A 120,083-nucleotide genomic window follows, 5' to 3' on the forward strand; every position below is an offset into this window, starting at 1 on the left:
TAGGTCATAACCCCATTTTGACCTTATCTTGGTGTATGGTGTTAAGTGTGGGTCAATGCCTAGTTTCTGTCATACTAATTTCCAATTTTCCCAGCAATTTTTGTCAATGCGTTCTTATCCCCAAAACTGGGGTTTTTGGGTTTGTCAAACACTATATTATTAAAGTTATTGGCTGTTTTGTCCTTTGAACCTAACCTATTCCATTGATCAACTAGTTTATTTCTTAGCTAATAGCAGATGGTTTTAGTAACTGCTGCTTTATAATATAATTTTAGATCTGGTACAGGTAGGCCACCTTCATTTGATTTTTTTTTTTTTCATTAATTCCCTTGAATCAAATTTTTTTTTTTCTGTAAAATAGGAGGCAAGATTCTTAACTGAGAAGAATTGGGGGAGGAAGGGAGGAACTATGGGAGATTTGAAGAGATCTGAAAAGGTTTAGAAGTGCATCTGTGAATTGATGGAGGTATGTATAATAGGACTAAATAATGAGTATCCAGGTGAGAATATGTAACAAATTTTTAGGGGACCTGTCAGCACAGCTGGGTGATTTTCTCCACGTTTATTCAGCAGTTTAGAAGCACATTTGTAGGAAAGAAAGTGGCAATTGGTGGGAGTTATTGAAGGTTGAGGCTTAGTCCTGTGTAATTTGAAATATAAAGGACATAGTAACCCAGAATAGAATAATGTAAAGCTGAATTGACATTAAGTCTCAGACTTCTCATCTATAAAATGAAGATAAAATATGGAAAGCATTATACAACTTTCAAGTGTTATACACATTGAACATTTACCTAGGTGATTTGCATTTTATACTATACATTCCGAATAAATAGGAAAATTTTGTATAGGAGAATTATTGCTCATATTGAGGAAATTACATTGTCCAAAATTTTTGATTCTTGATAAGAAAATGATAGAAAAAAATTGAGGAAAATTGTCTCCAAAGGGAGTTGCACTGATGCTTGAATTGACTAAAGGTGCTTAATAGAGGATGATGTAAATGTGGGTAGCACTTGGGTAGTGGTTTCTTTAAAAAACAGTAAAAAAGAAAGAAACCATTTTTTGATAATTAAGATAAATATTTTCGTTAGCAAAGTTAGCAAAAATTCCACGAACTGGTTCCTGGGAAATAAAGTTTTAAGCCGAGCCGCTTCATTTGGAAGTACTACAGAGTCCTTCAAGTCACATTGAATTCTGGGAATTGTAGTTCTAAAGCTGAAACTAAGCTCTCTCTAAGTCTCAAACTCCACGAGATTTCTCCTATAGGCAGAGCCCAGGCGGACGGTAAGGCGCGAGGTCCATTCCAGTGTTTCTGGTTTCCTATTGGCTCTATCTTTATAAGGCCACGACTCTTTATCCTTCGTAGCCAACGACCTTCGTACCCTAAGAAGAACTTCAGGAATTGGTGAAAATTGATCTCGCGCTTAGAGCCAATGAGCGCGCAGAGACTGCAGAAGTGATCGGGTCACCGAGCTAGAGTCCCCTGTTCAGTCCTCCTCCCTTGCTTTTAGCTTCTCTAAAGTGTTCTTCTTCTGGGCCAAAGTAGTTGAGTCTTTTCCGCTAGCCGCGGCGGGGACAGCGAACGGCACCACCTCCACGGGCCTTGGAACGCTTCCGACCGTGTGGCTCCACGATGCGGCGGGGCCTGAATGCGTGAAGCTGCCCTCGGAGCGTCGGTACGTTGGGACGTCCCAGCTCGCCAGGCAGTGAGGCGAACGGGTGGGCTGGAGGACAAAGTGTCGGCCGGCAAGCCAGGCTGGGCCAAACGATCTCTGTACTTTGGGGGTGGGTCTCGACCAAGGAGAGGCCTTCGTTCTTGACTGGCCCGCGGTCTTTGGTTTCCCGCTCGGCCCCAAGTTTGGTCTTGTTGGAACTCAGTGGTGACCGTCGTCTTCTTTGTTTTAGTTCTCTCCAAGAAGATTTAACTGTCCTGATCCTTTTACTAGTCATGTCAGTCAGCACTTATTCTCTCCCCCATTCCCCCGCCTTGGTGCCTAGGGGCTATGTTTGGATGTATGGGGGGGCAAGGACGAAACTATCCTTGCTTTTAGGGAGCTTATGTTTTGTAAGGGAAACTGGAGGTACATGTGAGTAAGCAAAAAGATGTACAAAGCAAATATAAGTTAATTTCTGGTTGAGAGGTGGAGACAAAAGCCACTAGTAGTAGCTGGGCTGTCGAGGGGGGTGTAATTAGGTTTTAGCAGGTTGTGCTTGAGCTGAACTATGAAAGAAATTAGAAATGCAAAAGTCTTCTGGAATCCTTTAAGAATGATCAAATCCAAACTCCTGCTACAGGCCTTTCAGAGTCTCTGAACCCCTTCTAAATCACCTCCCAGCCTTCCACTATTATTGCCTATCCCGCTAAAGTTTTTCTTGTTTACTCTGTGTATACATATATTTTCAAGTACATGTATGTGTAAATACATATACATATGTAAGTAAAATGTATATAGCAAATACACATTTGTATGTATACATGTGCATGTATATACATGCAACTTTTTACTTTTATTTGTTATTTCAGGTCTTAGTAGCACAAAAAGCACTTAATGACTTTTGAATGAAAAGGGGGAGGTCTGTATTTGTAGAAAGATATGAAGAGTATCAAATAGTGAATTTTCTTTGGATTTTTAATGTAGGCAAATGTGTAAGCACACCGGAAAGGTAGGTGGGACCCTGCTTGTAAAAGGCTTTAAAATCCCCAATATAGTAGTTTATATTTGAGTTTATAGGTAAAAGGGAGAGGCACTGATGCTTTTTGAGAAGGTGATTATGGATTGGAATGAGAATTTTTTAGACCTCTTAGGACATTGTTGCAATAAACCTGGTATGGCTATTTGAGTGAAGAGTGGGGACCTAATGGGAGAGATACTGTGGACAGACATGGTAAAGACTTGGCAACTGATAAACATGAGAAATGAAAGAAGAATTAAGGGTAACAGAATATGAACTTGGGTGACTAAGAACTATGATGATATCCTCAAAAGGAAGAAGAAAGCATTTGAAGGAAATTGCAGATGAACTCTGTTTTGGAATTGCCATAGAAACTTTGATTTTTTTTCTTGCCTTTTGACACCTCATTTCAAATGCATCATTTTTTTCCCCCCATACTATGTTTCACTTCATAATATTTGGCTGCTTTTTATCAAGTGTGGAAGTATAGCAGTGCTAGCCACAGATTTTCATGTAGTTGGCTCCTTTCAAATGTGCTTAAGCCAATGCTTGCTGAGTAGAATATAGTGGTTTGTTGAAACTAACAAGGTCTATGTAATTCTCAATTCTGTTGTGCACATTTGTTTAAATCTTCAAGGACTTCATAAAATCTATTGATGAACTTGCATGGGGCACAAATGTTAGTAATGCACATTGTTTTCAGTTATTTTTCAGTTGTCAGATTCTTTGTGACCCCATTTGGGGGGTTTTCTTGGCAAAGACATTGGTGTGGTTTGCCATTTTCTTATCTAGCTCATTCTACAGAGGACACTGAAGCAACAAGGTTAAGTGGCTTACCCCAGAATCACACAACTTGTGCCTGGATATAAATAATGCTAAATGAATGTGTAGTTTTTGAAGGTCTTATCCTTAAAATTCAATTGAACAATATTTAAGCATCTATTTGTGTAGAAGCAACATGGCCTAAAGTGGGTAACCTTTTTTCTCCCAAGGGTCATTTAGAAATTTATAATGTTATTTGAGACCCATACAAAATTATCAACTTAAAGAACTCAAGTAGCGGGAAGTTTTTGTTGCCTGCTGATGGCAGGACTAGATCAAATGATTTATTGGGCCTTATATGACCAGTGGGCTTGGATGTTCCCCACCCCTGGTCTAGTGAATAAGCAGCAAGCCTTCAAGCCAGGAAGATCCAGGTTCAAGGCTTGTTACTGACAAACACTCTGTGGCTCTATGCAGGCTAAATAACTTCTCAATACCTTAGATGACTCTAAGACTAGAGAAAGTGCCGTGATTCATTAGTAAAGGGAGTTTCTTTAGTAGGGAATTCTCTTTGCCAGTGAAATTTTAAGTCCATGTCAGTTGCTGTCTCTATAACAGTGCAATATGAGAGACTCAGGCTATGCAGAAACAAAGATGAAATAGCCCCTATCCTCAAGGAATAGCTTGTCTTTTCAGAGATATTAGATATATATATCAATTAAAATACAAAGTAGCGGAAGAAGGAGAGAAAAACAACTGGTGGCACTTGGTCTGGTCTTTGAAGAAAACTATGGATTCTGCAACCACCTTTCTCTGTTCTCCTTCTTTCCTCTGTTCTCTTAATAATAGTTATGTCTTTTCTTTGTAAAGTGCCAGCCATTGTACTTGTGCTTTTGATCCCATCTCCAGCAGCATGCTTCTTTCTAATTCCCCTCCTTCCTCCCCTTCTCTTCCCTCCCCCTCCCCCCCAAGCAATTGGGGTTAAGTGACTTGCTCAGAGTCACCCAGCTAGGAAGTATTAAGTGTCTGATATCAAATTTGAACTCAAGCCCTCCTGACTTCAGGGCTGGGGCTCTGTCCATTGCATTTTATCACCTAGCTGTTCCTTCTTCCCTCTTTTTAATCTTTGCCATTAGTTATAAATGTGTTTAGATTCCCAGATCCATAAAAATCTTTCCTTAAACTCATGCAGCTATCAAACCTTATTTCTCCTCTCTTCATTGACAAATAGAAAAAATTCATTTTCTTCATTTTTCTTAACTCCCATTCCTCAACCCAGTTTCTGTTTTCTTCCCCTCCATATGTGAACCCCAAGATTATCAGGGGGTCTAAATTGCTAAGTCCAGTGAACTTTTTTCAGTCCTCACTTTTCTTGATCTTACATTGTTGATTGGATACTCCATCTTTCTGGATAAGTCTTTCCTGTGTTTTCCTGAAATTGCTGTTTTTAGACTTTTTTTTTTGCAAGATCACCATCCTGGTTCTGTGTGTAGCCCCTCATGTCTTTCCTTATCCTCCATCTGGGTGATCTTATCAACTCTCACCTGTCATCTTTAGCTATCATCTGTGTGCAGATGACTCTTAAAGATATACATGCATATCCAGCTCTTCTCTTCTAAGTTTGTCTATTTTCTGAACACTGTAGATCTTTATTTCCCTGTAGATATTTAAAATTTATATATTCCAAAACAAAATTCATTATTTCTCTCCTTAAACTCCTAATATTCCTGTTTCTCTTAAGAGTATCAGCATTCTTTTAGTTTCCCCAGGTTTATAACCTCATTGCCTTCTTCAGTTCTTTATACTCTTAGACATCTGTTGTCTTATTTCCACCTTCACATCATCTCTCATATCTCTCCCCTTTCCATTTATGCTACATTCATCCTAGTTCCTCTCCTGCTTCAGAAGCTTCAATGATTCCCACTCTTGCCTCTCTGTGGCATATAAAAGCTCTTTACAATCATATTTCTACTTTTCTTTCTGGGATGATTATACATTGTTCCTTTTTGTGTACTCTTAAGTTCCAGCCAAACTTGCCTGTTGCCATTCTCCAAAGATGACTTTTATCTCTGGCTTCCATGCCCTTGCAGAGGTTTTCTCCTATGCCTGGAGTGTTGGAATCTTTACAAACTGCTAACTCATTAGAGTTGATGTTTTGGAGTATTATCTATTCACCTCCATTTCTTGTGACCCCCATCTCCCTTCAGGACTCAACTGAAATTCCACTTCTGACAATAGAGCTTTCAGGATGTTCTTTGGTTATCAGTGTGCCTCCCTCTTCTTCTGCAATTGTGTGTGTGTGTGTGTGTGTGTGTGTGTGTATGTATCCTGATTTTTACTTATCATTATTCATGATATATTTTCTCCCTGACTCAAGGAAAATATAAGCTTCTTGAAAACAGCGACTTATTTTTTCTTTGTTTTTCTGAGTACCTGATATAGTGCCTGGTGTATATTAATCACTATAGGAAGTAATTACTGCATTGAATTGACTCCTGAGGGACAATCCATACAAGGACTCAGGTAGGAAATGAAATGTCCTTTTTTGACACTCCTTCCCCCCAAAAAAAGGTAGGGGATCAATTTGATTGGAACATACTGTATGTGAAAGGAAATGATATGAAATACTTATAGACAAATATGTGGAACTTGTACTGTGCAGTGCTTTAAATGCCAGGCACAGAGGTCTGTATTTTATCCTAAAAATTGTAAGAAGTTACTGAAAATCTCTGAGCAGGATAGTAGTATAATGATCAGATTCCTGTTTTAGGAGCAGTTATTTTATAATTGTGTAAAATATTGGATTTAGAAGGGGAAAGATAGGAAGCAGGGAGAGACCAATTAAGTTCTTTTTTATATATAATATCCAATGGCCCAAGTGGAAGACAATGAAATATCATAGGATCATATTTTGAGAACTGAGAGAACCTAGAACTCATTTTTTTTTTTTTTTACAACTTCTCATTTTATAAATAAGATTCAAGACACATGAAGCGGCTTTACAAGGTAGCTTAAAATATCTAGGGTTTGAACCCATATTCCTTGCTTCTAAATATAACAGTTTTTCCATAATATCATACAGCTTTTGTGTGCATAGAGTGAAAGTAGGGAATGTATGTGAGAAATTATGTGGAGATAAAATTAACAGAAGTTGGCAGCTAATTGGGTGGAGGAGGGGAGAAGTGATTTTGAACTTGTAGATGGGATGACAGGAAGTATGGTGATTTCTTAGTCAAAGTAAGGACATTTAGAGTAAGTTTGTTCAGGGAGAAATATAGTGAATCCTTTTTGGATTTATTGAGTTTGAGCCATATGGGGTTTCCAGTAAATAGTTTCTGATTCAGAGCTGAAATTGAGGTGAAAAAGTAGGACAGAATAAACAACCAAAAACTTGGAAATCATTTGCATAGAGATGATAATGGGGTCCGGGGACCTGATGAAATGATCAAGTATCTATCTCACAGTTCTCTATTCTATTTGAAACTGAGTTATCTTAAGAAAAATGAGGAAAGGTCATAAAGATATCACACTCTTATCCTTTTAAAACTTACTTGAAAGGTACAACATGGGGATTTCAAAATAGGAAGGAGCCAAAACCATTTTTTTTTAAACTTCTAAAACTAATGAATTCATCTTTGGGGATTAATGTAAGGTTGATGCAATTTATATGAAAAACCAAACTATTTGGATAATTAATGAGAGTTGTTTTCCTAACGTTGTTATAGATTGCTTTCAGAATGGCTAAACTAATCATTCCAGTAACAAATACTGGAATTATATTAGTATACCTGTTTTCTCAAAGTTCTTTTAGCATTTGTCACTAATATTTTTTAATCACATTTGCCAGTTTGATGTATCTGAGATATGAAACTTAGGCTTGTTTTAATTTACATTTCTTTTATTAGTGATTTAGAATATTTTTCATATGTCTATTGATAGCTGGGATTTCTTACTCTAAAAACCACCTGTTTATATCCTTGGACCATTTATCAATTGAAGAATAGCTTTTATTTTTAAAATTTAATTTGGTTCCCTAAATGTCTTAGGAATTAAACTTTTATCAGAGAAACTTAATGCAAAGATTTTCCCCTTTATTTGCTTCTCTTCTAGTTTTAGCTACATTGATTTTGATTATTTGTTGGTTTTATTTGCAGTAAAACTTTTAATTTCATGTAATAAACATTGTTCATTTTATTTCTTGTGTATCATTTCTTTTTCTTGTTTGGTCTTGATCTCTGCTCTTATCCATAGATCTGATGGGTAATTTTTTTTCTTAATGAATTTACTTTTTAATAGGGCGGTATGACACTTAAAGGAAAGTGGAACAGAGAAGGAAGTTTTGGCCTAAGAGTCTGTGAATGTGAATGCTGTTATAGGACAATAAATTGGCACAGTTTTTTTTGTAACTATATTGGTAACATTAGTTTGATTATTATTCCCACGGCAAGCATACACAAAGTAAGATGCCTTTACTGGGTAGGCCCTGGTTTCCTGGTAGATTGCTTTATAGAATCTATTTCTGAGTTTTTTCCTGATCTGAACTTGATTCAGCTCTAGGAATACTAGAGTAAGCTATTATGTACAAAGGTACTGTTTTGAAATTACATGTTTTCATTTGTTAGAATATTCATATATTTTCCTCCAACTTTTGAAGAAAGATATTTTATTTTGTGTTAAAGCTGCTTAAAAGTCTATCTTCTATCTCATTTCAAGAAAAATGGAAGTGTGTATCAGGGTTGTTGGTCTTTTTAATACTTGATAAGTCACAACCCCTTTTTTTCCTGTTATATTGGGAATTTGCTGCTGCTTTTATTCTGCCCACAGCTAAGCACATAGCCTAGAGAAGACCCTCAATATGTTTGAGCAATGAGTATCTGACTTAGGTATTTGACTGATTGGCTGTTCTGAAACCTAATTATATTGCTTCTCCCATTTGGTGTGGAAGGAGCCAGTAGCTATGGTTTAAGAGCATTTGAGGAAGAGATATCATGAAACACTACAAGAATGTTTTTTCCCCTAAGGCTCCCTTTAGATAGAAAAGCGCTAAGGGAGAAATCAAGTCTAATAGGGTACAGAAAGTCCTGTTACTGATAGCGTACCTAGTTCTCAGATAGATATCTGAGTTGGGTCACTTATCTGGCTTCTTTTTTCATAGGTCTTATACATGTGTAATACACATGCTTGCATGAGCAATTTATTATCCTCATAGGGAAAAGTGTGTAACTAGCCAATAATAAAGACAACCAGAAGGAAAAACATTCCATTAATCATTCATTTTGTGGCCTGTTTATACCTTTTTTTTTTTTTAAATATGGTTTTTAAGAAAACAAACAACTTATTTAACAATTGAAGTTATCTAAAAGGAGTTTTACTGCTGATGCTGAATTGACTACTTGATATGTATAGTGTAGAGGAGATTTTTGTTTAGACTATGGTTGAACTAGGTGGCTTCTGAGGTAGGTCCCTTCCAACTCAACATTGTATGAGTTTGAGACTTTCTTGAAACTGCAACATTGACAAATAAATAAGAAGTCAATGCTATTGTGGTTGGTTGTTCTGCAATTCTCAAAGAGGACCATGACATCAGGGAGGTGGTGCCATGACATGCAAGTGAATTGGTTTTAAGTGAGGGAGGATTGTGCAAGGTCACCTGCCTCACTTTCCCTTCCAGAGCCATCTGGGTCCAGTGGCCCAGATATAGATCAAGATGACTGGAGATGGCTCAGCATGCAATGAGAGACTTGGTCTTTTTAAGCCAAGTTCTTCAACAGATCTCAGTTTGACTGATACTGAACCCATTCGGTGATTAAGGCTGGGTAGCAATTGAGGCAAAGAATATCTTCTTTATAAACGTAGGTGTATGTACATTTTAGAGAAAATAATATAGATTTATATCAAATTAGACAGTAATTGTGAGGTAGCTTGCAAACTAAGGTGCAATGCAAATACTAATGTTATTCCCATAGATAATCTCATTACTATGTTCCTTATCAATACAAATTAGTATAGCAGTGATACTTGATTTATGTGCAAAAGTGAGTCTAGATTCTTCAAGATAGTATTGTTTTAGCACAGGTTCTGTTGGCTTTAACCAAAGCTGAAAACCAGAGAGAAATTGTTTCTGTGTGAGAACCAGATTAGCTAAAAAGGGAGGAGGATTTTTTTTTTTTTTTTTGAGCATGGTGACTTAGGAATAGATACATTTACAAAAATTCAGTACAGTTGAGAACTTGCTCTTTAAAAATTTGGCTCTTGTTTTAAAAGTTTTTAAAAGATTGATACAACTTTTCAAGGTCAAGTGATCACTAACATCTTTTTTTTTGTTCCAAAATAAATAAATGGCCCATATTATTTTTTCATCAAATTGGAGAACATCCACTAAACAGTAAGAACTCAGGTTATCCGCAAGAGAAAGTTGGTTTGTTTTTGAACTTTGGATATGAATAGAATTTTTATATATTGTCTACCTACTTGAGTTTCATTCTTCTAAACAAATATTTCCTAATTAGAATAACCTAACTATAATATGAAGGGATTAAGTTAAATGATGAAATTCAAAGAAATTAAATCCTTTAAAAAATATTTGTTTTTACGCAATTTATTAATTTGTGGAACTGAGACTACAAACATGGTTTGGTGGCTGGGAGATAATATTATTATATTGCACCAAAATCTACCAGTCTCTATCAAGCCAAATTTGCTTCCTGCAGCTTTTACTTTCTCCTCCACTTTTGCTTATCAGATTCAATTAGAACAAGTTTAATCCTTCTCTTGTATCACAGTCCTTCAACTGTCTGATGAAAACTGAAATGAAAGTGTTGGACTTGATAATATTTAAAGGTCCCATCCACCTTTAAAGCTGTGATCCTGTGATTTTGTCTTCTAGCCAACATCTTCCCTATTCCTTTAAACCACTTTTCATATGATAAAACTTTTGGATTTCTTATAATTCTAGTATATTTCCTTTTCTGCTGCCCAATTTATCAACTAAAATGTGACTCTCACAATTGAATATGCTGTTCCAGAGATGTGATCTGAGCAGGACAAGGGGAACTTGTGCCTCATGAGTACTGGGTAGATGCTTCTCAAGATAGCCCAGGATCCCCTTCTTTATATAAATTTAATTCAGCTTTTAGCTTTTTAGGTTCTATGCTGTACTCTAGGAGATTTAAATCATTAACCTGTGATACTAATTAAACTATTTTTCTCAACAGAATTAAAAAGAAAAAGACATTATTTCTTCATATGGCATAGAAGATGAGTTCTGTCACCATGAATGATGAGCCTGATGCACTTTCGGTGGTTAACCAGCTTCGGGATCTTGCAGCAGATCCGCTAAATAGACGAGCCATTGTCCAGGATCAAGGATGTCTGCCGGGCCTCATTTTGTTTATGGATCACCCCAATCCTCCTGTTGTCCACTCAGCTTTGCTAGTAAGTGATACCTTAATGCTTGTTAAATGTTATAAATTTTAGGTTAGCTTTTTCCTTCAGGAGACTTTGTATATCTATTCTTCCCTCTTGAAATTTTATTTATCCTGTAAATCCATTTGCTTGTGTTCATCGAATCCATTTGCTTGTGTTTTTGGCTCAGTACAGTTTTTTTGTCATTAAGATGGTCTGTCCTTTTTCTTTTTCTTTTTTTTTTTTTTTTTAGTTCTTTTGAGAAAGATAAATATCCCCTTGAAAAAGGCAGTAGAGTTAATTCTTGGTTGACCTCATTTGGAGGTACAGTACAGATAAAAAATTTTTTTCTATTTGATATTGAACACTTATGAGCATGTCTGAGCTTGTGATTTACTATAGTTGGAAGCTGTCACCTTATTGATTATATAGCTCAGAGGTGCATAGTTGTCTGGTTTTCCCATTCTGCTTTCTGTCTTAGAATTCTTGATTGTTTCTGTTTTTTTTTGTTAAATAAAAATTTGTGAAGGCTTTTCCCCCTAGCTTTTTGGCCTATGGTAAAAAAAAAAAATTCTATTCATATAAACAAAGGGCTGATTAAATAAAAACCCATCCTCTCTGAGAGAGGCAGTATGGCTTTTTTTTTTTTTTTTCCCAATTTATTTTTATTTTTATTTTTTTAATAGCCTATTATTTACAAATTATATATATGGGTAATTTTACAGCATTGACAATTGCCAAACCTTTTGTTCCATGGCCTTTCTTAAACTGTGGTTCTCTACTTCATATAGAATCTAGTTACTGAATGTGGGAATCAGGAAATTATGATTTATTGTTAGTAAATGTTTGATTTGTATATCTATTTTATATACTGGGTTGTGTAAACATTTCTCAGGTGTAAAGGGTTCTCGAGTGGAAAAAATTTGTAAGAAGCCTTGGCCTAATGGATATCAAGGCATCTCTGGCTTAAAGAAGTTTCAGTCCTACATCTGACATATACTTGTTGGGAGACTGGAGTCAAATCACCTTTCCTCTTGTAAGTGTTCTAGGTGATTCTTGAAGGTTTTCATTTAGAGTGATTTGACTAATCTGCATTAGTTTCTACATTGGGTGTTTCTGAAATTGGTGAAATCACAGACTTAAGACAAAAAAATTGTATCTTAAGTATTTAGAAGTATAATACTGCCATGGATAAAGAGATACGTTTCTTCTAAGAAAAAAACTTAGATTTCTATCTTTTTAAATATTGCCAGTAGTTTTGTGTGTGTGTATGTGTGTGTGTGTGTGTGTATGTATGCATATGCATATGTATGCCTGTTTAAATTGGATTTGTGATTTCATCTGGTAAGAAACCCTTATGGAGGAAATTCCCTTTATCAATGCAGATTTAGTCCCTTCTCTGCAATTTATAATCTTAAATAGTTGTTTGAGAACTTGCCACTTGGGCCAAGGTGTCACAGCCTCTATGTGTCTGACTCACCCAGACCTGCTTTTAATTTTAATATCATACTGCCTCTTGGTTATAAGATCAAATGCAATTATAAGAAAAAAATCTAGCAAAAATATTTCTAACCACCTAATTTATCATCCTTTTTTTTTAAATTAGCAACTAGAACAAATTTCCATAATAAGAGAATTTGAGCAATTGCTAAAAATTTGTAAGAACAAGATCTGACATGTAATAATGTTAAGCTATTAATACGTAGACATACATAATTAGTTGCTTTTAAGTTTTCCTTTGTTAATGATGAAAAGAAAAGAGTATTACTGTTAGAGCCTTTTTTGGGAGAGAATATAGAATACATACTGACCATAGTAACAGGTTTGAAAGGGGCAACATAAAAGAACACATGCTGTGGAAGCAGAAGGGGTAGTAATTTTAGGACTAACATCAGCTTGTGGTATAGTCTGCTGTTAACTCCCTGAAATTTAAATTTTATTGATACCTTTTGCTTTTTAAGATATAGATACTCCCTGGAATCTTCCCCTTTCCTATGCTTCCTTGTTTCAAAGAAAATGATGAGTAAAAAGGCATCTGTAGTCCTCTCTGCCATTCTTTTTTAAGAAAAAAGGAAATATATTATATCATTTATCCTTTGGAACTACTAATAATTGCCTATTTTGAGTTCAAGTAGCTTTTAGTGTTTTTTCATTTATATTTTTCTCTTTCTACAGTTCTTCCAACACTTTCTCTCTTTTGTCATCTTTTCCAATCTGATGGCTATGAGGTAAAATGTGAGAGTTGTTTTAGTTTGTATTTCCTTTATTAGTAATTTTGAGAATTTTTTGATATGATTGTTTATGGTTTATAATTCTTGTTTTGAAAACTTGTGTTCAGATTCTTTGACCACTCTGCAGGTGGTAGTTTCTTAAGGGATAGTTACAATATGGAATCTGAAATCATATCAATGAAGTGTGTGTGTGTGTGTGTGTGTGTGTGTGTGTGTGTGTGTGTGTGTTTTCAATGAAAATCCATTGGTCTGTCTTGTGCTGAATGGATCTTCTACTCATGCATGATTTTATAATGTCATGCATGGTCATTTGGTTTACTGTTAATGTAGAATTCTATATGTTTTACATATTTGATTATACAATATGAAAAATACATGCTATTATCACCATTTGACAAGTTTGTTTTTTAAAGTCTGGGAAGCTTTTTAAACTCAGGGGAGGGATACAAGTTTTCCAAAATTCTAATTTTTGCTTGAAAAGTCAAATTTCATCATTGGCATTAAAGATTGCTGGTTGTTTTCCTGAAAGTAGTAGGATCACTTCAGTCATTTTCAAAAGCATATCTGCCAAATACTCATGTCTAAGGTAACAGTAGTTTATCAGTTGTTCTTTGGGGGGGGACGGAGGGAGAAGGAGGAGGGAGAAGTCCATGAAAATCATAAATTATTTTTCCCAGAAATGGCTGTTCCTCAGTCTTCAGCTTTATGCATACCACACATTTCAGTACACAGGATATTTAAAAGATATAATCAAGATTTAGATTTGCTAAAATTAAACTTTTATTGCTTCATCTAGAACTTCTTAAACTGGGTCGCAACCCATCATGGTTATATAACTCAATGTGGTGGTCATCAAAAATGTAGCCACATGATGAACCAATTCTGAATGCAGTGACCAGAAATTAATTCAAAATCAAACATATGATGAATTCAAAATCAAACATATAATGAATTCAAGATCTTTCTGGAAGTGCTTGCCTGTATTATGTTGGGAGACTTCACTGTAGCCTTGATTCTAAAACCACAGCATGAATGAATACTTTGCACTGTATATGCTTGAATGCTCCAGAAACACCTCAGTTCAGATTCAAGATGGGATTGTATAAAAATTTCTTGGATGGAAAGAAGTTTTGAGTAGAAAAAAATTTAAGAAGCCCTGATGTAGGACATGCTTAAGTGAAATTGGCATTTGTTTTTACTATGAATAGAGAATACACTGGTAACTACTAATTAGGTTAGTGCCACCATCTTCAGTCATGCTAAAAATTGCCAGCAGATTTACCTACCATTGCTTTAGTAGGGGTTCTCTACATCAGTGAAGACATAAGCTGTCCACCTTCCCCACCAATAAATAAATAAATATATGTATTAAACCAACTTAAAACCACATTTAAAAAATTCTCTTAAGTGCTGAAATCTATTTTGTTGAGTTTTATGATTTTATATGTAATATTGGTTTTGCACTGTATTACCATGGCAAAAGTGCCCTAGAAAGCACGTTGTAAGCAATGATAGTATTGTCTTTGGGGCACTTTGATTTCACTCTGTTTGAAGTAGTTTACTTTTTTCATTAATTATCGTTCACATTTATAGCACAGACCCTAATATTTGACAAATTATTCTTCTGTTTTTGTCATAAGTAGGAAGGCAATAAAATCATCCTCCTTTTAAGCTATTCAGGTTGGTAATTTGAAGCGCCTTTGTTGAAATATGAGGCTCTATAGCTGGGTTATAAAATACAGTTTTTTGAAAGTGGTATATTGTGGTTTAGAGAAACCATATCTATTGGTTGAAACTTCTGCTCTTTTTATATAATGGATTCTTATGAATAAAATAAAATACTTTGAAATTTTATGCATTTTTGAGATCAACATCTTATTAAACATTGATAAAGGAAAATTTATTAAGTACTTAAAATTGTTCCTCCCTGTGCTAAGCACTGAAAATAAATAGCTAAAAGCAGCCCTTGCTTTCATGGAGCTCTCAATTTAATGGGGGAAGTAACATGTCAATACTGTACACACAAGGCATATATAGGATAAATTGGAGATAATCTCAGATGATCAGATTACATAGTGGATTTGGAAGGCCATTGTTGTAAAAGCTAAAATTTTAGTTGCTATCTGAAGTAAAGTAGAGAAGCCAGGAGGCAGAGAAAAGAAGGGAAAGAATTCCAGAGAAAGAGAAGTATATCCTTTAGCAAAATAAAAATTTTAAAAGTATCTAAAATACTATTTTTTAAAAAATAAAACATTAATCCGCTGTTTAATTTTTCTGCTGTTTGTTTTGTTTCTTCTATTCCTGTTGACTTCTCCCTTTAGGGAGGAGTAAAGTCATTTTTGGAAAGAACCTTGAAACTAAAATAAGAATTTGGCATCTCTTTGGGTTTTAATTTACTGTCTCCTCTTTATATGTCATCAGTATTGAAGACTGTATGTGTAAAATTTGCTGTGTGTGTAAAATAAGATATACTTATCAGATCCCATTAGAACTGAGAAGCACTGGATTTTCAGGGTTGTTAAAAAAAAAAAAGAAAGAAAAAAAAACCTAATAAAAAAATGAAATAAGTATATTATATATGGAATAAGTAATTAGTCTCGAAATTTTTTGTTCTGCTGTGTTATAATATAAATATGAAAATAATCCCTTGAAGTGTGCTTACTTAAGGTTTTCAAGCTTTGATAAAAGTGAGACAAATTATGAAGTCCTCCTAGTGAAGTTGTATTACCCTTGACCTTGGTGTGTTTTAAAAAAAGGAACAGCAGACCAAGATACTAAAATTAGCATGTAATATCATAGGTTTTTATAGGGAGATATGGGTTTGGTCAAGTTTTTGAAATGATTGATACTTTAATCTTAATAGCAAGGTCATATAAAGTTAAATGCTCTTTTCAGCAGAACAGAAACTATTTCATAATTCTAAACTTGCCTAAATGCTACTTTCATTAAATATTTGTGAATGCCTTCTTTTTAACACTTCTCCCTTCTTGTCAACATTTAATGTTGACATTTTTCAAAGTCCTATGAAAAAGCTAAAAGAGGAGACTCCGCTTTATTAGGCAAGTATTAGATTATAAAGTTCTTCAGGTCAGAACTGTGTTTCATATCTTCTTCTTAGCACAATGCATTATACATATAGATGCTAATAAATGTTGAATAAAATATCAATGGACAGGGAAGTTTTTATTTTAAACAGTGAAAATGACATTTCACATCAACAAATAAATACTTGTCCACTATGTCTAAGGTAGTGCTAGGTTTAAGGAACATAAAGAAGAATATCACAGGTCCTGCTTTTTCATTAACAGTTCAAGAAGTGGCAAATCTTCAGATTAACTGATATACTTAGAGTAAGTGCAAAGAGTAGATTAGGGAAAATCGAGTAGGGAGAAATTTTTGCTCTGGTGGGGCATCAAGAAAGACTTCATGGAGAAATTGGCATTTGACTTTGGCCTTGTAGGAAGGGAAGGACTTTGCTAGATGGTTGAAGTGATGTAGATTCTAAATTGAAGGGAGACCTAATTAGATTGTAATTGGGAAGACAATTAGGAAATGTAAAGTACTCTGTAGGGAACAAAAATTGAGTGGTGGCTGTAGGAGTGGGGGGAAAAAAAGAGGCCAAATGCCCAAGAGAGAAAATATGAACAATAGATTTGGATCTGTGGGGAAGGAAGAAATAGGAGTTAAAGCTAACTCCTCCAGTATTTTGGGCTTTGGTAACTGGGAAGCTTGGGATGCCATTAATAAAAATAAAAAAAACACTTTTCTGATAAAGTGGAAGTAGGAAAGTTGACTAATTTGGTATTACATATTTTGATTGTGATCTGCTGTTTTTATCTAGAATAGATATTGGAAATATAGGACAAGTTGGGATTCAGTGATGATAGACATATGAGAGTTATCTATGAGGGATGATAATAGAAGTTATGAAAATGAAAGGAATAATCAAGAAAGAGAGAGTATAGAGAGAAAAGAAGAAAGAAAAGAAGACCAAAGTTACACCAGCCTTAGAGAGGATTTTCGGAAAAGCTAGAGGACCATGAGGAGTCAGTAAGAGGAGAAACTGGAAAAGTAGGAGAACCAAAAATGTATCTGATCTTAGAAGCCAAAGAAGAAGACTGTATATTGACAATTTTAAAATTAAGTTAAACATTAAAATCTTTGACTTTTTTGATCTCATAACTGTTCAGGCTGCCAAATTTGCATTTTTACTCAGACTTGCTAAAGTTTTTAAAATTCTCTTTTTTAATACTAGAATTTTGGAGTGATAGTTTTTGTTAATATGTTTTATGGAAGGCCATTATGTCATCTTATTATATCTTTTCCTGCCTCTTTCCCAAAATTCAGAAGAAAATTTTAATAGGGAAGATTAATGATGATAGTAGGCCTCAGATGTCAGCAGCTACTCAGAGAAAATGGAGTAGATCTACCTAACAGAGAGCTGTTTTACATTCTGCTTAAGGAGAGGATGTATATAAAAACACCGGATCTGACTGCCAGCCAAACATTTTGCTTGAGTGGATTTTCACATATCAAAACAACTTGGAAAATCTTCGTGTCAGAATAGTATATCTTGTTAATTTAATTTCATTCTGAATATGAGAGTGATTATACTTCTTTGTACTTGAATATTCTAATCTTTCCATTTAGTTTTCTAGTATAAATTAAGTTTTAATGTACAACACATAGTTACTTAGATTTTCGGAAACACTTTGATATAGGTTCTTCATAATTTTATGAATCCAAACCTGATGTTTCTTGATATTGCTAGATGCCAGATCATTTAAACCACATTTTGTACTGGAACACAAATAGCCTTGTCTTTGAATAACTTGTAGAATTCCTGGGAGGAGAAAGGTATAGATAGGAAGGAGGAATTTTTCAAATATGGGTACAATTACCACGAGAGAAATTCTGACATTGTAGCACACCTCAACAAATGCTGAGTTTCAGTTTCATGTGATGTTTGGCAAAGTAGAACTTTGTTACTAATTTTTATAAGTAATGTAGCACAGTGAAAAATACTTTTACTGTGTATGTGTTTTATGCAACTTTGCATTGCATTATTAAAAAAACCCCTATTCAATTAAGAAGTTGGAGCTCACCAATTGCTGAGTGAATCATATTGTTTCTTAATGGTTTATTTTCTGAATCTGAAACTGGATTTTTTTTTTTTTATTTTATTGATTTACTTCCCCAGTTTCCTGTGCTTTCATCCTAAACCACATCTTTACCCATTGCCTTTGACACTATTTGACCTGGCACACAAAAGGAATCCCAGAGGCTGTCTTTTCCAACCTGACCCTTACAGCTGAGAGTGAGTTTTGTGGCTCAAAGCCCTTTGGGAAGTGAGAGATGAGGTTCCTCATTTGGCTTTGGCACCTTGAGTCCTGGAGTTTTTTTTTTAAACTAGTCTAAATCATCCTCTCTACAGTGTCTACATGTTGCTCCCAGTTTTTTCTAAAGTCAAGAACATCTCTAACCCAGTTTTCTTCATGAAAGCCCTGCAGATACCCGGAGTTACTGTTTCTTTCTGCTAAACATACTCAGTTTCTTCAATGGATATTGATTCATATGGCGTTGCGTTCTTGAGCTAATTGGTTGCCCTTCTTTCGATGCTTTCCAGCATGTCATTGTTCTTTATTGAACTTCAGCAAACATTTATTAATGTTCCTGGGAGGAGCAAGGTATAGATAGGAAGGAGGAATTTTTCAAATATGGGTACAATTACCATGAGAGAAATTCTCACATTGTAGCACACCTCAACAAATGCTGAGTTTCAGATATTGTTAGGTGTTAACAATGCAAAGATGAAAGTGAACAAAACAGTACTTATGCTGCAGGAGTTTACATACTATTGGAGAAAACAGTTTGTACCTGAACATTAAAACTAAAAATATATATAAAGTAGTTTGTTAGCAGAGATCAGAAGAAGTTTCATTCATGTTGGAGGTAATGCTTAAGTTGACCTTGGAAGGAAGCCATGGATTCTGTAAGTCCTTCTCAAAATGTTTTATCAGAAATTGAAGTGGATATCTGAGCAGAAGAGAGTTGGATGAGTATATATTAAATCTGGAAAGGCAGATTAGAGCTATGTTGTAAAAGATTCAAATAGAAGAATTTATATTTTGTCTTGGAGGCAGAATGGAACATTAAGCAATGGAATAACATGAACACAGTTGTGCTTTAGTAATATCAATTCAATACTTGTGTGAAAGATGAATTGGAGAGGAAAACCTAGAGACTAAAAAACCAATTAGAAAACTATTCTAACAATCCATCAGGTAGACAAGGGCTTGAACTGAGTTGGTTGCTATGTAAATGGAGAGAAGATTATGGATGCTAGATAGGTTGTGAAGATGGAATCAAAGTAGTTGACAGTTGATGGGTAAGCAGGCTTAGGAAGATGGAGGAGTTAGGAACAACATACTGAGTGGGTGATAATGCCCACAACAGAACAGGGAGTTAATATATGGGTAGGCCCAAGATAGACTCTTTTGATTAAAAGAATTTTAAATTCTCTTCCCCTCTCTCCTCTTCCCCATCATTGAGAAGGCAAACAGTTTACTATAGATTATATATGTGTAGTCATGCAGAAGTTTTCTATTAGTCATGTTTTAAAAGAATACATATAGACTCATCCCTCCCCCCCAAAACTCCAAGAAAATAAAGATTTTTTAAAAAGTATGCTATGTATATATTTTCAGGCTCCATCAGTTCTTTTTCTGGAGATGGATAGCAATTTTTTTTTTTTTAATCACAAGTCCTGAATTGTCTTGGATCTTTTATTGTTGAAAATAGTTTTCATTCACAGTTGATTATTGCTGTTACTGTGTATAATCTTCTCCTAGTTCTATTAATTTCACTTTGATGAATCAGTTCATGTAAGTGTTTTTGTGAAAGCATCTTGCTCATTGATTTCTAATATATAGTATTCCATCACAACAGAATTAGTGTAACACAAATTGTTCAGCTATTCCCTCAATTTCCAATTCTTTATCTCCAGAAAAGACCTGCTGTAAATATATATATATATATATATATATATATATATATGTATGTATATTGTTTTTTAATCTCTTGGGATGTAGATCTAGTAGTAGTATTTTTGAGTCAAAGAGTTTACAAAAACCCTTTGGGCATAGTTCCAAATTGTTCTACGTAATGATTGAGTCAATTCATATTTCCACCAACAGGGAACTAATGTCTCATTTTTCCCACATTCCCTTTAATAGTTGTCATTTTCCTTTTTTGTCCAGTTAGTCAATCTTATAAGTATGAGGGAAGTATCTCAATATTGTTTTAATTTGCATTTCTTCAGGGATTTAAAACATTTTTCTTCATATGGCTATAGATAGCATCTGAAAATGTCTTTTGATCATTTTATCATTTTTGGGAATGACTCTTATTTTTATAAATTTGACTAGTTTGTATATTTGAGACATGAGTCCTTTACCAGAGAAACTTGCTTCAAAATTTTTTCCTACTTATGATTACCAGCTTTATTTCCCTCTATTCTTTCTAGTCTCTCTTTTTTTTTTTTTACTTTATCCTTCAGAAATGTTTTGTTTCTGACTGTTCTCATCCAAGTTGCCATCCTTTTTATCACCCTATTCCCCTTCTCTTATCCCCTTTTGTGTCTCCTTTTCCATTTGACCAATTCCATTGAAGGAGTTTTTTCCTTCAGTGAATTTTTGTGCCTCTTTTTCCATTTGACCCACTCTGCTTCTTAAGGCGTTGTTCTTAATAGATTTTTGTAATTTTGCCATTTGGCTAGTGTGTTTTTTTAGGAATTATTTTAACTACTATTTTTATGCCTCCTTTACCATGCTGTTGACTCATTTTTTTCATGATTTTTTTTTTGCATTATTCTTATTTCTCTTCCTAATTTTTCCTTTATTTCTCTTCATTTTCAAATTCTTTTTTGAGTTCTGTGGCCTGAGACCAATTTATATTTTTCTTGAATGTTTTGAATATTAGAGTTTTTACTTTGTTTTAGTCTTCTGAAGTTGTGTTTTGATCTTCCTTGTTAACCATGGTAAATTGTTATGGTTAGAATATTTTCTGGCATTTGCTCATTTTTCCAGTTTATTTTTTGACTTTTAACTTTTTGCTAAAACGGGGCTCTGTTTCCAGGGTAGGGTACATTGTCTCAAGCTTCAGGGATTTTTTCAAAAAAAAAGATACATCTAGAAACATGTTAGTTTTCAGAACTTCCAAGGTGATATGATGTAAGGACAGGTATGTTTACTACTGTCCTGGCCTGTGAGTTACCACAAATATTCTTTTTTGCCCTGGAACTATATTGAGGGTCCCTTCTCTACTGCAGCCACAAGACAAAACACAGGATCCTGTTTTTCTGATCAGTTATTTAACCCTCTTACTATCTATGGTCTTAGATTTGTTCTTAGATTCTGATTAGCTGCCTCTGGTGATTATCACTCTGAAGGTGTGCTCCAGATTTGCTCAGACCTGGTCTGTGTTTCACTTTAACCCTGGTACAACGGGTGTTTCTTGCTGACCTTTTTACTTGTTTTTGGTTTGAAAATCTTTCACTCTTTAAAGGGTTTAGGGAGAACTCGGACACGTTCCTGTCTTTTTTCCACATCTTGGCTCCACCCTAAGTCAGTCTTGAGATATACTCATTTAAGGTCAGTAAGCCAAAAATAATGGTTGAACAATGGAGACTAAAAAGGATTGGTTTTTCTTGTCAGAGAACCTGTAGAGAATAAGATCATGAAAAACCAGATAGAACAGAGTGTTTCAGAGGAGGAGCAGCAGGTAGTTAGAAATGTTAAACGCTGGAGAGAGGTCAGGAAAGATAAAATATGGACCAAAATGGAAGTATTAAAAACCAAAAATTCTTTTTAAAATTTATGAGAAAGTAATGATAACTTTGAGAGAATTTATCATTAAGTATAGTAAAATTAGATTTAACTCTTTATGGTACATGTTTTATCTTAACATTTGTTTACAGTGTTCAATTCAGTTTGTATTACTGTGTACTTGTTGGTTGGTTGTTTCATAACTGTTCTGCAGTCATTTTACTTGAAATTTTTTTTTTTCATTCTAAAAGGGAAAGACTGTATTCATTGTAACACTTCTACTCTCAGCCCCAGCAGCTGGTACAAATCTTTAAATAGAGCAAGTGCATAAGAAGTGTTTGTTAATTAAGATGAATTTCCTTTTCTAGGGTACCTTCAGCTGTAGAACTCTTAACTTGTAAGATTAGTAAGATTATTTGTCTTGAGAGTGGATTAGAATTTTCTGTTTTTAGCTGTTCCACTGGCAAGTATTAGATAACACCACTTTTGCTGTACTTATCTACTTGTCTTGCCCTGTTGAACTTCAGGCTTGCCATCTCCAACTTGCCCTTTAGACATCTTGAATTCGATTCAATATACATCTAAAATGCATTGTGTCCAAATTGGAACTTATCTTTCCCTCTTAATCCTGTGGACACCACCCCTCCCCCAACCTTGCCTGTTACAGTAGATATCAACAACATTTCTCCAGGTCTCTCAATCTAGGAAAAATCCTTGACTCCTCACTATGTTATACTCACCATAGTCTGTTGCCAAGGCAATAACTGCGCTGTACATAAAATCAGTTTGTTTGCAGGCTTATTCCATCATTTTCTCTCCAAAGCTTGTGGGGGAAGAAAAACCCCATTAAATTTTAGTCAATTAAACATAAAAGAGAAGTAATTAGTTTATAATTTTTTTTAACATTAGTTTTTGGTGTCTTTATCTTTAAAAAAAAAATTATTTTTTCAATCAGCAAAGATCTGTCTTTTCTCCCTCTCCATCCTCTCCCCATACTCCCTGTAAATTTGATAATGAAAGGAAAACAAAATCTTTATTACAAACACATATAGTTGGTCATTATAATGATCAGAGTTACTAATTCTTTAAAAGTTGGTTTTACTTTATTGTCTTTGCATAAATGGTTTTTCTGATTTTGTTAATTGTGCAACAGTTCATACAATTCTTCCTAGATTTCTCTGAAACCATCTCCTTTGTTATTTTTTGTAGCACAATAGTATTTTATCCCATTTATGTACCATGACTTGTTCAGCTACTCTCTACTGATGGACATCCTTTCAGATTCCCATCTTTTACTTTCACTTTCATTGTTTTTTTATAGCATAATAGTAGTCTGTCCCATCTATGTGCCATAACCTATTGAATGAATGAAGTGTGTTTCTGTACCCAAGTCTGTGTATGTGCACCTCACATGCACATTCCTTCTTTTGGTTGTTTCAATTGAGAATGAGATTTAATTGTTGGCCCCTTCCCTACACTCTCCTCCTTGTTTATATAAATGTCTACTTATGTACCCCTTTTATGTGAAGTAATTTTCCCTAACATTCTTTCTGATTCCTTTCCCCCTTACCTACACCCTCAGTATATTCTTCTCTCTTTTCTTTCTTTTTTAAAAAGTTGTCAAGATACAACAGAATCACTTCCAAATCTTGTCTAATTAGATTCCCTCTGTGACCTCTGATGATGAGGGTTCAGGGAGAATGTCATCTACCCATATTTGAATATAATTAGTTTTTCTTTGTTTTGTCCTTTTATAGTTATTTATTCATATTCCCCTTTTTGTATTTAGTCACTCTTGTATTTGAACTTCAGAATTACTCCACAACTCTGGTCTTTTTTTTCAGGAATGCTTGGAAGCCCTCTGTTTCATTAAGGGTATATTTTCTCCCCATAGCATTATACTCAATTTCACTGGGTAAGTCTTGACTATAAGCCTTTTTAGAATATGATATTCCAACCTATATCCTTTAAAATAGTAACTACTGAATTGTGTGTGTGGATGTGAGAGAGAGAGGGAGAGGGAAGAAAGGAGGAGAAGGGTTGGGGAGAGGGAAGAAAGGAGGAAGGGAAGGAGAGACAGAGATTGAGATTGACTATAATTGTTTGATATTGAATTTTTTTTTGTGGGCTGCTTATAGTATTTTTTCTTTGGAATGGAAGCTCTGGATTTTGGCTGCAATGTTGCTGAGAGTTTTTGTTTTGGGATTTATTTCAGGAGATAACTGATGGATTCTTTATATTTATACTTTACCTTCTGGTTCTAAGAGATTTGGGTGGTTTTCTTTTTAAGAGTTCTTTAAATAGGATGTCTAAGGTCTTTTTTTGTTGTTATGGTTTTCAGAAAGTACAATGATTCTTACATTTTTCTCCCAAATCTCTTTTCCAGGTCACTTGTTTTTGGTATGAAATAACATTCTCCTCCCCCTTCTCCCCCTGATTCCCTCTCTCCCCCCTCCCCCCCACTTTCCCCCTCGTACCCCCCGGCATTTTTTTTTTTAAATTTAATATAATTCTTGTTGTCTCATGGAGACTTTAGTTTCTGTTCTGTCCATTGTAATTTTCAGGGAGTTTGTTGTTTGGGCTAAAGTGTTAATACCCCTTCCAATTCCTTCTTCTATAACCATTTCCTTTCCAAAGTTTTCCTCACTCTCATTTCATTTATAAAAACAGTAAAAAAAAAAAATTTTTTTTTTTAGACTCTTCATGTTTTTTAAGAATTCTATTTGAATTTGTGCCCAAGCTATGCATTTCTCTGAGGAATTACTTGTAGAGGCTTTGGAGTAATTCTCTTCTATTTGTGTCTTGAGGGTCTCTGCTATCATAATAGCTTGTTATTGAGATTTTTTTTGTTTGTCCAGTCTTCCAACCTCTTTCCTTACTTTGGACTTGTTATTAGAACTCGGCTCTGCCACACTTTTAGAGGAATTAGAATCAATTTTTTTTTTTAAATCCCACAATTGAAGTTAAATGACTTGTCCATGGTCTTGCCCAGCTAGCAAATGTTAAGTGTCTGAGGTCTCATTTGAACTTGGATTTTCCAGATTCCAGAACAAGTGCTCTATCTATTGCATCATCTAGCTACCTCTGCCACCCTTTTAGATGGAAGGCCTGGGTTGGTTTGCGTACTTTTTGGGGATATATTGCGTATTGTATTATTCTAGGATCTCAAAGAGGCTGGGGATCTGGAAGCCTATGGTGTTCCTAAGGCAGTCTGATCCAGGGCAAAGTCTGTGAGTGCTGTACCCTGGTCTGAACTCTGCACATTCCTATGCTGGGTTTGGTCTAAGTAATAGTAGACTGTTAAGCTCAGACACCATTAGTTAGCAGTGATATCCATTAGTTCAGACACAGAAGTGCAGGTTCCCATTAGATCTGATCTTCCTACTCTGATTATTTCTCTGCAAGGCTTCAAACTGGAATGGAGACTAAAGAGGTCTATTGCTGTTGCTTGCTTCTGAATTTGCTCTTAAACTATAGTCTGAGACTTTTGGAATAGGTAATTTGAGGACTGGGCCACTTAATCAGTCCTTTCTGGATCTATGACTAGTTACTGTGTTTTGGGCAGCAAAGTTGCTGATCAGTACTTTTTCCTATCATGATGCTCCAGAATGGTCTGGAAAAGTCCTGTTATAGATTTGGGACTTCTTTAATCCTCTAGTTCACGGTCTCTCCTTTGGCACTAAAGTGCTACCCTGTCAGCAGTGTTCAACAAACCTCTGTCTCCCTATGTTGAGCTGGGCAGGAAAAATAATTCATAATTTTTTTATTGGATTTTCTTATCAGTATTTTGTGTAGTATATTTTCTGTTTGGCGCAGTTTGAAGATGGGGTTCAGCTCACATTATTGTTCTGCTCTGCTTCTCCATCTTGGCTCCCTGTTTTTGTTTTATATTTTTTCAACTTTTTAGATATCAAGACTTAGCCTTTTTACCATATTTTAGAGATGTTCCACTTTTATTAGTATCTTTTCCTCTTCAAATTCTTGAATTTACTAATTTGTTGAGATGTTGAACCTTCAAGCTCCAGTTGAATATAAACTTCTTGAGGACAGTAATGGATTTATTAAAAAAAATTTTTTTAAATCTTTTCACCTAGAAATGTTAGAACTGTTGCCAAAAAATACTTTTGAATCAAAGTGGCTTAACCAGACTGTTTATTGAGCATAGTATTAACATTAATAGATAGCTTCTAAATAAGGAAGAGAACCTTTTGCAGTAAATTAATTAATTTGGATAATTTAGAAATAAGAATTAATTGTTTCTGTTTCAGGCTCTACGCTACTTGGCAGAATGCCGGGCTAACAGAGAAAAGATGAAAGGAGAACTGGGTATGATGTTGAGCTTGCAAAATGTAATACAAAAGTAAGTAGACAATATTTTGTTTTGCAAAAGGTAGAAAAATAAATAGATTGGCTAAACTTTTACATACAGTTCATGTAAAGTCTTAATTGAATTCTTGAAATTGAATAGGTATTTGCAGGAAGTCCTCATTTATGCTTCATTATTTGTAGAAGATACATTATCATTTCAAGTTATTTAAGATTTTTGATTGACCCCAAAAAGTGAGAGAAGGGCCTAATAGTTTTTTTCATTTCTACTGTAAATTGCAAAAACAAAAAAATCCCTGTATTGTCTTTAAATGACTGAAGTAAGCAGAATAATAACTGATTTTGTGTACAATTATATTTAATATGAATGTAGTATGAGTTCTAGCAGTGACTTTGAACCTTTTTGAGTTTTAAGACTCTTTTAAAAAAACAAAAATGTTACACTGTTGGCATCCACCAATAAAGAAAATACATCGTGATAAAAAGCTTTTATGAATTTGTAATGCTTTTAAATTTGTATCTTATTCATCACAATTATCTATATATGTTTCAAAAATAATGCCTATATGAGAGACATTATTTACTCTACAATTATGGCTTACTACATTGAATTATCTTGTATATTTTGTTGGGAATTAAAGAAAGGTCAGAATAACAGTTTTTGGTGTATATATTGTGGTTTCCGAGATTCCATGCATCCACAAATTAGGAACCACTTGTTCCTTATTATATTGAATCAGAAGGTTATGGAACAAACTCATTGGGAATTTATGAGTTTCAGAAAGTCTTCTTTGAGGGATTTGATAGGCTTCTATTTTTGAGGAGATAAAAGAGGAGACTTAAGGCCATGTTATTGATTGTTCAGAAATCAATTGCTCTTGAGTTGCTCATGGCCACATAGGGCTCTGGAGCCAGATTCAAGCAAAAGGAAGATTTTGCTTGAAAACAAGCTCTGACCTGAGTGAACTTATTTGGGTGGTAGACTTTACCTTAGAGGAATAGAGGCACCCCATTCCTTTTAAAAAAATCCTACCACTTAAGGCAAGGAGAAGTCATTGTCCCAGAAAGACTTGTTCAGGCCCTCCCTAGTGCAGCTCCTTCTTGCCTTTCACTGTCACATCTCTGCACCACTCTTCTACCTGCTCTGAGGCAGGGCAGCCTTTTACCATCCCTAAGAGATTCCAGAGACCCTCTCACAACACAGTATTTCAAGGCCCTTTTTATGCTGTTGCTTTGTATTTCCTGAAGGGCTTCTTAGATTCCTATTCCTATTCCTTCTGTTTTTCCTATCTCCTGTGCCATAAGCCTCCCAGGCCTTAAGAGGACATTCAGCTCTGACTTTTAGGGAAAAACCTGAATTCGCTTGATCATTTTTGTCTCATTTCTTAATGGAAAATGACCTTTATATGGTAATTGATAAAATATGGATAATTAGCTGGGAGTTGTTAGCCTAGATTGTAGCAGTATTAGATTGTAGCAGTATAATAGAAAAATACCTATCTGCCCTCACTGAATTCATTTCACTAGTTCTAGATGACCTACATCCTTGGATCCTGAAAGAATTGGCCAATGTCTTTACTGAGCCACTGTCAATGATGTTTTAGAGATCTTGGGAAAAAGAGAGGTATCTTTTATTTTTTAAAAATGGAGGAAGTCAAAAATTTGCAAATTTATAAGTTATTTAGCTTGACTGAGTCCTAGAAAGGAAGCAGGGATTACAAAGTACCAGGCTTCAAGAAGTAAAGAAGTCATGCTAGGCCAATCTCGTTAACCATTTTTACAGGATTACTAAATTAGAAAATGAAAGGAATACTGGGGATTCAGTTTATGTAGATTTTAGCAAAGCTTTGATAAAGTTTCTTATACTGCTTCTGATGAGAACGTGGACATACTTAGTTTGGATGAAAATACAATCATTTGGATTCAGAAATGATTTTGACCAGCCAGATTCAAAGAAGTAGTTAAAGTTTCAGTGTCATCCCAGCAGGAGGAATACAAAGAGGCTTGATGCCTAAGCTAAGTGAAATGAGCAGAAGCAGGAGATCATTATACACTTCGACAATGATATTGTATGAGGATATATTCTGATGGAAGTGGATTTCTTTGACAAAGAGACCTGAGTTTCAATTGATAAATGATGGACAGAAGCAACTACACCCAAAGAAAGAACACTGGGAAGTGAATGTGAACTATTTGCATTTTTGATTTTCTTCCCGGGTTATTTTTACCTTCTGAATCCAATTCTCCCTGTGCAACAAGAGAACTGTTCGGTTCTGCAAACAAATATTGTATCTAGGATATACTGCAACATATCTAACATATATAGGACTGCTTGCCATCTAGGGAAGGGAGTGGAGGGAGGGAGGGGAAAAATCGGAACAGAAGCGAGTGCAAGGGATAATGTTGTAAAAAAAATTACCCTGGCATGGATTCTGTCAATATAAAGTTATTATTAAATAAAATTTAAAAAAAAAGCAAAAAAAAACAACATTTCAATGTCATCATAACAGGAGATCTCTAGCTAGAGTGTCTCCAGAATGTTTGTTGACCCTGTGGCAACTACCGTTTTTATCAGTGGTTCAAACAAAAGCATAAATATTATATTGATAAAATTTGCAAGTTAAATCAGAGCTGGGAGGGCAACTATAACAGTGGGTGACAAGAGTCAGTATCCAAAACAGATTTTGGCAGGTTTGATCATTAGAGCAAATCTAAGATGATGAAATTCTATTGTGCACAGCCTTTCACTTGGGTATAAAAATAATTACCTTAATGTAAAGGGGATAACTTAAAAGATTATAAAGATAAAGTGAGTTTCAAGATTATAAAGTGAGTATCACTTTTTTTTACTATAGCTTTTTATGTACAAAAATTATGCATGGTTAATTTTTCAACATTGACCCTTGCAAAAACTTGTTTCAGCTTTTCCCCTCCTTCCTTCCACCCCTTCCCCTAGATGGCAGGTAATCCCATACATGTTAAATATGTTAAAGCATATGTTAGATACAATATATGTATATATATATATATTTATACAATTATCTTGTTGCACAAGAAAGATTGGATTTAGAAAGAAGGTTTAAAAAAACCTGAGAAGGAAAACAAAAATGCAAGCAAACAATAACAGAAAGAATGGAAGTGCTATGTTGTGGTCCATACTCACTTCCCAGTGTTCTTTCTCTGGGAGTAGCTGATTCTATTCATTACAGATCAGTTGGAACTGATTTGGATCCAAGTGAGTTTCACTTTAACTGACTCATATTCTGTTCTGGGTGCCATAGTTTAAGAAGTAAATTGATAAGCTGGAGAGTGTTTTGAGAAGGGCAGCCAGGATGGTGAAAAGGGTAGTAGTTTCATGTCATAAGAAGATAGTTTGGGGCCAGGGGAGGATTCTGGGAAGATAGGTGGAGTAGGTCTGAAAATTCCAAACTCTCTAGATTTCCCCCACAAACAATACAAAATTGTGCCCCTGAGAAAACTTAGTCCTGTGCAAAAATAAGACTTCAAGCAGAAAAAAGAGTCCTGGAACAATCTGAAAAGACCTGAAGAAAGAACCTAAGACTGGATTTAATTGGTATAAAGTGTAACACCTCCTCTCCCTCCTCCCCCCAATCCCTCCAGGCTACCTCTGCAGAATGGTGATCTCTGGGGCTAGCTTGTTTGGAGGTAGCCTTAGCCCAAATCACAGGAACTTACATGTCAATGACTGTTTGGGGAGTAAGGGCACTAAGTTCAGGAAGACTCTCCTGATTAGCAATGCCAGGCCCAACTATTCTGCTGAGATGAGATTCTGGATAAGAAGCACATGCCCTCTGAGTGCAGAAGTAGTGGGGCAAGAAAGCTTCTGGCTGCAGCCCTTGCAGGAGGTTTGGGATTTTTGGCCAGAGGGAGAGATAAAATGAAGCCAGAGACACAACACCCACCATAGAAACTTACTATGGGAATAGGGGAGACCAGGGTTCATCTTCAGAGGAGGCAGTGAAGGAAAAAAAAAAATCTCTTATACTCCAAAGAGTAATGTTAAATGGCTTCCTGCCCAGAAAGAATTTATAGAACTCAAAAGCCAGACTTCAAAAATCAAATGAGAAAGATTGAGAAAAACTGAAAAAATAAAACAAACCTTCCAAGAAAAACAAGATTATAGAAAAAAGTTAACCAACTAGAAAAGGAGATAAGAGTCTTAAAAGAAGAAATAATTCTTTGAAAATTAGAATTGGACAGGGGGAGCCAGTGAATGTATAAGAGACAAAGAAATAATAAAATATAAAGAATGAAAAAATAGAACAGACTCTGACATCTTATAAGAAAAGCATAGATTTGGAAAGTAGATCAAAAAGAAAAAAATAAGAATATATCTATGCTGTGACCAAAAAAAGAAGAACCCTGATACAATAATGCAAGAAATAATTCAAGGAAAATTGTCCTGGAGTGATAGAACATGAGGGAAAAAATAAATAGAAAGGATTCACCAATCATCACCTCAAAGAGATCCTATAAGGAAAACATAAAAGAAAATTATTGTTAAATTTTGTAGCTCAAAAGAAAGATTAGGCCAGAGCATAGTATGATGTGACTCTAAAAAGCAAAAATTTCTAGAAAAGGTAAAAATAATAAGTATTTTTATATACAAATGATGTGCAGAGGAAGAACTGATAGGCATTAGATGGGGAAGAAGGGTTGGCAGTTTTGAAAAACCTTACATTGGAAATGGGTTCTCTCTTCAACCTCTCTGTGTGTGTGTGTGTGTGTGTGTGTGTGTGTGTGTGTGTGTGTGTGTGTATGTATGGGTTCTCCCTTCAACCTCTCTCTGTGTCTTTGTGTGTGTATGTGTGTCTATGTATGGGTTCTCTCTTCAACCTCTGTGTGTGTGTGTGTGTGTGTGTGTGTGTACACACACACACACACACACACACACACATATGGCATGTATTGACACCACAAAGGCTATGGTACTCTCCAAAATCTATGAAGAAATAAGGGGAGAGGGAATAGAGTAAGATAGGATATAGAAGGAGTGTGTAGATTAATGGGAAAGAGACAAAAGGGGAGGAAAGGGTAGCATAAGATAAAGTGGGACATAAAGGTGTTTAGATTAAAGCCAATAGGATAGGGTCTGTAGATTAATAAAAAGGGCTAAAGAAGAAAGGAAAAAGTTGTAGGGAGAAGATAGGGGAGTGATTCATTGATGAAGAAAGATTAAGTAATAGCAAGACAAGTTAAGGAATAAAATTAAAGTAGAAGGGTTAGCAGGAGTAGGAAATAAAAGATACAAACATTAAAATAAGGATCAGAAGTAGAATTCATTAGGAAAAAAAAAATTAGGGCCAGTAATCATTAAACTCAAAGTCAGAAGATTGAATCAAGAGAGAAATCTTCATTATATATAAATCATATTGTTTTAGATGTATGTCTACATATATGTAAATACATGTATGTATATGTATGCAATATAGTATGTATTTGTGTACATATGTATGTGAGGGTGTGAATATGTATGTTTGTATTTATAAATATACCCATGCTTAGCTGTAGCCTGCTTGGACAAGTGGAGGGAATGAAAGTGAAAAAAAAAAAGAATAAAATAAAAAAGGGTACACCAGAGAACAAAAAATAATCTACTGAGAAGCAAAGAAAAGATGGACACTCATGAATAAAATTTCTTCTATGCTTTCTTCTGTTACTTTAAATCCTCTCTAACATTTTGATGGACAGATGACATTAAAAAAAATTCCTTTCCATCTTTCTGTTTTGTTTTTTTTCTTATTTTGTATTACATTAATAGAAAAAATTAAAAATTTGAAAGAAGATAGTTTGAAGGAACTGGTAATGTTTAACCTAGAGATGAGAGGACTTGTTGGGACAGGTTAGATGTCTTCAAATATTTAAAACACTTGTCAGGAATTAGGCCTGCTTTGTTGTAAGACTGAGGTAGATACAATGAGTAGCAGTTGCAAAGAAGCAAAAGAAGCAAAACATGACAGGAAAAACTCTAATAAAGGAGTTATCCAAAAGTGGAACAACCTTCTTTGAGAGGTAGTAGCTTCCTTGGAAGTCACTTTAAGCAGAGGCTTAATGATTATTTGTTGACCAGCTTATAGTGGGACCTTGTGTATAATTTCTTGTAGGTGGCTACTGAGCTTTCTTCATTTGCTAGATTCTGTAGCTATAAAACTCTTAAGATTTTGCAAAACTCGTTATATGTATCATCTTGTTTTGGTCCACTAAATAATCTCCATGGCCCCTTGTTATTTCCAACATCCAATATAAAAATTTTTATTTGGCACTTAAAATTCTTAGAAACCAGCTCCTCTTTCAACTTTTCCTTTTTTTTTTTTTTTTTTTTTTTTTATACTTTACTCCCTTCTTCACAGTAAAAAGTCCAGCTATACTGACAATCTCCTGTTTCAGGGCCTTTGCAATGTTGTCTTCCCTGTTCCTGAAATATTCTACCTCACTTCTACTTCTTGGATTCCTTGCTTCCTTCTAGACTCATCACAGATGCTTTCCTTTGTAAGAGGCCTGTTCCTGGTCCCCCAGCTGCCAGAATCTTCCCTTGTAAAATTATCTTCCATCTACATTGTTTGTTTCTTGTTACATGTGTTTAGTTGTTTTTCAGTTGTGTTCAACTCTTTTGAGGTTTTCTATGCAGAGATACTGAAATTTGCCATATCCTTCTCTAGTTTGTTTTACTAATGAGGAACTGAGGCAAACAGAGTTAATTAAGTGACTTGCTCAAGCTCACACAGCTAGTAAGTGTCTGAGACCAGAATTGAACTCAGGAAGAGGAGTCCTCTTGACTCCAGGGCTGTGCTTTCTCCACTGGGCTATGTAGTATGTACCTATTTACGAATCTTTTCTATTAGAATATCAGTCTCTTGATGATGACTACTTTTGACTTTTTTGGTATTCTTGGAACTTCGCATAGTGCCTTGTGCATGGTAAGCACTTGATAAATGGTTGTTGATTAATTTGGAAACTAATTCAGGAAGATCTTTTCCATTCAGAAATTTTTTCATTTAAAATTTCTATGTATGAAACATTCTATTTAAAAACTAGGTGTTGGCTGTCTTCTTGAACTGATATCTTTTCTTTATCTTGCACCCTAAATTTATGAAGTCATACTCTTTTTTCAAATGCATGAACTAAACTTTGAGTTTTTAATTAACATTTTATCGTTCACCATTGTGGCTTCACTATGTCAAAAAGTTTTCAAAATCATAGGATTATAGGCTTAGAACTGGAAAAAGGTCATCCCTCTCATTTTATAGATGAGGAAATCGAGGCTAAGAGAAAAGTGACTTGCCTAGAATCATCCAGATAGTATATTTTTGTTGTAGGATTCAAACCAAGGTGTGCTGACTCTTGAAGTTAATTCTGTCTAGCTGTGCTATCAGAACTCAAAGAATAAAACTGCTGTCTTATGTCTACCTCAGACTATCAAATCTTAACCATATATCCTACACTCAGTATTATGATAGTGAATTATGACATGACTAAAATACTGTTTTTTGTAATATATTATAAGCTAATGAGACAGGTTTTGAGAAAACTGTTATGATTATATACTTAAGCAAGTCATATTTCTATTACAATTTGTGAGCCCCAAAAGAAATTATATATTGTTACTTTAGTTAAAGGGCACAATTTTTACTACCATCTTTTCTACCTAGATTTTGTGTGTGCACTCATACTTGCAAGCTCATGTGCTTTTGTGTTTGAAAAAGAGGTTTGAGTGACTATTGAAATTAGAGGGGAAGGCATTAGGCACAGTACATCAGCAAGCCCACTGACTTTTAAATTTCTTTCTTTCTGGTCTGTTATTAGTGTAGCACTGGAATTGAATTTGGAATTTGAGCACTTAGGTTTGAGATTCCACTTTCTCATTCATCAACTCTGTGTCTTTTGGACAAGCCACTTGGCCCTTTTAGTGTTTTCATTTTCTCCTCTACAAAATGGAGATAATAGTTCTTAGATTATTTAGACACAGGATTGTTGTGAAAAAAACATAAAAATGAGTTATGAGTAGATAACACACACACACACAGTCATTTCACAGAAGTAAGCTGTTATGGTGTATTAAAAAATTCATATTTTAGTATTATACCTAGATTCATGATTTTTTAAATTTAATTTTCTATTTAATATTATAGTGATAGAACAGTAGACCAAAAAAAGAATATAGTCATCTTAGTGACCATTGAAAAGCCATTGACAGAATGCTTATAGTACTATAGTTCTGAGTCTTTTGTACTCAAGATGGTCACAAATATTGGAATGAATTATTTTTTATCATCTATGTTTCCTGTGATAATCAGAAATCTTAAACTTCACTGTAGGCTCTGGTTTTAATGGTCATATTATTTTTTTGTTTACTATTTTTGTATTATGTATATTTGATTGCTTCTGAGTTTGATCTTTTGGTTCTCCATCCATATTAAAAAGTCCAATTATTAATTAATTGGACAAATTTGGACAAAGAATGAGCAATAATTATGATTAATCTTCAAGCCTGGTAATTAAATACATTTATTAAGTTAAATTTTATTAAATTTATTTATTACATATTTATTTAAAATTTTCTAAATTTTCTGCAAAGAAAAGTTTAAATTAGCTTTTGACAACTTTTTTTTTAAATCAAGGGGAGAAGTCAAATATTAGAAAAAACCTTTAACTGCTTATATTGGAAAATGAACATTTTTGAAAATATTAGATTTTAGGGAAAGAGTTTTTGGGGATGGTGTATTATAGGAAATATACTTAAGAAGATCAAGCATGAGTTTTTAAGAGCAAAGATTGGTGTACTCCATTTATAAGATTTGGGTATATTTAGTTGACAGGAAATGTTTGGAGTAAAGCTTTTACAGGAAATGTGAAGGAAGTTCTTTGTGTATTGAAAAGGGGGTGGAAATTATTTTTATCTCAGAAATAAATACTGAAATAATTAGTGATTTTAAATTACATTTTATTTTGATAGTGAAAAAGGCAAGGAAAGTGAAAATAAATATAAAGCTGCAGAGATTTTTCTAATTTTTTATAGAGAAATAATAGTAAGTCATTAGTTACCAAAAATTATTATTATTTCTTTGAAGTATTCAAGTTTAAACTTAAAAAATTTTCTTTTAAAATTATCAATGGTATACTTGTCACATATATGTCATTGTGCTAGTCATTGAGGATGAAAAAATGAACAATTGTCCTTGCCCTTTGAGGACCTTATATTCTACAGCAATATAAAAAAATTCCATTTGAATTTTAGAAATACCATAATTTGAGTTGTATTTTAAATTTTGGGAACTTTTTTATTGCTGTCAAACTAAAAATTTTTTTCAGTTTAATATTTTGAGACTTGTTTTCTACATATGTCTGAATGTAATGGTAAAATTCATGTCTCCTTCTCCAAAGTATTATGTAGATTTAATCCCTTCCCTTGCCTATGTTATAGGAATGTACATTTCTGTAGGAATGTACAGCTAGGTACTTTAATAAAAAATTCTGAGTCATTAGAAGAATATGGGAAAGTCCTTCAAAAGAAAGACTTTAACATATTAGTGTAATAGTGGATTTTTTCCCTCTAAGTACCTGTGAGTAATTAATAAAGTAATTTTAAAATCAAGGGACTTAAGTCTTGCTTTTTAAAAAGCTTTCCTTGAATTTTGGTTGACCAATTAGGATAATTTGGTTTATGAAAAATAAGGTAAAGCCTCCTATATTGCTAGGAAACATCATCTTTGTTGTTCAGTAACTAAGGCAATCTGGTGCACATAGTAGGTGATTTAATAATCTTACTGATTTTTTTTTTTTTTTATGGATAATTTTAACTTTTGCCTTCAAGTGTACCTTTAATACAAAAGTCTTAGTATGCAAAATGTGACACAAGTTTAGGTGAGTTTAAGACCATGTCCAAGTGGATTTATTGATAGAGGTACTTAAGAAACTCATTATGACAGTTTTACTTATCCTTTAATGGGATATATACAAGACATAAGCTTATTATAACTTTTTTATACTTTTCATGACACTTCCTTTGCCTGTTGGAGACCTCCCAAATTTGAGATTTCATTATAGCAGTATTGCTTTTCATGATATTGAGTATTTTGAATTTTGAAGGTACTGGTTCCCCAAAAATGTATGAAAATTTGGCTTATAATTTGGATGTTGTCTTTTGCATTTATAGGAAGATGCTTAGAATAATCTTTTGCTCCTAGGCACCAAGACTATACAAGGCATCCACATTAGGATCATATTTTGGTTCAGAATATCTCTTGCTTGAGTGCTTCAAGAATCTGATTCTGTCAATGTGTGGGTACCACCTCCATTGAATTAGATTAGTCCCTGCCTGCCATTGAAAGTTGCTGTAACAAACATTTAATAATCTTGTAGCTAGCCAAGTGATGAACTTCACATGTTATCTTTAGGATGTGCATCCTGTCTCAGGTCTGTACATCTCTTAAATTTTCTATAAAAATATTTAAAATGTGTTGTAAAGATGTGTATTATAGGTCAGGAAGTATTTTTTAAAATTTGACTGTCCACAAAAAAATTATTGTAGCTTTCAAGTTCCTTTATTTCACAATGAAATCCATCTTTGTGCTCTGATTTTTGTCTTGGCTAGAGATTTTAGAGGAAAAGAAAGGATTCCAAGCATCTATTTTCCTTATATTACTATTGTAGATCTTGACAGATGTTTTTTTTTTTTTTAATTTTCTGACCACAAGTGATTGATTTATCATAATCCTAACTAACACCAAGTATTCTTTAGGCAATCATTCAAATTTTGAAATTTCTATACCCATATCATAAGAAACCTATATTTCCTAGTCTGATAATTGTTTTCTTTGATCTGGCTACACCAGGGCAGACATCCAGCCAGCATGAGAGTAGAAGAAAACTGTCAGAGCATCCATCTATCTCTTTAGGAGGACTGAGTTAGGGTGAGATGTAGTTGTGCTGCCATGGAACTGCTCAACTGTGGAAGCACCAGAAGGATGTTCCCACACCCCAGAAGGCCCCAGAGGGCAAGAAAAATCTGTTAATGGAGGGCTGCTGCTTGATTAACAGAAGAGAAACACTAGACCTGGCAGTAAGCCGTGGGGAAACCAGATAACAGAAAGCAGGTATGGAGAATAATGGGGTTGTTGTGGGGGAAGCAGGGAAGATTTGTTGGATATAGAAATAATTCTTGGTATTTTTGCCCTCTAGTTTGTCATTCTGTGAAGCTCTGCACAACTTAACTCAGTTGTTAACACTTGCAGGTTTCTCTTGTGCTGGGGTCAAATTGGTGCTTGCAGATTGGCAATTGGATCGATTTCAAAATCACTGTTACTTTCAGTTCTTTAACTGTGAAGCGAATTTTTGAGTTCCCTGTCAGTCAGAATGAGTCTGGCATTATGTCCTAATTCTAGTCTCTTACTAACAAAAACTCTGAGCATTGAAGGCTAAAATTCTTTTGTATTCTAAGCCTTTTGGTTCTGGAGTCCTTTGTCAGAAGAAACATAAAATATCAACTCAGAAGATCTAAATCTAACTTATGACATATTTGTTGTCTAGTTTTTGGAGAAAAATAGTTTTGATGGAAGATGTGTTTTGTAAAAGTGCTCTGGAATATTTAATAGGAAGAATACTATAAATATAGCTTGCTTTAATAAAATGTGACATTTTAAAACTACTAACATTTCATGGAGGAAACTTTATAAAATATTAGATTTAGAAACAGTGCTTTTGGAATGGTCTGATACTTTTCTTGAGGCTTGCCTATATAAATCAATATAGGCATCTGATGGTAGGTGAAAAGTGTTTGCATTATTCCATTCTGCTTCTCTCTTCTACATAATTCTTTTATTATAATCTTTCTCAATTTTTTAATTCAAGAGAGAAGCATAGTTCCTGCTACTCAGTAAGAAATAATATCAACTTTATAAAATCAACTTTGAGTGTAATACCTTTGCTGCATAAATGTAATTCTCCCCTCCTCCCCCACCGCCTTAAAAGACAGAAAGTGCTAACTTACCTCTTTAAAAGAATGTTTAAGAAGTTTTCCATGAGATGTCAATAGACCTCTAGCATTAGTAGTGGTATGTTCAGTAGTTTATGAAGAATGTGATATTTTAACATCTCCTTATGAACAGTATAAATTAGTATTAATAGCATCTAGAAATAGAATTAATTAGAATTTATAGCTATATGGAAATATACTCATTTTGTGTTGAGAATGAAAGTGACTTTTGATAGTGAACTGGGGTTAAAGTTCATTGATATGGGGGATTTTTCTGGGGAGTTCATTTTATGAATTTCATTTCATTATGGTACTCTTGACTATAATGTATTAAAAATAGTGATGGAGAATCAATATACCAAATAGCTCTTATTGTAGAATGGTGAATTACTGAGAGTAAAATTTCAATTACTTAGCTAAAAGAGTTTTTCAGAATAGTCTCTATTTGCCTGGATGTCAGGTTTAACAAGCTGAACTAAATCCAGCACATTAATCAGCTCTTCCAATTTATTACTTTCCTAATTAATATGTGTTTAATTACATAGCTTCTCCTTTAGATATGACCAAATATGCCATTTCAACTTCAGATTTACTCCTAGATCCTTTCCCATCAATTTTATTTTTGGTTTGGAATTCCCTTTGAACATTGGAATAGCCATAACATCTGTAACTTTATATCATTGCCTTTTTTTTTTAATTGCCAAAAAAATATTGTAAGTGATGTAATTACGTGGAGGTTGCATGATAGTTATTTATGTTTATTAGACTATTGAACTGGAAATAGAACTCTTTTCTAAACTAGTTTTTTATCTTAATTTGTAGAGATACTTCTTTACCTTAGATCTCTATTTGAAAAACCATAATAAGAAAGTGGAGTTGAATGAGTGAAATTAATTGGACTTTGGAAAAAAGTGTAATGTTGGTATTATATTAGCTTTAGTAGTGATTATTAATTGTAAAACAAAATAGTGCTTGACACATACTAGGCTTTTAATAAGTATTTACAGCTTGATTGGAAAACTTTCCAACAATAAATTGAAATGTAATTCTAAATTAATGGGAAAATGATACAGAATGATCTAAGCAGAAGGATAATGGGAAAATTTTATTCCTTTTGATAATTTAAGACACATGTCTTTGAAAATCAAAATGTCTTCTTCAGGTTACTTGCATTTTTCCACTGAAAGCCCTATGCGATCATTGCTTTTCACTGAAATAGATGGAAATCCCTTTGTGACACAGTATATTCTCTTAGAGAATTGCTCTGGACTCCTAATTCTTTGCTTTTCAAATAACTTGGTTATTGAGGTTCTCTCTGTACTTAGCTAGGCAGTGTCTTGGACAAATGACCATGCTATATTTGTTTGGACCCTTTTAGTAGACAGGTTCACCTTATTACCAGAATGATGTATCTGAAAAAAATTTTTTTTTACCTGAAAGTAATGATAGTAGCAGTAACTTCTTTACTTTAGTTGGTCACCTGTTGGCAGTTGTGAAGGGGGAAATCTTGAATATTTTTTGAGGATTTTAAATCAGAAGGGAAAGAGAATAATGCTGTTTGGAGCAAAAATGAATCCTAGGGCTAGCTTAATTAATCTGACATTTTAATTTACTAGGTTTCCTGAAATTCCGGCAGTTTGAAATGCTTATATGGTTCTTATCTTCTGGAGAATTCTATAGATAAGTGTGAGCTAATTCAGTCCTTTTGCCTTTTTTTCCCTCCCAGTGAAGGTTTATGATTTCTCTGTGGAGGCTCCTTTCACTGATGGCAGATCAGCAAACTAATACTTAAGAGAGTTGATTGGGTCACAAAGAGTATACCCATTGCAATACAGCCAGCATGTGTCAGAGACAAAGCTTGAGCCCAGGTCTTTCTGACTTTAAGACCAGCCTTCCTACTTATCTTTTAACATATGTAAAACACCTGCAAGTTTTAATTGACTGCAAGCTCAGTGGTTATTGTCAGTTGTTGTGACATATAGAAAAGCTGATATATAATCTTATGCTGATTTCATAAAGGAAAGTGTCTAGAGTAAAGAACGTTGAAGTATTATATTTTGTTGTGGTTAGTCTTGGTCATCTAGAATATTTTGTTAAGAGCAACACATCTTAGGAAGGCTCTTATTAAACTGGAACATGAATAGGACAATGAACAAGGCATCTAATCTATGCCTTGTCAAGTCAACAAGCATTTGTTAAGCACCTGCTGTGTGTCGTTGTGTTAAGCACTGGGCATACAAAGATAATTACTAATTTTAGTGATTCTGACACAAATAACCATCAGCTTCTGTATATGGCAACCCTAATTAGTGATGGGGAACTTACTCTTTTTGCAAAGCAACACCTTCCATTTTATACTCCAGTTGTTCCAAAATGGTTTTGCTTGTTGAACTGAACTCTTGTTTTCTTCCCTATAGGAGTAGTAGAAAGTAGGTTTTTTATTTAAAGTCAAAGGACCTGGATTTAAATCCTAACTTTACACTTTTATTTGTGTTCAGCCCAGTTTCTTCAGCTGTAAAATGAGAATAGTAATAGCACCTGCCTCAAGTGCTATTATTCTATTATTACTATTCTTAGTAAGAATGTGATATAGCGTAAATGTTGTAAAGCCAATATGAGAAAATATTTATAAAGTGTTTAGCACTCAAAGTTGGCATTATTAAAGAAAGGTAAGAAACAAGGAACTCAATGCAAAGAAGGAAGAGACAAACAAATAATTGTGTATAAACATACACAAGATTATCAATGGAGGAAAGGAACTAAACAGGATTGAAAGGAAACATGGGTACATCACAGTCAAATATAAATAGAGGGTTGGCAATGTGAAAGGAATTAGATTTCATCTACTTGTCCCATAGATTTAATGTTGGAAAGAAACTTGGAGGTCACCAGATTCAAGTTTGTCATTTTTTAGATAAAGATGGTCAAAGAGGTCATGTGAACTCAAACATACAAATGCAAGTGGAAAGTTAGGATTTAAACTCAGGTGCTCTGACTCTAAATGTAGCCCACTTTCCAATACCTCTCTAGAAAGGAAAACCAAACAAAAACATTTGGCAACAATTAAAGCTAAGAAATGGAAGGTTGTGCTTTGCTGAGGAATAATCTTGATTATGAGGTGTCCCATCCCTATTTGTGAAATGTATGAAGCTGATGGTCATTTATAGAGGTGGGGATATATTGATAGAATTCCTATGTTATTAGGCTAGATGACTTCCAAGTTTTTCTCTAGCTTTAAGATTGTCCTGTTATCATTCTGTTGATTCCTGAAGACATCTGTATTGAAAGAATAGGTTTGTTGGGTGGCAGAAAATGGCAGTTTTGATGACTGAAGAATAAATGAAGATCTAAGTGAAGTGCTTCTGTGGATCTTGGCTGCATGGAGATAAGACTATAGGGGAACTTGGAGAGAGGGGCATCAGGAAATAAAAAAATATATACATAGAAAGAGAGGTGAGAGGGTACTATAGAGCAACGAAATGCATTTCAAAATTTTTTCTGGAACTGGCCATACATTTGAGAAAAGAGCTTTATTATGTCCCTTTTTCATTGTACTTCATGGACTTGACTCCTAATATTGAAAGCTCAGGCTACATAGTAACATATTTAAGATATCTTATGATAGACAAAGTAAGTTTTTGTAGGTTTAATTTGGAACTTAAACACTATAATACTTTTGTGAGAAACTGAATTCTAAATATGAGATGACTTGAAAAAAAACTTGTAGAATCAAGCTTATTACTAAGATGAGGATCCATCTGTATTTGTTTTAAGTAGATTTTTACTTTTAAGTGAATAATAATAAATTAATCAAAATTTAAAGAAGGATGATAATAGTTTCTAATTTCTCCGTCCTGAACATCTGAATGTCCCCCCCCCCCCCCAAAGCATTTTGAAGATTTTATAAATACTGTGCTAACCATTATCTCAAAAACATGTGGAGGTCATTTCATGTTTTGGGGCCTCTTACGGTAATGTCATATTAATATAATATCAATTATACATTAATATTTTATTCTATACAAGACAATTTAGTTTGTATTTATAGAGATGAGTATTTTGGATTTGATGTCAGGCCTGGATTCAGATTTTGTCTTAAACACTTAGCTATGTGACTGGCTCAGATATTTAACTTCTCTGACCTTCAGTTTTCTTTTCTGTGGAATAGGAATAAGAACAGTGTTGGTTAATTTGTAGAATTGTTGCAAAAATTAAATGAGAGTGCATGTAAATCGTATGCCTTAAATTGCCATGTATGTAAAGTGAGCTATTATCACTATGCTGTAGAGACGGAATAATTTTGAACTTTTCCAATTTTCTGTGTAAAGATAACTGTTTTTGGAAGAGGCTTAGTGTGAGATAAATGAATATTAATTCTTGTGTATGTGGTTAGCAATGGGAACTCCTTTAGGTAGTAATATTAATCACTTAGAATTGATATTATAATTTGTTTGGGTGAAGTATGGGGAATATTTTATATTAAGAAACTCTTAGAATAGAAAATAAATGGGACAAAAGTACCATATGTTCCCCTATTTTTTCTTTCATTGAAAGTTCACAGCAATTCTATCTATCCTCTGTAATTTTGTGTTGATACTGACAATGCTGCATTCTTTGCTCTGAAAACCTGTCTTTTTTCAAAGAATCTACTCTTTCATTTCACACAAATAATCAGTATAGAAAGTTTGTATTGTGTGCCGAAATAAAATAGTAATGATTTATAGAAATTCTATTCTAATTAAACACCCAGAGATAGTTTAGTTTGTAAAGTGTTATCCAGCCTCTCTTTAGTAACCATAATTTTAGCTTACTTTTTGAAACAAAATTTAATTTTGAATTAATCAGCTATGTTGTTTGTACTGTAGATTTAACACTTGTTATTTAGTCCATAATTCTCATTTTTCAAATGAGGAAATTGAGATCCAGGGAGATAAAATAACTTGTATAAATAACAGAAGAAATGATAGAAAAGGATTATATCCTCATATTATAGAGTAGAAGCATATGCCAGCATTGATTGAGTAGAGGAAATATAGAAAAGTTTTGTTTTTAATGGCTTTTGTTGTGAGATGATGCCAACTTTGGTTATTTAGTGGAGATTGCTAGATCATCAGCAATTCATGTTCTGGCTCTGCCACTTAGTAAGAATGTGATTTAAGGCAAATCACTGAATTTTCCTAGCCCTCTATTGTCATTTCCAGAATAAGGATAATGATATTTCTATTACCTACAAAACAGGTTGTGTGAGTACAGTGTTTTAAGATTACATAAATATAAGTTTGTTGTAATTATGCAGCTTGCATTAAAAGTATAGGCTGATAATCAATTTTTCATTTTATATATAAAACTCTGGAAATACACGTTAACACAAAAGTAATTTTTAAGCTTAGGATCTGAAATTCAGGAGTGATTTCATCCAACCGATTCTCATATGTTAAATTTTTCAGCTGGTCAGCATCTGAAATCTTTTACAAATGCAGTGACCTTTTCCATAAATTGTGATACCAGTTAGGAAGAAAAACTGCTGAGACAATCTCTCTCAAGAAATAGAATTTTTGACAGCTTACTTAACAGCTCAGTCAAAATGCTTAATCTTTTTGTGTGAGCAATAATGGCCTAGGAGAGCCCACTTGTTGTTCTCAGTAAAATGCCCAAACAGTTGTCATATTGTCATCATTGGGAAACAGAACAATCTTTGTACTTAAGATATATAAAAATATTTTTAAAATTATATTTAAAATATATTTATTTTTATTTTAAATTAAATATAAATTATTTTATAATATATAAATTAAAATTATATATCAAATTAATCTTACATTAAAATAAAAAAAGACAAGGAGAGGAGAGAGAAAGAAAAAGAATCTAAAATAATGGATACTATTTGATAATATAGAAAAGAAATTATATTGTCCACAAGGAGTAGGAGGATCCTGTGATATATCCATAGTGAGGAAATATGGTAGAGGAGACTCAAATAGGTGATAGTGGATTATAATTTATTGGTGTTTGGAACGTTTTGTTTGCTTACCAGTTTGTTTTGCTTATGAGAGCATGATTTGGATGTACACTGATGAATATTTGTGTTCTAGCTAGGTATTTTTGGTACCTCAAAAAGATTTTTGATTTCATTGGTTATGGATACTACTACTTCATTGAAGTGGATCTCAAAACTATTCAATATTTAGGGAACAGTCTGTGTGAACTTTTGCAATCCAACAGAAATGCCATTTGGGACTAGAGTTAACATTAGAATTTAGATCATCAGCTGGTCCTCAAAGTTCTTCTGATTAGGTAGAATGTGCCAGAGTTTGTGATTCATTCTGTAGCATTTGAAAACCCTAGTCCTTCCTCATTCCTTACTCCTGGCATTTCCTAGACTAAGGCAGCACAGAAAAGATTTTATTTGAGAGTAGCTAGAAGATAACCTTTCTTTAAACATGTGTTCTTTGAAGTATTCTGTAATACATAAAACAACATTTTTATCATGAGGCTTTCAATCACTTTTCTGATCATAACTCATGCTAAAAGGTTTCTTTGTTTTAGAAGGGGGAAAAAAAATCTATTGATATAATTTCAAGTAAATGTCATTTCTAAAAATTAGATGAGTTAATGTTATTAATTATTGTTTAAGAATTATGTTTTACAAACATTAGTTATTAATTGTTTGTCACAGTTTGCCATTTGGATATTCTCATGATACTATTTTACTACTTGTCATAAATAATTGGTCAAAATGGAAAATAAGAAAAAGCCTTATTAATGAGTTAATTAGGTCTGTATTAATTCCAGAGGGTATAATTGTGTTAAGCAAGGCTATCTTTTAATTTTATACCAAAAAAGAGTTATATTTGTGAAATAGGTAATATGTTAATTTTTATCATAACACTCCTCTTATTATTGTCATTTCTCTGATTTAACAGTACTTGCTATGATTCTAGAAAAATAAGTTTTAAAAAGTTTCCAATTCATTGAATTTTACTTTTTTTTTTTTCTCCTTATGCAACATGTATTTATTTAGCTTATTTTTTTTGGAATCATATTTTTCAAAAATTAAATTTTTCTAGTTTTAACAAAAAAATTTTTCCTCTTCACCTCCCTCTCACATCCTTCTCCCAATTGAGAGGGAAAAAGAGCAAAAACTGAATTATATTTAGTTTTATAATATATTTTTGTATTATATTGGACTAAAGTCTGATTTTTTGGGAATGTGAGATAAAGTTACAATGTAAAGAAGCAGTTTCTCATTTTGATCAACTTCTTAATTGCATAATATGGGTGATGGACAGCATAAATATAAATTACTTAAATTTCTAATTTTGTCTTGTTTATATTTCCTCTGAAAATAGGTATGATTACATTCAAAAGTAATTTCAAACTTTTTCTTCTAGTTCAGAATTTGTAATTTCAGAATTGTAAGAATAAAGTTTCACTGATACTTAAGTGGTCACAAGTTGTTACCAAGTTGGAGGTCCAATGTTCCCATTTTGGTTAGGTCCTAATTTGTCCTTTTGTCTTATGTTATAAATATCTAAATTTAGTGTAATTTGACTGCAATCAGAGGAGGGAAATAAAAGTTTCAGGTTTAGCATTATATATTTACTAAAAGATTTATGTAGTTTTATCTTTTCTTGAACTTTTAAATTGTACCTAAGTACAATAGTAACATGGTCAATTTACAGTATTCTATAGGAATTAATTACCTAAAATTTAGAGATATATTGTAATGCTGGAGAAACTGAGGCAAAATAGAGATTAGAGAGTATTTAATAATTTATTAAATGGGAGACATTTGCTGGGACCAAATGGATCTATGGTTTGGTCCCAGGGCTGAATGAAACTATCGTCTCCAAGAATCCAGCAAATAATGTGAATTCTCGATGACCTATATACACATGGCTCAGACTCAGTGGGTAGATTGAGGCAGGGGTGGAGTCCAGGTGCTGAGAGTGGGAATGGACTCTGACAGGGTAGTGTGAGTTACTGGAGATGGGCAGAGGCATCTTGATAAGACAATATCTGACATTTTGATAGCTTGGGATGAGGAGAGGCATTCTGATATTCTAAAACATAATATCTTTTATATTTATCAAATATTCTGATAAAAGATGGAGGGGAGGATTTGCAGGACTGAGCTTTGAGAAGCAGAGAAACTGAGTCAGGACTGGGTCAGGATTATTAAGGAAACTGAGAATTGTGGCATAGCAATATAAGAAATATTACTTATAAATAGCATGTGAGCTTCATAGTTATGCTGTGACCAGTACTTAAAAGTATTATTCAAAAGATTTTTGTGATATTTCCTGAGAAATTTTCTGATTGGCAGTTTTATTTACCTCAGAAAAATTGAGGGATAGCTTTATCCATACCAATCTCAGGTAAACAGAACGGAGCTTAAATTTCCATGAAGTATCTTCCAGGAAATAAAATGGTAAAGCTCAAAAGACCTTAATGTATTATTCATCACTGGTACATATCACCAAACTAACATTTCATATATGAGAAATGAATGCAGCTCAAGTTTGGGGTAAAAACACTATTGCCTATATTAGCACAAATGGTTTCTCAAAATTCCTATAGCTATGTAATTTTATTAAAGCCATATTTCTTAAAAGACTTATATAGTCTTTAAAATCAACTTGGGTAATTACTTTTTTTTTTTTTTTTTTGCTTAGTGTGGTATATTCTATATTTCAATGGTACCCTATTTAAATTAGGCTCTTAATTAAAAAAATATATATATGTTTTTTTTTTCCATACTTTTCCTAATATCTTTCTTCCTCCCCTTCTCAGAGAGCCATCCTATATAATAAATGATCTTTTTTTAAAAGACAAAAATAAAAAGGGGGAAAAAAAAGAAAGGAGTGGAGTAGCACAATTGATTAATGCATTGAAAAAAAGAAAAATGTGAAATATGGACATTAAGATTTAAATTGAATTAATAGAACTTGTTTAAATTCACTTAAATCACTAGTCAGCCCCAATTTATATCTTTCTAGTAATATGTTCTTAGTGTTTTGATATAATATGATCTCTCATATTGTTGCCCCAAACAACATAGTTTCACAGTAATGTAATTATTGAATTATAGATTCCATCATAGTATTGTTTTTATATTTATAAAATTTATATGTAATAAATTGTTTTCTGTAATTTTTTTCCCCTTACCATAGTGTTTTCGTGAACTCATTTAACATTAGATGGGGTGAAACTATAACAAAATCTAACTCTTTATGACACACTTATTTTCTTTTTAATAATACAGGAAGACAAATAGAAAGAGATTCTTAGCATATTTCAATTTAAAATGATATTTTGAATAAACCCAGCAAAAGTAACATTCTTTGTTAAATCTTCAGAAGATGCTAGGATATCATTTCAATATCCTTTAATTTAGCTGCGTGGCATTTCCTTTAAGTAATCATATAATTTTTTCTTTAAAAATCTTGTCAGGAGGCATGCACTTTTTCCTTTTTTTTTTTTAGTTGTTATTTTTAACACAACTTTTTTTTAAATTTGAATTCCAAATTCTCTTCTTCCATGAAAGAAAATTATCAATTATACATTTGAAGTCATGTAAAATATATTCATTATTAGGTGCCCAAAAAAAAGCATTAAAAAAGAAAGAAAAGAAAGAGTTCTGTTTGATCTGCACTCAATTCATCAGTTGTTTGGAGTTGACTTAACATTTTTCATCTTGAGTCTTTTGGAATTGTTTTGGATTGCTATGTTGATTAAGATTTACTAAGGCTTTCACAGTTCATCATCATTTCAGTAGTGTTCTTATTTTGTACAATGTTCTCTTGGCTCTGCTCACTTCACTTTGTTTTCAGTTCATTTAAATCTTCCCAGGTTTTTTGAAACCATATTGCTTCTTGTTTTTTTAAGCATGATAGTATTATATCATAATCATATACCACAACTTTCTTCAGCCATTCTGCAATTGTTGGACCTCCCTCCAGCTTTCAGTTCTTTGCCACCATGAAAAGAGCTGCTATAAATGTTTTTGTGCAAATAGATTTTTTCCTTTCTTTTTTTTTAAAGATCTCTTTGGGATGCAGACCTAGTAATGGTATTGCTGAATTGAAGGGTACAGGTTCATAGCCCTTTGGGCATAATTCCAAATTGTTCTCCAGAATGGTTGGAGCAGCTCACAACTCCACTGACAGTGTGTTAGTATTTCTATTTTTCTGAATCCCTACTATCATTTATTTATTCCTCTAGCATTTATTTTCCTTCTGTGTCATATTAGCCAGTCTGTTAGTTGTGAAAGTATCTGAGTTGTTCATGATTTAGAACATTTCTTAATATTACTATTAATAAGTGATTTCTTTTGAAAACTTTTTGCTCATATACTTTGATTATTTGTCAGTTAGGGAATGGATCTTATTTTCATAAATTTGACTGAGTGCTCCCTATGTATTTGAAAAATGAGACCTTAGAGAAACTTTGGGTAAATTTTCTTTTCCCAGTTTTTTGTTTTTCTTGATTTTGATTGCATTAGTTTTGTTTGTGCAAAAAATTTTAATTTCACATACTCAGAATGCTCCATTTTATTTCCTGTCATTTTTTCTACTCTTGTTTGGTCCGAAGCTCTCCCTTTGCCCATAGAGCTATCCCTTTACTCATAGATCTAACAGGTCTAGTTTTCCAAACTCCCCTGATTTATTCATGATATTTACTCATAGATTTAACAGGTCTAGTTTTCCAAACTCCCCTGCTTTATTCATGATATTCTTCATGTCTAAATGTATATAGTATTCTGTGCTATCAATCACCTCTCTCTCTGCTAGGTGGGATGCTCAGAATTTACCTTTCTTTTTATGATATTTTCATCTTTATTGTTTTAATTACTGTTTTTTTTTTTTTTTTTTTTTTTAATTTTTTTATTTAATAATTACATTATATTTACACTCATTTCTGTTCCGATTTTTTTTCCCCTCCCTCCCTCCACCCCTCCCCTAGATGGCAAGCAGTCCTTTATATGTTGGATATGTTGCAGTATATCCTAGATACAATATATGTTTGCAGAACCGAACAGTTCTCTTGTTGCATAGGGAGAATTGGATTCAGAAGGTATAAATAATCCGGGAAGAGAAACAAAAATGCAGATAGTTCACATTCGTTTCCCAGTGTTCTTTCTTTGGGTGTAGCTGCTTTTGTCCGTCATTTATCAATTGAAACTCAGGTCTCTTTGTCAAAGAAATCCACTTCCATCAAAATATGTCCTCATACAATATCGTTGTCGAAGTGTATAATGATCTCCTGGTTCTACTCATTTCACTTAGCATCAGTTCATGTAGGTCTCTCCAAGCCTCTCTGTATTCATCCTGCTGGTCATTTCTTACAGAACAATAATATTCCATAACATTCATATACCACAATTTACCCAGCCATTCTCCAATTGATGGGCATCCATTCTTTAATTACTGTTAATGTTCACTTGGATCTGCATATTTCATACACATCTTCCAGTGTTTCTCAGAATTCCTTATATTACTCATTTCTTATCGCCCAATTAGCATTCCAGAATATTCATATACCAATATTTTTTTTTTCTATCCTCCTTTTGATAGACACTTGTGTTGTTTCTTAACTTATACTGCATAAAATAGACCTTTTGTTTTTGCTTTTGACTTCCCTGGGGTATATCTCCTTAGTGAAATCACAGGGTCAAAGAGCATAGACATTGTGGCCTCTTTGCCAATTGAAATCCAGACTGCATTCTGTCTGTTCCTCTTCCCATAAACCCTCTAATATTTACTACTCCTTCCCCTTCTGATCTTTGTTAATTTGCATAGCATGAAGTGAAATCTCAGAATTTTTTTTTTTTGTTTGTTTGTTTGTTTTTTTTACTATTAGAGATTTGGAGCATTTTTTCCTTGTGGGTTTTATGCATTTTTTTCAAATCTAATTTTGAAAACTTTGTTTCTATTCTTTTACCACTTAATAGTTGGGAAATGGTTCTTAGTATTACATATATATTTTTAAATTCCCTATATATTTATTATGCTGGAGTTTTATAGAATAATTCAAATATCTTTTTACAAGCCTATTGTTTTTCTTCAATTATGTCTTCACTGATTTATTTGTGTAGAAGCTTTTTAATTTTATGAATAATCTTAAAAAATTGCTCAATCCCTTGAATTTTTCCTATAGTTATGAAAGGTAAATATGCTTATTCTCTTAATTTTTTTAGTGTGACCAATGTTCACATTGCATTGTATAAGTTGCGAATCTAATGCTAATTTCTGCCAAATTGTTTTATAATTTTCAGCAGATCATGTCCAAAAAGGAAGTAATCCCTTCAAGGAAAGTCTTGAATTTGTCAAACACTGAACTCTTTTGGATTGCTTCTTTTTCTTGTTCTGTGGATTTGCTTTAATTTTTAAATAACCAGTACCATATAACTTTAAATGATGATTGCTTTATAATGTCATTTGATTTGTGGCAATCATATAGTTATTATTTTTAACTCATTTCCTTTTGGATATTAAACTTTTTGATATTCTGCCTAGTTCTAATTTCATTGGACAAAACACTCTAAATCATATAATATTGGATTTTTAAAAATACCAGCACATCTCAGTTATAGGTGCTGATTGTTTTGTCATTATTTATTTTCCTTTTTTTTTTTTTCTGTAAAGAGTATTTCTGTTTATATACCACTATCTTTATAGATTAATTCACAGGTATTTTATTTTATATGTATTTTGGATGAAATTTATCTTACCCCTTATTTGTTTTTGTTAGTTCTGAATAGAAATGTTGATGATTTTTTGTATTTATTTGGTATCCAAAAATCTTAACTATTGTCTCAATTTCTAAGGGGGAATTTTCTAAATATACTTGGAAAGGGTATATTATATTAGCATTAAGAGAACTTCTGGTATTTCTGCATTAATAGTAAATATTAAAAGTGTTTCATGTGTGTACCTTAGTGCTTTGTAGATCTGTCATCACCAGGGAATGAATGAGGTATTATACATTAATTAATTTTTCATATAATTGAAGTTTAAATACCAACATTTTTGTTGATTTTAATATAAATCTTATTAAACTTTATTAATATTTTTTCCTTCTTAAATAAGGTATAATTTAGCCTTTTATTAATGACCTATGGTCATTAACATAAATGTTAAGGTCAACATTTAAATCTCACTTATTATGGGCTAACTTACATTTATCCAGAAACCAAATTTCTCATGCCTTCAATTATTGAGGATGCCACAAAATATAGGTATAATGAAAGAATAATTTATTGCATCATTTAAGATAAAACCTTTGAGGAAAGATTAAAAAGTAAAGAATCAATGACCAAAAGGTTATAATGTCTTTGATTCGGAAACAGAAACAAACAAGAACTTAAAAAGTTTTATAATCTTTGTGTGAGTTAATAGGAGAGATCAGAAGTTTATGAGTTTCGTGATAACTTTTTTATTAGGGACTTTCAGGAAAACAGTTTAACAAAGATGTTTATTTTAATGAAATGTTATTTATGCTAAACGGAATAATGTCATGCTTTAGTAAATATACCATTTAGGTTTAGTTTTTGTATATAGCACAGTTTAGTATAGTTTCAGCTGAAGAGACTTTAGTGGACTGCAAGCTTAACATTAGGCTAGATAAATACGTAATAGCCAAAAAAAAAAAAAAAAAAAAAAGCAAATGTTATAGGCATAAAGAAATAAAGAGGTGAAAATATTACTTTTCCCCTTTTAGATTATGTATAGTATATTTTTCTGTTCTTTCCTGAGTATTATATTTGTCTTTTTTTAATTAAAGCTTTTTGTTTTCAAAATATATACATAGATAATTTTCAACATTCACCCTTACAAAACCTTGTGTTCTAATTTTTTCCTCTCCTTTCCCCCACCCCTTCCCCTATATGGCAAATGATCCAATATATGTTCAACATATGCAATTTTCTATACATATTTCCATAAATATCATGCTGCACAAGAAAAATAAGATCAAAAAAGGGGAAAAAATGAAAAAGAAAACAAAACAAGCAAACACCACCAAAAAAGAATGAAAATGCTATGTTGTAGTCTACACTCAGTTCCTCTCTCTGGGTGTATATGGCTTTCTTCACAAGATCATTGGAACTGGCCTCAATTATGTCATTTGTTGAACAGAGCCATCTCCATAAGAATTGATCATCACAGAATCTTGTTGTTGCCATGTATAATAATCTGGTTATGCTCATTTCACTCAGCATCAGTTCATGTAAGACTCTCCAGTTCTCTCTGAAATCATCCTGCTTGTCATTTCTTATAGAACAATAGTGTTCCATAACATTCATATATCATAATTTATTCAGCCATCCATCTGATTAACATCCACTCACTTTCCAGTTTCTTGACACTGCTTCTTTGTAAAGAGGGCTGCCACAAACATTTTTGCACATGTGGGTCCCTTTCCCTTTAAGATCTCTTTGGGATACAAGCCTAGTAGGAACACTGCTAGATCAAAGGATATGCAGAGTTTGATGGCCTTTTGGGAATATTTCCAAATCTGAGCTCCATTATTTGAAGAAAAACTTTGAAAGATTGGAGTGTGATCAAAATAGGACAACTAGAGACCATGAATTAATTAATTGAAGGAACTAGAGATATTTATTTAGCTTATTGGGGACATAATAGAAGCAGGGTTGGAATGTAATCAAAACTACTGTATATTTAGATGATTAAGTTCCTTTAGATTGACTGTAAGCTCACTGAGGTCAGCAAACATGTCTTAATACTGTCTTTGTATCTTTTTTCAATGCCTTGGTATTTTAAGCAGTCTTTAGGTGATAAGCACTCAGCAAAGGTCTTTTGAGTGAATAATCTCATTAAAAGCTTTTCCTTCATTGTTTTAAATAAATTGAAACATTCATAAAAGCATCTTTATTGCAATTTGACTATGCTGAACGAGTATTATAAAGTATAATAAAAATAAAACTTATTGGGGAATAATATTCAGGAAATATATCAATAATAATATGACCTCAAATTGCTATAGATTGTTTTTCATTTCTGTAGTTTCTGATAAAAACAATGTCCTGATTATTCGTGCAGAGTATTAGTAATATATGAAATGAATGATTTTTGCTAGATTTATCTGCATCTTAGAAGTATGTATTGCATGGCTGGTATATATGACTTTGAGAATGATATACGTTATCCAAAGGAAGAGATCTAATTAAATAAATAATACATTTAAGTTGTGTAATTTATTAATATAGTTTTAATAAGTCTTTTAAAGCTTTAATGACTTCAAAAGTATTAATGCTACAAATTAAGAAACAATTTAATTTTGTGAATTTTGAATAAAATTTTAATTTTATTCATTGCTTGTTAGACAGTTTATGGATATCATTTTCTCTAACTCGCTAATTAGGTCCTTTTACATTGGTCATCTGGTTTGTTTCCATTAAAATTTTTTCCTTTACAGTCACATCAGAACTATTGTTCATCAAAACCTATTATTTGGATGGTGTATATTGTAACAGCAGTATTGTATTGTAAAGATGACTGAAAGACTTAGTAAACCTAATCAACCCAGTATTCCATCATAGTTCCAAAAGACTAATGGAGGAAAAATGCGTTCTGTTTCCATATGGATTCAGAATACAAATTGGGAAGGAGTGGGATTTGGGGATGTGTGTGTCTGTCTCTATGTACACACTTTCTCTTTTTCTTTTTTTAGCTGTGGGATGGTGGGTTAAACATGACTAATCCAAAACTTTGTGTTGCCTGATTATCTATTTGTAATTCATTTTATATTTCTTGCCAAAGTGGGAGGAAAGAGAAGGGGGGAAGAAAAGAATCTGAAACTGAAAACAAGTAAATTTCAGTAGGAAAAAAACAGATGTTTCTTCCTGAGAGAAATTTAGGGTTATTAAAATAGTGTTGTGGTTTCCTGAATCCATCTTTCTTCACTTCCTGCTTACTTAATTATAGATCCCAGCTCATATTCCATTTATTTTATCTTTCTGTTAATATAATACATATATTAATGTATAATAATTATACATTAATGAAAAAACTCTAGAGGTTACATGCATGTATATATATCTATCTAGTGTGTCTTTGTACATATACTTATATATGTGTATATATATGTATATATATCAAAACAAGAACAGATATTATATATTGTCAGTTGCATGATGGTATACATGTGGTCAGCTAAGCAATATTACTTTTGAAAGTCCTACTTTCCTTGTAGTACCCACATCAAATATGTTATGGATTCATATTTATTACTAGTTTCATAAAAAATTTATTCATGTAATGAAATATTATTGTTCTATAACAAATGATGAGCAGACTGATGTCAGCAAGGCCTGGAAAGACTTTTGTGAACTGATACTGAATGAATTGAGCAGAACCAAGATAGCATTATACATAGTAACATCAAGATTATGTGTTGATCTACTGTGGTGGACTTTGCTTTTTTTAATAATCTGGTGATTCGAGGCAATTCCAATAGACTTATTGGTGCTTTTCTAGTGGCAGTTCAGAGAGTTGTGGGAATCCCCTTCTTTGATTGGAGGCGCAGATCCAACGTGAAAAGAATTCACAAACCTGGAAAGTTTGAATGGCAAAGGAAGTTTTATTGGCACTGAGAAATCTTTGCCAGGAAGGCAGACTTTCTGAATGGCAAAGCCCTGTTAGGGAAATAGAAGTTAGCATTGAGAAGAGAATGTCTTCACAGTGGGCAAGAGTCTTGGGTAGGCAGCTGTGCCAAGAGGAGAGAGAGGTCCCTTGATAGAAGCATAATTCCTACTTTGGACATCTGCAAAGATATGGAGTTTAGAATTGTCCTTTATAGGAGTGTGAGGTTAAAGCTCCCAGTTGATGAGAGAGCCAATGACCAGGCCTCTATCTTGGAGTTTCAAGCCACTCAATATCAGACCCAGACCTCCCAATTGAATGAAAATCACTTTGAAGGCTTCCTGAATGGGGATCCAGCTACCCAAAAGATTAATTGGTGGAGGGTGTGTGTGTGGGGGGTGATTTGCTTTAGAAAAGGCCCAGTTTGGAAAATGTCTTCTAGACTCTTTGGAGTCTGGGAGACCCTGAATCAAAGAGGACACAATTTCACAGTAATTATTTTGCAGGGGACACAGTTTCACCCCTGTCATTATGATGGAAAGTGTCATCCACATCCAGAGAGAGAACTATGGAGACTGAATATGGATCAAAGAATAGCATTTTTATCTTTTGTTATTATTGTTTGTTTGCTTGTTTTTTTCCTTTGTTGCACTTTTTTCCCCTTTCTGATTTTTTTTTTTTTTTGCTCATCATGACAAATATGGAAATATGTTTAGAAGAATTGCATATGTTTAACCTATATTATATTGCTTGCTGTCTTGGGTGGAGAAGTGGAAAAAGGAGAAAAATTTTGAACACAAGGTTTTGCAAAGTTGAATGTTGAAAACTATTTTTGCATGCATGTAGAAAAATAAAATACTATTAGTTTTTATTCATATGGAGAAATAGACATAAGTGTTTGTATTGAATTTCTTCACTATGGTTTTACCTCCACTGTATACCTCCCTGTATACACATTAGCTAGTCTAGCCCCCAATTTTTTTCCCTCACTTGTCTTACATGCCAGTTCTACCTCCTTTATATGTTCGTTTGGGGCTGTGATGGTATAATCTTAGTGTGGTAACTTCACTTTTCTTGATTTTGAAAAGATGATCATAAAAATCTTTATAGATCTCTTCTGTCTTCATCCATTTTCATTTAGTATTTTGAGAATGATTTTGCTTAGTTTGATCTTTAACACTTTCTTTAAGCTACTGAAACTTTGTACTGTTTCACTCTTTTAATGAGGTGATAGTGCTTACAATTACCTTATTTATAATTAATATTTTTAGAAGTTTGCTGTTGTAAACAGGGTTTCAAGGCCCATACCTCTAAGGGGATCTATGAATAGATTTCAAGATGTCAGTGACAGATTTATTTTCTTTTAACTTTAACTAAAGGATTTCCTTTGTATTCCTATTATTTTCTTTTATTTCTTTAAAAAGTGTTTGGAAAAAAAGGGGCTATGGGCTTTATCAAATTGCCAGATAGGTTCATGATACAGTAAAAGGTTAATTTCAAAGTAAATTGAACCCTCTGACTGCAGTATCTCTCTCTTTAGCAGGTCAGTCATAGAGTTTGCTGGTTACAAATATTTCTAGGCTTCTATGATCTCATTATGGCAGTAGATTTACATAAGTTATACTTCTTTATGAAATTATTGTAATTAGTACCAATGCCCTCTTCATCTAGTTGACATATATTTACTTCGATTGCAAATGAATACAAATATCAAGTCAGATTTGTTTTAATTGTATTTCTTTTCTTTTAAAAAATTCCAATGGTATTTTTCCAATTACATGTAAAGATAATTTTTAACCTTCAATTTTGTAGATTTTGAGTTCTTAAATTTCTTACCTTCTCTCTTCTGAAACAGTAATTTGATATAGGTAATACATATACAATCATTTTAACCATATTTCCATGTGGTGTTTTCTTAATATTTTTATTCAGCTCCAGAATATCTCTTACATATTTCTCCTTTTCTCTGTTCACATAACCATTGTGATAGATAGTCCCTCATCATCTCTTGCCTATATTTCTTCGCAGTATTCTCCTAATTTGGCTTCTTGACTTAAATCCTACACCACTCCAGTTCATCTCCCACAAGACTGCTAAAGTTATTTTTCTGATAAAGAGTTCTAACAGTGTCATCTCTTTCTCAGACTATTATAATGTCCTGATGGTTGGTCTCCTTGGGTCTCCCCCTACTTCTAATTAGCTGCTGAAGTGGTCTTCTAGAAGTACAAGTTTGAATATGTGGCTTCTTAGTATGTTTCCCTTTGTATTGACTTTCCCAAGTGCATCAAATGCTTCTATTCTTGTTTCCCTCTCTCCTCTAAGTTGCTCCCCTTAACCCTCTCTCCCATTTCTGCCTCTTACAGCTTTAAACTTCTTTAAAGACTCAATTTAATTGTTAAGGTCTCTATTCTTATTGAGATTGTTAAATCAAGTGAAGCAAATTAAGTACTTATAAATTGATATAAAATACATATCAATTAAATGCAAAGTAAATTGGATGGAGGCAAATTTGGCTGTCTTAGACTGAGTTGGCTGTTTGAAATGAACTTTGAAGGGAAAGGGATTTCAGAAGTCTCAGGTGGAAACATCATTCCTGATGTGAGTATTAAGCAATTATTGTATACCAGTCACTCTGCTCAGACTGGAGATAGAAAGGCAAAAACATAGTCCCTGCCCTCAAGAAGTTCACATTCTAATGGAAGACACAGAATTATACAAAAAATTATACATACAAAAGATAGGCAGTATAAATAAAAGTTAATCTTTCAAAAGGAATATATTAGCAGTGGTGGACAATGTGAACAAAGTTGAGAAAGGCTTTTTAATGAAAGTGGAATTTGAGCTGAGTCTTGAAAGAAATTAGAAAAACCAAGAGGCAGAGGTGAGAACAGAAAATATTACAGGCATGGGAGTGACAGCCAGCATAAAGGCAAAGAAATGGTAGATAAGAGTATGCTGTGACAGAAATGTAGTGCTGCTGAATTGTAGTATACATGGAGACGAGGGAATGAGAGAAACACTACAGAGTTAGGAAAGGGCCATGTTGTGAAGAGTCTTTTTTTTTTCCCTTAAAAAATTTTATTGAAATTTAAATAAAATTTACAAAATAAGAAAAAGCAATGGAAAAAAGACAGGAAAGGAAAGTAAAGCAAAACATTGTCATGTGCCCAGCAGAATATCAGGGAGGATTCAAAATATATAACATGAGTGTCCATCTTTGCTTCCTTAGAGATTGATTATTCTTTTGTTCTCTGCTGAATACTTTTTATTTTATTCTTTTCCTCCTCCCTTCCCCCCCTTCATATCCTCTACTGCAGAGCTGGCAGGGAAGTATTTGCTCTTCATATTGGTTAATCCTCAGCCTGAGATCTTTCTTTGAGTCTTCTTGAGTCGTCCTAGAAGGACTTCTTTCTGTCTAAAGTCTTCTTTGTTTTTATCCAGTCTTTGTTTACCCTTTATCATTTGTTCTGTTTGTGGGGGAAATGTGGAGAGCTTGAAATTTACTGACCTATTTCAATATCTTCCCAGAATCCTCTCTGTGAAATGCTTTCAAGGTCAAACACAACAATATTTTATATTTGATTCTGGAGCTGTTGGAATTATAAAGGTAAAAAGAGAGTAAATGGGAATTTTGGAAAAGAGGAGGGTATGGGGGAACAGTTAGTGATTTCTGTTTTGAATATATAGAGTTAATGCTATGGGACATCAAATTCAAGATATCCAATTAACAGTTGAAGATGAGAGCTCAAGAAAGAAGTTAGGGCTGGATAAATAAATTTGATCCATAGGAGTTGATGAGATCATTAAGTACTATAGTAATAGAAGAAGAGTTGGTCTAGGATTCAAATAGTTTTTTTTAGACTCAGTTCTCATTTTTCTTGGAAATGCACTAGTTAAACAACTTCTAGTAGCATCATGGGAAGAGTGGCAAGGTTTTAAATCTCTTGCTTCCTTGCATGACTTTAGTTCTTCAATTATAGCATAATTCTTACCACTGTAGTGAGAATCTTATTCATTCTCTTGAGAAGTAAATCTGTTAAGGAACTCTCCCTCTATGAAATTAATGCCCAATCTTGAACTTGGGATTAGCCACAATATGTAACCTTAAAGGCTGAAAATGATCATTCTTGGAATGGCAATCTTTGGCTTAATTGAGGAATGAACCAGAAAAAGATCGCCTATGTCCTATGCAATCAAGTTTTTTGCCTTTGTAACTCCAGTAGCTCCAGAATCAAATATAAAATACTGTTTGACCTACAAATGTGTATCCCAAGATAATACGTATGACCATACAATAAAACTAACTCTTTCCTTGGCCTTTCTAGGAAAATCTGTGAGTTATTATTCCATTTAACTGCAACTTCCATTTGTTTTTTCAAATATGTGGGAGAGCCAATACAAAGACAAAGGTAATAGGAATCCATTGAGATATATTAAATAGATGAGTAACATATTCTTGTTGAGTTCTAGAAGATCACTTTGGCAGTTGGTTGAAGGATAGACTGGAAATAGGGATAAACTTGAGGCAGGGAGACCAGCCATCAGCATATTCTAATAGTTCTGGGGAGAAATGACAAACAGGAGCGTGAGTGATAAAAAAGAAAGGTTAATACATAAATAATTATATATATAAAATAATACATATTTTATAGCAGTCCTTTTTGACATAGGAAAGAACTAGAAACAAAACAGATGTCAATTGACTAAGGAATGGTTAAACAAGTTTTGGTACACGAATATAATGGAATATTATTGTTCTGTGATAAATGATGACTGTGTTTGATTCCCAATGAAGGACTGAAGTTCCATTTGATGTGTTTGGGATATAGCATCAAATGATGAAGTTGTAGGCATCAAATGATGAGGTTGTAGACATCAAATGTTGGAGTTCAGTCATATGAAGAATTCACAATGCCCATTCTCTTTGGTAAAAGGTAGGTTTATTTAGAAGATGTTACAGACAAAATGAAGAGAAAACAATATACATGAATAAATATGAAACAGAATTGAGATAGCATATAACAATTAACAATAGAAAATACAAGCTCTGCATTGGGACTCACAATTAACCAGGAGAAAGGGAACACTTCTTGAATTGGAGTATGCCCTTGGCTGACAGGCCAGATCCATAGAGGAGTTTAGCTCCCTAAAAAGGTTAGGTATAAGAAAGAGAAAGACTACATGAAACATGGAGGGGAGGAGAGGGAGAGGAATGAGAGGAGAAACATTACGTGGCATGTAGGAAGGGATGAGGGGAAAGATACCAAGAGTCAGAATGCCATAGTAGACTGACCCAAAAGAGGTTCAGCAAAGATGGCGTGAACCATGGACAGATTTATAGGGGAAATTTAACCCCAGAAGGTATGACATAGCTCAGATTTCTGACTGAATGTAACAAGTTGGAGAAACCAGGTCCTCCACTGATGGTGGGACTACAGAATTGAACTGATCCCCATCGATGTCTTCCTGCTTGCCTTGGAGTAATTTTGTCAGTACTTCAGGCTTTCTCTGTCAACTCCACCTTGTTATTGGGGACCTTATCATCGTGAAGAATGGGGAAACTTAAAAGCTGATGATGCAAAGTAAATAAATCAGGAAAATAATATAAGTGATGACAACATCATTGTAGTTTGAAAGAATGAAAGAATCAAAACTTAATGCTGTAAAATTATGACCAAGCTTGGCCACAAAGAAGAGACAAATAAGGTACTCTTATCTTTTTTGTTATTATGGTAGACAATAGATGTGAAATCCTACATGTATAATGTTAGATTCTTTTCATTATGCTGGTTAATTTCACTGAACTATTTTTTCTTTTAAAGTTTTTGTTATAAGAAATAACTGGGAAAATAGATTAATTGGAAAATATGTGACTTAAAAATAAGATTAATACAATTTTATTTTCAAAGTTTCATTTCTTTTAAAAAATAATCATGAAGTCTTTTTTTTTTTTTTAATCCTATCCTAAATTTCCAAAGTTTGTTACAGATAGTAACTTGCTCTCTATCTTTTAATTCCACTATTAGGGGCAATATACCAGCTTGATTAGTTTGTAGGTCTGATTCAGAATAGCAAATCTTATTTTATCGTTCACTTCAACAAACATTAATAAGTGTTTATAATATAGGTGGCATTTTCTTTCCTTTATGTATTACTTTCCTGTTTATTATTGTGGAATATCACAGTATGTTTTCTGAATTAGATTAAACTGTTGGAAAGACTTCCCTTTAGCTGAAGGACAAAATCATGGTACTAATAAAATAAAACTAATATTTCACTAATACAAATTTATTTTTCTTTGTAAGGACAACAACTCCAGGAGAGACTAAACTTCTGGCTTCTGAAATCTATGACATCCTTCAGTCATCCAACATGGAAGATACTGGCAATGTCAATGAAATGAACTCTCGTAGAAGGAAAGCTCAGTTTTTTCTTGGAACTACAAACAAGCGTGCCAAAACAGTGGTTTTGCATATAGATGGCCTTGATGATTCTGTAAGTATCTTAAAAATACATGAATTACGAATAAAATTTCATTTTTTTTCATTCAAACTTATTGTTTTTTTTTTTTTTTTTTTTTGTTGTTGTTGTTGTTGCTTGTCTTTTTTGAAGAGGAACATGACATCAGGAAGGTGATTCCATGCTTTACAAGTTAATTAAATTTAAATGAGGGAGAGTTTGTACAATCACCATCTCCCTCTGTCCTCCAGAGCCATCTAGGTCCAATGACAAGATACAAATTGGGAGGACTGAAGATGGCCCTGGATACAGGATGACCTTTTTAAGTTAAGGTGTTTCCCAAGTCTCAGTTTGAGATAGTATCCATTCAGCGATTAAGACTAAGAAATGAGACAAAGAATGGTTTCTTTTACCTCATTTAAAAAAAATAGTAGTAGGCAGGGTTTCTACACTCAGTCTGAACTGTCAGAGTCCAAATAATGACCTATTGTTGACCAGTCAGTGACAGCCTAGGTGATTTGGGCTTTTAAGACAGGGTCCTTAAAAAAGAAATCTAGCTGTAAGTACAATTTGTGAGGTTTCAGCAATGAAAATTTATATTCCTCTGGGCAGAATATCTGCAGATAAGGATGTAATTCTCTATGTGGACAGGGAGAGGATGAAGAGAGAAAAGGAAGAAAGGAAAGGAAGGACTTACATTGCCTATTTGGAATTTACCCTTTGGATTCCCAGTGCTATGGCTACAGTTACTCATAGATGATTATTTTTCCTTCCTTGAAGAGAGGAGTATGACATCAAAAAGATGATGTTATGACTTGAGAATAAATTGGATTTAAGTGAAACAAGATTGTACTAATTTACTATCTTCACTCTGTTCTCTGGATCCAGCTGAGTGTGATGGAGTTTTGCCACCAAATGTTGAGGAAAGTGAGTTTTGGACCCTAAAATTGGAGTCTCAAACCAGTGTCATGAGGGTGTATCAAGAGAATTTGTAGACTTAGACCATCTCTGAATCCAGAGGCATAGATTTTATTATGCCAACAGTGGACTACAATCCATATCACTAATTTTTAATAATTAACAAGGGGAGGAAAAAGAGAGCTTAAGTTCCCTACTGAAACTCAAAGTTAAGGGGTGGGGTGGAGAAAGACAATGCATTGTCTAGTGGCAAGTTCCTAATGAAGCCTTGAGGCCCTAAAACAGGCTAAATTATTTAAAAAAAAAAAAAAATTTAGTGGGGGATTGTAATGCCTGCCTGCAACTAATTTTTTAACCTTTAATTCATTGGCTGAACTGAAAAACCATTGACCAATGGTCAGCAATGTTGTCTACTTTCTGTGAGTGAGGTCTCTTCCTAGAGCTTAGATGTAGGGTCTGACCTTTCCTGCCTTACAGCTCTCTGGGAATAGGGATCATGTGACTTCCTGCAGTTTAGGCCTAGGACCTGACCTAATCCATTTGATAGACTTTTTGAGAAATTTTTACTTGGTCCATTCAGGGGAAGTATAGCCTCTGGAGTTGACATTACAACTTGACTTTCTGATTAAACAGTAATTGGGATCATGATATTTTTTTCTATGTTACAAAATACCATTTAAAGAGATAATCTATTTTGTCTATGCTACAAAAGTTTCACTTAAAAGACAAAAAGCTATCAATTCTCCTTCCTGATTGCCTCCAGGAGCAGCTTGGACTATAAAATTCAGCTTTCTCATAGAGCTACTGCCCACTATCAAGAATATGTCCAGATCTAGAATTTTTTCCTTCACCCTTATCAAATACAATGGCAAGCTTATTATATACCAGTAAGGTAGCTTTAAATCTTCTTGATATTTTGTTAGAGAAACCATTTTATATTTATTGGTGTTTCAGTGCAGTAGGGGGAATGAGATATGGTAGGTGGAATTTCATTACACTTCATCCAAAAAGCATTTATTTATTAAGCATCTTATTTAACACAGTACAGTATTAAGGTCCTATGTGAAGCTTGCAAAAGTAAAAAATAATTCCTACCTCCAGGAATGTCATATCTGAATTGGAGAGACAATATGTCCATATAAAGGTGTATATATAAGATACAGACAGATTAACTGTGAAGTTGGAGGGGAGATGGGATACTAATAGTTGAGGAAATAAAGTAAGGGGCCTCATGTTGAAGGCAACTCTTAGTTTGAGTCTCGAAAAAAACTAGGGATTTCAAGAATGGAAGTTGGCATGGAATGCATTCCAGCAAAGGGGGAGAAGTTGTACAAAGATGGAAGATGAAGTACAGGAAAAAAGGAAATAAGTCCAATATGGCTAGATTGTAGACTGCACAAAAGGGAGTAATGTGTAAAAAGGCTGGAAAGATAGGAAGAAACAAAGTTATAAAAAAAGTATTTAGATGACTTACAGAAGAATTTATATTTGATCCTAGTGTTGAGGTGTTGGGGTCACAGACCAGTGTCTTGAGGTGTTTCAAAAGAATTTGCAAGCTTGATTCCAAATCAAGGGGAAAAATTTATTGTAATTGTAACTTGCTAAATTGAAGTGGGCTAAAGTCCAAAGATTTTAATAAGGAATCTGTAGAAAGGAGACTTATCATTGATAAACTAATTTTATGTCCTAGAGGCAGAACTGAGGAGTGATCTCAGGAATTTAGTTATCACTAACCAGTGTTGGAATCTTTACAAACTGCTAACTCATTAGAGTTGATAGATTATTGATCTGATCTTACAAGAAGATGTTTTGGGCCAGAACCTAAAACAAGGTACTAAGTAGAACTAATTGATACAATGCTTGTGTTCACACCTTTACTCTTTGGAGTTCACAAGTATGGGAGAGTCACAAAGTAAACTTTGTAACTTTGTGAATTCACACCTCCCTTGAAGCTCTTAGGGCCAGAGAGCACTATGGGAGAAAACCCATAATCCTACTCTCTGATATTTAAGAAGAAAGCAGAGGCCCAGTGAAGGGAGTTCAACTGAATTTAGATTGAGAGGGGAGCGTCAAGTGAATTCAGCCAGAAGCCCTCTCTGAGTGAGGAGTTTTACTTCGGAGCATTGACTGGGGTCGGAGAGGAACACTGGGAGATTGAGAGCCAGAAGCCCTCTCTCAGAGGCAAGACAGATTCAACTTGGTGCTGGCTCTGGAAGCTGAAGAAAGCAGAGGCAGAAGCAAAGGACAAAGCTGCAAGAGCTCTTAGAACCAAGGAGAGAGAGAGGCCTCTAAGAAAAGCTAACCGGGCTATATTGGAGATTGAGAGCCAGAAGCCCTCTCTCTGGGGCAAGAGAGATCCATTCCATTTTCCACTTGGCTGGCTGGAGGACTGAAGGACAAACCTTTGGATTTAGAAACATTCGGAGGGAGCTCTTGGAACCAAGCAAAGAGAAAGGCCTCTAAGCTAACCGGGTTATATTGGAGGCAATAAAAGATCTGAACTTTTATCACCTGTCTGCACTTTGAGGTGATTATTACTTTCAACTGCAACTAAGACTGCCTCCAGAAAACCTCCCTGAGAAACCTGCTTTCTCCCAGAGAGAATTATTATTTTAAAGAAGAAAAACACCACAGATCAGCAAACCTAGGACTATCCTAAACCAGACGACTTTCGAATCATTGAAAGACAAGATTGCCAGAACGATAGTTAGTGATCAGGTTCACTAATATATCTTCCCTGAAGTTTAAGGGAAGAAATATTCTTATATTCCTAGGCTAGAAGACTTACAATCATTGACAGAATAATAGCATTCTTAGATCAGAGGCTTGAGGATCACAGATTCTAAAGCCAGAAGATTTAGAAAACTGACAGATTGTTAGAAGCCTCCTAAGATCAGGGGACCTTAAAATTATTGCTCTCTTCCTCTAGAAGCTATATTCCGTCACTAGGAATGGAGTTTGAATACTGGGAGATATTGTAAGAATTGTACTTCAGGAAAGTCATTTTGCTGTCTGTGTAGAGGTTAGAATGGAGACTTGAAATAGGGAAACCAATTAAAAGGATGTTGCAATACTCTAAGAGAAGATGAAGGCCTGAACCAGAGTGGTGGCACAATGGAGAAAAGAGAATGTAAGTGAGAGATGTTAGAGAAATACAAATGATATTTGTGAGTTAATTTCTATGTGAAAATGAGGATTTGAGGATGATACATATCATAGTTGCAAACTTGGTAATGTTGGAATTAGAGGTATAGCCAGACTCCCCCTCTGGCCCAGGCCACCAAAATAATGGAGTTACAAATTCAGTTTTGGAAGGTATAGGATGTGTTACCCCAAAAGTATATTGGGATTATGGACCAGAGTCGTAAATTGTCTCAGAAAAAAAAAAAAAAAAACTTTCTCCAAATTGAGACAAAGGCTTTATTATGCTATTAACAGCTAAATCTGTAGGTTTTTTTTTTTTTTTTTTAAGCAAAGAAAGATTATAAGAATTAACTATGGACCTAAGAGACTTACCTGTAAGGGGAACATGCCTGTGGAAAGAGGAAGATTACATTATTGACTGTCAAGCTAAATTCCAAGAGAATTTAGCTGTTGTGATACTTGCCCCAAAAAGGAGGTGGGGAGGAGAGCATTACAATGGTGGGCTTGCCCTAAAAAGAAGAGTAAACGCGGTATGAATAGATGTTTTATAGGAGAATTATAGGGGGTGGCATGATATCTTGACTTTCTATGATTAGATATAGTAACTGGAGTTATGGTTTTGTTCATGCAAAGAATTTGGCTAAAACTTCTACCAGAAATATCCATCTGAGTGGGGCTGTTGTTTTTTGTTATTTGTTCTTATTCTCAAAGAGGATTATGACATCATAATGTGTAAAGTCTCTGGGGAGAAGGTGAAATAAAGGCAGGAACAAGATGAATATTGAGATGTTGAGACTGCCTTGAAAATACTAATAGGTTTGGGAAGGCCTGGGCACATTATGGCTGCCTTAACTAGGGTAACATGACAATCTGGGAAGCTAAGTTCCCATTAAGGTTATGCCAAGTAGACAATCTTGGGGAAACCATAAATTCCCAAGATGGGTGTTTTAGCACCTTAACAAAGTGTGGTGTTTTTCTTCTTTAAAATATAATATGATGGTTCTTAAAATATAATATGATGGTTCTCTCTGGGAGCAAGTTTCTTGGGGAGGTTTTCTGGAGGCAGCCTTAGTTTCAGTTAAAAATGTATCCAAATGCAGCCAGGTGATAAAAGTTCAAACCTTTTATTGCTTCCATCAAAATAGCCCAGTTACTTTTTCTTAGTGGCCTATCTTTCTGCTCCCTCTGAATGTCTCCAAATCCAAAGGTTTGTCCTTCAGCCTGCAGCCAGGTGGAAAATGGAACGAATCTCTCTTGCCTCCAAGAGAGGGCTTGTGGGCTTCTTCCTAGAATGCTCCTCTCCGACCCCTGGCAGTGTTCCAAAGTAACTAACTAACCGGAAGTTAAGAGTCTCTTTACATATGATCTCCCAAAGATTGACTCCTCCTTCTGGAGGCAGGGATTAAGGGAGGTGTGAATTCTGATATCTCTTACTAAACCATGAAATCTCCCAAAGGTATGAACTCCAACAAGTACTTAAATACTTTAGTGAGCTGGAGGATTTGCTAAGTACCATGCTAAATTAGCACTTTGTAAGGATTCCAACAACAAAGGAAGAGATTAAGTTGATTTTCAGAATTTATATTAGTCATTCCTCTTGTGGCTCTAGAAGAAAAAAGCATTTTGGTTAAGTAATGCTTCATTTTGTTCATTTTATGCCAATATTTATGGATATTTCTTTAAAGAGTTTTCTAATATTTAGGAAGTCTTTGTTAATTTCCTTGAATTGTGCAAAGAATCTTGAAGGTGTCCCTAAACTCCCCATTTTACAAATGACAAACTTGAGTTCCATAAAGGTTAAATGACTTGTTCCAAAATAGTTATTTAACCTTAGATGTTCTTATTGCTAGCATAACTATCACCAATACTAAAGATCACTTACCATAAAAAATTTCTCAGATTGATCCCTGTCTCTAGATAGAAATTAAACATGAATATAACCTTTGACTTACAGAAAATTTTGTTGATACCTGAGAATGTTTTGCCAGTAATTTATATATCTATAGAACAACTTTGGATCCTTCTTCCCCTGTTTTTCCAAATAATTTATATAATATTGGAATTCATTGCTTTTTAAGTTCACTTACAAATCCATCTGAGATTTTTTCTTAGGGATTTCTTTAATAACTTGTTCAATTTCTTTTTCTAAAATGGGACTGTTTAAGTAATTGATTTTTTCATCTATTGATCTGACAATCCAGATTTTGTATGTATTCATCCATTTTGCTTAGATTATCAGAATGTGATACTGAATGTGCAAAATAGCTCCTAATTATTGCTTTAATTTCCTCTTCATTGATGGTAAATTCAACCTTTTCACTTTGATATACTGGTAATTTGGTTTTCTTCTTTCCTTTTTCTAATCAAATTAACCAAAGATTTATCTATTTTTTTTTTTTTTTTCTTTCTTTCATAAAACCAACTTTTAGTTTTGGTTAGTAGTTCAATAATTTTTTTTCAATTTTATTAATCCTTTGATTTTCAGAATTTCTAATTTAATTGGCAGGTTTTAATTTATTCTTTTTTCTGGTTGCATATCCAGTTCATTGATCTTCTGGTTCTCTATTTTATTTATGTAAGCATCTAGAAATATAAAATTTCTCCCAAGAACTGCTTTGGCTCCATCCCATAAATTTTGGTATGTCGTCTCATTATTGTTATTCTCTTGAATGAAATTGGTTTTTTGCCTATGATTTGTTTGACCCATTCTTTAGGAATTAGGTTATTTAATTGGCTTTTAGTCTGTCTTTTCCTGAGCCTTTATTATATGCATCATGATGCATTTACTAAAAAGGATGCATTTGCTATTTCTGTTTTTCTGCATTTGATTGTGAGGTTTTTATGTCCTAATCCATGGTCAGTTTTTGTGTAGGTGTCATGTACTTCTGAGCAAAGAGGTATATTCGTTTCTGTCCTTTTTCAGTTTTCTCCAGAAGTCTATCATATCTAAATTTTCTAAGATTCTATTAACCTCCTTAATTTCTTTCTTGTTATTTTATCTTTGCATTTATCTAATTCTGCTAGGTTGAGATTATCCCATTAGTATAATTTTGCTCTCATTTCTTGCAATTCACTTAACTTCTCTAAGAATTTGGATACAAACCAAGTGTTATGCATTTATCTTTAGTGTTGATATATATTGATATTACTTCATTATCATTTTTTATTACTAAAGTTTTTCATTTTCAAAACATATGCACAGAAAATTTTTCAGCATTGATCTTTGCATAGCCTTGAGTTCCAAATTTTCCCCTTCTAAGCCTCACCTCTTTCCCTAGGTAGCAAGCAATCCAATATATGTTATACATGTTAAAATGTATGTTTATCAGGGACACTGTTACATTGTTGGTGGAATTGTGAACACATCCAGCCATTCTGGAGAGCAATTTGGAACTATGCTCAAAAAGTTATCAAACTGTGCATACCCTTTGATCCAGCAGTGTTTCTATTGGGCTTATACCCCAAAGAGACCTTAAAGAAGGGAAAAGGACCTGTATGTGCCAAAATGCTTGTGGCAGCCCTGTTTGTAGTGGCTAGAAGCTGGAAAATGAATGGATGCCCATCAATTGGAGAATGGTTGAGTAAATTGTGATATATGAACGTTATGGAATATTATTGTTCTGTAAGGAATGACCAGCAGGATGAATACAGAGAGGACTGGCGAGACTTACATGAACTGATGCTAAGTGAAATGAGCAGAACCAGGAGATCATTATATACCTCAACAATGATACTATTTGAGGATGTATTCTGATGGAAATGGATCTTTTCGATAAAGAGTGCTAATTCAGTTTCAATTTATCAAGGATGGACAGAAGCAGCTACACCCAAAGAAAGAACACTGGGAAATGAATATAAACTGCTTGCATTTTTGTTTTCCCGGGTTATTTATACCTTCTGAATCCAATTCTTCCTGTGCAACAAGAGAAATGTTCAGTTCTGCACACATATATTGTATCTAGGATATACTGTAACCTATTTAACATGAAAGGACTGCTTGCCATCTGGGGGAAGGGGATAGAGGGAGGGAGAAAAAAAATAAAATAAAATCCTAAAAGATAATGCTAAAAAAAAAAAAGTATGTTTATTCCAATATATGTAAGCAATTTGTACTATTAATCTTGCTGTACAAGAAAGATAGCCCAAAAAGGAAAGAAAATGAATAAGAAAACAAAATGCAAGCGAACAACAACAAAAAGAGTGAGAATGTTATGTTGTGATCCACACTCAGTTTCTGCAGTCCTCTTTCTGGGTGTAGATAGCTCTCTTCATCACAAGATCATTGAAACTGGCCTCAATTGTTGCCATGTACAATGATCTCCTGGTTTTGCTCACTTTACTCAGCATCAGTTCATGTAAGTCTCTCCAGGCCTTTCTAAAATCATTCTCCTGATCATTTTTATAGAACAGTAATATTCTATAACTTTCATATATGATCACTTATCCAGCTATTCTCCAACTGATGAGCATCCACTCAGTTTCCAGTTGCTTGCCACTACAAAAAGAGCTGCCACAAACATTTTTGCACATGTAGGTCCTTTTCTCTCCTTTAAGATCGCTTTTGGATTACAAGCTCAGTAGAGACATAGCTGGATCAAATCCACAGTTTGTGCACAGTTTGATAACTTTTTGAGCATAGTTCCAAATTGCTCTCCAGAATGATTGGATTCTTTCACAACTTCACACAAGTGTATCAGTGTCCCAGTTTTCCCACATCCCCTCCAACATTCATCATTATCTTTTCCTGTCATCTTAGCCAATCTGAGAGGTATGTAATGGTACCTCAGAGTTGTCTTAATTTGTGTTTCTCTGATCAATGGTGATTTAAAGCACCTTTTCCTATGACTAGAAATGGTTTTAATTTCTTCATCTTAAAATTATCTGTTTATATCCTTTGACTATTTATCAATTGGAGAATGGCTTGAATTCTTATAAATTTGAGTCAATTCTGTATATATTTTAGAAATGAGGCCTTTATCAGAACCCTTAAGTGTAAAAATGTTTTCCCAGTTTATTGCTTCCCTTCTAATCTTGTCTGCAATTAGTTTTGTTTGTACAAAAACTTATTAACTTAATATAATCAAAATTATCTATTTGGTGTTCATTTATGAGTTCCAATTCTTTTTTGGCCACATATTCCTTCTCCATAGATCTGAGAGGTAAACTATCCTATGTTTTTCTAATTTATATATAATCTCATTATTTATGTCTAGATCATGAAACCATTTTGACCTTATCTTGGTATATAGTGTTTTAAGTGGTCAGTGCCTAGTTTCTGCCATACTAGTTTTCAATTTTGCCAGCAGTTTTTGTCAAATAGTAAGTTCTTATCTCAAAAGCAGGGGTCTTGTTTGTCAAACACTAGATTGCTATAGTTATTGACTAATTACTTCATTATCTGTGGTAATCTTTAGCAAAAGATGTAGTTTGCTTCCTTATCTCTAAAAAAAATTTTTTTTTGCTTGATTTGAAATCAGGAATGCTACCTCTGCTTTTTTTTTTTTTTTAAATTATTTTTTAAAACTTCAGTTGAAGCATAATAGATTCTGCTCTAGTCTTTTACCTTTACTCTGTGGGTATTTCTGTGCTTCAAATGTGTTTCTTGTTAAAAAGAAAACAAATTCCAAAAATATGTAGAATTCTGGCATTTAATCCATTCTGTTATCCACTTCCATTTTATGGGAGAATTCATCTTATTCATATTCACAGTTAAAATTATTAATTCTGTATTTCCTATTATTCTGTTTTTTGTAAATTATACTTTTTTCTGTCCTTTACCTTTTCTTTCCTCACAAGCGTTGTGCTTCTGCCCACTACCTCCCTCAATATGCTTTCCCTTTTTTCAGTCCATGCCCTCCTTTCTTATTCTTTCTTCTTCTACTGTTGCCTTCCTTTCTATTGGCCTTTCCCTTTCCTTTTCTCTTTCCCCTTCTAGTTCTCTAAAGGGTGAGATACATTTCTATACCAGACAAAGTATGTCTGATATTCTCTGAGCCGAATCTCTTCCCTTCTTTCCCTCTATTGTAAGGTCTTTTGCTCCTCTTCATGCGACATATTTCCTCCCATTTTACCTCCCATTTCCTCATCTCCCAGTACAGTCCCTTTTTCATCCCTAATTTCTTTTTCATATCATCATATTAAAGATAATTAATAACTTCCTCATTTTTACCTACCCTGACAAAGAAGTATTTCCCAGGAATTTCACATTGTCTTTCCAGCTAGGGATGTAAACATTTTAACATTAAAAAAAATTTTTTTCCCTTACATTTTTATGCTTCTCTTGAATCTTGTATTTGAAGATCAGATTTTCTGTTTAGCTTTAATCCTTTCATTAGAAGTAATTGAAAACACCCTATTTCATTGAATATCCATCTTTTCCCCAGAAAGATAAATCTTAATTTTGTTGAGTAGTTGATTTTTGCTTTTAGTCCCAAGTTTCTTTGCCTTCCAAAATAATATATTTCAAGCCATCCATTCCTTTAATGTGGAAACTTCTTGGTCTTGGGTAATCCTGATTATAGCTCTTCAATCTTTGAATTGTTTCTTTCTGGCTGCTTGCAATATTTTCTCCTTGACTGATAATTCTGGAATTTAGCTACTATGTTCCTTAGAACTTTCACTTTATGGATAAGTGGACTCTTATAGTCAGTCACTGTTTTACCCTTTTCGTCGAGGATCAGGGCAGTTTTTCTGGATAAATATATATATATATATTTTAGTGTGGCAATTGGGGTTAAGTGACTTACCCTAGGTCTCACAGTGTTAGTAATGTTAAGTGTCTGAGGTTGGGTTTGAACTCGGGACCATTGCTCTAGCTGTGCCATCTAGTTGCCCCTTGTATGATTTTTTTGAAAGATGTTGTTGTCTAGGTTGTTGTCCGTGTCCCATCCCGTCCTACCCCTCCCTCCATCCTCCCCTCCCCCCGTGCCCATTGTGGCTTTCAGGTATTCCAATAATTCTTAAATTGTCTTACCTGGATCTGTATTCCAGGTCACTTGTTTTTCCAATGAGGTAGTTTACATTTTCTTCTACTTTTTTCATTATTTTGTTTTTATTTCATTATTTTTTGATATCTCGTTGAATCATTCATTTCCATTTGTCCCATTGTAATTTTTAGTGAATTATTTTCTTTAGTTAGGTTCAGTTGGGGTTAACACAGGGTCACACAGCTAGGAAGTGTTAAATGTCTGAAATCAAATTTGAACTCAGGATTACCCAAGACCAAGAAGTTTCCACAGGAAGTCCTCCTGACTTGAAGGTTGGTGCTCTATCCACTGCGCTACCTAGTTGCCCCCAACCAATTGTACTTTTAAAGTTGTTTTGTTTGGTGAATTTTTTTCTTCTTACATTTTGCCAAATTTATTTTTTTAAGGAATTGTTTTCTTCAGTCAAGTTGGTGGGTTTTTTCTCCAAACTATCATAACTCCTGCATTGCTCCCATTCTTCTTGCCCCTCATTATTCATTTATCTCTCTTTTAAGATCCTTTTTAAGTTGGAGACTATCCTTTGCTGTCCTCTTCTGGGTTTATTTTCTGATTTGTCTCTGTTGTAGCTTACTATAGTCAGAGCCCTGTTTTGTTTTTTGTTCATTTTTAAAGATTGAGGTCTGCTTCTAGGGCACTGAGGAGATTGTCCCAAGCTTTCTTAGCAAGGTAACAGCAGCCTCTCATTGACTGTACTGGGGCCAGTAGTGCTATAGGCTTCTCCACTGTGCTGGGTGGGCCTAGCCAAGTCCTGCTTGTTAAGTTTATCTTCTAGTTTTTTGATGGTCTTACACATGTTCTGCTGAATCAGGACAACCACACTGCTGAAATTTGCCTAAGAGCCTAAGGTTCTCCATGCTGGACTTCCTTGCACTGTGCTTGCTTGTGCTCTGGGTCCTGTTCCCCCATGCTCAATTATAGCACATCTTTCCTGAAATCCTTCCAAGATATCTTAGGCTGGAAAATTATTATACTCTGAATATTTGTGGATTCTGTCACTCCAAAATCCATTCACAGGTTTGATTTACTGTTGATTCTGAGCAAAGCTGGAGAGAGCTCAGGCAATGTCTTGTCTACTGTCTGTCATCTTGACTCCACCCCTGACATTTTCCCTGATAATCATAACCTTTACCCTTCTTCAAAACAGATTATATATCAAAAGAGAAACCAACTTTAACTTTTTTCATGACCTTGAACACCAGGAAACTAAACTATGAACTAATATCAGACAGCGTTCTCCCCCCTATCATCCACCATCTTCTTGGTTTAAAAAAAAAAAGAGAGAGAGGCTGCTTTTTTTTTTTTATTAACCTTTAGCTGACCTCATGCTCTTGCAACAAATCATAATCCCACATTCTAGCCTCTTTCATCTCTTATCTCTTTTCTTTTTTTTTTTTTTTTTTTTTTTCTTTAGGATATACTATGACCTATTTAACATCCTTCACCTCTTTTTAATGCTGTGAAGATCTGAACTCAAAAGTTGAGAAATTTGCTGAGGCTTGATATGCTAGTTCATATGTGCTGCAACAGAATTCTGTAGGAGAATAGAGGATCAGAAAGAATGAAAGGGACATGTATTTGGACTTATAATTAGAACCCAACTTTATGCCCAGACTAACTATTTCCTCCCATTGTCAACAGACATCCAAGTTGCTGAAGGCAGAAATTTGCCAGGAGTATATAGCTCTGGTGTAGCAGACCTCTGTACTGCAGGATAAAAATACTGAGGAATAGACTGTGTGTGTGCATGGACTTGCTTGTTCCTCTGTGTGACTCAGTAAAGCCTGAAGGAAAGAGCTCAGCATCCAGTGGCCAATTTTTCCCCCTACTTCCCTAAAAAACCCTCTAGGGTCAGAGAGCTAATATGGGAGAAAGTTAGCTAAGATACTCCTAGAAAAACTACTATCAGAATGGAATGTGAGAATTAGAAAGTGAGTACTAGAGGAAAATAAAATAAAGGAGGAGCCCCCCAAAACGACTAAGAATAAAGAGGAATTGATGAATATCTTGGGAGGAAAAAAATTTCAAACACTTGGAAGTATAAACAGATAAACCAACAGAGAAGACATCAACAGAAGAAAGAAATACGACCTTTAATCCTAGTAAACAAGTTTTGGCTTCTGTGAATATTTATTACAAAGAAAAATGATTGAATATCTAATGAAACAGGAGGCCCTGTGGATTTTGAGGAAAGTATGGAATGACCACATATCCTTTTCCTGGTTGGTTTAAAAGAGAAATCAAAATTGTAATAATAAGATTTATGCTTACCCGGCAGAAATAACTGAAAAAATAGACAAATTTAAATGTGTGATAGTAAATCTTGCCAAAAAACAAGAGGTATTGATTGGGAATGCAAGTACTTAGAAGTGGGGGGATACTTGGAAGAGGAGAAGCTTAAATGTACTCTTTATGAAAATAAAAACACACTGATCTTGGAAGACAGGATGGGTAGAAGCTAGGATTACTCAAGAATTTCCCAAGAGAATGAATATAAATAAAAAAAACTTGAATACTATAATGCAAGAAATAATAGAAAAAAATTTCCCAAGCTTCTTTTCTTTTTCAATTAATAGTATTTTTTTTTTTCAAATAAATTCTTGTAAAGAGTTTTCAACATTTATTTTTGTAAGACTTTGTGTTCCATTTTTTTTCTTCCTTCCTGCCTTACCCTTTCCCTCCCCAGAACAGCCGGCAACTTGATAAAAATCAAACATGTGCAATCCTTTTAAACATATTTCCATATTTGTTCTGTTGTACAAGAAAAATCAGACCAAAGGGGAAAAGAGAAAGAAAAATAAGTGCCCATTTTCCCCCCAAGATGAAAATACTATGCTTCAATCTATAGTTCTCTCTCTGGATTAGTTTTGCCCAGAATTTCTTAATACAGAAAAGGAAATGTCTGTCTATTGAAAGAATATATAGAGAGGTGGACCTTGGGAAGTTAAGAGCCAATACTGGGGACATTTCTTTAATATGTGAATCCTTTTTTTCATGGGAGTATATATGGGGAAAACGTGACTCCTGTGGTTTCTCAGGAAGAGAAGAGATTGCAAGAAAATATATAAGAAGGGTAGATGAAAAGGATGAAAAAAGTGGAGAGACTTTAATTACTTTTAATGGAGGAAGGGTTCCACTCAATACTTTTGTGGGTCCAGAGAGATGTTTTTTGAAGGGACATGAGGATCTTATACAATGTTGTGTGGGGATTTAGTGCTTTAATAAACTACTAATTCTTCCTCTAGAGTTGGGAACAAGCTCCTGGGGACAGTTGTAGCCTGGAGGATTTGAGGTTGTGGACTCCAAGAGGTGGTAAATAGGAAAGTAAAATGACTAAGTAGAGATATATTTCAGAGGTGGCTGCATTATGAGAAATGGGGATGAGGTGGGGTTATCCTGCCATTGCTCTGTTTGTCACCTTCTGGGATTGGTATTTTCTTAGAGTATTTGTGTAAAACTATTCTTAACAATTTCTTGAAAGGCAGTTAAATGTGTATTGTACAAGGCCAATTGAATGAAATGACTGTAGACAATATGAGGTATGAGACAAGTGCATCTGAATCCCTTTTTATTTTTCCATATTCCAACCACTGAAAGTTCTTTGTTTGAATTTTAAATGTAAGTAGTAAGTTATTCTGTACTATCTCTTTAAAGAAGTATGTTAATATATCCAAGTAGTTAATATAGCAGAAGTATAAACCTCAGTGTCTGGAACACAACCTATGTGCTTTTTGCAAGTCATTAAGGCTATTTAACAAGAAATTTTTGTGTTTGACTAAATTTAGTTTGTGTGTTAACCTTCAACCTGATTTAGCCCTTTCCAGATGCTTTTACTGGGTTGTGGCCACTGTGCTTGCTACAATTTTGAGGAGCTCATAGGTTGGTGAAAGGTGGACATGAGAGGTGGATTTGAGCAGGAAAAGGACTCAACAAGCCCTCACACCAGAGGAGCTAGTCCTTCCTGGACATCCCAAGGGTAACCAACAGGCCTCAAACCTGGAGGTGAGATAGGGCAATATTTTTCTCAAGCATGGCAGGTGTGTAAAGATTTTCTCTGCAGAAGCATGGATGAGAACACTTTATTCCATCAGCCATGAAGGCACCAGAAGCAGTTGCTTGCTTTGCAGCACTTAAGAACTTGGTCAGACATTTAAATACCAAGCTCATCCACTACATCCTAGGCCACCATCAGTTTTTTAAAATTTTGTCTTGCCATTGAATTTCCATGATTCTGGAGGGAGAGTAAGGCTAATAACTTTGTGCAACTCTGCCTCACATATTCAATTCGCATGAAAATTAAGACATCACCCTGTGATATTGTTCCTCTTCAAAATGAATGACAACATATAGCTTATGTATATGTTGATATAGCTCAACTTAGAAAATAATGATTATTTGCAATGGCAATTAAATAGAAGATAAGTGGTAACATACTTTGAAAAATGCATAATAAGAAATAAGAGTAACTATATAGACAACATCTCCCTATTAGTGTATTACAATCCCAACAATGAGAAAATTTAGTAATCCAACCGAAATATTTGGGTGTCCATATATCCACATTGATTAATTGAATGGCATTATTATGTTCTAAATTATATATATTTGTTAGCCTCCTATGAGCTTGAAAGTTTCTTGAGGTCAAAGTCTTATTCACGTTGGTATTCTTTATAACATTCAGCATAATACCTTAAATGTAATAGACTCTCTAAACATATATTTTTAAGTTGGCATTTGTACAAGTTAGTACTATCACTTAATTCTTGGTATTTCATTTTAAAATAAAGCCAAAATGGCTTGTAACATCCATTTATCTAAGAAGATAGTTGATTTAGAAAAAGTATTCTATGTAAATAAAATGATGTAAAATTGCTATAAATAATAAATTATCACATATGAAAAAGATAAATAGTTTTAATATGGGTTAGCCTATTCTTATTAATTGTGATCATCCTCAGATTTAAGGTAGCATAGAAAATATTTAGGCATTTTTATAACATTTATCAAAGAAACCTATTTTTGCTTTTGAATTTAACAGTTAAAATATATATTGTATGAGTTGTATGTTGTTTGTATTAACTTATCATTGATAAAGATAAAAAGCAGACAAGTTTTGTGAAATGGAGTTTATTAGGTATTATTTATCTAAATCAAAGTAGAATGTCGATATTAGCTCTCAGCCTTAGGAAATATCAAACTTATGAGAGTTTAGTATTATTCAGGAGTAAGAAACTTTGAAAGTAGTGAATAACTGAGAAGCTTTACTAAATCCAATAAGGTAGTAACTAAGTAGTGTCTGTCAACAAACCTGTCTTTAAAGTGAGACAAGTTATGATCAAAGTTCGAAGTTCCATGTTGCCAAAGGAACAAGTAGGCATATGACTATACATCTTGGTTTTCTTTCCCTTTGTAAAAAAATAAAACAAACAAAAACCAAAAAACCAATCTTGAAACCTTGTGAAGATTAAAGACTAAGTAAGTACTGTTTGTTCCCTTTGTAAAAAAATAAAACAAACAAAAACCAAAAAACCAATCTTGAAACCTTGTGAAGATTAAAGACTAAGTAAGTACTGTTTGTTCACACATAGGTAATGGATCCTTTCCTCAATAATCCTGATTACAGGTCTAATACCCTAGATATCTGTTCACTTTTGTATTCCATGCATTTGATTTTGGAGGGGAGAATGTAGTAATAGATTGGAAGGGAAAAAGTGTATTATTTTAATATCATATTTCATAGAAAAAATGCCATGTCTTAGTAGCTTATTGCTTATACCAAACGAGGGAGGCATATATATTTGGGAATCATTGACATAAGGAATGAGAATGAATTGGCTTTCAGAATTAGAAAGTGTAAAGAGAACAGGGAACAGATGAGTGAGTCTGGGGAGGCTCTAATTAGAGGGCAGGAAGAGGAAGATAGTTGTCAGATCAGGATCAGTAGAATGTGATGTGGCAGAAGCTATGGTAGAAGAAAACTTCAGGAATTAAGTTCATGATCAGTGTTATCAAGTATTGAAAAGTAGGAGAAATACGTTAGAAGAAGCTGTTGGCTTTATCAAGAAAGGAGGTAATTGCTGAATTCTGAGAGTATTCTACCACAGATGAAGCATTTTAGCAAAAATGCTTCAATTCCTTTAGTCATTTCAAATTCCAAGATTCTTAAGAAACAGTTTGAACATTTAAACGCAAGCTGCTCATTTAATGCTAACTTTAGTCAGTTAGCCAATTCTATTCACTGATCATATGGGGGAAAATACATTTTCTGCTTTTGAGCTTTCTAGTCTTCATTTGTACTTATTTCCATTCTGTTAACTCTTAGATTGCTATAAAAATTGCCTGACTTCTTTCTCAATAGAATTCCCTTCAGAACTAAATGTTAGTGTATAAGTAGGAGGATATTTATTTCTTTTCATTTGCAGAATAAAATAGCTTATTCATTGTGCTATTAAATTTTTTCCCTTTAAGTGTTCCTTTCTTTGGTTTACTTTTTGTTTTCCTTTTTTTCAGTCTCGGAGAAATCTTTGTGAAGAGGCCTTGTTGAAAATTAAAGGAGTTATTAGTTTTACATTTCAGATGGCTGTTCAGAGATGTGTTGTACGAATCCGTTCAGATTTGAAAGCAGAGGTGGGTGATTTGAAATAAAATTTTCAAACCTGCACATTTCTTTCTCCAAACCCACATCCTTTCCATACTTTCCTATTGTTGATTCGTGGGCATCCATTCTTCAATCACCAGGTTTGTAACCTTACTGTCTTTGACTCTCCATCATTTCATATACCTGAGCAATTGCCAAATCTTATTATTTTTTCTTTTAAAAAATCTCTTGCATTCATCCCCCACTCTCTACCCTCATAATAAACATCCTATACCCTAGTTCAGATATTGATCATCTTTCAATTGGATGTAACTTTCTAAATTGGTTTTCCTGCCAAGTTTTCTCTTTTTTCCAGGCCACTCTTCACTTATCTTCCAAAGTTATTTTCTTTAGAGTGCAAGTCTGCCCAAGTGCCTCTTCCATCCAGTGAACTCTAAGCATCCTGTTATCTCTAAGATAAAATAAAACCTCCACTGTTTAGCTTTTAAAGCTCTTCATAGCCTGGTTCTTTCCCTTTCCAGTTATATTCCACATTATTCTCTTTTCCCCATATTGCCCTTCAAAAAGAGGGACTTTTTTTTACTCACATATCACTTTTGGCCTTGCCCGGTTGGTTCTCCTTGCTTGGAATGCATATAACCTCACCCCTTCCCTCAGAATCACAGAATCTGCTCAGTGACAGATATTAGCATGTCACTTCTCCTCAGTGACTAGTACCCTCCCCCTCAAAATTTGCTTTGTATCTTATGTAGACTTATTTATACATGTTTTCTCCCCTGATAGATCCATGCTCTTTTATTTGGTGCCTAGTATATAAACTGGATTTTCATTATCAGTTTCCAAAAGATCTATGGCTAATCATCTTGGTCAGTCATTTCTGAATTCTTTAAAAATTGTCATTTGCAAAATCACTATTAAATATGTATGTGTTTTTCTTTTTTTATCCTAATCTAGGCTTTGGCAACAGCAATAGCATCAACCAAAGTTATGAAAGCCCAGCAAGTTGTAAAAAGTGAAACAGGAGAAGAAGTAAGACATATTTACCTTAATTTTAAATCTTTACCAGATTTTGATATTTTTGTTGTTCCATATAGCCCAATTCATTTCTGTATTTTGCAGCACAAATAAAACTTTTCAGAAAAACATTTCTTAAGAGAGAAGGAATACAGAGAGCTATTCTAGAGAGAGTCTTATCTATCTTTACTTTGTGACTGAAAGTTTTCAGATTTTCTTTAAATTCCTTTAAAAATGGTAGAATTTATTTTAAAGAGAATGTAAGGGGAAACATTAGTAGGCATCCTGTGTTTGTATTTCTGGAACAGGTTTCTTAAAACTGTAAATATGTTTATTTGTGTGAATTGATTTTGTTTAGTCTAAAACTAGAGGTGAAGGATCAGGTAAGGCAACATCTGTCTTTCCTGTTGAAGGTAGGCTGGTGTACCTGTCATGGTTCCCTGTCAGTTGCACCCATTGAATTGTGTGCTGGTTGGAGATGCATTGTATCTCAATAATTGCTCTCAGGCTGTTAAGAGTTCACTAGAGATCAGCCAGGATTCCCCTTTTTATAGCAGCAGCCACCTACTGCCTCACAGCACCATGGCTTTGGGTGGCCAAAGAAGACTCTGCCCCTGGGTTTTAGGAGAAACCACAAGTTTTGATTTCTATTCTTTCCAGTTTCAAACTGTGACAGGCTGTTGGTTCTGTTTCATTAACTGCTCTTTTTGTCTCACTATGAGACAGCCTGGTGTAGTGAAAGCAAATTGGTAAAGCTAAGAGTTCTAGTTAGAGCTTGTGGCTACTATTTTCTAAATAACTGAATTAATATAGTTTCAGGCAAGTTACTTTACTCTGACCTCTATTTTCTTATCTAAAATAAAGAGTATGTATTAGATTGCTTCTTAAGATTATTTTTATTAGTTAAATTTTTTGATTCAGTGATGGCCCCATATTATCAGTGGCAGTGTTCTTAAAATTTTTACATCAGTTTTTATAGGCTTTAAATTATAGCTATTACTGTCATTTAATGTGACAATTTTAAAAAAGATTTCTAGAAATAAAGTAGACATTCTTAATGAATAATTTTAAGTCACATAATAAAGTCATGTTGACTTTTTTTTTTCCTTTAACATTTTCTATTTATCTATTTAGATGCTGGTCCCATTTCAAGATACTCCTGTAGAAGTAGAACAAAATACAGACCTACCTGACTATCTGCCTGAGGATGAGAGTCCTATAAAAGAACAAGATAAAGCAGTTTCTCGAGTTGGGTCACATCCAGAAGGTGGAGCCAGCTGGTTGAGCACCGCAGCAAACTTTTTATCCCGTTCCTTTTACTGGTGACTTAAATTTGAGGCTCAAGGACTGTATGAACCAACAAGGGGCCAGTTTTCCATTGGTGTGGTGAACTGTCAAGTGCAATTTGCAATAAGTTATCATGAAAAGTTTTTAGATTACACAATTACGTATGCTGCATTTTACATTTTATTGGACGTTTAACCTGTCAGGTAGTTAAAGGGACAGAGGCCTCAGATGGGATTGCTTTGTTTGAAGGGTATTTCTTGGTTTTTGTTTTCCTATGTTTTATTCTTTCACTTAAAAAATATATACATATATGGGTCCACTATTAAAACCAAATCTTTATGCAGCTTTAAATTTTATTTCACATGAAACATGTGATTAGACAGATTTTCTACTGAAGTCTCAGGACTTTGTTTGCAGGGTAATTCTTTTTATCCCAAATTCTACCTGAATCATTAAATTTTGGAGGGGGAAGGGTGAGGGAGGGGGGTGTTCCTTGTTTCTAATGAAGGATGTTGGTTTTGGTACTCTTTACCAGGAAGCCAGAAGAATATACACCTACTTATTCTTTCCCCCTTTTCTACCCCTTTTGTCTTTGCCAACCATATTTGCAGAAGCATAATTTTCTGTAGCATTTTATGAATTAGAATGTATCTTTTTGAACACATTGATTCCTATAATACATTCTAAATTATTTTGTTACCCCTAAAACATTGATATTTTGTATGTATGGTTGACAAAGAATTGAGAAGAGGAAACTGTGATTGTGTTGTTAATTATATTGCTTTCAAAGAATATTTAACTGTGTGCAATGGCATATAGTTGGCTCAAATCAGATCTGAAAAGCTATAATTTGCTCAAGTGATGTCTACTATAGTCTTACTTTAAGCAGGAAATGGCTTATAGCCTTAGTTTGTAATTGTACATTATCTCTTACTAGCAAAAATAACAATAGTTAAAGCTGATATGAACTTGAAAAACAACATAATGGAATGAATGCCTGTTATGCCCCAGTTGCAGTAGATTCTGAATTTAAGCATCAACTGCTTGGCAGGTGTCCATTCAACAGATGTTTCCTTAAATCCCTTCTTTTGAGTTTCTCATGCACATGCAGCAGTGGGTTAAATATACAGGGTAGGGTTGAGGGGGGGAGGGACAAACAGGGAGGGAGGAAGGGAGGGAAGAATTTAAACAGTTATCATTTGTAGTCAGAGGTAGCTGTTACTAAAGAAGGTTTTGTCCCTTTAATCTTGTCTCATCATATCCAGTCACTTTTGAAAACAATTTTGGCGAAGGTAAGTTTATAGTTTAGTTTTGTTTTTTGTAAATATGATGTGTAAGACATGTGCGCAGTGCTTAATTAAGCTTCTGAACTATTTGGAAACTAAGAACAGTGCTCTCTGGGAATATGATTGACAAACTTCAATGCTGTTGCGATTAAAAACCAACACAAAGTGGTTGAAGATACTCTTTTTTTTTTTTTTTTTTTTCCCGCCCCCGGCAACATTTGCATCTCTTATTACCTGGAACTACAGTGAAAACTTAGTCTAGGAAGGCTTCTTCCTTCTGCTCACCTCTAACAATTAAAAACAATCAGCATTTTGAGAAGAAAATTATTGTGTAATTAATACCACTAATGAAAGCCTTGAATTCATTCATTTGAATTGTGGCCTTCTGGAGGAGTGAGGGACAATTAGCAAACTAGCTGACAATGGGGTGTTTAAAAGTGTATCTATCTAGTCTTTGATTCAGGTGACACACACAGGCTGAAAATGCAAGCTTTGAGGAGCATGTATTGCTTTAAATATGTAATACAACTTGCTGCCTAGAATGTTACAATACCAGATGTGTTTTTTTTTTTTTAAACATCGTCCTTTCTGTAGCCATGAATGCAAAGTTTACTTTTCTGTATTAACAACTGTTTGCATTTTATTTTACATCTACTTGTTAAATAATGACATCCTTTTGATAGTAATGGTTCAGTACAAGTAGGTATAAAAGTTTTGCTATTTGTGTGTTTAAATTAAAAGTATGCTTCTTTTGCCAGTGTTGCAGATCTTGTAGAACAGTTAAGGTATCTGTAAGACATTTCTTTTTTCCTTTCTTTCTTTTTCTTTTTTTTCAAATATATTGTAAAATAATAAAAAGTAACATAACTAAAAGTGAAATTATTGAAGTTTTTGTATTTTGTGAACATAAGTTTTATTGATTTCTATTCACATCATCTTAAATTTTGTAACTTTTTTGAAGCCATTATTTTTCTACCTGGTATTTTAACATGCCTTTTTAATACCTCTAATTCAGTAGAAGGAAATATAAATGTATTTCAAATTATCACTTTGTATAACCTTTTCTAGGAGGAGAGATACAACAGTAACAGAAACTAAAATTAATACTAGTCCTCTTCCCTTGGTAACAACCTTTGACAAGCAGACAGCCCTTATTTGAACTTCTCCCTTCACTTTTTAAAGTAGCATAAGTGAAATGGGTTAATAATAATATATATACATTTCATATCAAATTAATAAGTTGCTCAAAACATGCTTATAACTCTTTCTGGAATCCGTAGTTACCCTATAACTAATATTTGATACATTCCTTAATAGGAATTTAATAAAATTTTAATTTAATAAAAAATATATCTTTTTTGTAAATTAGGGATAATACCACTTGGGTATCCCCTGTTGGGATGTGAATAATATATGTTTAATATATTCTGAGAGTCTCAGAATTGATATAAGAAATTGAGATATCAAAAATGATCATTTTAATAATGTCTCAAATTTGATGTATTTAACCATCTTCTTACTTGCTTACAGTGACTCTTCATTAATGTTCTAGTTCTCTTGTAAATTGTTGGCTAACCTCTTAATTCTACTTGGAATCTTCTGGTCTACTGTTCTCCCTTAACGTTATTTTCCTTAGAGAAGTTATTTACTCAGAAATTTAACCTTTTCTTAAGATCTTTAATTTCTGTTCAAGCTTCTTTACTATATATCTCCAACCATGTACTTGATCATCAAGACTCTTATCACATCAAATCCAGTGTTGTTTCTATCTTTTCTTTTAATTTTAATTTTTAACATTTAAAAAAAAATTAGTTCCAGATTTTCCCCTTCTCTCCCTAATGTCTTTCTCAATCATTTAGAAGGCAAGCAATGTAGTAGCAGTTTTCACATTTGAAATTATATAAAACATTTCCATATTAGCCATATTATTAAAAAAATATCCAAAACAATAAAAAGCAGGAAACAAAGTTTAAAAATTATGCTCCAGTCTGCATTCAGAATTAATCTATTCTCTTTCTGGAGATAATGTTTTTTCATCATGGTCCTTTAGAATTGTCTTGGATCATTGTTGCTAAATCTTTCAAAATTGATGATTGTTATGGTATTGCTATTACTGTGTACAGTGTTCTCCCTTCAATTTGCATAAGTTCATACAGATCTCAGGTTTTTCTGAAACCACCTCATCATTAATTTTTTTTTTTTTTACTTTATACTACTTTATAATATTTCCCCCAAATTACATGTAAAGATAGTTTTCAGCATTCATCTTTATAAGATTTTGAGCTCCAAATTCCCCTCCCCTTCCCAAGACAACAAGCAAGCTGATAAAGGTTATTTATGTACAACCATGTTAAACATATTTCCACATTAATCATGTTGTGAAGAAAGATTCAGAACAAAAGAGAAAAGCTATGAGAAAGGAAAAAATAGTGAAAATAGCATGCTTCAATCTGCATTCAGATTTCATAATTCTTTATCTGGATGTGGTCAGTATTTAACATTATGAACCTTTTGGATAATTGTTTTGGATCATTGCATTGCTGAGAAGAACTAAGTACATCAGAGTTGATTATCCCACAATGTTGCTGTTACTATATACAGTGATTTCCTAGTCTGCTTCAGTTTGCATGAGTTCATATAGAACTTTGCCATATTTTTCTGAAGCCATCCCCTTCTTCATGTCTCAGAGCAAAATACTATTCCAGCATAATTATGTGCCATGACCTTTTTAGACATTCGTAATTGATGGGTATCCCCTTAATTTCTAATTCTTTAGCACCACAAAAAAGAGCTGGCATATTTTTGCCCATATAGTTCTTTTTTGCTTTTCTTTGATCTCTTTGAAAACTCACTATAGTTATAAAATGAAATTTTTACCCAACCTCTTTAGCTCAACTGTAATCTTTTTCTCCTTTGAGTTTCCATAGCAATTGTTAGGAACATTTACCATTCATTTAACATACTATCTTAATATTGTGCTTTATGATGTGTGTGTATGTGTGTGTATGTACATACATACCATGATTCCTTAATATGATTATAAACTTCACCAAAGAAGGAACATCTTTCATTTCATATTTGCCATGGTGCTTTGAACAATATTATTTGTATAATAGATGCTCAATAATTGTTGATTGAATGTAGTGAACTAGTTATAAAGTGTTTATATTTGATATGAAAGTTGGATGCTTTGTCTTTATTATTTTTATCACTTGTAAAGAAAATTTTTTATGAAGGAGCACACTTTTTAAAAACGTGTGAGTTTTAAACACTTTGTTTTTGATGAGTGGAATCCAAATATCATCATAATGATGTCAACTGAGATCTTTTTTGGGACAAATGATGTAACCTTTGCGGGGCAACCTGGATACTCCCAAACCCTGGGAAAAGCATACCTTCCCAAGTTAAGTGGCCTCATTCAATCGGAGATCTTGGTCAAATCACCCTCCATTGAAACAGATCTTTTAGGAGTGTCTTGGATCCCCTTTAGCAGGTTCCCAGACTCTGGGAAAAGCCCTTGAACTCCCAGTTAAGTGATTTTATTCAATTGGAGATCTCTGTCTGATGGTCCTTTATTGATTAGCCCAAACAGCTCCCAGTCCCAGGCCAACATTTTGCCCATATAACCAGGTATCTGTTGACATATCCTTGCCGAATTATTCATTAGGAATTTTGCCCACTAAGAGAGCTCCTTCTTAGTTAATGAACAATCAACTTCCCTTTTCTGCCATACAGACTTTTAGGGTTTGTGATTTCTTTCGCATTGGACCTGTACCGCAGACCAGAGGGAATTCCCCACCTCAGTTCTCATACCTATTCACTACTATTATCACAGCATCAATAACACATTTTGGCTTTGGGTTTTTGGAAAAAATCCAAATAATTTTCAAATGGACTCCAGACGTTCTTACAGATTCTTGCTATGTTGTTACTGTGCTATTGGCCTATTGGGCCTGTTTGGCATATCTTGTTAGCAGCTCTAGTATTCACTTCTCCCTTTCCCATAATTCACATTAAACAGATGCTTACAGGACTGGTAAATTATATTTTCCTTCTTTAACCCTGTCCATTTGTGGAGTTTGCCATCCAGTTTACTTTTCTAAAGTTCTTTTCACTTTTTTCAAAACTACCAGCTAAATTTCTGAATCACGTTCCATCAAATAAAAATCATTATAGTTTATATTTGAAGGATAGCATTCACATTTAAAATTCTCAGTTCAAGCCTTTATATTTTTAACCTGACTCCATAGTTCACTTCTCCAACTTTCCAGTGGTTAAGAATCATATCGAGTTGATTTCTCTAAATCACCATTTTAGGAGAGAGGTGAGATATAAGCAAATTAAAATAGCTACAGACTAACACTGTCTCCTTTACCCCTTACTATCAACTTGTAGCTCTCACTTTTCCTTCTCCCTGCACCTCTCTCCCCCTCCACAATGGTTTTTTGTTGGGTTTTGTTTTGTTTTGCTTCCAACAAAGTTTGAAAATACTATTAACGGGAATGATTTCTCTTTTGAAGCATAAGAAAGAGAAAGGGAATAGAGGAATAGAAGAAAAGATCTTTGAGAAAAGAAAATATTTCTTGATTTTTTTAAAATGTAGAGGGAAATCCTAAATGAGGAAAATAGATATGAGTGAATGCAATGTTTGATTTTTTTAAAAAATTATCTACACATTTGTTAGAAGTTCAGTGTCTGAGAAAGAGCTTCGTACTTGATGCTTAGAAGTTCTGAAACATAGTCCTGGTTCTCCCAATAACTAGAAGTCATTTAATTTCTGACATCTTTCTCATCAATAAAATTAGGAGTTGCTTAGGAGATCCATAAATCTCCTGCTCTGAATTTTACTCTTCTGTCTCACTGATCCAGTCTCCCTGGCAGTATATTAACCATTTTTTGTGGTTAGCTTCCTTTTTCCTTGGTCGTCCTCTCCTCTTGTTTGGTCAAGTCCTGTCACTTTTTTCTTTAAAATGTTTCTCTTTCTTTCCCTCTCTCATTCTTCCCACTGTTACCAATCTAAAGCTTTTCCACCTCACATGGGTTGTTATACTAGTCAGTTTTCTTGACTCCAACTTCTTTCCATTCTGGTTTATTCTGTGAATAATCTTGAGAGTGCATTGTGCATTGGCACATCCAGCAAACAATGAGAGTTCTCAATGATATATATAAATATATATATTGTGATTCTATATATTGTGAGATATATATATATATAGTGATTCTAAAATCATGAAGAATTGAGTTCAAAGTTGGCCTCAAAACACTTATATTGATTCTTGTGACTGGGCAACCTTCTTACTTCAACTGCAAAATGGGACTAATACTATACACCAGGGTTGTTATGAGGATCAAATGTAAAGTAATTAGCATAGTGCCTGTCATACACAGGAGATGCTACTATTTATGTCTTCATATTTTTGCTATGTTAGTATTAAACTTTGGCTGTCAGAGCCTCCTTAATAGAATAATAGTGTATGATATGTACACACGTATGCAGTATATATCATATGTATATGTATTATGTATATTAATGATCATTTTATCCCTCTGCTTTAAAGCTTTCAGTGCCTCCCTGTGACTGCTAAGTAAAATATAAACTACTCAATTTGTCATTGAAAATCCTTCCCAATTTGGCTCCATTTTACAGTCTTTCTAAGCTTTTGTCCCATTACCTCACTTCCTTCACTCATCTTCTAGCAGTTATTCTTAATTTTAATTGTGTGTGTTTGTGTGTGTGTGTAAATCTAAGCACTCATTCTCAGAATGTTTTTAAATGCACAAAAAGAAGTGGGATTATAATGGAAACCAATCATATGGAAATAAAGGTAATTAAAATATTAAAAGCAAGTTCATTAGTCCCAGGTTGAGGGACCCTTAGCTCTATCAAAACCAACTTATTTGATTTCAGAATCTGACATTCTCTCTCCTAGCCTTTTGTTTTTGAATAAGCTGTTCCCCTTTCTTTAACTGTGTATCATTTTCATATTTCCTTCAAAGCTCAATTCATATGGCATTTCCTATGAGAAACTTTTTTTTTAATTTCGTAGAACTCATATTTAGTAGAGACTTATTTAGTAGATAGTAAATGCTTGTTGAGTTGAATTAGGCTTTCCAAACATAGTTCAGTTGGTCCTTGGTTTCTTGATACACTTGAACCTTTAGGCAAAATGTTTCTAACTTTGTAGGGATTGCCAGAGCTTGCACTCTTATCTCCTAGCTTTAAGTATTAAAAATTTATACTTATGTATGCCATGAGTTTTTAGAGTAGGATTGTAGTGGCATTAATAAAGATTAGATATTATATAATGAATACACTAGAATGAGAAAAGGTTGTTTCCAATGAGGGGAAAGAGCAAAGGATTCAAGAGATGGCATTTAATTTCATCATTAAAGGACAGGTTAGAGATCAGCGGATAAAAAGAAGGAGAGAATATTCACTGAGGAGAAAATGGCATGGAGAAAGGTGGGAATGTTATGCCAGAGTTCTGTTTCCATAATTACCCTGACCCAGTCCCTGTTTCTCAAAACTCAATCCTGCAAAACCTCCCCTCCCTCTTTATCAGAATATTTGATAAGGATAAAAGATCTTATGTTTTAGAATATCAGAATGCCTCTTCTCACCCCGGAATGTCAGAGATTGTCTTATCAAGATGCCTCTCCCCATCTCCAGGCTTCCTTCCCCTCTTACGTCATCCCATCTCCTGTGGCTCACCCTACCCTGTCAGAGTTCTGTTTCTGCTCCCAGCACCCTGACTCTGCCCCTGCCTCACTCTACCCTCTGTGTGGGAGCCACGTTTATATATATCATTGAGAACTCTCATTGTTTGCTGGATTCTTGGAGATAATAGTCTCATTCAGCCCTGGACCAAAGCATTGATCCATTTGATCCCAGTAAATCGCTCCCATTTAATAAATTATTAAATACTCTCTAATCTCTGTCTTGCTCAGTTTCTCCGGCATATAGGAGCAAGACAGGACATGTTTGGGGGATGTTGAGTATCATCAATTTAAAGCCTTTTATATTGTTGATAGACTTATTTTCATAGGAAAGAATTTTCTAAGCTCGATTATAGAACAAGCTAGAAATACAAGTTCAAGAAAATTATAGAAAAAGAGAAGAATGAGATATCCATAATAGATTCAAGTTGTAAATTAGATATGTTTTGAGTACTACCTTAGCAGTTGAGGCTTGATTTAATGGAATGTATCTGTTTTATTCTACAGAGCTTTTTTTGACCTTTTTTGCCAGAGAACAAATACTTGTCTGGGGGAGGGCATTGAATTGACCCAATATAGGATTTCTAATCATCATTCTTATTGGCCAAAGATAGAAAAGGACAAGATCATTGTTAATTTGATGTTTAAAATAAAGGATTGATAATGACTAATTGAAATAGAAATGTATTCAGACAATTCAGAAAAGTAAGAATATTTTTTATATTATAGAAATTAATAAAATTTGAAAATGACCCAGAAAAAACAACATAAGTGAAGTTATTTGCATTAAAGTTTTGAACAAGTCATTTATAAAACACTTTCCTCACAATGGGATGTACAAATATCTTCCTTTTACAGATGAGGAACACTGAACTTTGAGAAGTTAAAAGACTTGGCCATATTCACATAGCCATTGTTCGAAGTCACTAAATTGAACCCTAGTCTTCTGACTCCAAATCCATTGTTCTTGCTAAAGATAAAACTGCTATGTAATCCAGGATGATGATGATGATGATGATAAAGATTTCTTCTTTCCTCCTTACTGTGATCCCTTTGTTTTTCCTACTTTAAACTTAATATCTAGCATTTATATACACTTTAACACTTTAAGATTTGCAAAATGTTTTATATCACATGATCGTTTGATTCTCACAAACAACCTTATGAGCTAGGTGCTGTGTATTTATTTTACACATGAGGTCACCGTCTGAGAGAGGTTGAGTAACTTATTCCACGGTCACACAGGTAGTAAAGGTTTGAAGGTAGGATTCAAATTCAGGTTTTCTTGACTCTTCAGTCCCATGTTTTATCTACTGTGCCCCCTAGCTGCCTCCTTTTGTCTTCCTACATAATGTTTAGTATTTGGACCAGATACATAGAGATTAGAAAAGCAATTTCTGCCAAATTATTAAGCAAAAATTTTCAAACATTTAGAACTATTTTAAAATGGAGTGTGTTTTTTTCCCCCTAGTTATATGGAGTACTTTGTCACTGAAGGTTTTCAAACAGGATGTTCTAGGACAAGATCAATGCATTGAGTAGATTGTTGTAACGTGACCTCTAAAGGTCAAATTTTGCCAAAAATGCCACATATGAAATAATCTGCTCTGTTTTGGTTGCTACATTTTAGGAAGAATATTGTTAAAGTAGTACGTTCAGAGAAAAGTCACCAAGATGGAGAAGAGCCTTTAAGGTCATGTCATATAAGAATGGATTAAAGTAATTTCTGTTTTATTCCTGTTTATCCTGGAAAGACAACTTGGGCACTAGGCAGGTAAATCTCCAGGTTTTTCAACAGCTGTTAAGTGTAGATAGCACATACATGTTGTATGGCCTCAACAGGCAGTTCTAGAACCAGTGGGTAAAAGTTAGAGAAGAAAAGCATTTCCCAGCAATTTAAATTATCCAAATTAGTTTCTCCTGTGTCTTATAAATTGAGTTTCGGTGATTCTGTGCAAGCAATGGATTCCTCATCCTAATAGTTCTTTAAGCAACAGCTGGATGATCACTTGTTAATCATTTCGGTTTGCCAAGTGTTTGTGATTTGTATGATATGTAAGCATTGTGGTAGTTATTTAAAAAATTGTCCTTGTCTCAAGGATCTTGCATTTAACAGGTCCTCAAACTACAGCTGTGGGACAGATGCGGCAGCTGAGGATGTTTATCCCCCTCACCCAGGGCTATGAAGTTTATTTAAAGGCCCACAAAACAAAGTTTTTGTTTTTACTATAGTCTGGCCCTCCACCAGTCTGAGGGACAGTGAACTGGCCCCCTATTTAAAAAGTTTGAGGACCCCTTTAAAACATCCTCCCTATCCTATTTAAAATAATCCAAACTCCTAAAATGCATTTTATTAAAAATTGACCCAGTGTCCAAAAATTCCTTTTAATTTCAGTGAACCACTCGTTTCACATGTATGAAATTTATCTCCCCCTAGGTCACTCATATTGCTTCCAGGCCATTCTTCATAATCATTATCTTGCAGTAACTCCGGAAAAAGGATCCCACCATACTGACCAAATATTGTACGTAGCAGGCAAGCCAGCCTAAAAGAAGAAGCTGCAAGCAACCTGAATGAGAGACAGAAAGTAGCAAGTACCAGACAAAAAAGTCAAACACTATTATTATTTTGACTGCCATCTCCTCATAGACCCTGATGAGACAGCTGGATGACCCTAAACTTAAAAGCTTGGGAATAGCAATGCTTCTACTACATTGTCCTAGGAATCAACATCTTCCTGGGAAGCAAGCATTGTGGATGCAGCCTTATAAATAAATAATCCTGAAGGTACTATAGCCATATCCATTGACGTTGCAGAATAGAAAGTTCTTGCTAACAAAATCCCTGATTTTATTAAATGGTTCAACATCAGACTGATGTGATTTTTATCAATGGAAGTGACATTTAAAAAGAGACATTAACATCTGCTTTGTTGCATCTAAGGACCACAGGACTTTCCCTTCCGATCTGTAGTTGAAACCTGTATGTGTTCTTTCTACTATTAGAATATGAACAACTTTGGATTGTTTTCCTCAGCAGTTCTCAAAGGTGGTCTTTGTCCCCTTTGATCCTTTTAGGGTATCTATGAGGTCAAAACTTTTCATAATAAGATGCTATTGACCTATTAGAATAATCTTCCCTATCTCTCTGAGGTTGGATTTTTTTTTGTTTTAATTTTAATTTTTTAAAATACATGCAAAAATAATTTTCATCACCTTTGAAAGATCTTGTTTCAAATTTTTCTCCCTCTTCCTTTGTCTGTCCAAGAGACCAAGCAATTTGTTATAGGTTAAATATATGCAGTTCTTGTAAACATATTTCCATATTCATTATGCTGTGCAACAAAAATCAGATCAAAAGGGGAGGGGAACCACAAGAAAGAAAAAGCAAACAAAAACATGAAAATACTATGCTTCAATCCACATTCAGTCTCCATAGTTCTTTCTCTCTCGATGTGGATGGCACTTTTCATCACAAGTCTCTTGGAACTGTTTTGAATCATATTGTGGAAAAGAACCATATTCATCATGCTTGATCATCACAATCTTTTTGTTGCTGTGTACAATCTTCTCTTGGTTCTGCTAACTTCACTTAGCATTAGTTCATGTAAGTCCAGGCTTTTCTGAAATCAGCTGCTCATGTTTTTTTTTTTTTTTTTCCTGAGGCAACTGAGGTTAAGTGACTTGCCCAGAATCACACAGTTAGGAAGTGTTAAGTGTCTGAGACCAGACTTGAACTAAGGTCCTCCTGACTTCATGGCTGGTGCTCCATCCATTGCGCTACCTAGCTATTCCTCATAATTTCTTTTATAACAATATATTCTCTCTCTCTCTCTCTCTCTCTCCCTCCTTCCTTCCCTCCCTCCCTCCCTCCCTCCCTCCCTCTCTCTCTCTCTATATATATATATATATATGAACAGTATATTCTATATATGTAGAGAGAATATAATACTCTATTCTATTCATATGCCATTCAGCCATTCCTCAACTGATGAACATCAATCTCCAGTTTCTTGTCACTACAAAAAGGACTATAAAGATTTTTGCACAAGTGGGTCCTTTTCCCTCGTTAATGATTTCTTTGGATTATATCTACAGGAGACACTAATGAATCAAAGGGTATGCACAGACTTATAGCCTTTGAGGCATAGTTCCAAATTGCTCTGAGGCTTGGTTTTCTTGATAAACAACAGATTGAATGAAGAGACAGCTAGGAGAATCCACTTTCTATTAAGCCAGCCATTGAAGAAATTTGCAAAGATATGTAAAACGCTGGCTCTTACTCTTTTTTTGCTTGGGAAAATAAAATTATTTTAAAAAAATGTTATATGAACATAATGTTTATTTTAAATGAATTAATATTTTAAAAACTTATCAGTTTTCATTTCTAATATGGTAAGTCCTTAGAGTTTCTTCTTTACATTATCACTTTGTGGTGGACTACATGTGCTATTAGACTTTTATAGTCAATTTTTTTTTTGGTTTGTAAGTTACTAGAAATTTCATTTCTTCCTCCTTTAAAACTTTACAATGCCACACGCTTGTTGGTAGGTATATTTTTTATGGGATGAAAAAAAAAAGATTTTGGGGTTCTTGATTGTTTTTACAAGAAGGAAGGCCTTAAGATCTAACATAAAAAGTTGAGATCTCATCCCTATCCAGAATTATTCTTTTCCTTGGCCCTAGGAGTACAACTTCTCTTACACAGTTGCTTAATTGACATATAAAAGTCCTGGATTCTTCTAGGTCATGGTAGAAAGAATGATTCAAGGAGCTCTATTTGGGGAGAGAATATAAATTTAAACAAATGAACATTTAACATATTGAAATATTTTAAAATTGATCATCAATTAGCAATATCTATATAAATTTGATAGAAAAAAAGGAACTAAATGACTGGAGTTATAATGGTTATTTATGATAATTCAATGCTTTTAACATTACAATGAATATACTATGAATCCTGATTAATTGGTATTACAAAATTCCTTTTTGCTCAAAAATTCGCCAGTTGCAGATTTTTTTCAGAACTCTGAAAAGCAAATGTTTTTGTCATTATATTAGAGGATTCTGTTAATTTAAAAATCTTACTCTGGGATGTTTTTAACAGTAATGAGCCATAAAATGTTCCTGTTTTGCACAGGCATAGTTTGGCTTACTTAAAAATGGCATTTGCTTTATATGATATTTTAGCAAATTGTGACTATTATTGTTTCTCTTTAACCATTTGGTTAGCTATAACACATGGAATGTTTTTGTTAGTGCTTTCTTTATGTATAAAATACTATTAGTACTTAACACAGATGAATAGTGTCAACTACTTAATTTTCAGTTGTCTACATTTTCAAAACAATGAAGACATATCACCAACTATAATATGGAAATAGCTGTCATTTAATATAGTCGAGCATTTACTGTGTCATTTGCTCTACAGAAGCAATCACATTATTAAAATAAATATAAACAGTTCTGTGCATATGTAGATGTACTGATATATAATACACATTACTGTTTGTAACCATAAAATATACAAACTTAATGAATATTTTGGTTTCTTTTCCAGTACAAGCTTATAAAAAACTGAACCACATCCTGACTCGTGTAATGCATTAAAAAAAGGTTTCAATTGAAACTGAAGATTAGGAGGCTTGTGACTTAAATTTTGTATGTTTTATAGATAAGTTATTGAAGGAAAAACATGGAGTTAAATTAAGACAGCATAAATATTCTCCTTAGGAATCAGATTCACATGATCTTCAGTAACATTTCCTCCAACAAATCCTTCTCCAATCAAAATTTTACCTGCTTTATAAGCCATAAAAATAATTTTATAGAGTCTCATGTTGGGATGGAATACCAAGAGATCATCTGGTTCAACTCGTTGCTAAAATGAAATATCCTCTATACTATTTTCAGAAAGTGGTTTTAAGTTCCTGGTGAAAGAGGAACTCTTAAAAATAATGATTTATTATGAACTTAATGTTGAAAATCAGTAATCTAATTAACATATAAAATATAATTGTTTTTTAGTAGCCTTTCAGTCTCCAATATTCTTTGTTTTTATCTTCATTCTTTGTCACACTCGGTATTTATGGTCATAGCTGCTATGCACTCTTTTCTGGTTCTGCTTTTTTATTTTTCAGTAGCTTTTCAGTATCCAAGATCCTTTATTTTTATCTTCATTGTCACACTTAGTATTTTATGGTCATAGCTGCTGTGCATTCTTTTCTGGTTCTGCTTTTTTTCCCCCCCACTCTCCTAGTTGATAAAGGTCTCCCCAAATTTCTTTATGTTCTTCATATTTGTAACTCTTACATTATAGCATCTTACCACATCAGTGTTTTGCAGTTTACTTAACCACTCCCCTGTTGATGAACATTGAAGAAATCTCCAGGTTGTTTTTATTTTTTCCCAGTACAAATAATGCTTCTATGAAAATCTTTAAAGAAATAGTTCCTTTTTGCTAATGCTTTTTGGGGCATATTCCTTAAAATGGAAAAACTGGGTAAAAGATTAGGATTATATTTTGTAACTTTTACTGCCAGGTTTTTCTGATTAGGAACTCTACAATTTAAGCCTCCCTTTTCTCTTGAACAGCTTTAATTATTGTAGCTGAATTCTAATATACTGAAATTTCCACCACTGATTCTAGATCTATTCCTTTAGACCATATAGACCAAGTTTGATCCTCCTACTTTTTGATTGGACCCTACTTCTGCTTGAGTCACATAGATAAAACTCCATATGGAAGGATCCAGATCCCCTTAGCCCACAACTTTGCTGGATAAAATCTCCTTCACACTTTAGAAACTTCTGGGGGGTTGCATTGATGCTGTTTGAATACTCTCAATTCCTGGTGGTCAAGAGATTAGTGGTAATAAGAGTTGTTAAGAATCCCCTTTAAATAGGCCGCAGGTTTAGAGTGAAAGAATTCACTCATTCCCAAATTATTAGTTGCAAAATGAAGTTTATTATTGGATAGAAATCAGTTTACTAAGAGACTGACTTCTATAGTGGCAGATCTATGGGAAAATGGAATTTTGGCACTGAGAATGTTTTCTCGTTAGGAAGAATGGTCCTAGTAGCTGAGTGAGCTATCTAGGTCCATCTGCAAAGACTTAGTTGAAGGAAGCTGTTATATTGGTATCTTGGCAGGGTCTGGAACAGCCTGAGCAGATCAGACCAAGTGGTGAGGCTGGGACAGATCAGATCAGGATTCCTCAATTGAATGAGAATTTAGACTTTCTATGGGAGTTGATTCTCTTATCCTGGAAGGCTTGGCTCTGGCTGGACTCCTTGGAGTCTGGGAGATCCTGATCAAAGGACATACAATCTCAGAGTGATCATTTTAAAGGGAACATTTCCCCTCCCCCTTCAGCATCATTTCCCCCTTCTCCTTGCCTTTGAGGCCTCTGAGCTTCTGAGATGTTCTCTATCAAGGGACAGCCTTGAACTTCTTAGAGAGGACTGCAGGCCCTTTGGGATAAAGCCACCTTAAATGCCCTTCATTCTAGGAACAGAGAAAAACAAATGAGGTGTGGCAGAATCTGGAAGAGTTGGACATGACTGATCTACTGAATCACCACCACCACCGAATAATTTGGGACTGAGTGTAGGATGTAAACAGAAGGGTAAGGGAAACAAGGGATTCAAGGGCAGATGAAGATACATATGTGAACTGGTAAACTCCAGAGTCCAGAATAATGAGGGTAGAAAAGTGAAACTGATGGGGGTGATGGCCTGAAGGTTTGAGAGAATGAAAAATAATTTGAGAGTGAGTGAAAGAGTAGGGGGAAAAAAAAAAGGACAAGTTTATTAGGGAAATTTCAAGATAACAGAGTTAGTATAATTTTGGATGAATGATGAGATCTAAAGGGTGTCCATGCCTGTGTGGGGTAGGTTGAATGTAGGATATAGGTGTTGGGAGGATTAAAAATTTTTGGAGCTATGTGTTTGAGGGAATATTAAAGTGTATATTGAAATCTTCAAGGTTGAGAATAGGATGCTTTATCTTACAAGTGAAGACAAGCAGAAAGGAGAGAAAATGTTGGGATAGGGAAAGTGAACTTTGGAAGACTGGAAAGGAATAAGGACAGAGAGGGAATGTGGTAGTGGGTAGCATAGACTACATCACTTTCTTTTTTTGACACCTTATCTAGGGAAAACCCAAGATTTATTCATTTCTAGCAACAGCCAGATTTCCAAAATTAGCAAAATAAAGAAGAGATAAAAATAAGGAAGAAATAAAACAAGGAAGAGATCTAGGAAGGGGTTCCAAGGATTCCAAAGGCATTATGGAAAGGTAGGACTGAATGGGATGGGAGTGAAGAAATGGGTCACAAAAGAAAGGAGTTTTTCTCTGAGAATGAAGACTTTGAACCATCAAAGGAGAAATCAAGGGAATTCCAAAGTGAAAGTTTGTTATATATTATATGAGTATATGGCAATCAATCTTTCAACAGTCTCTGATGATCAGGGCCATTGGTGGTAGGACATTATCAGGAATTTGGACCATCTATCACTAAACCATGACAAATGTATTTATACAATGTGTTATTCCCCTAGTCTAACTCAAATACTAAAGTGGATGATACACCCAGAAGGCACTGTGTATGCCGAGCATGTACATTCTCTACTTGGTCAATCTTGGTCCCTATTGCCGTCATTTGGGCTATTAGTAGTGATCTTGATGTCTGAGGCCCTGGTCGGTGAAAGGTCTAGACAAGAGAGGACCTTATGTCTGCCTAAATTATCTAAATAATAAAGCATAGTGAAATGTGATTTAACTCAATTCAACAAATATTACGTGCCTGCTATACTGATTTAACTCAATTCAACAAATATTAAGTGCCTGCTATACTGGCTAACAGATACTAAGATGATAAATGACACCATACCTATTTTAAGAAGTTTATAATCCAGGAGTTTACCCATTTTGTGTGTCATATTCTTCGTTATTCTGGTGAAGTCTATGGACTCCTCAAAATAAATTTTTAAATGTATATCATAAAATAGAATTACCAAAAAAACCTTATTTTAAAATGTAATAAATAATGAAAGTTCCAAGTTCAAGACTCTTTTCCACCCTCCAGCCCCTATCCCTTGCCCTCACTCCTAGTTGGGACCTCTTTTTAAAGATCCTCCATTATAATTTAATGAGGGAGTATATTAATACAGATAAATATACAAAGTAGAATGAAATAAGTTCAGTGTGGTTGGTAAATTGAAAGGAACATTGGCTTTTGAGTCCTGAGTCTTAGATTCCAAATCCCATTTCTGTTATTACTAGTGTAATCTTGATAAGTTTCCTGGACTTCAGTTTATTTGTAAAATGAGAGAATTGAGCCAGATAACCCAAGATCTAGACCCAAGATCTAGATGTGTGATTCTAAGTATAGTTCCAAAGCAATTTGGGAAATTTTTAGGAGGGAGAAATCATTCATGGAGGAAGAGGCATCTAAGTTGGGTCTTGATGGAGGAGGCTGACATGTGGAAATACTGTTCTAGATTGAAAATCCAAATTGTAATCAATTGTGGAGTTCCCTAAAGGCCAGTTTGAAGAGTTTGTCTTTTATTTTGTAATGTTGGGTAATATTTAATATTTGAAGCACCAGAGGATCTATTCTGACAATCACCAAAAAACAAGCTTATTAAATGAACTATTCATTTGCCTATGGAAATACTGGATTAGATAGATTTTAAAAAAATTGATATTAAAAAATTTTTTTTATATTACTAAATTTTTCTTCAGTATCTTTTCTTCTTCCCCTTCCAGAGTGCCACCCCATATAACTTTTTTAGTGACAAAAAAAAAAAAATCAGTGTAATATCACAAAAGTCCAAAAAATATGCCATGTTCCATTCTCATGGACTTCTCACTTCTGCAAAAGTGGGGTATTATTTTGATGATTGCTACTTTGTAATATTGCTTGAAATCTGGAATTGCTAAGCTGCTTTCCTTCATGTTTTTCTCATTGATTGCCTTGATATTCTTGATCTTTTGGACTTCCAAATGAGTTCTATTTTTTTCTAGCTCTGTAAATTACTTTTATTGATGTTACTGAATAAATAATTTAGATAGAATTGCCATTTTAAAATATATTGGTTTTGCCTACCCATGAGCCATCAGTATTTTTTCAATTATTAAGAGCAGTCTTTATTTGTGTGAAAAGTGTCTTGTAATTGTGTTTATATAGTCTGTGGATTTGTTTTGGCAAGTAGATTCCCAAATATTTTATATTGTCTGCAGTTATTTTATATAAAATCTCTTCTTGGTATACTTTGTTGGTAAAACAGAAATGATTTATCTGGGTTTATTTTATATTCTGCAACTTAATTAATGTTGTTAATAATTTCAACTAGTTTTTTAGTTAATTTTCTAGAGTTCACTAAATGTATCATCATATCATCTGCAAAGAGTGATAGTTTTATTTCGTCATTGTCTGTTTTTATTTCTTTAATTTGTTTTACTTGTCTTATTTATATAGCTAGCATTTTGAATAAAATATTAAATAATATTGATGGTAATGGACATCTTTGCTTCACTCTTGATTTTATTGGGTTAACTTCTAGCTTATGCTCATTACAAGTAGTGCTTGCTTTTGTTTTTAGATATAGTATTTATCATTTTAAGAAAAGCTTCATTTATTTCTTTGTTTTCTAGTGCTATGCTGCTGTCAATTGTCATTTCCTCTAATGGGAAAGTAGACAAGGAAAAGCCCTCTCTTCTTATGTTATCCCCCTCTCCCATTTATGTGCTTCATTCCTAAGTATGCAAGGGAAAAAATAATGAGGAAGAACTGGACAACTAGCAAGGGAGCAGGTCTTCCCAACTCACTTTTATAACTTACAGGTCCAAGGAATGAGTATGCCTGAATGTGTCCCATTAAGTCTGTCACTGGGAAACAATCAAAGGCTTTCTTGTGTTTTCTTAAAGCATGAGGCAGTGTACTTGCCTTCTCCATCAGAGCTGGCTTTCAAATGGACATAAAGATTAGGAGTCATCTTTGTAGAGACAATCATTGAACTTGATGAGGCTACCATATTATAAGAAAATATCTAGCTTACCTTTTGTTGAAAGTGAATTTTTGGAACAACATTTGACATTTTGCTATGTATTGACCCCTGTTTGTCAGAAACTTTTTCTGCACCTATTGATGTAATCATGGTGATGAGTTTTTGTTTGTTTTTAAACATATGCTTAAAAGTTTCTTAATATTGAACCAACCCTGTCTTCTTGGTATAACCCTATCTAGTGTATGATCTTTGTGATATGTGCTATCTCCTTGCTAGTATTTTATTTAAAATTTTTGCTTTCGTATTCATTAGGAAAATTGGCAAATTGGAAAATTAGGAAAATTTTCTTTCTCTGGTTTAGCTATCAAAACTATATTTGTATTATAAAAGGAATTTAGTTAGATTTCTCCTTTTTCTTTTCTTTTTTTTTTTTTTCAGATAGTTTTATACTATCGGGATTTAGTGTTCTTAGGAACACAGAAAAACTTATCTGTTATACCTAGAAATGAATTTTTATTTTTTTCACAATATTATTCACACCATTTAAAGATCAATCTATGAGCATTTAAATACCTCATATGTGCCAGACACTATGCTAAGCACTTTACAAATAATATCTCATTTTCCTTCCATGTGCTAGGCATTGTGCTAATTTCTAGGACTACAAAGATAAGAATTAAAGTTCCTGCCCTCAAGTTACTTATATTCCAGTATTGAGGGATCATATGATCATATGAATCTGATCTGATTGGTTAATTGATTTGCCCAAGAATAGGAAACAGGGCCAGAATTCAAACCTGCTTCTCTAACTTTAAAATCAGTACTCTTTCCACTATGTCTTCCTACCAAGATGGAAAAGTTTTGGGTATTAATCAGTGATGACCCTATGCCTATTATCTGAAGTCACACAACCAAATTTAGAGAGGTTCATCACCAGAAGGTCACTCATCAACTGATGTTTTCTCTCCAGCAAGTCATTTAACCTGTCTAGACTCTTAGAGGGGTTTCTCTCTTTTTTCATTTGAAGAGAATACAGTACCTTATATTTCAATGGATTACTGATTCATGAAATGACTGGTCCTTGAAGTATTAAAATTAGGACAAGAATATGACAAGCAAATACTATTATAAGCTGCCATAGGACAAACATAGCATCCAGAACAAAAGAGATAATAGTTCTGCAACACCATGATCAGACCATATCCAGAGAACACTGTTCACTTTTGAATGCCAATTTTAAAGAGACTAGATGGAGCATATTCAAAGGAGGATGACCAGGATATGAAAGGACTGAAGAACAAAGATCTATTGATGGATCTAGGGATAGACTGAAGAAAAAACCTTAGGGGGGAAAAGAATGAGCATTTATTAAAGATTATTATTATGTGCCAAGTGCTTAAGGTCGTGTCCATCCCCATTTTGTAGTTGAGGATACTAATGCAGATAAATTAGATAATTTCCAAGACCCACACAACTAGTAATATATCTGAGGCTGTATTTGAACTTGGGGTTTTCTGATTCGAGGGCTATATCACCTAGTGTTTCCTTGGGGAAGGCAATATAAGAGCTAGGAGGGCAGAACTAGCCATTCAGTTTCAGTCCCATAGTATAATTCCAAAGTGAGTGGGCAGGTTTAAATCCAGCCTCTTGCTTTTGTAACCCTGAGCAAGTCAGTTGACCTTTGTTTGCCTCATTTTCTTCATCTGTAAAATGGGAATTGTAATTGGCCTTCCTTCCAGAGTTGTGAGGACCAAATGAGGTAGTAAAACATTTTGTCAACATAGTTTCTGACACATGATAAGTGCTATATAAATGTTATTGTTATCATGACACACTGAATGATTGAAATACCATATTTACTATCAAATAAAATATAGGGTTTCCCAAAAGTCAATGCAGTTATAAGCTTAATTGAGCTCTCCTCTTTTCACATTTCAGTAGCCTCCTAATTGGTCTCTCTGCTTCAAATCTCTTCTCTTTCCTCCCTAATTCATTCTCCACACAGCTGCCAAAATGATTTTTCTTAGACACAGATCTGACCATGTCAAATTCCTGTGGTTCCCTAGTACTCTTGGTGATCAACTATAAACTCTTTTGTTTGGCATTTAAGTCAGGCAGACTTGCGCAAAGTTGTCAGCATCACTTTCTCTTTCAGTGTCAGTGAAGTCCAGCTGTGAGACAAAAATCAGAAATAGTTGGTGATGGCCTAGGATGCAGTGGATGACCTTGTCTTCGATGCACCTAACAAGCTCACTGATTCCTGTTTCTCGCACCTTCATAACTGTTGGAACAGATTGTTCTCATTTGCCCATTCTGCTAGGTAGTCTCCACCTGCTTAGGATAGACACTTCCCTCAATGATGGATTTGAGGCCTGTCAGATACTCAACCTGGTTTAGCCCATCTGCAGTTTTATCTGGTTTTATGTGGCACTGTTTCTTGGATGAGAAAGGTGAGAGTTGGATGATAAGTAGATACAAAAACAAATGCATGAATTGCCTTGGAAAGAGCTTAGAAAGCCCTCATACCAGTGGTGCTAACTCTCCTTGAACTCTGTATACACCCAAGAAATGCCTATTAAAAGTCTATTGTAATCAGAAGACTAGCTTTGGAAAAAGTGCTATGGTCTGCTAAATATAGAATGGGAATATGCCTTCCACCAGCCCTAGTCTAAGGCTTTATGAGGGTTCATTATAATTCCCTTAAAGAACTTTTACACACAGCTGAGAAGAAGGATACTGCCAAAAAATGATTTTCCAGATGAGTGCTAGTTCTGCTTTCCACACTTTAAAATTTCTTTCCTCCTCCTACTTATTTGCCACTTCCCCACTATACCCACTAAGTATAATTTATATCCCCATTTACAGGAAAACATAAGAGGCTTCAAATCCTGTTAGGACACGAAGATGAAAGACGGGAGAGAAAAATGGGACCAATGGACTGAAAAGTTGTCAGTGACAAAACCTTAAAATTGAATCTGTTTATGTAGATTTATAATTAGTAAAAAGTATATATTTTTTAAAAATCTAGGGTAAAAATCTTTGGTAGGGATGGGAAATGCTGGTGATAGGATGGAGAATGGTTTGCTAACAAAAGCAGTGACTGGGAGAAGAATTAGTCTTGTCACTAGATTTTGGGTAGGGATTGAAAGGGCAGTTCAGAGAGGGATAACGTGACAATAAGACTTTGGGAAGTGTAATTTAACAAAGAGGATTCCCTGACCTCCTCCCCCCTTATCTGTTGGCATCCTGGGACAAAAGCCTTTTTTATTAGTTGATCCCTATGGGGTCAGGTACTTGAGGCCAAGGATAGACATGGAATCATTGTAGAGGGTTTTGTGTTCATACCTATGGGAGAAGAGTTACTCTTTTTGATTCTCTCTACTCCTTAGTATCCTTTGCTGGATCTTCATCCAGTTCATGATCACTACCTACTGATACAACTCAGGCCTTCTGGGCTATCTTGTCTTCTCTCTTTATAATATTTCACTGATGATGGTGATCTCATCAGATCCCATGGATTCAAATTGTTCATCTCTAGATGATTCTCAGATTTCTTTATCTACACCTAACCACTCTTCTGACCTCTGATCTTGCATCTCTGATTGCTAATTGGACATTTTGAATTATCCCACAGCCATCTTAATTGAACTTATATTTTCACTAAAACCTTTCCCCCTCTCCTAATATTCCTTTTACTGTTGATCACTGCCATCCATCTATTCATCCAGCCTAGCAAGTTCAGTGTCATTCTCAACTCCTTATTCTCACCCCCACACCCAAGTTCTATTGATTTCACCTTATAGAATCTCTCACATATGCCCCCTTCTCTCCTCTATCACAAGCCATGTTTGAATTCTTGTAATAACTTTTAGGTTGTTCTTTCTGCCTTACATCTCTTCCCACTCAAGTCCATTAGCTATCAAATTGATATTTCTAGAGCTCAAATCTAACCATGTCACCTATTATATTCTATTCAATAAACCCTGTTACTTCCAATATCAAATAAAACATTCTTCAATTTGACTTTGAAAGGTCTTCACAACTGGACTCTTCCTACATTTCCAATTTTCTTACTTTACTACCCCTTAAGTATTCTAAATCATCTGACATTGGATGATATTCCATCTCTGAATCCACACTTTGCTGGCCCTATGGGTCTGGAATGCTCTCCTTCCTTATGTATGTCTCCTGGCTTCCTTCAAATCAGTCAGAATCTCACTTCCAACAAGAGGCCTTTCCCAATTCCCCCTTAATGCCAATGTCTTCCCTCTGAGACTGTTCTCACCTTATCCTGTATGTAACTTGTTTGTATATAGTTGTTTGTATGTTCTCTTCTCTAACAAGGTATGACTTCTTGAAAGCAGGGATTGTTTTTTGCCTTTTTTGTATCCCCAGTGTTTAGCACAGTGCCTGGCATATAATAGTACTTAATAAAAAAATGTTGACTTGACAAATTCTTTCACAAACAAATAAAGCAAAACATAAAGTCTTTTTAGGGATAATTCTTGATAAATAGTAACCTGAGAGGTGATGTCCAGAGAGGATAAGAAATGGTTGTAGATTTATCTTCAAAGTATGATGTTCCTATTAATCTTGAGAAAATAAATGCTATAATCTTTCCCCTCAAAGTTCAGCTATGAGTGGTAGAAATAATACTCTTTAATATAAGAAAGTTGATTTTTCCTTTTAAGAAAATTCTTCTATCAAAATGCTGTGATGTCTTTTCCTTATATGAAGGTGAGTCTGTTTTCTCTAGGACTTTGGCCAAGAATTACAAACTCTAGCAAATTCTAGCAAGTTGTAGAGGCTTCAAGGATGGACCCAGAGATGGATTGGTTATGTGTTTTTTCCATGGACCAATTTAGCTAAGTCCAAAGAAGCTGATTATTTAAATTGGCTGCATAGTAATTTTTTTTTTTGGGGGGGGAGCAGCATATGTTATAGGTCACATGGTAAATCATTAAAGAATTGAATTTTTCATTTGTGTGGTGAAGGCTCCCACTGATTAGATCACATATCTCTCAAGTATTGCTTAAAATATCTGTTCTGTGACAGAGTAGTTGAGTGGTTGTTGGGACAAGCTATCAAAATATCCCTTGTTTCTTAGCTAAAATAATCAGGGGGTGAAATAGTGTACCTTCTGTCTTTGTTCTGGTAGGTGATTGATTCACTTATCAAATGAGACTTTACTGTATTCCCTTCCTTCTTTCCTTGTTTCTTTGATTCCTTCCTTCCTTCCTCTTTCCCTCCCTCTTTCCCTTTCTTTCCTGACATCCCTCTTTTTTCCCCTCCTTTCCTCTTTTCTTTCCTTCCTCTTTCTCTCCTTCCCTCCCTCCTTCCCTCCTTCTCTTCTTTCTTTCTCTCTCTCCCTTCTTTCCTTCCTTCCCCTTCCCTTCCCCTTGGTTCTTTCCCTATTTTTCCTCCCTTTCCTGCCTTTCTCCCTCCTTTTTAAAAAATTATTTAAGTCTTTAGCTAAGCCCAAGGCATTTTGTTACCTTACATATTTTATCTGTATTACCTAAATAATGCACTAGATGGCAGCATAGAAGTATTAATTTTAAAATATGTCAATATTTAAAGAAGTCACAGAATATTTTTAGTAAGACAAACTAACCCCTTGTAATTTGTTTAGCCTTCCCTAAACACAGGGGTGGACAATCAGTATGGACATATGTGTTTCTCTATTGTGAGAGACAGAAAAAAAGTGGTTTCTATATCCTTCTCAATAGTTGATTCTTTTCCTTGATGATGATGCTATGGAGGAATGAATGAGTGTGTAAATGCCTTGCCTTCTCTTTTTGTAGCATGTTATCATTCCCATAACAACTTACAGAATCTTCCCCTCTGCCCATTCAGTTTCTGATTATTTGTTAGGAGCTAACCTGTGGTTTAGGGCTGACCCTGTGGCCATGTAGGGATGAACAAGAAGGTCCCAGGGGTAGAATGCTTAGCTTTAAGTGTATATGTCTGAAATTAGAGGTATACTATCTGGTAGCATTCATAAATGAATTTTTAAAAAATATTATTGTTCTGTAGCATCTGAAACTGTTCTGTTAGCAAAAATAACAGTTAAATAGTGTCTGCAATATCTTTTTAGTCAATGGAAAAATCATTTTTTTTTCTGGGAAGGCAGATATCTGTCTCCATTTTTATAATTTTTGGGTCACATAAGTTGTTTGATGAATTACCAAAAGATATAGACACTCTTAATCTTTCTGTTACATAGTTATCAATGAAAATTGTTATTTATTATCTGCAACTAATAGGTTTTGTTGTTTTGGTTTTTTGGTCAGGCCTTTTACTAGAGGATCTTAATATCCTAAAGTTTACACCATTATCATGTGTTTACAGAAATTAGGCAACTGCAAATGAAATTAGCAACAAAAGTCCTCTGTTATGCTATGGCTGGAATGGGCAGGGTTTAACTAATAAATGTAGTACATTAATGAAGCATGAGAGAAGTGAAAAAGCCCTGAATGGTTTTGCAGGATTTGAGAGAAGCTTAAACCTTGCAATGGTGGGAGTTAAAGACAATAGAAAGTGATTTTCTATCACCATTTAAAAAAAAAGGTGTTGTATTACAATGAGTTTTTTCAAAGCCTTTGCATATCCTGTGGAGTATACAACACCTGTGCTGCACAGCCTTTCCAAGCCCTCAATATTCTTTGCTTAGCTGTTTAAGGTGTTTGCTTTCATCTATAAAGTCAAATAGGATTGAAGTACTTGGTACTCTGGAGACAATGCTCTTCTCCAGTTCTCCCACGGCACTGAAGATCAAGGAGCAAACAGACCTTGCTGAAAGTTTGAAGTCTAGGGACCCAGGGGCAGGGCATTCTCAGAGAAGGGAACATGACTCTGGAATTTCCTCCCTCCTAGTGGTCCAACAGGGCCCATGTCTGTTTGCCTTCAGGGCACAGTGGAGGACCCATCTGTTTGTTCAAGCATTTGTCTGAGTGGTAGCCTTATGTTGGCTCTCCTCAGACCCCTCTCCCCCTCCCCCTCCTACCCGCCTTCTTCCCAATCTACCTACCCACCAATCTTGATAGAATGGGAATGAGTATTTAACATTTCCTCTTTAGAAATGGAGTATTTACCAAACATGTTTTATCTATACAAGTATTTTTAACAAATTAAAATGATATTTTAAAATCAGGAAATCATATTATACCAAAAAAGTTTAAAAAATCAAATTCAGGATTGTATTTCATACCTTTTCACTTGCAATTTTATGTTTCAGCTAAAATTAGGCAGAAGTCAACATATCCCATCTTCTATCTCTGTCCTCATGAAGGCTATCCCTCTATGTCTGGAATATAGTCCTTCCTAAAGTAATCATAAGCAGTCTCTCCCTGCTTAAATTGATTTTACTTAACTTTCTACAGTAGAATTTAAGATCCTCAAGAGAAGAGACTTTTATTTTTGTCATTGTATTCCAGTACTTATCTTGTATAGAGTACTGAGTACTCTGTACAGAGTACTGAGAGTAGCCTCTCAGTAAATTAATAAGCCTTAACCCCAATTGCCTCAGCAAAAAATAAAAATAATAAAAAAATAAATTAATAAGCCTCTTAATAAAAAAGCAGTGATTGTAGATTTTTATTGGACAAATGTTTTCAGTACCATTGGGACCTATGTTCAAGTCCTATCTATATAACTTATTGGCTGAATAATCTTTCTCATTTATAGACTTCAGTCTTTTCATCTATCAAAAAGAAGATAGCCTTTCTGGCTGTTACTCCTCTGATCCTGTATCCCTTTGAGCTATGGAATCCCAGAATAAGAATGTAGTTCAACCTGAACAAGATCTCCTTCCTATCTCCTTTATACACCTTTTGTGTGATCCCTCCAATATAAGGAAACCCATTTGTTTGTTCTCAAGATAGAATATACCACATTGCCATAGCTCTAATTTAAGACCTGTGATGATCTAGCTGAAAATGTTGTTGAAAAAAATACAGATACTAGTATTAAGCACCACTACAAGTTCCAATCCTGAATCAAATTCTTTCAATTTCAATTCTAGCTGAAAATGTTGATGATAAAAATACAGATACTAGTATTAAACACCACTACAAGTTCCAATCCTGAACCAAATCCTGTAAGTATCACAAAGTAAAGAAAAGCATTTTAGAATAGTCCAATAATTCTTAGGTAGGGGATTGTGACGACTGCGCTAGCACCCGGGACACCCCAGAATCAGCCGGAGTCAGGCTAAGCAAAAGTCCTTTGTCTTTATTCTTGGTCTTTAGATGCAGGATTGAACAGGATGGAAGCAGAATTTCCATGACCACCTTCTCCCTCATCTACCACCCAAGTGTGACTCTGGCCAGTCTTACTCCATCCCCTAGTCCCTCCCACAATTCTCTGTATACACCAATCATTGAGCCAGCACAGATAGTGGGAAGGACCATTTTCCAAGCATATGGCCATAGAGTATTGTCCAATTGGTAGTTAGCCTCAAGTGCTCCGCAGTCCTGACCTCAGTGCATTGACTCAATAGTTTCAGCCCTGTACAGGGGATCTCAAATGAAGGTATAATCTTACATGTATGAATATAAACAAAGCAGAATATAAAATTTAAAAATGCAGGCCACAGAATTATAGCCTTTCACACAGTGTTAGCTCAGAAGCCTTAAGATAGAGATCCTATTTGGGTCAAATTGGGGAGGCAAGCACAGAAGAATAATTCCAGAAAATAGCAGAGTTAGGGACTCATGAATAGGAAGATGCTCAGTCATGAAACCATTGGAAATTTACTTCTTAGGTTATAAGTATCTATGAAGATCAGCTTTTCTGGCATGAAGAACAAGACAAATTTACTTCTAAAACTTCCATCCATCACTCCTAGTTCTTTTCACAAGGATCAAGCAAAATGTCTAATACAAGTTCTTCATGCTGATTTTCAAATAACATGAAAACAAATATAATTTCCTCCTTTTGTTCTTTTCAAAGCCAAATACTCCCGATGTCTTCAGTTAAATATCATATAAAACTTACAAAGGAAGTTTTCTTTTCCCTTTCCCTTTTCCTTTTTTTTTTTCCTAAAAAGAAAACAAAAAAAGAGAAGAGGGAATGTCAGAGAGAAGGAAAAAAAATTACCATCATAGACTTAGAATTTAAAAACAAATGAGGAAGTAATAATGCAGACATATCTTGGAGATATCCTGGGTTCTATTTCAATAAATGAAATACTGCAATAAAGTGAATCATATGAAATTTTTGATATCTCAGTGCATATAAAAGTTATGTTTACACTGTACTCTAGTCTCTTAAGTATACAATTGAATTGTTTAAAAAAGTTTATACTTTAATTAAAAATACTTTATTGCTAAAAAAAAAAAGTTTTGAGTTTTCAAGTGAATTGTAATTTTTTTTTTTTCTGGTAAAGATCTTGTCTGACTATTGATGACTGATCAGAGTAGTGATTGTAGAAGATCGGGATGACAATTTCTTAAAACAAGACAATAAGACTGCATAGATTGACTCTTCCTTTCACTTGAAGATTTAGAGGTTATTGTAGAGTTATTGACTGGCATAATATTATTTTTCAAGGAATAGAGAGACTCAAAGAGAGGATGAGAGATGGGAACCACTGGTTGGGGGAACAATTATAACACTAATATTTGTTGAATAAGTTGCTATCTTTATATGGCCACAGTTTGTGGTGCTCCTTCCCCCAAATTACAATAGTAAGCAAAACATCAAAGATGACAGATCCCAGATGACCAGAATATGTAATAATAATGAAAAAGTTTGAAATAATGGGAGAATTACTAAAATTTGACACACAGAAACAATGTGAACACATGCTGTAGAAAAATGGCACAGAAAGACTTGCTTCATGCAGAGTTTACCACAAATAACCAATTTGTAAAAAATGCAATTATCTATGAAACACAATAACATATGAAGTGCAATAAGCTTAGGCATACCTGTGATACCTAGTATTTCTATAACACTAAATGCCAGGCACTTTACAATTATTATCTCATTTGATCCTCACAATATCCTTGCAAAGTTGGCACTTTTACTATACCAATTTTATAGATGAGACTGAGGCAAACAGTTAAGTGACTTGCCTAGGGCTTCACAATTAGTTAATAAATCTGAGGCCAAATTTGAACTCTGGTCTTCCTAAGTCTAGTCCCAGCACTCTATTGTTGCTAGTAGCTGCATCTAAATGAGTAAAGAAAAACAAAAATATAAAACTCTTTTGATGCCAAGGATGCTCAGGACATAGACTCAAAATTAAAAAACAACATCCACAAGCAAAAACTCAAAAAAAAAAGTTTGCATATGAAATCAATTAGAATTCCTTGAAGACATAGTAACTAAAGTGGCCATTAATGAAATGAAAACTATGGAGCAGCATTTTGGGAAAAGATTAAAAAATGGAAATAATAGACTACCTCAAAAATTAGAATGGACAAAGCAGAAGCTAATAACTCCAGAAGGGCAACAAGTCACATTAAAATAAGGTGAAAAGATTGAAAAAACAGGAGAAAATGTAAGGTACTTAATATTTTTAAAAATTGACAGTAGATCAAGAAGAAATAATCATTGAACTATCTGAAATGATCAAAAAAGAACATTGCTATCATTTTAAGAGATCATCCAAAGAAACTATTGAGGTATATTGAAATAAATAGATAATGTGATAATAGAATCTACTAATGACCTCTTGAAAGAAACCCCCAAATGTCTCACAAATGTCAATCATTGACAAAATCCAGAGCTTCCAGATTGAAGGAAAGATATTAAAACCAGAAAAAAGAATTCAAACACTGAAGAACTGTAGTTAGAATCACATAAGCTTTTGCAGGTAGCACTAAAAAAGGAATAGAAAACATGGAATGTAATATTTTAAAAGGTAAGATACAGGCATGTAACCAATAGCTTACTGAGTAAATTACTGAGAAAAATTGAATATAACCCCACAAAGGATTTTCAGTGAAATAGAGAACTTATATACATAACTTTGTTACAAAATGACAGGAGCTGAATGACAACTTTGAAAGACAAATACAGGAATGAGAAAAAAGATTACATATAAGTGAAAAACGGAAAAGGAATTTATAAAGATGAACTATTTACATTCTAATCAGGATAGGGGAGGAATAATAAAGAGACCTTTCAGAATTGTGTGTCCTCCATCAGAGGTCTTAGAAATAGTCAAATGAGACAGAAGAGGTTAAGTTATGTTTTGTTATGTTATGCTGATAAAAGTATGTTAAGAGAAGAAATATACATTGGGGGGAAAATTAGGAAGAAAGATGGGAGAACTGATCCTACATAAGGTGTACAAATAGAAATGCAAATATATACAAATGAGGAAGGAGTGGGGAAAGATAGAGCTTCATGTTATTTATTTGCTAATTTTATTTTTTTCAGGTAGGTTTGAGGCTTGGTTTACTATTTACTATTGTCTCAGGAACTTGATTATCACTGACCAGCAGATTATCTATCTCTCTGATAGTTAGCAATGCTTGTAGGACTATCCTAAGGCCAGAATTCTTTAGAATCATTGACAGATTGTTAGAATAAACCACTCTAAGGTCAGAGGACCTCAGGATCACTTCTACATCTAATTCAAAATCCAGGGGAAGAACTATTATTATATTCCTAAGGCCAGAAGACTTTTAGAATCATTGACTGTTATAACGATAACATTCTAAGATCAGGAGACCTTAGGATCACTGCTATATTTCCCCTAGGTGAATACTCCATCAGATAAATATGGCCCTGGCCTGATATCTTTCTGTCTGTCCTAAGATCCTTCCCCACTTAATGTATGGTGTTATCTGCTGTAAGTTAACAAGGTCTTTACCACAAGAAAGAGAGTACAAGATTAGCTTTTTTAAAAAGGAGTTTATGCAGTCCTATGAAGAACATAGGAATTTGAGCAGGACAATTATTTCAACAAATACTTATGGTAGCATTGTCACAAGAGTGAAGAACTCAGTCTCTATCTGAGGAATGATGGATGTCACTGCAGATTATTAAAGAGTGGGGGACACTATAAAGAAACAACATATTTTACCAAGAACTCCACTGACTCACTAATGAATGTAGGAAAGATTTATTTTACATTCTTGCAAGAATGGGCACTTAGGTGAGTAGACACACCTTTGAAACTCCACAGGCAGCATTTTATTTTCTATCCTGAAGGGCAAATCCTTCCCCAGATTTTTGATTAATTGGATGTTATAGAAGTTACAGGACATCAAGGAACTTCCATTCTAGGAGGGGGAAGGGTAAGGGCAAAGAACAAAAGATTCTTTTCAAATTTTAGGTGACTACCCCTGATTACAAAACCCAATCCTTCCCCCCCCCAGAAGCTTACATTCTTTGGGGGAGGGGGGGGAGACAACTTCACCCTTCATTATTCTTTGATGTCCTTGTGGGTTTCAGTTTTCTTATTTGTTTCATTTCTCCAATTTAATTTTTATAACTGTGAAAACCAAATAAATGCCCATTCATTTCTCGCAGCATTGTTAAAGCAATGTGCAGAGGAGACACCTTTATCAGTAGTCTTGATGGTATATCCAATCTCAAAACACAACTTAATTATGCAAATGACCTTTTGGGCCACATTCTAAGATGTCACATAGTTGATAGCATTATCTTAATTATGTCAAGGTTTAGCTTGGAACCAGTAAAGTCAAATGTAATCCTAATCACTTGCTTAGTCCCTGAAACTATGATCCATTGCACTGATTTAGGGACTAGCTTTCTGTCTCTTGTTTGGTCATCAAAAGAATGGGCTTAGGAGATAAATTAGCATGACATTTTACCACTATACCCCTAATGTCTCTTCTTACCTTTGACTTGCTTATGTTACATACTGGTTTTTTAATAACAATAATTTAATAACTTAGTAACATTAGGAAAGGAAAAGGAAGTAACATATAGTAGGATCATAGATTTTAGAAGCTCAAAGAACCTTAAATGGCCTCTAATCCGGGATCCTCATTTTACACACAAGTAAAAACATCCCAGAGAAATTGTTTTGCTTTTTTTTTTTTTTTTTTGCTTTGTCTTTCTCATTCCTAACCTACAACTAAATACATGCTTGTTGGGTTGAAATCCTAACCCATATCCTGGGACTCAAGATACAGTGCTTTTTCCACCATGACACATTCTGTTACGGTTTTGTTGTTCTTCCAGTTAGGTAATATGGTAGTATAATGAGAGCACAGGTGGCTGCAGCTGCAAGAATGTTTTTCTGGTAGTAAGTAGGAGTAAAAATCCAAATGAACTCAGCTTTTCACATGAAATGGCAGGGTGGAAAGAGGGCCTAAGGAGTCTGTCCTTGTATATGGGTCATAATGTGGGAGGGAAAATTACTTTTGGAATAAAAAAAGAGGATAGATCCATTCTTAGATTAGGATCAGAAGAACTCAGAATTAATTTTCTCCATTGTTTTGAGAATAGCAGATGGCAAAAATGGATGAAGATAATGAAGGAGAGTCTCGGGAAACCAGGCAGCAAAGAAGAGACACTGAAAGCTTATATCCTTTTTTAATATGGACTTTGCACTGTGCTCATTTCAATTAAAAATAATGATTAATTCAAAGAGTAAGTTATAATGCTTGCTTCATAAGAGAGAGAAATTGTAGGGTCTCTGAGGTTTCTAGATCAGGCAATTGGGAGAATGTGGTATTGATAGAGAATACAGGAGAAGAGACTGGGTCTTTGGGAGATGAGGTGAGTTCTAGATTGTTGAGTTTGAGACAATTGTACTGGGAAATGTTTAACAACTGACTTTCTGAAAAAAAGTACACAGCACACTTTTAAGTTTATTTTTCATTAACAACATTTTTTTTTACATCACTTTCTTAAGGCTAGACAGTCAACAAAATAATAAACCAAGCCCTAATTTTGTAGCAGTTGCTGATACTTAAGGAAAAATTAAACCACCAGATCTTGTGAACTGGGTTGGAGATAGTTCGGCACACCACAGGTGTGGGATCAGTGGGATTCAATTTAGAAGTGACAAATTTTGCAGGCAATAAGGAAAACTTCAAATATAAAGAAAAGGAAATTCTAATAACAGAGATTATTCTGCTCCCACCAGAAAACACAGAAGGGAATGGAATAATTTGTCTTGAAGAGAATTTGAGCTCAGGACGCAGTCTAAGGTGACCATATCCTTCAAATCCAACCAACTATAAATCTTTAAAAAAATTTTTTTTGAAGCATTCTTAGAAAGCCAGACCTAAGGAGATATTTTTGCCTCCAGAACATCCTAAACAGAAATGCAGGAAGAGTGAATGAATGTAAAAACCAAGCACAGTAATAGCAACAGAGTTAGTCTAGTAAGAGACTTGTTTCTAAACATACATAGAGACCAAGATGAAGAAGTAAGATGGAGATAAGAATGAAGAGATGGGAGTGGGGTATTATGGTCAGAACCTGCTAACACTTGGTAAATCAATTTTTTTTTTCTGGACTACAATACAAAAAGATAAGGTGAATAAAGGGAGATGGGAACCTTATATTGGGCATGTATGTTCTGGGGAATTAGTGCTTGAAAAGATCTTTTGTCATCCTGTGGAGAAGGGGAAATTAAAACTGCACCTAGAAGAGGGCATAAACCTAGGGAGGAGAATTGAGGCAAATGAAAAAAAGGTGGTGATTCCTAGAAAGGAGAGCACATAATGTATACTTGGGCATTTTGATTCCATGAGAAACACAAAGAAGAGAGAGATATTAGATAAGTATAAGGCTCAGGAATTTGAATATGAGGGTCCAGAGAAGACAGAAAGAGAAGGTAGATAATGAAGAGAGTAAAAAAATCTTTTCTGGAAAGAGGTTAAAAAAAGGAATTAAAAAATAAAACGACCTCATAAGCAGGATTAAAGTGAAGGAGAGGAAGGGGTCTAGTTATTATATATATATTTTTTCAGTGTGAACATTTTAACTTTTTTATTAAAGCTTTTTAATTTTCAGAAAATAAGCATGAACCCTGTATTAACTCTGCAAAACTTTGTGTTTCAATTTTTGCCCCTCTTCTCCCTAACCCTTCCTCTAAATAGCAAGTAATCCAATATATGATAAACATGATAAAAATATGTTAGATCCAATATATGTGTATATATTTATTCATTTATCTTGCCGCACAAGAAAAATCAGATCAAAAAGGAAAAAAATGACAAAGAGAATAAAATGCAAGCAAACAACAAAAGAAGTGAAAATATTATGTTGTAGTTCACTCTCAAGTCCCACAGTCTTCTCTCTGGGTATAGATGCTTCTCTTCATTACAAGATCATTGGAACTGGCATCAATCATCTCATTGTTGGAAAGAGCCACATCCATCAGAATTAATCCTCGTATAATCTTGCTGTTGCCATGTACAATGATCTCCTGATTCTGCCTATTTCACTCAGCATCAGTTCATGTAAGTCTCTCCAGGCTTCTCTGAAATCATCCTGCTGATCATTTCTTACAGAACAATAATATTCCATAGCATTCATATACCATAATTTATTCAGCCATTCACCAATTCATGGGCATCCACTCAGTTTCCAGTTTCTAGCCACTATAAAAAGGACTGCCACAAACATTTTTGCACATGTGGGTCCCTTTCCCACCTTTATTAATTCTTTGGGATATAAACCCAGTAGTAACACTGCTGGGTCAAAGGGTAGGCACAATTTGATAACCTTCTGGGGCACAGTTCCAAATTGCTTTCCAGAATGGTTAGATCAGTTCACAATTCCACCAACAATGTATCAGTGTCCCAGTTTTCCCACATCCCCTCCAACATTGATCATTGTCTTTTCCTGTCATCTTAACCAAACTGACAGGTGTGTAGTGGTACCTCAGAGTTGTCTTAATTTACATTTCTCTGATCAATAGTGATTTGGAGCATATTTTCATATGACTAGAAATGGTTTTAATTTCTTCATCTGAAAATTGTCTATTTGTATCCTTTGACCATTTATCAATTGAAGAATGGCTTGATTTCTTATAAATTTGAGTCAGTTCTCTATATATTTTAGAAATAAGGCCTTTATCAGAACCTTTGAATATAGAAATGCTTTCCCATTTTATTGCTTCCCTTCTGATCTTCTCTGCATTAATTTTGTTTGTTAAAAACAAACAAACAGACAAACAACTTTTTAACTTAATATAATCAAAATTATCTATTTTTAGTTCAATAATGATTTCCAGTTCTTTTTTGGCCGCAAATTTGATCCTTCTCCACAGATCTGAGAGGTAAACTAAATTCTTTGATGCTTATAATATCATTCTTTATGTCTAAATCATGAAGCCATTTTGATGTCAAATAGTTTTTAATCTCAAAAGCTGTGGTTTGGGGGTTTGTCAAACACTAAATTACTATAGTTGTTGACTATTTTGTCTGTGAACCTAGCCTATTCCACTGATTGACTACTCTATTTCTTAGCCAATACCAAATGGTTTGGTGACTACTGCTTTGTAATATAGTTTTAGATCTGCACAGCTAGGCCTCCTTCATTTAAAGCTAGTTCTTTTAAAAGACTAATAAAATCAATAAACATTTGACTAATCTTGCTTACAAAGAAAAGGGCAGAAAATAATATTAATAAAATAGCAATGAACAAGGTGAAATCATAATAAAATCAGAAAAAATAAAAAGAATAATTAATAGATATCATATAACTGTGCATAATGTATGGGACAGTAATGTCCACAAAAACAATTAGAGACTCTCAGAGTAAGACAAAGCAAAAAGAGATTTATTATGATCTGGAGAGAAAGGGCATCTCCCATTTGACAAGGTGTTAGTGAGAGAAGGCAAAATATAACATCTAAATACAACATTAAATAGCCTAAATACAGAAGCCCCCAAAGCTCCACCATCTTAAGCTGGTCTTTTCTCCTATCATTTGGAGGAGTCCAGGCTTACATTCTAATTGTGGAAATCTAATCTGAAAATAAAAGAATACAAGTCAATAATAAATTAAAATTTTATAAATTTATTTTATATAATTATATAATTAATATGTAATATATAATTATATAAATTATGTAATTATTTATTATATATATTTTCATATTATATATAATATATAATTATATAAATTTATAAAAATTATAAAAAATAAAATAAAATAATTAAAAACTTAATTTAAGTTTTCCTAGAGAATGAGATATAAGCATATATAGAATTCAAAGCCATCATCACCTTTAAAAGAAGTACTTAAATGCTAATTAAAAGGTAGTGGGAAAACAGAAGGGGACAAAAACTGCAACTTTTAGCTATAGCTCCATTTGTTATTATAAAATCTCAAATCACAATTAAAGTATAGTTTAAAGCTATATTTCCATGAGAGGGTCTTCATTCAATTTCTCACTAACAAATTTGAGAATTCAAAAGAAATAGAGAAATGCTTTCAAAAATTTAAAATAATCTAGACTATCAGAAAACCAGATAAAGACTTTAAATGATCCAATTAAAAAAAAAAAGAAATAGTCATAGTTATAAAGGAACAACTAAAGAAAAATATTCATAGTCCTGATGAATTTACAAGAGAATTCTATAAAATTTTAAAATAAGAATTAGTACCAATAATGTGAATTCTGAAAGTCCCCTTATCAGGAAATGCTAACATGTTTATTTTGGGAGCTTAGTTTCTCAGTCTGTCTTATTACCATAGTTAAGTCAACCAAGATGTGCCAAACTATTTTGATTAGTATCTTTAAGATACCTTTAAAATATTTTTTGGTGGGAACTTTCTGTAATATTCTTGTTTGGTTTTCCTGGAGGTCTTGGGAGCAGCCTTTCTTTCAGCAGAGTAATCACCACAAGAGTAGCCAGGGGTTGAAGTCCAAATCCTTTATTATCTCCTTCACAATCTAGTTTCCTTGCCTGGGGCCCAGGCTAGTTTTCTTAGAGGCCTTCTGGAGTCTTGGTTTCAGTGGAGAAGCTAAGTAGGAAAGGCCAGCCACCACAATACTGTGAGATGAAGTGAATGAATCTGTCTGAGTTCCCGGGCTTGTACTTCAGAAGCCTCCAGTCCACTTTCTGGCTCTGAGTCTGAGTTCCCAGCTTATATGCGCTACACTGAGTATAAACCAATCATTATATCACTAGAAAACCATTATTTGTTGTAAGATTAAATCAATCATACTGAACTTAGAGAACTATTAATCACCATGCTAAATTGGATAACCATTGTCTTATCAATTCCACTGACTTAACACCTTGTAAGAATCCTTGTTTCAGAGTTCTGGCCCTTAACGACTTTCCTGACTGTTTTATTAAGCTCCATAGAACCAAGTTTTTCCAGATTTTCTTTAAGACAGTCTCAATATCAATACACATCCTTTATCTCCCCAACTCTTCTCTGGCATTTCCTTTTTGGGTATTTCTTCTCCTGAAAAACCCCCATTATATATCCTCTATAAAAGATGTGCTTATGTGAAAATTTCTACTAAGTCCTTTTCAGGGCTAAGCTTGCTAATGAGGGACTCTTTTTATCTTCATGGCATTTTCCTTTTAATGGCATCTTTCTCATTACTATAGCTAATTCTGGTTGCTATTAACATTCAATCTGAATCAACTGGGATCCAAACAAAACCAAATGGGCCTTGACCTAAGGCCTATTGGAATCCAGTGAGAATCAAATTGGTTTTGGTTTAAGGCCTAGTCCTTAAGAAAGAAATCTAGCCAGAAACCAGGAACCCTGAGGGTCTTCCCCTCCAGATTCATTTATTTATTTGGATTTTTTTTCTTGATTAGGTGAAAAAAAGGAGATTCTTTGCCTCAAATAGCTACTTACCATTAATCATTCAATGGGTATGGCTTCAGTCAAACTGAGACCTTCTGTTGAAGAATTTAGCTTAAAAAGATCTCGATCTCCCGTTGCATCCAGGGCCATCTCCAGTCATTTTGATCGATATCTGGTCCCTAGAATGCAGATGGCTCTGGAGGAGAAAGTGAGGCAGATGACCTTGCACAGCCCTCCCTCACTTAAATCCAGTTTACTTGCCTGTCATGGTATCTCCCTGATGTCATGATTCTCTGAGAACAACAACAGCTAATTCTGATTAGTCTGCTAAATTCCTCTATGGATTTACCCTGCTGCTCAGTGTCATACACTTCATGGCATATTCCTTTAATGACTTTTTCCAAACCACTTTCCTTGCTAACTCTATTGCTCTCCTGAATCTATTTCATATTTACCAATCCTGGTATCTGCTTTACCTTTTCATTTTGTCTGTAATCTCTTCTCTTAAGTAAAGATACCATTTGGTAAAGAAAATGCCCTTATAATTTCATCATATGTACCTTGCACCTTGTATTTCAAACTAGGTTTTGCTACTTTGACCTCATCACCAATGTTTCACAAATTATTCTAAAAAATTGAAAAGGAAATGGGGCAGCTAGGTTGTGCAACGGATAGATTACCAGCCCTGAAGTCAGGAGGACCTGAGTTCAAATCTAGCCTCAGACACTTAACACTTCCTAGCTGTGTGACCCTGGGCAAGTCACTTAACCCCAATTGCCTCAGGGAAAAAATTTTGAGAAGGAAAGCGCCCTACTAGAATCCTTTTAGGAGACAAATATAATTTTAATACTTTAAACAAGGAAAGATAAAATAGAGAAGGAATACAAAATTTTGTTATACACACTATGGTAACTTGACCAAGAAATCATTATTACCAAATTGAATTTATATCAGAGATGCAAAGATTGTTCAGAATAAAAAACAAAAAACAACTTATCAACATAATTATAATAAAATCCAAAATGTCCAAAATTCACATTATTACTCAATAGATATAGAAAAACCTCTAAGTAGTAGAAGTACTATAAATTATGGGCATAAAGAGGCCTTTTTAAAAAAAT

At 34.2% G+C, this 120,083-nt stretch overlaps 1 protein-coding gene across 1 annotated transcript; it reads left to right on the forward strand.

Annotated features, from left to right (window-relative positions):
- The first annotated feature begins 1,425 nt into the window (after positions 1 to 1,425).
- On the forward strand, positions 1,426 to 83,388 carry ARMC1 (armadillo repeat containing 1). The gene is made up of 7 exons (XM_051970115.1): positions 1,426 to 1,679; positions 10,653 to 10,872; positions 26,167 to 26,258; positions 61,126 to 61,315; positions 78,835 to 78,951; positions 79,877 to 79,951; positions 81,071 to 83,388. Exons 2-7 carry the CDS (start codon positions 10,696 to 10,698, stop codon positions 81,260 to 81,262), a joined length of 843 nt encoding a protein of 280 aa, XP_051826075.1. The 5' UTR covers positions 1,426 to 1,679; positions 10,653 to 10,695; the 3' UTR covers positions 81,263 to 83,388.
- The last annotated feature ends 36,695 nt before the right edge of the window (positions 83,389 to 120,083 follow it).

This window comes from Antechinus flavipes, chromosome 1 (assembly GCF_016432865.1).
Source record: "Antechinus flavipes isolate AdamAnt ecotype Samford, QLD, Australia chromosome 1, AdamAnt_v2, whole genome shotgun sequence".
Lineage (NCBI taxonomy): Eukaryota > Metazoa > Chordata > Mammalia > Dasyuromorphia > Dasyuridae > Antechinus > Antechinus flavipes.

Bases quoted from the DNA above. Each gene is read 5' to 3' on its own strand.
- ARMC1 (XM_051970115.1), top strand. From the start codon at position 10,696: ATGAGTTCTGTCACCATGAATGATGAGCCTGATGCACTTTCGGTGGTT. The intron at 10,873-26,166 runs GTAAGTGATACC...TTTCTGTTTCAG, and splicing joins TTGTCCACTCAGCTTTGCTA to GCTCTACGCTACTTGGCAGA. The intron at 78,952-79,876 runs GTGGGTGATTTG...ATCCTAATCTAG, and splicing joins GTTCAGATTTGAAAGCAGAG to GCTTTGGCAACAGCAATAGC.